Below are 142440 nucleotides of genomic sequence, written 5' to 3' on the forward strand. Positions count from 1 at the left end.
TCCGGGCTTTCCCACAGCCCCTTCCCCCGGGAACGGAAGAGCTACGGGGCCTCCCCTGCCCAGCCTGTGGACTTGGGAGGCAGGCAGCTGGGCTGCATTTCCGTGAAGTTGTGAGCAGATCGATAGTTAATTTGGAAGTTTTAAGATCTTACTGAGTAAACACTTTATTTTAAAAGACGGAGACTCAAGTAGTTCAAGCTGGCCTGGAACTCAGTGACCTTGAACTCCTGACCCTCCTGCCTCCTGAGATAAAAGATTGTGCCACCATACACTTGTATCAAAACCAAAAAAACGCTGGGTTTTGTGTTGTTGTTTTGTTGCATGTGTTTTGTTTTTTAAGCCCACACTAGCCTGGAACTGTGACCTCCAACTGACAGTGATTATTTTGCCTCAGTCTGTCAAGTACTGGGATTTTCTGATTGGTGATGATAATGCTTCTGAATTGAAATCTAAAATCAGGACAAACTAATACTTATTGTCGAATGTCTTGGGTTTTTGTTTGTTTGTTTGAGAAAGGACATGATTTTATTATTTTTTTTGGTTGTTGTTGTTGTTATTATTATTATTATTATTATTTATTTTTTATTTTTTTTTGGATTTGTTTTTTTCCGAGACAGGGTTTCTCTGTATAGCTCTGGCTGTCCTGGAACTCACTCTGTAGACCAGGCTGGCCTCAAACTCAGACAGAAATCCACCTGCCTCTGCCACCCAGAGTGCTGGGATTACAGGCATGCGCCACCACCGCCCGGCAGAACATGATTTTACTACAGTTTGTGGGAGTAACAGAATAAGAAAATAAGAAATCAGTGGACAAATGAAAACCGATCCTTACAACAAACTCTAGAAATAGATCTGTGTGATCCAGGTAGTTCATAAGGTGCGGTGATGGGGAGTAAATTTTCATTAGTGTTCTTCGGGAGTCATCCACTTTGCTTTTCTATCTGAAACTTGTCAGACCACAGAGATGACCAGTAAGCCCTGTGTAATTATCGTGCCTACATCTCTCCAGCAATGGGATTATAATTGCAGGCTGTCAGATGTGGCTGCTAAAGAAGGAACATAGGTCCTCAAAAGGCAAGCAATCATCAGACTATAACCTCTCTCCCGGCTCTGAATGCCTCTGGTTTTTGTTTGTTTCCTTTTTATTTTCTCTTATGTGTATGGGCATTTTGCCCGTATGTATAACTATGTACGCACTACTTGGGTACTTTGTGTCCTTGGAGGCCAGAAGAGGATGTCAGATCTTTGGAACTAGAGTTATAGAAGGTTGTAAGCAGACATATGGATGCTGCAAATCATACCTGGGTCCTTTAAAAGAACTACCAGTGCTCTGAACCACTAGGCAACTCTACAGCTTCCACCCTACCCCAAGTCCCCAGACTTTCTTTTTAAAAGCTAAGGTCTCACTATGTAGCCTTCGCTGTCCTAGAACAACTCCTGTAGACTAATATAGCTTTGAACTCAAGAGATCAGCCTGCCTCTACCTTCAGACTCCCAAGACTAATGGTATCCACCCCAACACTCAGCATGCATGATGAATATGAGGCTATCATACTTATCATGGCCTCAAAACAACAAACAAACAAACAACAAAAACCCAAAACCCAAAAATCAAAAATACTCCCAAATTCCCAAACCAACCAACCAAAAACCCCAAAACCAAACCAAAAATGAAAGAACACAAGGCTTGCTTTGTTTATTCCTGTAAACGTTGAAGAATTAAGAGAGACCTCTCCATCAGGACCTCAGTCTTATAAGAGAAAACCAAAATGTAGGGCAGGGGGCCTGGTGTCCTCACCACTACTTGTCACGGGCACTCAGAATCCAGTGTCGAATCTCAATCTGTGTCCACAAACATCATGGTGTGGAAAGCATGAAACCACTACTTTCTACCTGACTCAAAGGTGAAACTTTTATTTTTCTAGTCCCTGTGGAACTCTCAATATGCATAGACCCCTAGGAGGTCTATTTTTGCTTTCTGTATGGGTTTTGTTTCAGTTGTTGCTGATTGCTGCTGCTACTACTACTACTACTACTACTATTCCTCTTTTTTTTTTCTTCTTTTTTTTTGGTTTTTTGGATTTGTTTTTTTGAGATGGGGTTTCCCTCCTTGAACTCACTCTATAGGCCAGGCTGGCCTCGAACTCAGAAATCTGCCTGCCTCTACCTCCCAGAGTGCTGGGATTACAGGCATGGGCCACCACTGCCTGGCTTACTACTACTACTACTACTACTACTACTACTACTACTACTACGAGTACTATTACCAATAACATTACTTTGATTCATGGTCTTAACCATGTAGTCTGGTTGGCCTGGAACTCATTATGTAGGCCAAACTGGCCTCAAATTCACATAGCTCCACCTACCTTTTTGCTTCTAGAATGCTAGAATTACAGACATGATCCACCATGCCTAGTTGTTTTCCTTTTTCTTTTTCTTTTCTTTTCTTTCTTTCTTTCTTTCTTTCTTTCTTTCTTTCCTTCCTTCTTTCTGTGTGTGTGTGTGTGTGGTTTTGTTTGAAACTGGGTCTTGCTTACTAGCTCTGTCTAGCCTAGGATTCTCTTTGTAGACCAGGCTGGACTTGAACTATCAATTTTCCTATCTCAACCTCTGTAGAATAGGATTATCTAGTCCAGCAGTTTTCTTTCTTTCTTTTTTTTTTTCTTTCCAAGACAGGGTTTCTCTGTGTAGTCCTGGCTGTCCTGGAACTCACTCTATAAAACAGGCTGACCTCAGAAATCTGCCTGCCTCTGCCTCCCAAGTGCTGGGATTAAAGGCCTGCACCACCACTGCCCTGCCAGTTTTCTACTTTTGAAGCAAATATTTCAACCCCTATTTTGTTTCGTAGCTATTTAAAATCTAAGCAGAATGTCTCTAATGGCATATTCAGGAGGGCAGAAATGTCTGTTAGTCTTGAGCAGGAAAGGGACAGGGATTATGTCCCTGGTTCCCTGGTAAGGCCTCAGGAAATACACAAAGACTCTGTGATTGGTGGCATCCAGTGTCAAGTGAAAACATGCTGTCCCCTTTAAAAATTGTAATGGAGTCGGGCAGTGGTGGCACATGCCTTTAATCCCAGCACTTGGGAGGCAGAGGCAGGTGGATTTCTGAGTTTGAGGCCAGCATGGTCTACAGAGTGAGTTCCAGGACAGCCAGGACTACACAGAGAAACCCTGTCTCGAAAAACCAAAAAAAGAATATAAATAAAAATAAAAAATAAGGCTGGGCAGTGGTGGTGCACGCCTGTGCCTGTAATCTTATCACTCTGGGAGGCAGAGGCAGGCAGATTTCTGAGTTCGAGGCCAGCCTGGTCTACAGAGTGAGTTCCAAGACAGCCAGGGCTACACAGAGAAACCCTGTCTTGAAAAAACCAAATAAAAAAACAAAAAAACAAAAAAAAAACAAACAAAAACAAAAAAATAAATAAAAAATTGTAACGGATTTTAATACTGCAAATTCAGATTCCAGGCAAATGCACAAGTTGAGTCCTGGGTACAATCCTGCTCATTGTCTATAGCACTCAGAAAACCTCAGGCAGGTCCTAGGCTAGGGTAGGAAAAATAATTTAAAGAGAGGTGTGAAGAGATGGCTCAGCAGTTAAGATCTTCCAGAGAACTGTGGTTTAATTCCTAGGACCCACACGTAGGCTAGCAACCAGTTCCAGGAGAGCCAACAGCCTCTTCTCTTCGCCTACTCGTGGTGTTGACAAGCATGGATGCTTGCCCCCCCCCCCAACACTCAGAAAAAAAAAAAAAGAAACAAAGAAACTAAGAAAGAAACAAAGACAGAAACTAAGAAAGAAACAAAGAGCTGGGTGGTGGTGGCGCACTCTGGGAGGCAGAGGCTGGCAGATTTCTGAGTTCGAGGCCAGCCTGGTCTACAGAGTGAGTTACAGGACAGCCAGGGCTACACAGAGAAACCCTGTCTAGACAAATCCAAAAACAAAAACAAAAGCAAAAAACAAAACAAAGAGGAAAAGACAAGACTGGGCCCAGGTGGAGAGTTGACAAGTCCCTGGGTCTGTCTTTGGCCAGAGCCCATCAAAGGTAGTAATCTGTGGCCCAGTAAACTATGGACTTCTAAGAGCATGAGACAAGAAACATCATTCACCGACTGAATAATGTACTTTGGTGTTACCTTTAAACTTAACTTCTGCCCGCAATGCGAAAGTGTTGGGGCTGTTTGCCTTTTGTTTTCTGTGTACATATTATTTTTTTAAAAATGCGCGCTGTATGTGGGCATGGTGTTACAGGACAGTAATCCCATCTCTTGGCTGAGGCAAGAGGGCCAAGAGTTCAAGGGTAGCCTCATCTATACATCTATACAGCAAGTTTGAAGCCACCTGAGATACAGGCTAGAAAAACACTTGGCTCTCTGTGGACCAAAAAAAAAAAAAAAAAAAAAAAAAGGATGGCAAAGTTCTCATGAAACTGAACCTCCTCTGTTATACAGGACACTGGCAAGTCCAGACCCTCTCTTTGCATCAGCTGGGATGTGGAGGCCCGCGAAGGCCACCTGCACTGCCCGACCCCCACACCCCGCAGTGTTTCTCCAAACCCAAACTCTCTGGCTGCATCTAAACTCCTCCTCATCTCCGCCCTCCCCCACCTTCCCCCCCCCCCTTGATTTTTAATCCAAAGGTTTGGAAGGAGGGAGGGGACAAAACGGGAGCCAGATGTGCTCTTGTCTTCGGCTCCCGCCTCCTCCCTCTTGGGCTTCCTAAAACCCGGAGCCCCGGAGACGAGGATTCGGAGCCCGACAAACTGCAGTGCCATCCATACGGTTCCGAGACTCCTCCCGGACTGGAAGCTAGCGGGAGGGGGAGTAGAAGAGGGGCACGCTCAGTAGGCGGGACAAAGTGTTTTGTGAGTGTGTTTTTTTCCTCTCTCTCTCTTTTTTATTTTGGTCGCAAGTAGGAAGCTTTTTGCACTCCACCACCTCTGGCCGCTGGGAAGACGTCATCGCTTCCGCCCTACTTCCTCCTCCTGTTGGCGGCGCTGAGAATCCAATATGGAGTAAATCGGTGGAGTGGCGAGATGGGGCTCGGACGGGGCGCCCTGCACCGCCTCCCAGGCGCACCTCCCCCGGCCGCCGAGCGCTACCCGGAACCCTGATTGGCCCGGTCCCCGGGGGCGACCCCGGCCCGGCCCCAGCGCCGCCGGTCGCCCGCCCGCCGCCCCGAACGTGCTTGTTTTTCTGCTGCTCTCCCCCTTCGGCTCCCCTTCCCAAATCTCGCCCCTGCACCCGCTCGGACCCCTGGGGCCGCGCCCGGCCGGCCCACAGCATCCGCTGCCCGGTGCGCCCCTTCCCAGACCTCGCCCTGATCTCGGAGCTCTCCATTTCCCTGCCTGCCTCGGCGCCCCCTACATCTCTAGCTCCCCCCCTCCACCACCAAATCAGGAGATGTCGGAGATGTGAAGGGGGGCGAGTGCACAGGAAGATGAAGGGAGCCAGGCTGCACGCCGCGGGACAGGCGTCTAGGTGAACAAGAAAATGACCGAAGAAACACACCCGGACGAGTAAGTTCGCCGCGGGTGGGACGTGGGTGCCCGGCGGGGCGGCCTGGGGGCCGCCGCCAAGGACGCAGGAAGGGACTCATCGGGGGGACTTGGCCTGGGGTGCAGAGGCTGGCTGAGCTGTCGGGGCGATACGCGAGGCTCTTGGCTTCGCTAGGGGAGGCGGCAGAAACCGCCTGGGGTCTGCAAGTCCTGGTCGCTGCCCGGGCCAAGGGCGCGCAAATGACCTCGGGGCGGTCCTCGGGCTGCGGGAGCGGAAGCTCTGACGCCCTCCATGCGGGGCATCCCGGGGTCGATGGGTCTATGTGCATGGTGACTTTGTGACTCCTGGCACTGCTGCCCTCCCCACAGCCCTCTCTGGAGCCCTCTGGGGCCCGGGCTCCGCCATTTCGTTTTCTTGAATCGCTCTCATTTGCATACCACATTTTCATTCATAAAAACACGGTGGAGTTGGGGGAGGGCCAGTCGGGCTCGGCGGCACAGGGTCCGTGCGCCCGGGTCCGCGCAGCGGCCAGAGCGCGGGAGCAGCCTGCTGAGTCCCGGCGCGCGTGAGCGTGTGCACGCGCGTGTGGGCCGGCACACGCGCCCCGCGGTGTCGGGGCAGCTCCGGAGGCGGATCCGAAGCGTGTGCCGCGAGGGCGGGAGAGCGTGCGGGGAAGCGCGCGCCTGGCATGTATGTGAGAGAGCGCGTGCCCGTGCGTGTGCCCGGGCCCGCAGGCCCGAGGGGAACAAAGCTCATGGTGCTTAGTCAGAGGTGCTTAGGCTCGCCCCTCAGGGAGACCCGGGCTTGTCACCGTCTCTGGGCCAAGTGGCAGCTGCTTCCCGCCTTAGTCGCACATAGGTTTGGATCTCCGCTCTAGTGTTCCAGGCGGTTCCCTCTGGGGCGCTGGGGGCGGGGCTGCCGGTTTGCCCCGGTGGGTACTTAGCCTGGGGTCCTAGCCGTTCCCGGCTCTTAGACTGCTGTTCAGTGGCTGTATTCGCTCACCACATTTTTTTTTTTTTTTTTTTGTGAATAAGACGTTCTCCTTTATTGTCACATGATATCCCTCCTCCCCTGCACATTCATAAATCCTGAGCCTGCCTCGGCTCCTTTCATTCAGTGCTGCCATTAGCCAAGGTAGCAGCAGCGCCTGCTTGGACTCCAGAATGGGTCCGCAGTCTCGGGGACGCTGAGGGGAGGGGGACGTGGAGCGGGAATGGCTGGAGACCAGCTCTAAAACCCTGGGCCTTTTGCTTTTCTGTGTCCACCGCCCCCCTCCCCTGTGAGCATTGACACTCTAGAGTGCAGAGAGAGGAAATGACTCAGGACTGGGCCACCGGGCGGCTTAAAGAGCTCTTGTAGCAGGTGGCAAAATCCTGTGTACCACTGTAAGAAATCCCCCCCCCTTTTTTTTTTCCCCTTTGTTTTTCGGTGCTGGAGTTCGCACCCAGGACCAGACACATCCAGACAAGCAAGAGCTCCATTACTGAGCCACAGCCCGGCCCTCGCTTGTTTTTAAATGGCCTTTTATCCTGTGGCGTTCATTGTCAGACTGGGGTGGAAGGAAGCTGGTGTTCTGCAAAGGGAATTTCCTCCCGTGTGTCCCCAGGGAACCCTGACTGCAGTAACCCTAATCTGTCAAGACACCTGTCCCTGGAGAGGTTCCCACCTGGTGCCAGTCTCGGGCTGGTCTAGACGGTTTATTTTGCCTCACTATACCTGTCATTGAAATCATAAAGTGGGGGGAGAAAGTTGGGAGTTTTAATACTGAAATATGGAGGGTGAGGAGTATCTGCTAGGCCTTCCCCTTTTGGAACTTGGCCGATAACCAGTTCTTTCTCTTGGTCCTTGTCTGTGCCTGCATTTAGGAGCAGCCTTGGGGGCAGTGAACAGTAGCTGTGCTGGTGGGGGTCCTTGGAGAGCTTTGCCCAGTGTGTGTTAGGTGCCTGGCTCTTTCCCCTGGGGGTGCAGGCCAGGCCTGTGCTGGTCTCGCAGTGGAAGAAGCCTTGTGTCTTTCCCCATTTGCTAGCCTCGATGAGAGGATTCCAGGTGAGGACCCCAGCTGGAAGCCAACACTTCCTCATTCTAGTCTGCGGAGAGAGATCAGTTTGGCTGCGATCAGAAGGCTGAAGTTGGTGGCTCGCACCTGTTATCCCAGCATCTGGAGCCTGAGGCAGGAGGATTGCCCTGATATTGAGCCCAGGTTGGGCTAAGAGTAAGACCCTGACTCCAAAAGTAAGGAATTGTGTTGAGATAGTAGGTCTTGGAGATGGGTTCTAGTTTCAGAGGGTTAGAGAGCCCTGGTGTCTTCACCACTGTTGAATTGGCTTTCTGAGGGTTATATTTTTGTTCTTGTCTAGATAGGGCTTCACCTTGGCTAGCTTGGGGCTTTTTATGTAGACCAGGCTGGACTCTAACTTAGAGGGATCCTCCTGTCTCAGGTTCCTCGAATTACAAGTGTGCTTCCTCACACTGGCCTCTGGGGTGTCTTCACGTGATTCCTGAAGCAATGGAATATGGAGGACTCACCATGTTATCTCCATTTTGGAAAACCTGAGGAGAGTTTAAGTAGTTTGTCCAAGACCACCCATTTAGTCTCCGATGTGGAGAAGTCACTCAACAGCCAGCTTCAGGAAGGACCCTTTGCTCCTAGCTCGCATCACTTTTCCTTGTGACTGTAGCTCTGTGCCTCCTGGTCATTTATTTCTATGAGTCATTCCTTGGTCCCTGATTGTACTGGATTGGTGACAGCCTCTCAGTGCCATGGTTTTTCTTCATTTTCGTGAGATATGAGGAGCATATCAGAAAAAGAAAAAAAACTTGGGGGGTGAGAATTTTGTGTTTCCCCCCACGATGACGGAAGGAGGTTCAAAGGTCACATTATCAGAGTGTTAGACGGATTACGGTGAACAAGTACAGGCCACTAAAACCAGTACGGGCAATGCTGAGCCAAGTGACATTTTGTCTTTTTAAAGGTTTAATGTGTGTGTGTGCAGTGTGTATGGTGTGTGTGTGTGTACACACGTGTGCCATGTCACTCCTGTGGAGGTCAGAGGACAGCTTTGTGGAGTCGTAGTCTCTCTTCTCCTTTATGTGGATTCTGGGAACCAAACTCAGGTCATCAGGTTTGCCTGGCAAGTATTTTCCTGCTGAGTCATCCGCTGGCCCCAACAGGGCCCTGAGTTTTGTTTTCTTGAGACAGGATGCCATGAGCTCAGGCTAGCCCCAGACTCCATGTGCAGCCAAGGCTGGCTTCGAATGTCTCCCTGATCTGTCTCTAAGTGCAGGGGTTACATTTGTACAATACCACGCCTGACAAGAAAAATTATGTTTTTTTTCCTTTCTGTACCGTTAGTTTGGGTGTGCATTTGTGCACGTGAGTGTAGGGCTTGTGAAGTCTAAAAGAGAGAGAGCATCTGATCCTCTAGATTTGGAGTTATGGGCAGGTGTAAGGCCCTAACAGGAACACCGGACACCAGCCCCGGTCTGGGCTGAGCAGCAAATGCTCTTCATCATTGAGCCCTCCTTTTAGACGCAGCTTTTTATTATTGTTGTTGTTGTTGTTGTTGTTGTTGTTATCTTTCAAAAATTCTTAAATTTTGAAACAGAGTCCTACTGATTGTTCTGTTTAGCCTTGAACTCACTCTGTAGTCCAGGCAGGTTGATTTGAACTTTAAATCCTCCTGTCTCCGCCCCCTGAGTATTGGAGATCAGGCACAGGTATGCACAACCGAGCCCAGCTGACTGAATTAGCATGCATTTGTCTGATTGAATCTCACTGTGTACCCTGGCTCACCTGGCACTTCATGTCGATAGGGCCACCCTTGAACTTGCGGTGATCCTCCAGCCTCTGCCTCCCTGATGCTGGGAACGTAGGCAAGTAACCACCACAACCGGCCTTGCATTGGCCCTTCAAAATCAGTGTTTTCATTCTGTGTAAGAATTTTGGTTTTATTTTTTGAGACAGCTTTTGCTACGTAGCACTGGCTGAGTCTCTGTGCCAGGCAGTCTTTACAAGGAGAAAACCCTTGACGTTGAAAATATGAGTTGATCATGCAGAGTTGGAGTCTTGGTCCATTCAGTGGAAAGTGCTGTCTTCTTTGTGGCTACAGCAAGTCTCAGCCGCTCTCCTCGGCTTTAACCAGTAAAACCTGTCAGTAAAGCAGCAGGAAAAGCCTACCACTGTTTTGCCCCAACAACTTTCTTGAGCTTGCTGCTTCTGTGTGTTTGCTTTTGTGGCTAACCAGGAGGTTCCCGTGTCGGCCGAGAGTGGCCTTGAACTTGTGAGAGTTAGATTACTGCGACTGTTTCTCCTCCTCCTGGGATTCTGTGTCATCCATAGATGAATGCGACTCTCCTTCCAGGCTCTCTGAGACATCCTTTAGGAAGCCGTCCTCACCCCCTCCCCACCGCCAGTGGCTACTGTAGTCCTTGTGTCTCCTATTCTGCCAGGCAGTTCTGACCACGTAGCTGGGCTTCTCCCAGGCTAGATTCTATATCAATCAGACTATGGACTTTTTGGTTTCAGGGTTATTGCTTGGTAATTCCACTGCTTAGTTTTCTGCCGTTGGCCCAATACCATTGAGGACATTGTATTTGCCTGATAAATGTGTACTGAAGAAAGTAATAGATATTATTATTTCAAAATGCTGTTTAGGGGCTGGGGAGATGGGTCAGTAAGTAAAAGCACACACGGCCCTGAGCCAGAGTCTCCAGAGTCCGTACAAAGCCGGAACACAGTCGTATGCATTGGGAATCTGAGTGCTTCTGTTGACAGTTAGCAGGCCTACACAGAGGAAGCTCCGGAAGTTGTGGGTCAGGTAGCCTGGCATACATAGGAGCAAATGCAAAGACCCCAGGGACTGAAGAGGTGGCTCAAGTCAGTAAGAGCTCTTGCTGTTTTTATAGGAGACCCAGGCTCAGTTCTCACACAGCAGCTCACAACTAACTGTAACTGCTACCAGGGAATCTGGTATGCTTTTCTGGTTTCTGCAAGCACCAGGCACTCATGTGGTACACATCCATCCATCCATCCATCCATCCACGCAGGTGACGTAGATAAAATAAAAACTAAAGAGAGAGCAATACCCTGTTGGCAATGATCAATAGTTCAGGTTGTCTCTTGACCTGTACACAGGCACCATGGTGGTCCGTGTATGACCACATACATCATGGAGTGTACACACACACACACAGGCCAAAATGTTTTGTTCTCGGGAAGAATGTAATAATTACAGTTGTGGCACTTGTTTGACCTGGGCTGTCAATAGCCACCCTCTGAGCAACTCACCTGTTCTGAGCCTGCACACACAACTTGGTTTTGTGAAATTGAAGAAAGGACTGTCAGAGAGTGGTACTCTGTCACGGGTGACTCAGCACCATTCTGATTGTAGCTGTTGAGGTCAGAATTGGGAAGCAGAAGTTTACTGTTGTTTGATGGTTGGATTTTAGAGATGGGGGTTAGGGAGTCCTCACTGTGTTGCCACCGTGGCTGGCCTTGAGCTCTTGAGCTCCAGCATTCATCCGTCCTGCCTCTATAGCCCAGAGCTTGGACTGTGGCTTTGGGTCACTGGATCAGCACATTTTCCAGCTTATCTCTGGGGCTGGAGAGATGACTCAGCAATTAAGAGCAGTGACCGCTCTTCCAAGGTCCTGAGTTCAAATCCCAGCAACCACATGGTGGCTCACAACCATCTGACACCCTCTCCTGGAGTGTCTGAAGACATCAGTAAATAAATCTTTAAAAGAAAGAAAAAGAAAAAGAGTACATCTCTGGCATAGATGTGTTTCTATCCCTGCAAGGAGTCTGCAAGAATCACAATATTAATAATTTGCAGTAGCTGCAGGGTTTCCGGTGGAGTCTTCTCACTTGCTGCTGGAGACAGCTGTGCTGGTAGTCCCAGTACTGGCAGAGGTCCGACATTACTGGCTGTACACAAACGCACACAAACAGCAGATCCTCAGAGCTAATGGAGGCAGAGCAGGAAGTTTTGATATGTGTGGTTGTTTGTTTTGGCTCATTGTCTCTGAAGGAAATTGGACCTTAAAGGTAAGATCTGGGCCATGTGGGGCTCTTTCTAGGGCCTCCACATTTTCCATGGATGCATACGGTGCCCTCTGTGGCAGAGTCTATGTGATTTCGATTTATTCTTTCACAATCACATGCCCACACATGTAATGTGCTCTGTTCATTAGCCATCTCCCATCATCTTCTTGTTCCCACTGAAGCCACCCCTATCCCCGCCCCCACTTGCTGCTCTGTTCCTGTGGACTAACTCTGTAATATTAACTGTGGCACTTGGCTAGTTTAGGGTATTTCTAAACTGTCTCTGAGCAACCCATTGTGCTTTGGATTTGTGTCCCGCCTGCTGCGTTTCATTGTGGTTTGCATGCTTATGGGTGGGGACAAGGAGTATTTTTATTTTTATTTATTTATTTTTTTTTGCCTGTTTGCCCTGAGTAGGCGTGTACTTAAATGGCCTGACAGATATCCCAGGTCACGGAAAGAAAATAGGCTAGGCTTAATTCAGACATAAGCTGCCACCATCAAATAAAAGATCTGATACTGATGGACATGAGAGCCCACCCACCCGAAAGGCAGCTGTCTTCTTTTGCTTTGTTTTGTGTTTTGTTCATCTGTTTGTCTTTTGAGACAGGGCTTCTCTGTTTTAGCTCTGGCTGGCCTGGAACTCACTCTGTAGACCAGGCTGGCCCCAAACTCACAGAGTTCCGAAAGCTGGGATTAAAAGCTTGTACCTACACAACCACACTTCAGTTCCCTTTCTTAGAAGATCTTTATTAACAGCACATTCACGTAGAAGATATTTGTTAACAACACATTCACATAGCCTTTTGTACACATGACTATCAAAGCGTGCTTACCTACGCTGTCAAGGTAGTGACTGACTGAAAACACAGTTTTCTTTATTTGTGCTTAGTGGGTGGAGGTAAAGAAATCAGCTTGTCTTTATTTTAGCTTTTAGTACTTTTGTTTTTGCTTTATATTTTAGACAAAGCCTCACTAAGTAGCCCTGGCTAGCCTGGAACATTATGTAGACCAGGCTGGCCTTGAATTCACAGAGATCTAATTGCCTCTGACTCTCAAGTACTGGGGTTAAAGATGTGCGCCGGACACACTTGGCTTTATTAAGTACTTGTGATTGAAGCTATTACAACAGACACAGGCAGCTTCTGAGATGTATAGCAGTGGCTCGTTCCCTGTCTTTGCAGTAATCATTCTTTTTAGATCTAGTTATATTGTTCCTAGTTCTATTCCCAGCAGATCCATTCATAACTGCATAGGGATGTGCCAGGCTGAATGTCAGTTGTCTTTCTCCCTGATTGTGTGATAAGAAGATTCTTTCCTTTCTGTCTTCATGGTTTATTCTGTTAATTCTGTTATTTCGCTCTGCTGTTGCATAGTCCTGGATCTCTGCTCTAGTCCTGATGACTCACGTAGTCCTGGCTGGGCTTACATTTGTGTTCCATATGGACTGCAGGTGCACAGGGAAACTTTGCCCATGATGTCTGAAGGATTTATTGACTCTTACATCCGTGGCCTGACAGTGCATATCAGTAGGCTTTCTGTAAACATGCTGATGGAAGTTAATGTTCTCTTCATTAAAAAATCATTTCACCTACATAAACATTTAATGATAATTCACTTTGTTCTTGCATACAGAAAGAATTCCTTTTTTCTTCTTTTTGGCACAGTTTCTTACTTGGCTCAGTGTGGCCCAGAATTCACCATGTAGCCTAGGATGTCGTTGATGACACACCCAGTTCTGGCACTTAAACCCAGGGCCTTGTACATACTGGGCAGGCTGGATCCCAAGACCCATTTTGTTAGTTTGTTTTGTTTTGTTGAGACAAAGTGGTGGGAGGCAGAGGCAGGTGAATTTCTGAGTTCCAGGACAGGACTACACAGAGAAACCTGGGAAGAAAAACCAGAGAGAGAGAGAGAGAGAGAGAGAGAGAGAGAGAGAGAGAGAGAGAGAGAACTCACTATGTAGACTTAGGTGGCTGAGAATTTATTATGTTCCCCTTTTGATTTTTAAGCAGTTCTTATTCTATATAGCCCAAGCTGGCCTAGAACTTAACTGTAACCCAGACAGACCTCAAAGTCGTACCCTCTCGGCTCTGCTTTTCACGTGTTAGATTTCAGACATAAGCTGCCACCTCTAGCTTGGGACCGTCCAAACAGAAGGAGGCCACCAGGAAGGAAGTGGAATAAGTACGGCTTTCTTTAGACACATCCTACCTCTGTCCCCTTCCTGACTCAGGAGCTCTGAATCACAGACAGAAACTCGTTGTGTTGAACTGGTCTAGACCCCGCTCTTACTAAGTAGAAGCGTAGAAGCCCCGGGAAGCTTTCGGCAGACCAGACATCTCATGTTGGGAGTTTACTGGACCCCCTTCACATCTGCTCTGGCTCCTGTGTGCCAAGATGTCTTCAGAATTCCGTGTCAAGAATCCACAGCCTGTTCCCACTTGAGTAGAGTATCTTGCTCAGTGTTCCTTGGCGCTGTGGAAAGGAGAGCTAGATGGTAAACACCGTGTTCTACCATTTCCTTCGCTTCTCTGATGTCCTGGTAGAATCCTCTAGAATAAAGCATTCTTTTTCTTTATTTCTGTAGTGTCATTCTTTGTCTTGTTTTGAGATGGCATCTTTTATGTAACTGACTGGCCTGGTCTTGAGACCATTCAAGCTTGTGCTAAAATTCTCCTGCATCAGCCTTCTGGGTGCTGGGTTAGAGGGATGAGCCAGGTGGTTTTGGAGATTTCTGACTTCATAGGTTATTGTATTAGCCAGGGTTCTCTAGAGTCACAGAACGTATGGGTAGTCTATATAGTTAGGGAATTTGTTGATGACTTACAGTCTATAGTCCAACTCCCCAATGGTCAGCAGCAGCTGTGGATGGAAGTTCAAGGGTCTAGCAGTTGCTCAGTCCCACAAGGCAAGCAGGCAAGGAAGAGCAAGTCTTTCTCCAATGTCCTTATGTAGGTCTCCAGCAGAGGGTGTGGCCCAGATTGAAGGCCTGTGCCACCACACCTTTAATTCCAGATGACCTTGAACCCGGAGATCTTGTTTTCTGGAAATCGTAGCCACTATGCTTCAAGACCTCCATGCCAAGATCCAGGTCAGAAACTTGTATCTCTGAGCCTCCAGATTAGGATCACAGGTGAGCCTTCCAATTCTTGATTGTAGTTCATTCCAGGTGTGGTCAAGTTATTATCTACTGTCTTACAGTCAGATTTCTCCCTCCCAGCTGCTGTCCTTGGCAGTCTCTGGCCTTGTGTGGTTGAAACCTTACTACCTGACAGCTTCCAAATTGGTTTCGAAGTGATGGTCAGTAAGGTTGGAGGGGACGGGGTGAGCCTCAGCGCTCCCCTGATGACGTTGGCTTAGGATGTGTTATGTCTATTTGCACGCCATGTTGGTATTTCGCTTTATATTTCCTACCAAGGAAACCAGTGTGGTGCTGGGCCAGTTTAATTTAGTAGATATTTTAACAAACTGGTTCAAATTGCAGACCTTTTGAAGCTATACAGGTAAACAGTCTTAATATAGTTACTCATTGCTTAAACATCGAGTCAAGTCTGTTTTTCCCCAGGCCATGTGCACCAGGTTTCAAGATAAGGATCTTCGGTTATTTACCGGTTTTGTGGGCCTTGCTGTCCTTTTTTGTTGTTGTTGTCCCAGGGACGTCAGGAGCATAGAGAACAGGTGTTGATAATGTAGGTGGTACGTTTAGATTCTGATGCATGTGCTTAGGGCCCTAATTGCAAAACCACGTATGAATTATTGTATAGTTAGAAACGAGCACCTCAGGGTGCAGCCGGAGGAGAACGGAGTGACTGGCTTACAGCCTGTCACTGACTACAGAGCGCCTAACACCTACCTCTAATCCACCCACTCGTCAGAGCGTGACTCAGGCAGTCCCTGCCCTTGGGGAACTTACGGTCTAGGATGTTAGACACTTTCTCTCGGCCTTACGGGTATGAGGACAGCTTCATCTTCCCTCAGTGTGCTGACGATCCTGTAGCCGAGTGTTGTTAGGATCTACAGGATGTCTGTCAGGCGTCCCTGGCAAGCAAGGCCCTTGAGTGGTTTGTAAGACATGGCGAGGTTGTGTTGTACATAAGTGCGCTTGCACGGTTGCCTGTGGGTGGAGTATGGCTGACCCTCCAGCAGCCTGTGTAGGTGAGGAGAAGAGTTTGTAAAGTTAACATCTTGCCCAAGGACTGAGGATATAGGTCACTAGTGGAATATTTGCCTAGCATGCACAAAGGCACTCTGGTTTTCATCTCCAGCATCACACGCACAAAATAATAATGCTAATAATCAATGAGAAGTTTTTATCTTGTCTGATCACAGCAGGATTTATGCTTTTTTTGTTTTGTTTTAAATAAGGTCTCATTCTGTGGCCTAGGTCTCAATGGCATGGGGATCATTCAGTCTTGGTGCCCCCAGTTATTATTATTATTATTATCATTTTTAAAGTTATTGTTGTTTGAGATAGGGTTTCTCTGTGTAGCCCTGGCTTCGTAGACCAGTCTGAGTCTGGCCTTGAACCCAGATCCACCTGCCTCTGCTTCCTGAGTACTGAACTGAGTACTACCACCCAGCTTATTGTTTTAGTTATAAAAATGTTATGTGTTTAAGTGTTCTGCCTATGTGTATATGTGTGCAGCACATGAGTCCCTGGTGCTTGAGGAGGGCAGAGGAGAGCATCAGATCTGGAACTGGGTTAAAGATGGCTGCAAGCCACCGTGTGGGTGCTGGGAACAGAACTCAGGTCCTCTGCAAGAGCACCAAGTGCTCTTAACTGCTGAACCACTTCACCAGACCCAGGATTTGTTCCTTTTTTATTTTATTTTATTTTATTTTATTTTATTTTAATTAATTAATTAATTAATTAATTAATTTATTTATTTCAAGACAGGGTTTCTCTGTGTAGCCCTGGCTGTCCTGCAACTCACTCTGTAGACCAGGCTGGCCTCAAACTTAGAAATCCGTCTTCCTCTACCTCCCAAGTGCTGGGATTACAGGTGTGCACCACCACCGCCTGGCTTCGGATTTCTTTTCTTTTCTTTTCTTTTCTTTTCTTTTCTTTTCTTTTCTTTTCTTTTCTTTTCTTTTCTTTTCTTTTCTTTTCTTTCCTTTCCTTTCCTTTCCTTTCCTTTCCTTTCCTTTCCTTTCCTTTCCTTTCCTTTCCTTTCCTTTCCTTTTTTTTTCTTTTCTTTTAACAGATTTTATTTATTTGATTATTTTATATGATGAGTACACTGTAGCTGTCTTCAGACACACCAGAAGAGGGCAACAGATCCCATTACAGATGGTTGTGAGCTACCATGTGGTTGCTGTGAATTGAACTCAGGACCTCTGATGCACTGAATTCAGTGCTCTTAACCGCTGAGCCATCTCTTGAGCCCAGGATTTGTTTCTTTAACCAGGTTCTTGACTTTAGATTTTATCTCTATGTCTGTACATGTCTACCACTGTGTCTCTCAACTTCACAGAATCATAAGTTCTTGTATAAAGCATTGTAAATACATTGACTTGCTATTATTAAGAAAATAAATTTGAACTCAATCTTTTTTTTTTTTTTTTTTTTTTAATTGAGACAGGATTTCTCTGTGTAACTCTGGCTGTCCTAGAACTGAATCTGTAGATCAGGCTGGTCCTGGCCAATCGTCAGATCTTGTAGCTGTGTGTCTGTCTCCCTTCTGAGTGTTGGGATTAAAGGTGTGCACACGCTAGCTGCCCAACTGAACTCAGAATCTTGTAAGCATTTTAATGCTAGGTGACATCTCTTGCGCGTCCTTTGTTGTGGATTGAATCTAGGACCTCATGTAGGCTGGACATGCTCTGTGAGTGAACTATCCTCAGCCATTAAGGTGGCTTCCTCTGCCTGCCTATGAACAGTGTCAAGTTCTTACTCGGAGAGAGAACAAACTGCCTGCCTTATCCCAGGTGGAGAGTGTGTATGAAGAAAGTCGCCAAAGGGGCACACTTTACCTGGGCCAGCTGATGAGAAACAGCTTTCAAAAGGACTCCACTACTGGGTGGGTATAGGGATGGAATCCTGACTAGCTGGGGCCTGAGATGGCACGTGTTTTCAGAAGGAATTATGTTTGTTTGTTTGTTTTTTTAAATATGGGTCCAGACCTAAGATGATGCAACATAGCTGGTATTATTAGTAACTCATTTGTTGAGGCTCATTGGACAAGGTGGGAGATAGTAACGGGGAGATGGTACCAAAAACTACCTTTTCTTGTCCCTGGCGCAATTTCCTGTTTGACTTTACATGGGAATGAGTTGAGGAAATCTTTGTGTTTTCTTCTGGCAGTTGAAAATAAAAGTTGAAGCCAGGCATGGTGGTATAGTATATGCCCTTAATTCCAGCACTTGGGATACAGAGGCAGGAGGATCCCTCAGTTCAAGGCCAGTCTGTTCTACAAAGTGAAGTTCTAGAATAGCCAAGGCTACAAGAGACCCTGTGTCAGAAACAGCCAACACCGCCCCCCCCCCAAAAAAAACCAAACACCCAGAAAACCAAAAAAGTTGTCTGTGCATGCCAGGAGCCCCAAGAAATCTGTCACTTAAGTACATGAAGGCCCCCAACTGCGTAATATCTCCACAGGCTGCTGGCACTCCGCGTCGTCCAGCCGTGTACGGAAAGCCTGCTGGCCCTGGGCAGCATGCAGCTCAGCCCTAGAAGAAATCACAGGAAATAATTAAACAGAGAAGGTCAGAGAAAGAGGAAGTTCTTGTGTTGTTTCTGATGGGGATAGCATTGTTGTTAACCGGGATCAAGATGATGATGTTTAACTCTCCTGGCCTGTGACTGCTTAGGGCTTTGATTGTATTTAAATTGGGGCCCTTTTAGTTTATTCTTTTAGACAGCAATCATGTTAGGAAATGAATTGCTTTTAGGTCTTATCAGGAATCCCTGTGTGCCTAAGCAGAAATCTTAAGAGTTGCTTATAGCCAAGCATTTAAATGGGGTGACTGTCAAGACTATTAGAGGTTAATTTTGGGTGTCTGCCGTTCTCCCTAATTCTTCTGATTAAACACTTTAACATAATCGTTTCCTTAATCGGAATAATGATGGAATATTAGCATGCATATTGAGCCATTTACCTGAGTCTGAATAGGGTTAAAATGTAAATGATCTGTCACTTGTCAGTTCTTACTCTTTTTGAGATAATTCCTGGTGAGGAATGAGAAGAGACTGGAATATGAATTGCAAGAGGTTGGCTGTACTTGGGCCTGGCTGCCGGAGATCTAAGAATAGACCATAAGGCTAAAATAAGTGAGAGATTCTTTTATTCCCCCCCAAAAGAAGCACTAAAAATACGCAAGCCTGCCGTTCTCCTGGGGGAGGGGAGCCCTGTGCTTTATTCGTCTGTCACAGATTTCTGAGGATCTTGAGTAGGGTCCAAGGTCCATTCCCAGGAAATCTCTTTACAAGACTATTTTTAAAATATGTATTTTTTTAAACTGTATATATGTGCGTGGGTATGTGCCTGTGAGTGTGGGTTCATGAAGAGGCCAGGAGAGGAGGGTGTCCCCTTGAGCTGAAGATGTGAGCAACCTGACTTGGGTGCTGGCTGATGTAATGATCCTGGGTCCTCTGTTAGAGCGGCTCTTCCTATTAATGGCTCTCTCCAGCTCCTGCCGGTCTTGCTACTTGTTTTTGGTTGTCTGTGTGCCTGTGTGGGCATGTATGCCTACAGTGCGGGCGTACAGGTGAGAGAACAGATTTGGGGAGCTGATCTCTTGTTTGACCATGCAGGTCCCATCAATCAAACTCAGGCTGTGAGAATTTACCCAGGGGGCCGTCTGACCAGCCCTGATCTGCAAGTCTTTTTTTTTTTTATTTATTTATTTTTTGATTTGGTTTTTTTCCTTCGAGACAGGGTTTCTCTGTATAGCCCTGGCTCTCCTGGAACTCACTCTGAAGACCAGGATGGCCTCGAACTCAGAAATCCGCCTGTCTCTGCCTCCCAGAGTGCTGGGATTACAGGCATGCGCCAACACTGCCCGCTGATTTGTAAGTCTTAAACTGACTGTCTACCCACTGGCTCACAACTAGTTGGGATCCTTTGTGTAATCTGTTACTTGAGAACTGAGTTCTGCAGTATCACCCAAGTAGAGTGTGTATCTTTTTCAATGCACAGAGTAGTGCTCTTACCATAATAAAATAGAGCCTCAATATTGCTGAAATGATAGTGGATATTTGTTTTATATTTTTTTTTCTCAACTTAGGAGTCCTTAGGAGATACAAATGTAGTCTCTTGAGCACATATGGGGGAGGGGGAGTCCTTGAGTTCCTTCCTCACAGTTAGAAAGTTAGCAGCCAGGGGTCAGACTCTAAATGGGTGAGAACTCTTAAGGAGAGGAAAGGTCACCTTGTTGACTTGGTTTCAGCACTTGATTTTCTGATTAAAGCAGGAGGTGTTGGGGTGAATCTTTCCTCTTTCAGCTCTGTCCTTCTCTCCATCCTGAGGCGATTGAACCCTGAGGTAAAGGAGAGGCAGACCCTTTCTCTGCAGTGCTTTCCTCTTTATAATATAGAGGCTGCCCCAACTCTAAAAGCTTCAGTGGATTCCGAATAGCAAAAAGAGAAGTTGTGTGTGTGTGTGTGTGTGTGTGTGTGTGTGTGTGTGTGTGGTGAGCTTGGGATTCGGGAAACATTGATTCCCACTCCTTTGCCACTAACAACAACACTGTAAGGCGCTTCTAGAGGCAGATGTTAGAAAGAAACCTTATTGCTTAAAAAAAAAAGCTGGAGAGATTGGTCGGTGGTTAGTGCTCACTGTTTTTTGCAGAGAACCCAGGTTCAGTTCCCAGCACCCACATGATGGCTGATCTGCCTGTAACTCTAGTTTCTGGGGATCTTATCCCCTCTTCTGGCCTCCTTGGACTCACACAAGCATATAGCACACATAACAACTTGCAGGGACATATACACAAATAAATAAGTCTTTTAAAAGTACAACCATCATGGTTGGGACTATAGCTCTGTACTTACCGAGGGTACACAAAGCCTGGGGTTCGATCCCTTGTTCATAATCAATCAGCAAAACCGTGCAGAGCCACGCCTGTAAGTGCAGAAAGCTGAGGCAGGAGGATCATTGAGGCTAGCCCGACTACATAGCAAATTCCAGGGCACTCTGAACTACATAATAGATCCTGCCTCAAAAACAAAACAACAACAACAACAACAAAATCAAGCCAAAAGTAATAAACAAAAAATAAGCACCCATGCCCACACAGACACTTCTGATTCTAGTACTGGGGAGGCAGAGGCAGGGGGATGTCTGTGAGTCTGAGGTCATCCTGGTTTACATAATTCTAGAGCGGCCAAGGCTACATAATGATAACCTGTTTCAAAAGTCGAAAAATAAATTTAAAAACACAACTAACTTTGATTTTCTGTGGTTTTCTCTTAAATAGAAAAAGAGAGAAATTGATTCTTTTGGTGATTATACCAATCAAAGCAAAGTCTTGGGTTTCTGCAGACTGGCAGAAGGGTGCTAGTGCGTTTGCAGGGAGAGGCAGACCCGACAGACTGGGGAGGGCCAACTCTTGTCCAGAGGCCCCCTCTACAAGCAGGATACCCTGTCTGGAGGTCCATGCTCAGCGAGGCTGGAGAAAACCAGTCTGGCCCACTGATGCTAACTTTGAGACTGCTGAGTCCTAGGCCTAGAAAGTAGGTACTGGGACTTTTGTCTGAAGACTTCAGAGCAAGCAGATGACAGAGCGATTATAACAAGACTAGTTGGAGGGTGTGGCCTAGGTTGGTGACAGGGACACTTGTCACTGTGTTTGATTCATCGGACAGGACTTTTCAGTTTGGCTTTCACACTGACGGTGTTGCTGGAGGTGTTGCCCTTGTGAGAGGTCATGGGTCTGTGGGTGTGACCTTCAGAACAGTGAAGCACCTTGCTGGGACTCTGAAGGCCAGGCGTCCTCCTTAGAACCCCTGGGAGGGTTTCTAGTGTGTTAGCTTCCTGTCGCTACCTCTCCTCTCACCCTTTCTCAATCGGGTAAAGCAGTCACCACAGCATTGTAAGCTGGAGAAGATGTTGGGAAAAGACGGCCTTGGGTCCTGTCTTCAACACGCACACTGTAGTCTGGCAAGGCAATTTCAGGTCATACAGCCACGGTGCGTGTGCTTTGAGCTCTGTCAGAGAGGTAGCATCTGCTCTTGGTCCCATCCCGTTTGGGGTTTTATACTAAACATTTGTGACCTTCATTAGCTCTGAGGTGTCAGAGCCTCAGGAGACAGGAAGAAGATGGAGCCGACATCCGTTCAGATCCATGTGGCCCACATAGATATTGAAGCATCAACCCGAACAGATTGCTAGCCTTGGTCACATGCTGTGCAAGGGTGAGCTAGAGGAGCTTCCAAATGCTCTCCCTGTGTGTGTCGCCTGTGGCTTGGCAGGGGGTACAGGAAGTTTGGGACTGGAGGCAAGGGGCCTCCAGATGGCCATCCTGCAAGAGAGATGAGCCCCCAAACAGTTGACGTAAAGTTCCCAGGAATTTGCCTCTGGGCTACAGAAGGAGCATTTCTGTGACTACCTATGGTTTTCTCTTGCGGCCACGCCACACTGTCTATGCCAGTGTGTACTTTTGACGTTTCCTGCCAAGGCTGTGTAGTCACAGACAGCAGGAAGCAGGAAGGAGTATCCGATGTGCCAGTCTCCAGGGTGAAGGGCAGTGGATGCCAGGCTAGGATGGGTAGTAGATTCGGCACATTGCTGTGACAGTTCATGCTAATGTACGCTGTTAACAGCAAAGCGGAAGAAAGGCGTACTGCTCTGTTGGACGCTCGTGGGAGAGCATTCTCCCTTACTGTTTTCTAAGCAGGCTTTCCTTGTGTATCCCAGGCTGACCTAAAAGTTGGTGGCATTTCTGCCTCAGCTTCCTGTGGGTGCTAGGATCATGGACTGTGCCTTCTCACCCTGCCAGCCAGCCCGCCAGGATCCTACCCTTCCCCACCCCACCCCATTGTGGGGTTTCCACGTGATTCTCCTTTCTCCACTCCTGTAGGAGTGCGGGGTTTGCACACGTGGGCCGTTGCATCCAGCTCTGGGCCTTGCTTCCAGGGAGAGAACTCAGGCTGTCAGCTTGAGAGGCAAGTGCCTTGGAGGACAGCGTCGACCCACAGCTCGGAGCTCCAGGAACGCTTCTTTTCTAAGAAATGGAACAATCCTGGTTGGCTTACACCTCTAATCCCAGTGCTTGGAAAGAGGCCGCCTTTTCTGAAGGAGAATCAGGAGTTCAAGGCCAGGTTCAGCTACAGAACAGGCTTGAGGCCAGCTGGTCTGTATGAGAATGTGCTTGCAGAGAGAGCGTGGGGATGCCGCCCTGAGTTCACGTGCGCTCTCCTGAGGCTCAGCTCCCATTCTTATCCCCTGTTCACAGGCTTCTAGCTCTCGGTTCACCCTTGCCTTGTTACTGGGTTCTGGAAGTTTGCCACGCTGTACGTTTCTGTCCTACAGTGTCTTGACAAGGTCATCTTCATGGGGGTTTGGGCCTCTGAGGAAGAACTCCTGACAGCCTTACAGCAAAGGCCTTCTGCCTTTGTTTCTCTCTCTTCTCTTCCTCTCACCCCCTTTTCCCTCTTCCCTTCTCCCTCGTCTGTTAACAACCCCTCTCCCCTTTTCCAAACAGGGCTTCGCGGTGTAGCCCTGGCTGTTCTGGAACTCACTCTATAGACCAGGCTGCCTGTGAACTCAGAGATCCTCCTGCCTCTGCCTCTGAGTGCTGGGATTGAAGATGTGAGCCACCACCACCTGGTATCCTCTCCTGTTTTTAGAGACAAGTTTTTCTGCGTAGCCCAGGCTAGCCTCAGGCATAGCCTTGAACTCCTCCTGTTCTCTCAGGCTTCACCTTCTCAATATGCACGCCATGCCCAGTTTTATGTGGTGCTGGGTGGAGCCCCAGCCTTTGTTTGCTGAGTCCTCCACCCTGATCTGCATTTTGGTGTGATCCCCAGGCAGTTCCTCTGCATGTCTGCCAGTTTGAGATCTATCCCCCAAATGGAAACTATATCCGTGTGTTCGTTTTCTTAAATATCCAACCACTGAGCACTCAGCAACCTTAAAGGCGCCTTTGTGCCATAGTCCAGCCACCCAGTGCTCTTAACAGTTCTTGAGTGTGTGTTTACACAGACTGCATTTTATGAAGTCCATAAAGACATATTTACCCACCAAGTCACCAGCCGCTCCAAAGGTCAGCTTCCCCAGGTTCATATGAAAGGTACTTAACTCCAAGCCAATTAACACTAAGATGGATGCCAGTTCAGGCAAGGAAGTGAGCTGTCCAGCCAACATTCCAGCCCTCACTTTGCCCTCTGCTGCAGCTCGGCATCCCAAGCTCCTTTGCGGCAGTGCCTTCTCATAACCCGCGCTCGTGTGGCGCCTTAAAGCGCACGGACAGAAGTGTCAGTTGCCATGTCGTTGTCGTGTGCAAGCGCTGCTCAAGAGACTGTGATGGACGGAACCATGAGGGCGTGGTGGGCTCTTTCTTCCCGTAACCCCACCTCCACTGTGTGCCGCCTCCGGAGCACGGTTAGCAGCGGGAAAGAAGGGCAAGCCGGGCTGCCTTGCAGCTGCTTCCGAAGCTTCTCCTGAATCCTCAAAGGATTACTGTGGGATTCGATGAAAGAATGTGCTTGGTACATGGAAAATGAACAATTAAGGAGAAGAGGCAGCAGGTGATGGCACTGACAGGAAAGCCGAAAATGCAAGGACTAACCCGTGAGATTAGCGGGTGGGTTGTTTATTCCCACAGTGGAGTCACACGAGGCAAAACAACCTTGGGTCTGGCTAGGGACCCTCTGCCATCCAAGTGTGCATCTTACACTGAGAACCTTACCCAGAGAGCGTGGATTCCCATTTTGACAGACTTGTGCTCTGTCTAGATGGGACTTGAGATAGCCCAGGATGGCCTCTGTCTCTGAACTTAGCCCAGGATGGCCTCCAAGTGCTGGGATGATGACTATGCGCCCACACCTGGCTCCATATTAACTTCCTGTTGTCAGCCATACTCTGGCTTCAGCCTCCAGACTCCCGGCCTGTCCCCTAAGGATGTATACAGGGTGCCAAGGAAACTCCAGGAAAGCGCGGGGCAAGAGAACTTAAGAGAGTGTGGAGCGATGACACATCCAAGGATAACATTGGATGTCCTTCATCACTCTCTTCAATGACACGGCATCTCTCTGAACGTGGAGCGTGTGGCCAGCAAGCCCCAGCGACCCTCCTGTTCCCTCTGCAGCTGCTCCTCACAGGTGAACTCATCATGGCCCTGCCCGGTGTGGGTGCTGGGATTCGGGACTCTGGTTCTCAGTATAGCAAGTGCTCTCACCCTCACAGCCATCTCCCCAGACCCTTCTGGTCATTTTGATATTGGTTTTTCTGTCCCCCTCCCCCTCCCAGTCCTCTGTTCCTCATAGCTTTCCCTGCATTGCTGTTTGTCCTGGAAAGTGGAAGTACCCAGAATGCCCTTTTCTCTCATGGTGGGGACTCTCCAAGAGCCCAAGGGAGCGCTGTCCTCAACGCTGAGCTCTGGGGGAGGGTGTCTGTTTGCCTTCCTGTGTTCTTGTCACACGAGGTGACACAGGGACAGGTATGTATGGTCTCCATGTGTTACCTGTCCAGTTGATTTCTTTCTTTGAGACAAGTTCTCCTTATGTAGCCCTAGCTAGCCCGGAACTCACAGAGATCTGCTTCTGTTTCTTCAGTGCTGTATTAAAGGTGTGCACCACCACCCCTGGCCTAAGCTGGTACCTTTAATTTTGGGTTACTTACAGAGGCACAAGCAACTTCTCAGAGCTACCTCATTCAGGAAAATGTCTCCCTTCCCCCCAACTGCTGATTGGCTATAAATCCCCTTCCCTTTTCAGGACAGGACCTTATGTGCTGCTCAGGCTGGCCTTGAGGTGGAGGCTATCTGTCTTCCTGCCTCAGTTTGCCAAGTTCTACAAAGTACAGGTGTGAGCTCTACACTTGGTTCTGATTGGCCTTTTTTAAAAACCATTTATTTATTTGTTATTTATATGAGTACACCGCAGCTGTCTTCAGACACACACTAGAAGAGGGCACCAGACCCCATTACAGATGGCTGTGAGCTACCATGTGGTTGCTGGGATTTGAACTCAGGACTTCTGGCAGAGCAATCAATGCCCTTAACCTCCGAGCCATCTCTCCAGCCCCGGACTGGTCTTTTGACTGAAGCACCTAGAGAGCAAGCTTTAGGTTTGCAGAGCAAGTGGATGGCTGGATGTGTGATGCTTGCTGAGCGCTGACTCAGCCACGCCTGGGTTCAGCTCACACAGCCCGCACTGAGAGGGATAGCATGCTGTGTGGCGTCACGGTCCCCTGTCCCTCTCAAATCTGGCCTTGCAGCAGTGGGTTAGTTAGAGCCTTGTCCTACCACACACCTAGTAGATAAAGACAATTTCCGTGGCTTTGAAATTTGCCTCTTTCAGCTTTTGTTATTTATCTTATCGTTGAATACAGTCATCAATATTCCCGCCCACACCCCACCCCTCACACCCCACCCCGCATCAGAACACAACCACCTCTAGTTCCTCTAGCGAAGAAGTTGCTGTGAGCCAGGTGTGATGGCACAAACTACTACACTCAAGCCAGCAGGAGTTCAAGGCCAGGTCTCCTGTGTAACAAATTGGAGGCTAGCCTGAGCTACAAGAGACTCAGCTCCAAAACAACGACAGGGCAGGTTATTGAGCCAAGCCTAAAGCAGCTAAATGTCCCATTTGAGAAAGTGGTTGGATTTATCCATTGCTTCGTGTAGCACCGAGCTGTGGGACCAGAAGCTAGGATGGCCCTGACCAACTCCCAAGCTCTCAGAACTGGGGCATCCTGCCTCTAGAGGGGTCCCCTTCTCCCTGTCAAATCACCCAGGTGGAGCCGTTAGCCCAGCAATAGGAGAGGAAAAGCGTGGTGTTAGTCATGACCTGTCCCCAGGGGCTGCAAAGTGATCTGCCAACCAGAAGGAAAGTGACCTGTGTGGTGTTGTTTGTCCCCATCCCTCTTCCTCCCCAGATAGAAAATGTCAGGTGAACTCGGCGGTACAGTGAGATACTGCCCCTGCCCTTCTAGGGGATTTTTGCAGTCTTGGAGATAAAACTTTGATGCATCAGCATGGCACGGGGCCCGTGTATTTATATCTAGCAAAATCAGGCTGTTGGTTGCAGGGGCGGATGCTGCTTGTTCTGCTTGCCTGTATGTTTGTAGAGCCTGTGTATATGTGCGGCCTGGTGCCTCAGGAGCCACAAGAGGGCCCTGCATTCCTGAAACTGGAGTTAAAAATAGCTGCGAGCCAGCATATGGGTGCTGGGAACTGACCCTGGGATCCCTGAGAAAACAGCGTCGTTCTCTTAACCTCTGACCCATCTGTGGGGCCCGGATTCCTTTGCCTTTCTTCGTCTAACAGTTCACACCATTGTTCTGAGGTGGGCTTCAAGGGAGCCTCTGAGTTACCAAGGGCACCTCACGCACGCGTAGCCCAAGCCCCAGTTCTCTCAGGGTGGGAGGCGGAGGGTGGATCAGCCCAAGGACTGGTGGGGGAACTCAGATGTAGCTGCTTAAATTAGTTCAAAGTGAGAAATGTAATTACTATGCTTGCTTAAACCAAATGTCTGAACATTGTTATGCAATGAGGTGTAATCACAGGAAAGGAGGCTGCAGCACTCCCACAAAATAGCCTTTGTGTTCCCGTGGCGCTGATGACTCTTCTGGGGGTGTCGAATCCCATCATGTTCAGGTGTGTGTGTGTGTGTGTGCTGGACTCACTTGGGGGAGTTGGGACACTCATTCACAGCCACTTCGCATTTGTAGCAAGTGTCTGAAGAAGGAGAAGGAAGCATGTTCAGCATTTTAGCTAAGAGTACTGGGGTCAGAGTAAAAAGTCCCCGAAGAAGCGAGAGATGCCTCACCACTGACCCCGTTGTCTGCTTTGAAGGACGCTGTCCTGTGTGAAGGACCTTGCTGTCGCTACCAGGACATGATGAAGCTCCTTCCTCAGCGTGTACTGCGTGCATCCTGTTGATTATGTTTCTCCCCATCAAGCTGGAGAATAGCATGAGCGGGCAGTTTGAGTTCTGATTCCACCATTATTAGTCATGTGACCCAGGGCAGTTAGGCAGACTTTAGTTTTCTCTCCTGAAAAATGGGCTGATTACGTGGCTGTGCGGTTAATGCACCCTTGGCACACAAGGGTGTACTAGCAAGCTGTATTTTAGCATGACCACGGTCACAAAGACGTGTAACAGCAGACAGACCTCCCAGGTGTGGACACACGACGGGAACCAGGAGGAGAGTGTGGTGTGGTGGGAAGCGGGTGTCGTGTGTGCCTGGAGCCACTGTGGCCCACTGGAGAAAGAAAGGCAGATCTGTTCATACAGGTGCAAGCGGTGCCTGACCTGTCAGAGCTGCTCCACCCACCATTGGTGAGAACTGGGCGTGTGCTTGTTACTTTGAGATAAAGCCATCCTATACATCCTCCAAGTCCACAGGCCTCAAACCGGAGCTCCTCCTGCCCTCCTCAGTCTCAGGCCCCATACCTACTGTCTCAAATCAGGGTTGAGGACAGAGGTGAGAAGGGCGCCTCAGACTCGGAGGTCAGGTTATGTATAATAGCTTATTTATTCCTCACTGAACAAGTAAATAGAGAAATGGGATCGCATCCATTCACACACACACTTCACTAACTCCCGGTCTGGCCTGATGTTGCAGCCTGGCTCAGTGGTGGCACCTCAGGTAAGGTTCTCTGCTTTCGGGTCCCACTGGAGTTCCATCCATCCGTCCGTCCATCCATCCGTCCATGGTGCTGGCTGGGATCACCTCGTCCGACTTGATCTCTCTCTCAGCACTACAGCGACAATGGCATTCCATGGGGCCATTCTGTGGGACTCGGGGAGTGAGTGAGTGAGTTGTCGTGGCCAGACCAGGGTATTTAAGCTGCTCTTAGCCAATCACAATTAAGGCATTCACACAATACTTTACTTACTTTTATCTTACTTCACCTAATCATACTCATGCACACACTCTAGGCCTGGTTTCCATGGTTACATCCATCCATGGTATCGTTTCTTAACATCTTTTTTTTTTAATTTTTGTGTCATTTTTTAAAGATTTATTTATTATTTATTATATGTAAGTACACTGTAGCTGTCTTCAGACACTCCAGAAGAGAACATTAGATCTCATTACAGATGGTTGTGAGCCACCATGTGGATGCTGGGATTTGAACTCAGGACCTTCAGAAGAACAGTCAGTGCTCTTAGCCGCTGAGCCATCTCTCCAGCCTGTTTCTTAACATCTTATTCCTTACACCTACAATTTGTGTTTGTGTGTTCCATGGCTTCTTCCTGACCTTGTGTCCCTAACTTAAGGATTTGTGGACTCCAGCTACCAGACACCCCTGGGAGGGCCAAGCATCTGCCTGTTCACTGTGTCGGATGCTTGAGTCCCAAGAGCCTGCTGAATGGGTGGATGGGTGCCACTCCATGGGAACAACTGCTGATGTTAAATCATTCATGTTCCTTGAGAAAACTCAACTTATTACAAAGAGTTAGGAGATTTTAAAAACTCAGTTTGGTCATAGATAAACAGTATAAACTTGTGTATATCTGGTTACTGTGCATTTCATTATTTAATTTTAATTGTGTGTATGTTTGAGTGGGTATGTGCACATGAGTGCACTACCAGCAGAGTCCAGAAGAGGGCGTCAGATCTCCTGGAGCTCCAGTTAAGGGATAGTTGTGAGTGGCTGAGAACCAAGCTCAGGCCCTTTGCTAAAGCAGTTCTTGCTTTTAACTGCTGAGCCATGTCTCTAGCCCCAATAATACATTTAATATATTTAGCTCATGAGTGTATTTGAGTACAGATTTTAACACAACTCAACATGGCTGGCTTACCGTCATACTTCTTAAAACAGTTAAAAGTTGTACTTCATATGTGCTTGAACAAAAGTCCTAGTTGGATCCCCAGGTCAAAAATAAAACAAATCAGAGGGAACATTGTTAGTTTGAACATTCCACAGATACCGGCTTTCTCGCGGTGTGTGTGTGTGTGTGTGTGTGCGCGCGCGCGCGCGCGCGCGTGTGCGCGCACAGCCATCCAGGCAGGGTCCTGTGTTCTTCCACTAGCAGACCAACCAGAAGCAACAGCTTCAGCTTCAGGAGTACAGTGAAACATGGTGACCTGTCTACTAGATACAGTCGTACCCATGATTGAGTTCTAGGCCTTTCTCAGCTGTGCTTAGGGGGTCTTACTGTGTGACTGGTTCATCTTCAGCACAGCTGCATGGTAGGCCAAGAGTCTGGTCCAGTAGCTTCTTGGTCTCTGCTCTCACCAGAGAGAGACCTTGTTTCAGGTTTCTACCCTTGAGTTTGTCTTCAATGATTTGAGGTTTCTCTTTGTGCTCTGAAGAACTCTAGTATACTCAGTCAGTCCTTCTGAACGTATTCTTTTCTGAACCAGTTGTTTGCTTTGGAGGGTTCTTCTGTTTGCCTGTGGTCACTACAACACCACCATGTTTTTCTGCAGGGCCTCCTAGGTCTCTCTGTATCCGGGTCTGGGGGTGCGTGTAGGCTTTGGGATGTGAGTCAGATGTCACAGGGCTCAGTGTTGCACAGAGGGACTGTACTGAAGTCCTTAGGCAGATGGGGGATGCTCAGAAGTGGGAGCATTCATTTCTGTGTCTCAGTTTACTCAGAAGTGCTCCTTATTGTCTAACCCAGCTCCCCTTCTGTCTCCTGATGGTCCTCCCCCACCAGGCTGCATGCCTAGCTTTCCCTCCTGCCTACCTTTTGGATACTGGGTTGAGTTCCATAACCCAGGCTAGACTCGGACTTGGAGTCTGCTTCCTGCTGTCTCCACCTCTGGAGTCCCCATGTGTCAGGTTTTGGTTTGCAGATCTCACTAAATTGCCTTGAACTTGTGATTCTCCCGAATCGGCTTCAAGTGTGTGCCACCATGCCTGGCCAGCTCCTATGGTTACACGGCAAAGAGGGCCTGTGTGGTGTTGCAGAGCAGAAGCCCTCATGGGTTTTACTGGTTTCTGAATCGTCAGAGGATTTCTTTGGATACAGATGTTTTACAGGATTTTCGTTTGTCGGATTTAGGCGGCAATCTAGACCTGTAATGTCTAGACACTGAGATTTTTGTCATGAACTCTGATGGCTTTTATTGTCTTACTACAGCTTCAGCAGGACTTAGGTCTGTAAGGACTGGAACACTTACCCAGGGCTTTGCCTGCCCCTTTCTCCCTGCTTGTGAAGGCCAGCGTAGGCTGGCCTGGGCACCATATAGCCATCTTTCCTGACTGCATGTAACCTTCAGTCTGATTTCTCCAGCCTGGCCTTCCTTCTGCAGGACTCAAGGTTTCTATGGTGACTCCACATGGGTGTGTGACAAGCACCTGATGAGTTCCACCCAACTCCCAGCCTTGGCAGATGGCACTACCATTCTTCACTGTCATCCAGGTCCCAAATCTGCTATCTTTGACACCCCCACCCCCATTCCCTGTTGCCATGGACACACTGGGCCCTGTCTGCTGAGCCACACCCCCTCCCTTTGACCTTCCCATGCACAATCATCCAGCTAGATAGCTTGCTCCTCCACAGCACACCACAGATTTGCTTTCCCTGCCACCGCCTCCTAAAGTTTCTTGTGAGCTTTGGCGGGAACACTGGGACGCCATGTCACTCTTGTCCTCGCATACTTGTTCGCAGACCAGCCCTCAAGAATCCTTACGGAAATCACATTGCCCACCTCTCTTCTTGTTTAAAACTGGATAGGCATTTCCTGCGGACTCAGACGTGGCCAGGCTCATCCCTAACTTCCAATCGTCCTGGCTTGTGTCGCACAGGCTCTCCTGTCTTCTGTGTAAGTTAGGGCCTCTCTTACTCAGGATTTTCACCTGAAAATCATCGTTGCTTCTGAGAGGAATACTGTTTCTCTAGTTGCCCAGTCAACTCCTCTCAGGAACCTGTGTTGACCCTAGCCACCCTCTCTTAATGCCACCAGACTTTTAAATATGTCTGGTCCGTTGACTTCTGTGTTCATGATTGGTCTCTCTCTATATGAGCAGGAGTATCTTTTGTGTATTTGTGTTCAGGAAGTACCTGGATGTAGTTTGTAGGATGGGAAGCGTTGGGAGGTGAGCAACTATCTCATATGTAAGGAAGTTCAGAGCTGTCGTCCCTGTTCACTCTCCGTTCTGACTAAAGGTCAAACTGCCTTGCTTCCAGAGATTTTTGCATTGTAAAGAAGCTATTCCAGAGAATGTAGGAAATGAGACCCTGCCCGGAGAAGCTGAATTAAAATTCCCTGGTGCTTTCTTGAGATGTCAGGTTCTGTGAAAGCCTCTGCCCCCTTAGTCACCCAAGAACAAACACTGCTGATTGTCCGGCAGGTTGTCTTGGGCATGGTCTAACTATTCAGACAGTAACTCACCTCACTCCTCCTGAGTTCTCACTGTCGGTGTCTGCTGTACTGGGGGTGGGGGAGAGGGCAGGAGCTAGGGACACAGCACTGACACTGTGGTTCTTTGTAAACATTGACTCTGGCTTCCTAAATGTAGTAAACTGGGCCCAACTCTACTACGGCCCAACTCTAGCAAAATGACAGAAAGGAATAAACACTATAAACCCTCTCTCACCCCAGAAACAAGATAGCAAGCATATTCTTTAAGATGGGGTGTCCGTGCCTAAACGCGGCCTGCCTGCTTGCCTGTCTGCCAAGTAGGCAGTAACAAACTAGGGATGGTTTGATGGAATTGTTGCTATGGATTCCCAAAGGCTGCATTTAAGTATGTGCACATGACCAGAACCAACGGACCAAAGGAGAAAGAGAATTCCCCAGAATAGTATCCCATACAGGAGGGAAGAGAGAGGCCCCAACTCCACGGCTACACGTGGCCCTGAGACCAGCAGTCTAGACCCAGGATAGAGGACCAGTATTCCTAGAAATATTAGCATGAACAGCAAAGGATGCTCTTGACATAATCACAGAATGTTCCAGCCAGCTCTGGTTTCATTTGTGGTTTAAACAATAATTCATCATAGGAAGCAGCAAAAATAGTTGTTTTGTTGTTTTCCCCATACTGGGGATCTGACCCACCACTCTCATGGTGCAGCTTTGGTCCATCTGGGTGTTGTTGTGTTGTTTTGTTTTTGGAGGGTGGTGCTTGGGATGGTGGTATGAGGCTGTTCTTGAACTCTTGCTTGTCCTGTGTGTGCTCCGCGTCCTGGGATTACAAGGGTGTTGAGGTTTGGTCTTCTGCTGTATATTGTAATGCTAAGCGTGGCTCTCCAAACCTGGTTGCCCCAGAGACAAGAGAGTCTGCACTTAGATCCAAATGACTATGTGACCTTGCCCCCAAATTATTTCTGATTGGTAAAAAAAAAGATGCCAACAGCTAATAGCTGGGCAGAAGAGACTTAGGTGGGTTTTAGGATTCCTGGGCTTGGGGATCAGAGAACAACCAGGGAGAAAAGGTAAAAAGAAAAAATGTCACCATAGGTCAGTCAGGAGTTAAAAAACATGGCCCCGGGGCTGGAGAGATGGCTCAGTGGTTAAGAGCACTGACTGTTCTTCCAGAAGCCTTGAGTTCAATTCCGAGCAACCACCTGGTAGCCCACAACCATCTGTAATGAGATCTGACACCCTCTTCTGGTGTGTCTGAAGACAGCAACAGTGTACCTGCATAAAATAAATAAATAAAATCTTTTGTGGGGGGAGAGTTGGATTTGGTTTTTTTTTTTTTTCGAGACAGGGTTTCTCTGTGTAGCCCTGGCTGTTCTGGAACTCACTCTGTTGCCCAGGCTGGCCTCAAACTCAGAAATCCACCTGCCTCTGCCTCCCAGAGTGCTGGGATTACAGGTGTGCGCCACCACCGCCCTGCAATAAATTCTTAAAAAAACAAACAAAAAACCCATGGCCCCAAGGTCTGGCCAATTGGGATTTGAGAACAGGCCAGATAAACATAGTAAGTAATAACGTGTAGTTATCATTAAAAAAAAAAAGATTTTAATAACTAGAGGGTAGATATCTACCTAGCTCTAGTGCTGATTAAGGCTTATTGTAAATAATAAAAGTTGTGTCTTTTATCTGGGAACTAAACAATCTAGGTGGGGTAAAATCTCTGGATTGGGAGTAAAAATTTCTACAACACACGCGTGTCCTACCATGCCCAGCACATTTTTTTTCCCAGATAGTGTTTCTATGTGTACATCTGACTGTCCTGGAACTCACTCTGTAGAGTGGGCTGGCTTTGAACTCACAGAGATCCACGTATCTCTGCCTCCCAAGTGCTGGGCTAAAGGGGTAGGCCACCACCGCAGCTCTCAGCACAATCTTTAAATTAGAAAACAAAAACAAGAATGAGGACAAGACTCTCCCAAGATGAGCTCTATGTATTTGTATAGTAACAGTCTAATTCTATTTTCTGGTTATTCTGGGAATCAGGTTTAGGGTCTTGTGTGTACTGGGCAAGAGCTCTCCCATAAGCTAGAGTCTTCTTCCTTGAACTATTTTTTTTTTAAAGATATGCCCCCCCCCACCAGGGTTTCTCTGTATAGCCCTGGCTGTCCTCGAACTCAGAAATCCGCCTGCCTTTGCCTCCCAGAGTGCGCCACCACCGCCCAGCTGAACTATTTTTTTTAAAGATTTTATTTATTGTAATATCTAAGTACACAGTAGCTGTCCAGCTGGCGTCAGATCTCATTACAGATGGTTGTGAGCCACCATGTGGTTGCTGGGATTTGAACTTGGGACCCTCGGAAGAGCAGTCAGTGCTCTTAACCGTGGAGCCATCTCTCCAGCCCTCTTCCTTGAACTATTTAAGAAGGTACAAAGGATTGGGACAGGGATGGCCTATAGAGCTGAGCTGAAAGTCGGCAGGGGTTTAGGTAGGTCACAGCCATGTTTGGTGTCACTTCCCTGCAGTGGGAGAGCTCAGCCGGGCCACACTCTGGGAAGGTGATCCGTCTACAGGGGTCTAGTCAAGATGTTGCTTCTGTCTGTAGGAAGTTGGCAACATACTTAGAAAAGCAGCTCTGAGTTAAAGAATGGATTGCCTTGTTGTGAATGAAATGGCCTCTCCCCAATCGCTGGCCAAAACACGCCATAGGAGTTTGGTGCAGAGACAGGCTGGTTCCGCTTGGTTTAGGCAGCTGAAGAAAAGCTTCCATTAGAGCAGAGAACTGACTCTCACTGTAGGTAATTAGTATAGGGGTTCGTCAGAGGAGAGGTGTCCCATGTCACAACCTGCCCCAGGTTGCTAGCAAGAAAAAGTCCGCATTGCTTACATTCTGTGGGCCAGAGTCATTACATGTTGCTGCGTGGCCAGTTTCTGATAGGTTCCTGGGTGTTCCTGGGTAGATGCTTGGGGCTAGAGGCTGTGAGCCCTAGCACCATCTCAGCCTGGAGTCAGACCAAGGTGTTTCCCTTCAAAACAAGGAGAGATAAGTCCTGTCTCTGTTTCCTCTTTCAGTTTTCTGAGGGCTGTGGCTCAGGCCTGAAGTTCTTGCATTCTTATTTAAAAGAAGACTCCCGCACTAGGCAGCCCTCTTCCTGCTGTCTTTAGTGGGCTGTGGGGTGTAAGTGATTAGGAATTCAGCGGTGCTTGCCACCAGAGCTGCTTAGCAGACACGCTTGGATAGGACTTTTAGAGTAGCCTCCTAGGCTCAGCGATCTCATTTTTCAAGTACATGGTATGTAAGAGCCTCTCCTCAGGGCTCTTTGCACCAGAGGCCTGGGACTTCTTTGTTTAAAAGCCACTACCCTTGGCCTTGGAAAGACATCCGTTTCTCGCTTTGAGCAGACAGGAGAAGGCTGACTTCATTTCGCGTTGTGTAGTTTGGCCTCCATGTGCCTTTGGAATACAAAATTCTTTACTTCTCTAGCCCTGCACAGATCCATCTCTGTCTGGAGAGGCTCAGCTGCGTGGTAGAACTGGCTCTTGGGGGTTTAAAACTTGGAGCTGCCTCTCGCCTTTGCTCCAGAAAGTTGTGTTTTCCCTCAGCTAACTGGGGTTTTCTGCCATGTACGGGCCCACGCAAAGCTCAAAGATGCGTGCTCAATTCGGGAATGTCCATGGCTGGCGGCAGCCAGGTACACAGACTCAGGCACCAGAGCTGGCTTTCAGAGAAGAACGCAAGAACTCTTCAGGCAATACAGGTTTAGCCAAAGCCCTAGGGAAAGTGAAAGAGGAAAAAAAAAATGTTACTTTCCTCTCCCTGTTTTGAACAGAAACGCTAAGATGTGAGGAGAGCAAGCGGGTCAGGAAGCTACAGGGTCTCTAGGCAGTTCTTGGCAGGGGGAGATTAGTTAGGTGGGTGGAATTCTGGGAACTCATGGTGGAGAAAGAGGCGCCTCTCTCATCTTAAAGGATAACATGTTTAGGTGTGCAGAGAGGGCTGCTCCAGGTGTAACATACAGTGTTACACCTGTGTGTAGAAAGCACAGGGGGGGGGGGGGGACAGAGGCGTATCCGCACTGCATATTTCGTGTATGCCAGTCACTTGCCTGAGGACCTGCTCACATCATCCCATTAAATCCTCTTACTAACTTTTTTTCCTATTGGGAAGAAAAATAAGTTCTAGAACCTTTTGAACCCAGGGCAATCTGACTTCACGCCTCAGGGTTTTAGCCTCTAAGCCTGAGTGGCTCTCCCCACCCCCCAGAGCCCGAGTGGCTCTCCCCCACCCGCACCCCCAGAGCAACTGGATACTTGAAATGGAAAGGAATAATTTGAAGAGATAAAGTTTAGGGGGGAAAATATGGTTTGTGACAGATGGGGGAAAGGGCCTCTCTGAGTGCTGAGCTAACTCTGGAAGCTTCCGGAAGCCATTGGACATTTTTTAATGGGGTGTGACATGGCCACAGCAGGTCTTCCAGCTGTACCTGTAAAAACATCTGAGTTCATTACTATGTGCCAGACACTGTCCCTGAGCCTGGCACCCTCATTACAGCCTGTGAGGTAGGTGCTGTGGATACCTGCTGTACCTGTTAATGGAAGTCAGCATAAGTTTAGAGAGGCTAGAGGATTGGCCAGAAGTAAACTGAGTATTGCTGTACAAGGTGAATTTAAGGTCAAAGGCAAAAAGGTCACTGGAGCAGTAATGAAGGTGGGGGAGCAGGATAAGTGAGAGGCTGGGGTGCAGCTGAGGAGGCTGGGAGAGTCCGATGGCAGAGGCTTCCAATTTTCGCCCTGTAAGCTGCTAGTATTGACTTTAAAAAAAAAGGGACAAGTCCCCTCCTTGGTACTGTCTCTAAGCAAGCGAAGAATCAGGCTGGAATGTTTTGCTCTACGCAGGATTCAATTTTAGACAGAAAATATATGTGGTGTCTGGGGCAAAGCCAGGGGATCCCTGGGGATTTACAGAGCACTCTAACTCAAGGCTGGATAGAGTTCTAGATGTCTCTGTGGGTGATTGGGTCTGTTTTCTTCTAGCAGTGATCAAAGAATAAATGTTTGCTTTTTGAAAGTTCTAAAGGCCAAAATGTTCAAGACCCGGTGGCCAAGTCTGGGAGGGATCTTGCCACTGCAAGTCAGCGCAGGCTACCCCATATCAAGACAGATTGCTAGGTCAGGCCTGGCCTGCTTTTATAAATCTCTAATGCAGACAAAGCCACATCTACTCCCTACCTTCAGATAACTTGCTTGTGACTTTGGGAATGAAATGTCCAGTAGTTGACATTTGGAGAACACACTGGGATGATGGCAGAGGGACAGCTGGATAGGCGAAGCGTGGCTGAATCCTTGAAGGAGCTGAATGACGGAGAGACAATACTAGGTCCCTGGACAGCTCTGAACACTTAAGTTTGTCACTGGGGCCAACCAGCCTCAGCCCGAGAGTCTGCCATTTTCCTCATCCAGGAAACAATTCAAAGTCACTATGGCTTTGGCTCAGGATGTGGCTTAATTCTTGCCTAGCATCCATAAAACACCTAGTGTGGCTTCCAGCAGCGCATAAACCAGACACATAACTGGAATCGCAGACCTGGGGAAGTCCAAGGTAACCTCTGGCTCTGTGGTGAGTGAGTGTGGAGCCTGCGGGCTGCAAACTACCCTGTCTAAAAACCAGCACCCAAGGCCATCACTGTAGCTGCCACAGAGTCTCCTGAGAAAGTCACAAGTGGAGCAGTGTGAAAATACAGCACGTGTTTAAGTTTCTCCAGGTGTCTGAATCCATCCAGCTTACTGCATCATGGCGTCTTTGAGTCCCCGTGTCACCCCGTGACAGAGCTGTTGGGGCTCCCAGGGTGAAAGCCACACAGACCGGTGGGGAGGTGGGGAGGTGTTCACGGCACTCAGTAGGGCCTGGGCTGGCTGTTGGTGAAGGAGGTGTCCAACTTGCTCAGGGGTTAGGTGAAGGTTTATTGAGTGAGAAGTAGACACTGATAAGAAAGTGTGTGCTTCTCTTCTCGGCTTTAGCATTTAATTGAGGCCACTGTGAGAGGGAAGGCCCTGTAAGCCTTGATGCTGGCCCACAAGCCTCCCGCCTTCAGTCAGACAGTGGCCCCTGCAGGGTACCAGCAAGCCTCTAAAAGCTGTGGTTGGCCTGAGGGAAGAGGCAGACTGCAGTGCCTGCCTGAGGGAAGAGGCAGACTGCAGTGCCTGCCTGAGGGAAGAGGCAGGCGGCAGGGCCCACGCTCTCCTCTCAGGCAAGTTGCTCAGTTCCAGAGCCGTGTGGCTGGCTCTTGTTAGCCAGTTGGCTTCTGTTTGCTTGTTTGTTCTGTTTTTTTTTGTTCTTTTTTAACAGAGGCTACCTGAGAGGAAATGAGAATTTTTAATTTTTAATTTTTTCTGATGTATTTTTTTGGTATTTTGAGACCTGGCCTCACTGTGTAGTCCAGGCTATCCTCAAACCTGCTTCCACCTCCCAACTACTGGGATTAATTAACTCGCCATGGCCATCGTTTGGCGCACGTTATAAAACAAAATCAAAAAAATGTTTCCGTGAGGAAGACGTCTTATCTTTAAGTGCATAAGACACAGGAAAAGCCTTTTCCCAGATGTAGCCTTATTTACTGATTTTTTTTTTTAATTTAAGAAAGTGGGGGATATTTTTAAATTTGTGTCACATGGGTGTTTTCCTACATGCATGGAGTCCCACAGAGGCCCAAAGAGAGCATTGGATTGTCTGGAACTGGAGTTAGCGCTGTTGCCGTGTGGGGGCCGGGAATGGAGCAGCCAGTGCTCTTGACCACTGGGCCATCTCTCCAGCTCCTGAGTGATAGATACGTTTTTAAGATCAGTTTTCTCACTTAAAACTTTTACCTATTTTACTTATCCCAGACATTTCTCACGTTTTACACACACACACACACACACATACACACACAGGCTCAGAGAGTGACGCCATGCCTTCCTGCTTCTTGTCTGGAGTGGGCCAGGAGGGGACAATGGCTGAAGAAAGGCTTTAGGAAGAGCAGTTCTATACTGCATCCCGCGTTTCTATTGGCGTGCCCATATGTAGCACTGATCACTAAGATTATAATGTAATTGAAAAAATTTCCATTACCCAGAAATGCCACCCGTCAGATCATATTGATGGTCGGCGTAATGCTGTGTGACCAAACCAACGCTAGTGCCAGTCACAGAGAACTTTTGACACGGCATGCTGCAGACCAGGTGACCATGAAGACATGGTTTATGTCGTCGTGTGGAGAAGAAAGTCTTCTCTCAGGACGCTTTTAGGTCTCGTCCCCGTTGCTGACAAATGACTGTGCTTCGCGTCATCCCTGGTCTGAGTCATGGAAGGAGAGAAAGATGTCTGCAAGCGGTCCCCGGTGTCCACATACACAAAACAAAGAACCATAGGGTTTAAAATACTTGTAACTTAAAGGTGGTTAGTTCTCCGCAGGGCGGGGGTTGTATCGTGCTGCCTTGTTTCTGTTGTTTCTGTCTCTGTTGCAATGCCTTTCTACTAGACAAACTACTAGTTCTGTTACCTTTGCCTTCTGAAAAGGAGCTGGGGAAGGAGCCTGTTTGAACTTGTGGCATCTTGCCTGCTGCAGGTAGAGTTGGCCAGTAGAGTCACACATGGATCACAATCACAAGTGCCCCCTCCCTGCTCTGAGCCGACCTGGGCTCACGCTCCGCCCCTTTGACCCCAGGCCCTGCTGTCCACTAACCAACACTCAGGAGGAGGAGAACTCTTCCTGGCTGGCTATTGAGCAGAGTTTTGTAATGAGTGGCTCCGTTCCCAAGAGCGGATCTCACACAGACATCCAGTTCGTAGCCTGGGGATTTTGCCTACGACAGTTTCCTCATTTCAGCACACCACACTGGAGCCTGCACTCAGGATTTCCGTCTAATGACGAACCTCCCCTCACATCTTCGGAGTAAACTTACCAAACCCACGGGGGTGGGGTGGGTATTTTAACTCAGCTTGGAAGGAAGCAGAATTGTCCACACCTCAAAGTACCAGAAAAACAAAACCTCACAATTACTGAGTTTTCCCTAGCTTGGCTGTATACAGCACCACAAAGAAACGTAACAAACAAGCAAAGAAAAGGTGCATTTCAGGTACGATGCATGAAGAGTTATTATAAAATTATGAATTTGGGGACTTAACAAAGGAGACATGAGACAACTGAATAACAAAACAACCAGTTCCTTTTTTGTTTGTGTGCACGTGCGCACAGGCACGAGGAATCTACAGTGTGCATGCAGAAGTCAGGGCTAGCTCCAGGCAGCTAGCTCGTGCCTTCCACCTGGTCCAGGCTAGATCTCTCCCGTAGTTTCTGATGCTGCTCTGCTCTGTGCCGAGGCCCAGGCTAGCTCCAGCTCCGGCCAGTTCCGTCCGCCTCCCGTCTCACAGTGCACAGTGTTAGGATAGTTCACCACTGCACCAGGCTTTATAAAGTGAGTTCCAGAAAGTTGGGACGTCAGGCTTTTATGGCTGTCTGTCTTTACCTGCTGAGCCATCTTCTAGGCTGCCACTACCACCGCCGCCCCCCCAGCCGCTGCCTCCCCATGCCCCCCCCCCCCGCTTTTAAATAGCATGCTGACTGATTAAAAGAGAAAAACATATCTTGAACAAAAATAGCTAACCCACAGATTATAAAACTATTGTAATGAAATATTATAGGTTCCCCCCCCAACTTTCTGTCCAGTAGAGAAATATTGTAAGATTGTGACTTAGGTAAGAACTAATTTTCATGCACAGTTGTCGGGAGTATAATTTGAGCAGCCTGTTTCTGGGGAGCGGTTTTGTTGTTTGTGTTCCTTACCCCTTCCCCTACCATGAGGAATTCTTCTAGAAATGTAAAGATAAGATAGTTCAGTTATGTGGAATACCCACATACTGTGTAGCCATGGAAAAGGGGGAACTGGTGCTGTGAGCTGTGGTGTTGTGTTATGTTTTGCTCTGTTGTTTGGGACAAGGTCTCACTCTGTAGCCCAGGCTTGCCCTGAACTCACAGAGGTGCGCATGCTGCCTCCTGAGTGCTGGCCTTAAGGGTATGTGCCACCGTGCCCTGCTGGGTGTTTGTTTTGTTCTAAGGATTTGTTTTAATTATTTGTGTGTCTCTGGGTGAGTTGTGCAGCTGAGTATTCTGTAGAGGTCAGAAGAGGGCATCGGATCCCTAGAACCTGGCGTTCACAGCGGTTGTAAGCCACTGAAAGTAGGTGCTGGCAACCAAACTGGGTCCTTTCTAAGAACAGTGTGCGCCCTTAACAGCTGAGTCCTCTCTCCAGTTCTGCAGGAATTGTTGGTAATAGAGAAACACGATATTGGGGTAAAAGAAAAGAAGATATGAAACTCCACCTGTGTGACAGGATCCAATGTGTATCACAAAAGCATATCTGGAATATGGTGTTAGCACTGGCCATTGTCATCCGAGTGTTGTGTTGGAGTGTGTGTGTGTGTTTGTGCATACCTGTTCGAGTAAGCGTGTATGCTTGTGTGTAATTTAAAATGCTATTCTGGAAAATTCATATGGTATGTATGTATGTATGTATGTATGTATGTATGTATATTGAAATGAGGTTTTGGCACTTAGCAAGAAGGGCCAAGCTACCAGAAGTAACAGGGTCTAGTTGGGGTGGTATATTATAAAGTTGGGGTGGTATATTGTATTTACTTGTGATGATAAAATTAATGCTTAGAGGGGACCTATGTATAAATTTAAGTTGTGCCCATATAAGGCCCACACTGCCTTTGGTGTGGTCAGATCATGCCCCTGAAACTAGGCCGCTGATACACTTGCAGAGTCATAAAGAGGCTGGGCAGTTCATTCAGGATCACACAGCTCATAGTAGAGGGTGGATTCGAACTCAGGCAGTCTGGATCTCGTGTCCAGGCTGTTGAGCACCACTTAGGTCTTTGCAGAGCGCCAGCATTTAGCTTGTTCATTCTGTGAACAGCAGTACCATTTCTGACCTGACTCAGCTGTACCCGAGTTGCTCTGCTGTGTGTCTGGGAAGAGCTTTGACCCTGACAAGATGGAACTGGTCTCTGGGTCTGTGGAGCTGCTTTAGTTTTGCTTGCGGTGAGGTCCAGGTGAAACCTTGCTATTTCCGGAAGCCCTCTCCTTTTCCTTTATTTTGCCTTTAGACTGGCTCTTACTCGTTCCCCCTGAGGCTCTTGGCGCAGCCCAACAGGCTTGTCTGTAGTTTGTTATCTTGCCGAGGCTTCTAGACCCAAGGCCTCCTAGGGGAATCCAAGCTTGGGAAGGCGATGGCAGGAATCTAGGTCTCCACCCCAGCTTTGCCCACCTAAGATCACCTCCATAAATACATCACTACTCCAAGTGCTTGTGGCTAGAAATGCTTACTGTCTGGGGAAGATCTTATACATTATATAATGTGGTCATGGGGGTTGTGTCCAGCCTGGCATGGCCTTGGTGGGGACAGTGATGAGGTTTTGTCTCTGGGACAGGGCCCAGTGTGAGTTTGAGTGTTGCTGGATGTTGTGGGCATAGGCTTATTTGTGTAAAATAGTAATAATAATAATAACAACAACAATAACAATAATATTTTTTGAGGAATGTCTTTTGTTAACATTAATGACTTTATGATAATTAGAAACAGCAGGAGTCTAGGATTGAGGGTGTGGCTATGTCTTAGCAAAATGGTAAACAGTGGAACCCCGGGATAGCCCTTAAGGCTGTAGAAAAAAACCTCTTTTAACACATGAGCTTGAAAATATATAATCTTTTAGTTATATAAAAATAAAGATATAATATAAATTATGTGAGGGGCTTCATAAATCTAAAAGAACAAAAATAGTTATTCTGTGAGTCAACTTGTTAGAAAATTATTAAGGAAGGAGATAAAGAGATTTAGGGAGTGGAAATCATAGGTGATCTTATTTAATTAAGTTTTTTATTTATGTTTATAAAGAGATGAATTTTTAAGTTTAGGGTCAGTCTAAGACTAAAGTTAGACTTAGGCATGATGAAAATGATAATTTTAGGACAGGGCCTCACTTAACTAGTTTATTGTCTGTCTTAACAAAGGTAGACAGATGGACACTCAGAGATCTCTCAGAGTAACCAACAAAATATAGACAAAAAAAAATAAAAAACTCCAGGGAAAAACAAAACAACACAGAGAAGCAGACTGGAAAAGCTGTGTTCAGCAGAGCACAGGTCTTCAGCTTGGACCCACACTTTGACTTTGAATTGATCTGACTCTGAATCCAGTCTTCTCGCTGCTCTCAGACACCCCTTCCTCAGAAGCCCTCTCCACCCTAAGCCTTGGCAGAGATGGCTCTCAAATCTAAACTCAGCGCTAAGTTGTTTCACACATACCTTACACCCATAGCCTAAGGCTAGCTTGTGTAACATTTAAAATACTTTTCTACATTAAGCAGGGCACGATGGCTCACACCTGTGATCCTAACACTCTGCCATTTGGAAGCAGGGGGATTGGAAGACCAAGGTCACCCTTGGCTACATAGAAGTGTGAGGCCAGCCTGTACCTGTTCTCAAATGGCAACAATAATAATTTTGTGTTTTAGAACTTCCTGCTTGTGGTATGCCGTCAGGGCTCAGAAGGGCTCGGATTTTGGAGTATATTGGGTTTTGAGTTTTCTTTTTTGGGACAGTAAGTTTCAACCCAGGGTCTTGTGCATGCCAGGCAAGTTCTGTAGTGAGTGACATTTCCAGACCCTCGAGTCTTATTCTTAGCTCGCAGATGCTTACTGTTTTTGCTTGCCTATCTGATTTGCTGGTTGGTTGGGCTTTTGTTGTTGTGTGGGTTTAGTTTGTTTTTTTTCTTTTGATTTTAGTAGTCCTGGGTCTCTGCTAAGCAAACGCTGGGTCATTGAGCCACACACTTGCAGCCTCTAGCTTAACGCATGATTTCTTTAATAAACTTGCTTTGTTTAACAGGATTTAAAAATGTATTTAATAAAGTTTTACTCTCACTGTAGATTTGCATGGGTGGCAAAGACCTTCCTATGATTCAAGTTAGAGCAGTTCCATTTTTGTATCAAAAAGAAATGCCATCAGTGACTGTCTGGACATGTACCTTGCTGGGGACAGTGCCAGCGCCTGGATTTTGCTTTTTTTGTTTTGTTTTTCTTCTCTTTAATGAAGTGCCCAGGAGGGCACTGCATTCCTCAGTGGGGAGGTGGAGGCCTAGAATCAACTTTTTAACATTTATAAATGTATGGGGGTTGGGGCAAGACAGAGTACAGGTACATACATGCCACAGGGTGTATGTGGATGGCAGGGGACCGCTTGTGAGAATCTGGTGTCTCCTTTCACCATGTGGGCCCAGGAGATCAAACACAGGCTGACGGGCTCAGGGGCAGCACGGAGCCATCTCGCCAGCCCTCCCCACCCCCATTTTTCCTTAGAAATCCATATTTGACAAGATTGCTTTGTAGGCACTTTCTTTCGTCTGGATGCTGCTCCATTTAAAGCAAAGCTGAAGTTGGGACTGTCTGCTAAAGTCCACAAAAATCCAGGTTTTTCTCAAACAGACGCTGAACCCTTTCTCCAGCCATTATAGACAATTTGAAGGTGGCGGTAAGGAGGGGGGGAAAGCTGGTGAAAAAGTAAATTTCACAGATTAAAAAAAACCAAGCAAACCAAAAGCAAATGTTTGTGCAAATGCACAAGAGGAAGGGCAGATATAGGATGCTTTTAGACTTGGGCGCTTCAGAGGGCGGGGAGGAGAGGGAGAAGAGGAGGGACGGTGTGGTACATTTTTTTATCGCTGTGTCTGGGGAAAGAGGGTGAAGCAGCTCTTGGGTGGAGAACAGCAGGATTGTTCTCTGATCTAGCCAGGTAAATTCTCATAGAGCAGAGTTCAGGCCTTCATCCGCCTCCAGGACGTCAGAAGCCAGAGCCGTGTGGACAGGCTGGGCAAGCCAGGAGACCGAGAGCTACAGTGGCCACTGGGCCTTCCGCCAGGCAGCGAGGTGCAGGATGGCCCCCTCAGCCCCTCTGCTGAGCCTGCTGAACAGGCAGGCACTTGTGTTGCCCGGCTGGGATGGGGGGGGGCGATGTACCCCTAAGCCGAGGAGCACTGAGAAACAGGACTGTTTAGTAAGGGACTGTATACTCAGGATTGATTCCTCCTTTACATACCCAGGAGATGTTCATGAGTCCAGTGGGGACATGTTGGCATGCGTATGAGTGAGTGTGTGTGTGTGTGTGTGTGTGTGTGCAACATCGCTTTCATCTCTGTACTGGTGTAGTTGTTGGAGTTCAAGAGACATCCCACCGATGCCCCTGCTATAAACCCTCTGTTGGTAGACCTCCCTGCTGCCTTCACAAAAGCACACGGTAGAGGTGGTTCGGGGCTCCTTTCTGTATTCTTAGAGGCTCAAGAATTGACCAGACACGGGGCCATAAGCCTGTGGAGCTTGCCGTTTTACAGGGCACCAGGCTGGCTGAAGGAGCCAGGCCGCAGCGTGGCGGTGCCCCAACAGCCTTTGTTGGACACAGGTGTTATTGTCCCCACCCCTAATGGGAGACACTCAATCTCTGCCTCGAGGGCTCAGATTGAGTTTCGTAAGCTTTGCATTAGTAGGCGATTGGAACACTTGGGTGGATCTTAGCAGTGGTAATGTACTAACCTGTGAGGCACGAGCCTCCTGATGAATCATGGTTAATGGTGGTTAGAGACTTAGCTTTTCAGTATTGGCGAAGCATATGTCTCTATAATCATTTTTAGCTTGACAACCTAGATCTAGACAGGAGATCTATTTAGATAGTTCTTTAACCAAGGACTGTAGTGACTCCGTCCATTCAGTGTGCACACACATGTCTAAGTGCTCCGTGAGGTTCTATTAGGCTCAGAAATAACTTAAAAGCATGGATGGTGTGTTTTACGTTTTCCATGTTTTCATTTATAGGCCCCATATTTAGCGTGTTTACCTGTCGCTCTCTACTATATAATACATAAACCGGGAACTGGGTGGGGTTACCATTTCTTTGTGCAAAAGCCAGCAGCAGTCAGTCAGGCCCTCAGTCATTAGCCGGGGAACATGAGCTGCTTCTGGCGGGGTCCATGCAGAGCGATGCAATGGCCCTCTCCGGCGAGGGGAGCGGGGTCTGGGCTGAAGCCTTCCTCCTGCAGGCACACGCCAGGCAAGGCCCGTGCTCTCGTCTGTAAATTGGGAACCATCCTGTATGGCTAAGGCTGAGGGGAAGTTGGTAGGTGCCAGCCTCCTCACGCTGCAGTGTGGGTCTTGACCTCAGTCACAAGCGGCCTTGTTTTTTAAAGGGAGACTCTGGGTGGAAATGGATAAACACAGCGAGTATGGATTGCACAAGTGCCTTCAGAGAAGAAGCCACCGGCCCTGACCCACTGTCTGTCCAACGGCTCAGATGTCAGCTGCTGTTACTGTGATGGCTTGCCTGCTGCGGTCTGTCCTTCATTCAGTATGGTGAAGGCCTCTAGAGGCACACTGCTCTCAGATCTATAATACCACCCCATGCCATCTGATATGGGGACAGTCATTGAATTACTGGAAAAATCAACTTTGCCTACATAGTTAGGAAGCTATTTGGAAGCGCCAGTGTTTTTCTTTCTCTTAAACAAATAATGAAGCAGGCTTTGTATGGGGACCACACCTGCAATCCCAGCACTCCGGCAGAAAGACCACCGCAGGTCTGAGGCCGGCCAGTGCTTCGCCTTGGGTTCAAGCTACACCTGTAGACTAGTGCCGCCAGTGAGCAGACATCTGCACTTCAGCGAGGCGATGCTCCTCCGGCCACCAGGCCTCCTCCCTCACTGTCTCTGCTCAGAATAGGCCAGCTCAGCCATTGCCAAGAAGATGAGCGCTCACGGATGTTTCCAGGCACTGCTCCTGCTTTTAATGGCTGAGGCAAGGAAATCCATGCTCAACTCAAACTCTCCACCCACTGTGGCTGCTGTACTGTGCACCCAGGAAACCGCCACCAGAGTCAACGGCTAAGGCACAGTTAGCGTCTGGCAGCCGGCTTGTCGTAGAGGCTGATGGGAGGAGTTTCCTTCCATGACCTCCACTGCTCTAGAGGACAGGGCCTTTCTTCCTAAGTAAAAGGAAAAAGCCAGGTAGATTGTCCTTTTCCCTTTCATGGGTTTACCTGCCAAGGTCATAGGAGACTCTTCAGGTGGGAGAAGAGGAGAGCAAAGTTCCTCCTGACCGTTCAGTGCGAGGCACAACAAGACTACTGTGTGCCTGGTGGGTTTTCTGGCAGGTGGAGGAGAGAGGTCACAGTGATGGCCAAGTGTGGGAGCCCTGGGGCGCTCGGTCTAACGGGGTGAGAGGTGTGAGAGGGAAACAGTAAAGGAACTGGAAGCTAGGGCTCCTGACGATGCTCCCCGACCCCCTGATAGTGCTCCTTGACCCCCTGACAGTGCTCCCCGACCCCCTGACAGTGCTTTCCAACCCCCAGCTCCCCACCAAGAGGAAGCCACAGGTGAGGGCCCACGTGTGCTCTGTGCTGGCACATTTGGCGCTGCCCCTGGTTTAATGCTCTTTTGTAATCTTGAAATTCTTTATTTGTGTGTGTGTGTGTGTGTGTGTGTGTGTGTGTGTGTGTGCACGCGCGCGCGCGCGCGCTCAAACTCTTGAGTGTTGCGCAGGCTAGGTAAGCATTTCCCCTGTGAGCCAGGGACATCACAGCTGGTTCCATGAGTCACGATGCGGGGCGGGTAAGGTGGTCGGGTATGCTTGTGCAGAGACAGATCTGTCATGATTGAGACTGTTTGGTTTTATCCCATGGGTGGGCGGGGGCATGGAAGGTTCTATGGTGTGGTGGGTTCTATGGTGTGGTGGGAACAGGGAGACTGCCAGTCTGCTGAGGACGACCGGGAGGGTACCAACCTGTACAGTTCACTGACAGGCCTCATAGAAATAGTCTGTTTGGGGCATAGGGGTGGGAGGGAGGTGTGGCTTGCTGGGGCTGGGGTGGGTGATGTGCTGGCTGAGCTAGCGGTCCTGTAGGACTCCGGGGCTGCCTGAGAAAGGAGTCCTGAGCCAGCGTCAGATAGGCAGGAGCAGGGAGAGGGAGGGGCGGCTTCTGGAGGCACGCTCAGCTGCAGCGGATGACCTGCAGATCAAGGTTCTTGTCAGCATCAAGAGCGTCACTAGAACAAATATTCATCCAAAAATAAACTTCCTGCTCTTCCTGTTTTTATAACTTGCCTATTTCCTCTGAGTTTGAGGCTGGTCTCCTGTTCCGTGGGTATTAATCTTCAGAGGATCAAGACCTCTATAGAAGCATTTCCTGTACATGTTTATCCACCCAGCCCAAAATTATTTTCTCCACGTGATAAGAGAATTTTTTTTTTCTATCCTGGTATGTCAGCCTTTGAAAGGTTTTCAGTTGGGAATCCCAGGGACGAAGAAGGCTCAAGCCAAGTCAGAGGAGACCCGGGCAAGAGCGACTGTTAGTGCTTGGGGTTTGTCTGTCTATAGGTGTGTGTGTGTGTGTGTGTGTGTGCGCGCATATAGAGGTCAGGAAAAGTGAAGAGTTGGGTCTCTCCATCATATGGGTCCCGGGATCGAACTCAGGTCGTCAAGCTTGGTGGCAGGTTCCCTTGCCCAGTGAGCCCTCTTTCCAGCCCACTTAGTGTTTGGATGAACACATTCTGCCCATCTCCCAGGTTAAAGGTAGCTTCTTAGGAGGCAGAATTCTAGAGCCAGGAGAGCAGTACCTTCCAAGGCCCCCCCATGTGAGGAAGATCCGAGCGCCCCATGAATACCGACTGCAGAGGAATGCCAGCTGAAGCAAGTAGCTCTGCCTTTCTCAAGAGCACCGTGCTCCTCATTGGGCTGCTCCAATGTCTCTGAGCTGTAAGCAGGGCGTCTACCCCCACAGACGGAAGCTCGAAGGGCTGTACGCAGAAAGAAACCCACAGTTTGGCCAAGTTTAGAGGGGGGACAACTAGCCCAGTGGCTGTTACGTTTTAAGTCACTGGCCTTGGCCACCTACCCCTGAGAGTCTCCCTTGCTTTTTGTGCTTAGAAATCTCAAGCTGGCATTCCAGAGAGTCCTTTAAAATACAAGTTTCTTGACTGAGCCTGACAGACAGAGGCTGAGGTGACCTGGCTGGTGTCACAGTGGAACCTGGAAGGAGGCTGCCTTTCTTTGAGGCCTTCGTAGGTGGCCTGAGGCAGCCACATTTTCTAAATGTTACCACCACATGGCACCACCCCTCCTGCCGGAGATCCAGGTGGCACCATTGGGAATGACTTCCCCCAGACCACCGTGCAGTTTCTGCGGCCACTTGTCATTTGGTTTCTGAGCCCTAAAACAAGCCAGCGTGGGCTGAGAGGCGGTGTCAGAGCAGAAAGTATGTTGGATTTTAAAGCCTTATTACACTACTTATTACTAGGCATCCTACTAGTAATTATTTTATTTCGATTGCTTGTGGGAACAAAACTATCTTAGATATATTGAGTTACGGCAACTCTATGGAAAAATTTCAAATTGTGCATATGGCTTGTTCCGTGTCTGTGCGGTGTGGTGCATTCACAGGTACACAGTCTCTGGGCTGTCTCCCTGGTGGCCAAGCTGAGTGGTGACCTATCCCTAACCCTAGACTTTCCTAGGACAGTGGTTGGGACAGTGATTCCTGTAGGCGCGCGCGCGCACACACACACACACACACAGAGTTGTTTTGTTTTTTCCTTAGTCAGCCTTGCTGACCAGCCTCCTTCCTGGAAGCCTTTTTTTTCCAGATCCTACAGTCTTCCTGTGTTCCTGCCCCGGGGTCAGACTCTGTGGCTGGTTGCCTTTAATCCGTTCACTGCAGGCTGGTTGTCTAGAAACTCCGGCTCAGTTGAACCCTGAAACCACTGTTGCAAGCAGGTTGTGTGTAGTGGGTCCCCAGTCCTTTTGTGTCCCATGGTATGTTATCCCCTCTCTCCCGTACCCCCCATTACCAACCCACCCCACCCCCAACTGCGAGCATGCGAGTACGTGCGGGCGCGTGGTCTTTGGTTCCCGAGAATGAGCATGCGCTGGGGAAACACAACGTTGATGAGAGGCCTGGGAAACTCCTGCTTTGGGAAGTACAGACGTCCACTCGCTCCGCTCACCCTCCTCAGTCTGCGGCCATTTCAGGAACAAGGGGACATTCTGCTGCTGTGTAAAGCCCCAGATAATTCCCCGCTGCAAATGAAGAGTTCCATATTGGCCCGGACGGAATCCAGGAGAACCGGCTTCCCTGGACACTTGCCGTTTGCAGGGCTGGAGGGGACACCTGTTTTGCTGCCCGGTACAATAATCCTGTACCGACTACATTTTTGCCCACTCTGTGGTCTGTTTTATAGTCAACCTATTTGTTTATAGACGAAGCACTATAATGAGTTGCCCCGCATGAAGGCGGGGGCGGGGGGAGCACACAGTTTAGGGCTAGCTCAAGTCCTGTATCTGGCCGTTGAGTTGGCAGTGTGTGCCTCTCAGTCCAGCTCTGGTCAGCCACATGTCATTGGCACCTCTGGCTGTTTTGTGTGGGTATCTGCTGCGGGCTAGAATATGACACCACAGTAAGATTAGCTTCAGGGCTCTCTGGACCATTTGAGCTGAGGATGGGGGATATTTTCTGTTACTCCTTTTGAAAAATTTGCTATTTTATTTTGCTTATTTCTTAAAAGATGTATTTATTTTATGTATATGAGTGTTTTATCTGCATGTGCATGCATGCCAGAAGATGGAGTTAGACCTCATAGATGGTTGTGAGTCACCATGCGGTTGCTGGGAATTGAACTTAGGACCTGGAAGAGCAGTCAGTGCTCTTAACTGTACTGCAGTCTCTCCAGTGCTGTTTTTGTTGCTTTGCCTGGGGGGGGTTGTTTGTTGTTTGTTTGTTTTTGTTTTGTCTTTGTTTTTAAGACAACGTTTCAGTCTAGTTTAGGCCGGCCTTGAACTGACAGCAGTCTCTCTGCCTCTGCCTCTGCCAAGTCCTGGGATCACAAGTAATGAGCCACCATACCTGGCTTCTCTGACTCAGGGCTATGAGCTACAGGATTAACATATGATTTCTCTGTTCCCAAGGAGGGCTCAAGGCTGTCTGAAGAGGGGTGATGTGACTTATGGGGTGCCCCATAGCTACTGCAGAGGCTGGGCAAGCAGCTCACCCAGTGAGGTTTAGAGCACGAGCCTTGTGTTTGGGAGCCGGACTACTGTGGCTTGGCTCTTTGGCTTGGTATGTTGCCTTCATATTTCACTGCAGGCCAGTTTCTCCATCTCTCAAAACAGGGAGACTAAGAGACCTGTGGGAGTTTAAGGGGACACAGAGTATATTTGGCATATCAGGTAACTGTCAGCTGGCCTTCATAAATGATGCCCTTTGATGCCTTGTGATGGATTACAGTGATAAAATGTTGCATTATGGTTTCGATGTGTTTCTGTTTAAAGGAAACATGATCAGAGCCTGGGCTTGTGCACCTGGGCCTGGACCTGTGTTGATCTTTCAATGTTGGGGTCTAACCTGGGAAGGTCTCTTTGTCACTAGGATCTTAAAGCCATTTACTGGAACACTTCCAGAGACCTTTTAGAACTTCTTAGGGCTTTGCAGTAAGTAAGTAAGGCTTTGGAAGAGCTATCATTGTTTCTCAGGACCTAGATGCACAAGGCTCTGGGTTTGATTCCCTGCACCACAGAAATAAAGATTAGAGTTGGGTGTGGGACAGGCATTAGCCTCTGGCATAATGCTAGAACAAGACAGTCCCTAAGCAGCACCGCTAGGCCAGGACTAAAGGCTTGTCTCCATGGAGACTCCTGAGAGGAAATTCAAAGGCTTCTACCTTTACTCTGGAGGGTGGAGAGGCCAAACAGCCTTTGGGTTCTTTCCTGGGAGTAGAAAGAGGTGCCGTGTTCAGACCATTCTGAAGCTTGGGGCTAAGGACGGGGCTATAACAGCGCATGGTTGGATCTGGTTCTATCATCTCATCGAATTGACTCAGTCCTAGTAACTAACCGAGGTTGCCTGGGCCTCGCTTCTCCCTGTAAAAGGGGAACATTTGTCTACTTCTGTGCTGTTGTAAAGTTGTTGTCTGTGTTAACATAGAAAGTACCTCAACAGATAAAGACCTCACATCTCTCCAAAGCCCCGAGGACAACACTAGACGTAACCACAAGAAAGTGGGCAGAGGCTCACGGCTGTCCATCAAAATACAGTACCTGCAGGAACTCAGTCTCCTGTGATGTGAATGTTGCTGGCTCCTCTCTACCTGAATAAGGAAGGCCAAAGGCCAGGCTCCTAGGAGGCTACCATAGCAAAATTGGGTGTTTATAGCCCTTCAGCCAGTTAAAACAGGACCTTATCTGTCCCGGCTTGGGCTGATCCCCACCAGACACACTTTGACACAATGCTATGAAAGCAAGTGGCGTGGAGCCAGTGGACTGTGGACATAGAGTAGGCCTGACTTCTGGCTCTGATCAGTCTACCAACGCCTGCCCTAGTTGGTACTGAGCTCTAGTGTGCACCCCTCCTGGTCTCAGTAATTCAGAGGAGCTGGCCCTGATCTCAGCCCTGGGGCCCTGGCCTCAGGAAGCCAGTGTCCAACCACCAATGTCTTTTCAAGGAACCTCGCTTCTTACTCAGTCCCAACAGGTTCTCACAACACTGATTCCCAACGGTTGTAGTACATCGGCATTACCTAGAAGCTTCGAAAAGGCAGGGAGCCAGGCTGTACCCCAAATGCTATACCACCTAAAAGAACAGCAGAAATCTCACATGCCACCACTATGTGCAACTAGTAGTTTTGTTGGTGAGAGGAAAAAAAGTGCAGTCATTGAGGAAAGTGTGACTGACACCCCACCCCGCCCAATGGGCCTATGTAGTAAATATGTCGCCTTGGGAGTGAATAGGCATTTAAAGTGAAGTGCAGCTCTCATATGGAAACACTTCCGTGTGTATCATCCCTAAGACCTAAAGTGAGGACCTCTGTCTGTACCATCACTCCTAATAACAAATCCATTCCATTTCCTCCAGTTGGACTAAAGATACCTTCACAATATTTTTTTTAATATTTAGAGCCCAAAAAATATAACTGATTTCAATAATTTGACTTTGACCCTGGGGCCAGGACATTGTAATGACATACACGCAGGTAACAATGGGTGTGCGTTTTTTGGAAAGAGGTGTCATCTATGGCACCTGGCCCAGCTGATGTTTACAGAATGGTTCCCTGCCTTCCTGAGCCCTTCTAGAGGATCCTTGCCAGCTTCTAGCTCAGTGGTTCTCAGCCTTCTTAATGCTGTGGCCCTTTAATACAGTTCCTCATGTTGTGATGACCCCCCCCCAACCATAGAATTATTTTTGTTACTACTTCATAACTGTAATTTTGCTACTGTTAGGAATTGCAATGTAAATACCTGATATGCAGGATACCTGATATGTGGCCCCTGTAAAAGGGTCACAGATTGAGAACCAGAGTTCTAGAGGAAAGCTTCATCTAGGCCCCAGACGCAGCATCTCGGCAGTGCTTAGGCCTGAATGAAGGCAAGCTCCTTTTGTAAATTCCAGATGCTCTAAGGATGCTCTAAGGAGTTTTGAAAAGACTAGGTTTTGAATAGGGCTCAGGACGGGGTGTTTCCCTAACATGTAGGGATCCCTAGGTCTCTTTGATCCCCAGCACTCCACAAACCAGGCATAATGGTGTTCCCCTGTAGTCCCAGCATCTGGGAAGTCGATTCAGGAAAATCAGAAGAAGCTCGAGGCCGGCATGCACTGCACGAGAAAAGACACAGAAAGAATGACAGCGGGGACCATTCTGCAGACAGTTGCTCGTTCCTTTGCTGGGAGCTGTGGCTGAGGAGCTGTGGCTGGATGGTCTGGGCTCTGTTGAGGAGTCTTCCTTTGAAAGTTCCCCAGGCCCCAGCTGGCACTTGTGCTCTGTGGAGGGAAAGTCCAGCCTGGCTTCCCCTGGAGTGAATGGCTCTTGTGTGGAATTGACCTCCATCTATAGCTTCTGGTAGATGCTATGACAGATGATTGTTACAGTGTCTTTTCTTTGTAAAGTTGACTTGTTTTGTTGTTCACTGTTGTGAAATGGGGTCTTCCTGTGTAACCTAGACTCTGGAAGTTCCCTGCCAGGTGCTGAGATACCGCTCTAGTTCCTCACCAAATCTAGACAGAACTTTTTTAAGTTGACAGAAGTCAGGATGGCTCCAGATTGAATGGAGAGGTGGGGAGGGAGTCGGCAGGAAGAGGCCGCAGATGGCGAAGGAGAACAGGCACCCCGTGAGTGAACCCTCACTCCTTCCTCCAAAGTTCTGTTGAGAGTCTTTGGCACACTTTCTAGCCCAGCAAATCAGACTCTCCTGCAGGGCCTCTGTGTTGGTCGGAATGGGTTTGCCGTTGCAGGGTTTTTCTTCTTCTCTTTCTGTCTCACAGTCAGGTGGTTAACAGCAGTCAGCACACGTCTTGGTATTTAAAGACGTCTCTAATGTTATTCATCGCATGACTGATCTTGCAAAAGGCTAGGAAGACGCAGATACTCTCTGATAATGTGGGGATGGGGTTGGAGCTCACCGACAGCTCACTTGAACCTGCAGAGGCCCTGGTCTCATGTCTCCAGCTCCACAAGGACAGACAGTCGCTAAACAAAATCGCGTATCCTTATCGTAGTGTGCATACGTGAAAAAAAGTTGGGTGGTTTGTGTTCTAGTTTAGAAAGATCAAACGGATAAAAACCAAGGCTAGAGAGATGGCTCAGAGGTTAATAAGAACATTAACTTTTTCCAGAGGGCCCAGGTTCAATTCCTAGCACAACCATCTGTGATTCTAGTCCAACAACCTCTTCTGACCTCCTCACGTAGTGCACAGATATGCCAGTACACATAAAATAATCAACTTCTTTTTTGTTTGTTTGTTTGCTTGCTTGTTTTGAGACAGGGTTTCTCTGTGTAGCCCTGGCTGTCCTGGAACTCACTCTGTAAACCAGGCTGGCCTTGAACCCAGAAATCCGCCTGCCTCTGCTTCCCAAGTGCTGGGTGCATGCGCCATCACTGCCCGGCCCAATAATCAACTTCTTAAAGTCAAGGTCCGAAGACTATGGAAAGTATGCTTTATGATTGTGTGTGCGTAGGGGAGGAGTGTTTTCATAAGCCCTCCCCCTTCCACTGCAGTGCTGGGACCACAGGCATGTGCCTCTACGCCTGGGTTTATGCCATGCTGGGCAAGATTATTCCCATAGCTTCTTGCTTGCTGCCCAGATACTCTACCAACTAAGCTATATCTTGGCCTACCAAAAAACGTATGACTCCTGTAGTCTTGATGGTGAGAGCAGGGCTAAAGTTACAGACTGTGATAGAATGTACCTTCTTAAGCTTTGAGTTATGAATCGAAGAGCAATCGGCTAAAATGTCTGTCTGTGTTTACGTTGTCAGATAAATTGGTGGCTTTATTATGTCCCAGTTAATCTGTGTTGTAAGTTCTCACCATTGCTTACTAAAACACCTCAGAATCTGACCTGCTGTGACCCCAGCAAGGCTATGATCAGCCAATGGAATATGACTGCTGTTCTCCTCATAATGCCTGGCCTGGCCACACACGATAAATACTCAGTTCTGTTATGAAGCCCTCAGACTTTTCCCTTCCTCGCCCTGAAGCACAAGAGGAGCCAACAGCATCTGGAGGTTAACATCTGGAGGGGACAGGGAAGGCCCAGAGCCAAGCCAAGCCCTGCCCTGCCCTGCCGTGTGGTTAGCTGGGGTTTTCAGAAGGCTGTGGCCTCTGCCTGGGGACTGTCTGGCTGCTTATCTGTTGGCCTTCTGTCCACCAGATTGATAGTGTGTTTGTTTCCGGCTTCTGAGTGGCAGCAAAACGGGACCCAGCCTGGTAGTTTAGAATATTCAAGTGTTGACACTTGTCCTTCCCACTGGGTTCAGTCCTAATGGCAGGGCTCACGGAATGAAATCCGGGGACGCTTCCCTCCCTCCTGAGCTGAGGAAGAAGGGCAGAGGGGAATCTTGGGGCATCAGAAATAAGACCCTTGGTCAGCAGTTTCCTGGAAGACAAATTCAAGTATGCACAGCCCTAGCACAAGGGCACGTCTTGTAATGTCTCCCCCATTCATGCTCCAGCGTCCTAGTCTTAGCTGGAGTGGGTGGAGTCCACGTTGTCCTGCATCCTCCCTTCCCTCTTGCTTAGTACCGGATACTTATGTTAAGATTTCTTTGCAAATGGCACCATCAGCCCTTAAATAAGTGCCACGCCAGGAAGGTTCTGACTGTACACTGACCGGGGGAGGGACTTGTTCTCCCAGCAACACCGGCCTCTTTTGTACAGAGCTGGACTCCGGGTAGACCTCATCCTTGCTGGTGGCCCTTGAAGCCTGGTGGCAACGCTGGATGTAATCTGAATAAGCCACACTGATTCCCACGCGTGCAGTGCTGGGACACGCCAGTGATGGCGTGCATATGTGCAGCACGCAGACATTTAGGAGCTATGCTGGAAGATCGGCTTGCACTCTGAGTTTCCGCACAAAGTCAAGGTCACATTAGCAGGTGTGGAAGACAGCGGCATTTGAATGTCTTCAGTCTCCTGCTCTCTGCTGAGTGTTGAATCTGCCAGTTAATTGTGAGTTGAGTTGGGTGTGAGGACCGTCTTGACTGCCACACTGGGGCTCCATCTCTCCCCTTCCCCGTTGCTCATCATTTTTAGGCGGGAAGAACATAGAACCTCAGTCGTGATACCTCAGCTGCCCTCCAGTGAGCTTCATCTCCAGCCCCGACAAAGTTCTTTTTGTTTATTACTTGTTTGTAGGCAGGGAGCAAGGGTGGGCACGTGTGGAGGTCAGAAGATACTTTGCAAGGTGTTACTTTTCTTCTTCTATTATGTGGGTCATGTGGTCAGGCTTGACACCAAAGGCCTTTACCTGCTGAGCCACCTGGTCAGATACTATTTTGGTTCTTAAGGGGGTGGGTGGGGTTTGAACTCAGAGATCTCTGAACTTGCCTCTGCCTCCTGAGTACTGGCATTAAAGGTATGAACCACTACGTCACAACCAACCTATTTGTGTTTTTTAAAAACAGGATCTCTAGTCCAGGATGGCGGGAAACTCACTATTGTCCAGGCTGCCGTCAAATTGGGAGCATTCCTCCTAAGTGTGGGCCTTGCAGGTGTGCACCACCCAATTTAGGGTTGTTGTTGATTATTGATTTTTATAAAGTTGGAACACAACTCTCACATGTTTCGCAGCACCCCTCCAGTTCTCCAGCTCTCTCTCCCTCCCTTCCTGTCTGTCTGTCTGTCTGTCTGTCTGTCTTTCCTTATCTATACTCATACATAGCCAGTGACAGAGCCCAACCCAACTGCTACTCATAGGATTAACTTTCAGGCCTTTTAATCCGGTGAATTGTATGTTGTTTATACAGATAAATTATTAAGGCGCATTGCGGAGAATTCCCAGAAGAGACTGGCCAAATATCTGTCTAGCCATTTGACAAAGATGGCTTCCTTATAGAAGGTTCATTCCATTAGGAAGCCACCTGAGTATTGGATAATGTTTTATGATGACTGACCTTAAATAGGGCAGTAGATTTTTCTCCAGAAGAGGGGATTTTTAAAAACAATTCATTTGTTTTGAGACAGGAGGTCACCTTGTAGTCCTGGCTGTCCTGGAACTTGCTGTGTAGACCAGGCTGGCCTCCGATTCAGAGACCTGCTTGCCTCTGCATCCCTAGTGCTGGGATTAAGGTGCACACCACCATAACTGTTCTGTCCTTTTAAAGGAGGGAACATGTGTGAGAGTCAGAGGACAGCTTTGAGGAGTCATTTCTCTCCTTCCGCCCTGTGAACCCTGGGGATCAAACTCTAGTCATAAGAGCAAGCCCCTTTACTCAGAGAACCATCTCACCAGCCTTGTTCCTGGGCTGGGGCAGCTCATGGGCACCTTCAGGTGTCCTTAGGGCTTGGAGGTAGCGAAGACACAGAGTGGGCCAGTCTGGGCAGAATAGCATCTGGTACAACACCAGTTCGTGGCTTGAGATCTCTGTAAGGTACCAAATGCAGGGAGCAGTCGTCCTCCCTGTTGCCTCTGTTTGCCTTCCCAGGCTCTGAGCCTGCCCCAACCCTTTAACTTGATATTTCAGCCCTAGTGCAGGTTTGGTTTGTCTTGAGTCCAGGTCCTGGGAGGAGTCAGCCATGGCCCTGAATGGCCCTCTGCATACCTGCTCTAGGCTTGAAGGGGAAATTGGTTCTCTCAGACATCTGAGCCCAGCTGAGTGTAGAATCAGCACTTTGAATACAGGCTTTTTTCCCTTTTCCCTTGCTAATCAAGCCCTTGGCTCCTCCTGTGGTTTTCCAGTGTGACTTGTCAAAGCCCTTCAATATAATGCTCTGTGCCACAGACCCTGTAGAGGGCATCAGTGCACCAGTGCAGCCCATGTCTGCTCCATGCCAACCAGGAACCGAATTTAAAAGCAAAATGCTATGACCCACCCCATAGAGTGGACATGGGATAAATGTGGGTTCCCTTTGTCTTTTCCTAAGGACAGCTGGGCCGAGTCCACAGTCCTGTCTCGGGTCCTCACATCATAGGGTCTCATGAAAGGAAAATGGACGAAACTGTTCAGGGCATTGGCCCATATGCATCTGATCAACGCAGGCCTCTGAGCATGGCTGATCCAAACTCTTGTGGATGAACCACGGAGAGCCAGTTAGACAATAGGTCAGTACTGCAGAATACTGAGTTTGCCTGAAGTTGTTCATCACAGTGCCAACATATCTGACTCTTCTCTCAGGAGGTAAGAATATAAATCTGTACCTCTAGGTGCCATCCCTGCCCTGGGCTGTCCTGGGTATCTCTATAAGCAGCACATGTTGTTGGTTGCTTTGGGTTTTTTTGTTTGTTTGTTTGTTTGTTTGTTTGTTTTTTGAGACAGGGGTTCTCTGTGGGCTGTCCTGGAACTCACTCTGTAGACCAGGTTAACCTCGAACTCAGAATTCCACCTGCCTCTGTCTCTCAAGTGCTAGAATTAAAGGCGTGCGCCACCACTGCCTGGCTTGTAAGCAGCACATGACCAGCAGAAAGACAGCTCTCCTCATACCCCCAGATTTCATCTGTGTCCTAGCAGCTGGCCAAGACTTTGTTTGCAAGAGACCGTAAGTGAATGCCGGAGAATGGTTTCTTTTGTTCAGATTTCCCAGAGACTGGTCCCAGGGGTCCCTTCACCTGCATTATCCATTAATTCTGTGGATTCATTTTTCCCCAAATAAACAAGTTTTCCTGCCAAAGAAAATGTGCATCGTGAGTATGCAGGGCTTTCTCGGGGCCGTCTTTTGAGGCTTGCCCTTCCTCTCCCTGGTTGGTACTCATCTCCTTGTGGGGCCCTTTTACACCAGCAGAGCTGTGCAGCCCGCCTTTCCTAAGGCCCTTGGCAGCTTTCTCGATGCTTCCCGTGGCCGTCCAGCCTCCTAGAAAGTATCACCCACTCCTGTCTGCTCATTTCCTGAGGGTTTCTTTCCCGATCATCTTTCGCCTCTTGTTTCACACTCCTGGGACACATGTGGTTTCTGTAAACGGCACAGATGTGCTTGGGGGAGGGAGGCATGGCTGTGACCTTACACACAACATCTGGTGGACTAAACTCCGAAGTGGGGAGGGGACTCTCTGAGCAAGCCAGTCAGGGTACAAGAACCACTGGCTTTAGTTCCCCTGCAGGCGAAGGTGGTGTAGGCTTGCCCATTGAACTATAGCTCATGAGTTGTAGAGGACCACAGATAACATTTGAGTATCTAATTCCAGAGCAAAGTGACGGACCAATAAATGACAGACACTCTGGGCTGAGGAGTATGAGACAGGGTTTCTCTGTGTAGCCCTGGCTGTCCTGGAGCTTGCCCTGCAGACCAGACAAGCTGGAGACACTCAATCTCAGAGATCCTCCTGCCTCTGGCTAAAGGCTTAAAGGTGTGCAACACCACTGCCTGGTATTTTTTTTATTTGCATTTGTATGTTTTGCTGACAGACACAGGCACACACACACAAAGGAGTTATCAGACCAGATCTTAGTAAGAGGGTCACTTTCTCTGTCACAGCTGCTCAGCTCTAAGTTTGCAGCTCTGGAACGCAGTATATATGTTGTCAGAGGGGTGTGGTGGCTCAGCTGGCCACCCCAAGAGGAAGTCACACACACTGCGAGCATCCTCATCACTGTTACTTGTCATGTGTGCTGAAGAGCCAGACCCTGTGCTGAGCCTGTTTACCACAGCACACTTACCCACCCACAGCATCGCGCGAGGACGGCAGACTTCCAGCTGCTGCTGCGTATTTTGACAGGAGAAACCTGGTTTTGTTTTCTGATCCCTATTCTGAGTTTGTCCCCTAACACAGGTAAGTGCATCTGGCTTGCTTCTGCAACATTTTTTGCAGGTATTCTGTTAAACACTGTGGTTTTAATATGCAATTCCTATTAGAGTGGTCCATTGCCACTATGCCCGAGTCCTCCCCCTCCAATGTAATTTTTCCTATGTAGTTCTTTCCTTAATAAATACATATATACATTCCAGCAAAATTTTGTTTCATATATTTGTGAACTACAGAATAAAGTGAACATTTTGTGGAGTTTGCATTTTTCATACTCAAAATGAAAATAAGGTTTGGTTTTATTCAGTTTTTGGTTAGTTTATTCTCTCTCAAACCCCTACCCCCACCCCCCAGGCATTCCCGTTACCAGACTGGCCAAGGCTGACCTCAAACTCCTGATCCTCCTGTCCCGGTCTCCAGAGTGCCAGGAGTTACAAATTGTGGTACCGCACTCAGCTAGGAATTAAGTTTTAAATAAACATAGCATTTTACCTGAGAAAGGATGGCTTTATGAGGTTATCAATAATATAAACTCATTTTACAGTAAGGGAAAAGAAAGGTTCTGAGAAGACTAAATAAGCCTGGGTTTTTGAGCCAAGACACCTGAGTTCTGAGTGCATTTTGTTCTTACTACGAGTATTTATTACTTACAGTGCCTTGCGACCCATGATAACTTTCAGATCTTGACTTTGGCTTGTATTTGTTTTTAAAAAACAGAATACAATATAACAGCTTAGAAGAAGGGGGAAAAAAACTTGACAAATTCAAACATGGCAAGAGCCTGAAGACTGTGTGGGGCTGCAGAGTTGACAGCAGCTAAGAGCATCTTGCAAAGAACCCAGGTTAAGTCCCCAGCATAACACAGTGGCTCAGAGCCACCTGTAACTCCAGTTCCAAGGGATGTGATTCCCTCTTATGGCCTCCACTGCCACTGCACACACACACACAGGGCACAAACACTCAGCAGGCAGAGGCAGGAGGATCTCTGTATGTCAAGGTCAGCTTGGTCTACAGATTGAGATCTAGGATAGCCAAAGCTACACAGAAAAACCTGTCTCAAAACAACAACAAACAAACAAAAAGAAGTCTTTTAGAAAAATAAAAGAAGGGGGCTGGAGAGATAGCTCAGCAGTTAAGAGCACTGACTTTGCTCTTCCTTAGATCCCGAGTTCAAATCCGAGCAACCACATGGTGGCCCACGACCATCTGTAATGAAATCTGATGCCCTCAACTAGGGTGTCTGAAGACAGCTACAGTATACTCACATATAATAAAGACATCTTAAAGGAAGGAAGGAAGAAAAGAAAAGAAACCAAGGGTCAGGGGCTAGAGAGATGGCTCAGGAGTTAAAAGCACTGGCTGCTCTTCCAGAAGATCTGGGTTCAATTCCCAACATCTCCATGGTTGTGCACACCTGTCTATAACTCCTGTGGGAGAGATCTGACATTCTCACACAGACATACATACATGCAGTCAAAACACCAATGTACATTTAAAAAAAAAATTAAAAAGAAAGGAAAGAAACCAGAGGCCAGTTTGCTGTGTTTCTCCTGGCTGTTTTGGCTACCATGCTAGAAAATGACCATGTGAAAGTATGGGAGCCCAGAGGCCAAAAATACCCTACTGATCTCCATGGTCCAAGATCCAGTGTTGCTGCACCTTAAATGGCCACTACAGGGCCAGTTCACTCATGAGAATGTCAGCATTGACCTGGACTTCTGAATTATTCTGTATTGCTTACTTTTTGTTGCTGTGATAAGATTCCATAACCAAAAATAACTTACAGGAGAGTTGATTATGCTCTGGCTCCAGGGGTGAGCCAACGAGGTAGGCATGGCAACAGGCATCCATCCGGACGGCTGTCGGCTCTGCGTTTCTATCCGTGTGATCTCCCGAAACAGCACCATCAGCTAGGGACCAAATGCTCAAATAACTAAACCAGTGGAGAACATTCCTCGTACAAACCACTCCGGCTGCCAACCCCTCCTCCTCCCCCTCCCCCTCCTTCCTCTCCTCCTCCTTCCTCTCCTCCTCCTCCTCCTCCTCCTCCTCCTCACAGGTTTAGATGGTGGCACGGGCCACTCTAGATGGTCAGGTGAGGTGGGTAATTGCTAAGCAGAGGTGGGTGGTGAGGGTGTGGGATGGGCTTGCTGAAGATCTGGATATCCTCGTTCTGTAGCCGGATACACTTAGAGGATGTGTTTATTCTCTGGCCACGTAAACCCCAGGGATTCAAGGCTACATGAGCTTGAATAATATTCTCATCAACACAGGGATATAGGTCTGTTTTCTCAGTATGTTTGTGTGTGTGGGGGGGGGTGGATTATTACCCATGGATATCGGAAGAGGGCATAGTACCCTGTATAGGATGTTGGGTGCTACCTGAAGTGGGTGCTGGGAACCAAACTCAGGTCCCCTACGAGAGCAGCAAGTGTGCTCTTAACCACTGAGCCATCTCTCCAGCCCCTATCATGATATACATACATACATACATACATACATACATACATACAGTTTTTCTCGTAGGTTATATATTTTCTTTTGTATGTTTAATTTTATTTTAAAGTATTTCATACTTGTAGAAACGTGGCACAAGCCTGTAATCCCAGCACTCTGGGAGACAGAAGCAGGCAGTTTCTGAGGACAGCCTGGCCTACAGAGTGAGTTCCAGGACAGCCAGGGCTATACAGAGAAACCCTGTCTCGGGGGGGGGGGGGACGGACTGGGACCTCCCTCTTTCTCTGCCCAGTGACTACAGTTCCGATTTACCTTATATTCTTTCTCTCTGTGGACTCACACGTTTACTGCTGGGTTTGCTTATTTTTATTTTGGTTTTCCCGCGTGTGTGTGCCTGCCTGCTGGCATGTAGGTGCCAGTGTATATGTATGTTGGGGCTGGAGAACAGGCTCTGCGTGTTCCATGACCCTGTCCAGTTTATTTTTAATTATTCTGATGGGGCCTTTCACCCTGGGCTCACCTGGGGGCCAGGCCGCTGGCCAGGTGTCAGCCTCTGCAGTGTCACAGTTCCTGAGCTTGCTGCCCTGCCCTGGTGTTACCAGCACACACTGTAACACCTGCACGACTACCCCACCCCGCCCCCAGAATCAATGCTGGCTGTTCTGCAACTCCCCTTGTAGACCAGGCTGGCCCAAAACTCAGAGAGATCCTCCAGCACTCTACCTTCAGAGTGCTGGGATTAAAGTCACACGACGCCCTGGCTGGCTAGCACCTGGCTTTTAGACATGGGCTCAAGGTGTTGAGCTACAATTCTCAACTGCGCAGTAGCCCTTACCTCTATTTTTGTTTTGTTTTTGTTGTTGTTGTTGTTTTCAATACAGGGTTTCTCTGTGTAGCCCTGACTGTCCTGGAACTCACTCTATAGACCAGGCTGGCCTCAAACTCAGAAATCTGCCTGCCTCTGCCTTCCTAGTGCTGGGACTAAAGTCATGTGCCACCACCACGGGCGCGCAAGCTATTTCTGTATTTTTAATTACTGAATTCTGACTTAGAAAAGCCTCTCCCTCCCCTCAAGACTAGTGTCTCATATAGCCCAGGCTAGCCTCAGTATGTAACTGAGGATGATCTTGCACCTCCTTCACCAGTGCTATGATAAGTGTGTTACATTATATTATTATGACAGTGTTACATTACTGGGCAGCACTCTGCCAGCTATGCTCCATTACCAGCTCCTAATTTATAAAACTCCTTAAAGAGCTATAGGTTTATTTCTTTAAAATGCATAATCATAGACTCCTTATACTAGAGAGCTATCGACCTCCATGTGACTGACTGCCTGTTGCCTCAGGGCCGCTATATAAAGTCAGGAATTGTGAGAAAGTGTTTTGCTCAGCTTTCTGTCCTTAGGTCCCACACTCCATCTGACTCATTCATCCAAATCATTCCGGATTAGTGAGGTTTGGTGTGGCATGGGGCTGTCCTACCTCTTGTGGCCAGTTTGCAGTCTATTAGACCACATCCTTTGAAACCTGGAGTTGGTGATTGGCCGAGGTGGCTGTCAGTTTCAGAACTTGAGGGAGGGATCTGGGACTTAGTAGGGCATCATCTGTTCCCTAGAGTGACTTGTCCTGCATTCACAGTTCATCAACTAGGAGTGTTTGAAATGACAGTCGGTTTCTTCTAGTTTTGATTAGCATGCAAACAAAACCCCTAGATTCACTTTCTCAGCTATGAGATCAAAAGCCCTCTTCTCCAGATGATTGGAGCATGAAGTAAGTTTAGCCAGCACTGCCGCCTTCCATAGGGCTTTGTTGGTCTAAGGGACTAGGGATGTGACTTACACACGTTCTCAGGGAACATTGCCAAAGCCTTACAAGGAAGCCCGGAACGGACGCCTCTCCCTCAGTGTTACAGCTGAGCTCATGAGCATGGCTTCAGAGCGCAAGGAAGCTCTCATCCGCCAGAGAGGAACACCAGCCGTTCACTCCAGTGTTGGTGGAGCCTTCACAGCAGCCCGAGGGCCTGTAGTTCATCCCAGCTGGAAGACTTTCGAGCCTCAGCCTTGGCTCCCACACCCACAGGGTGTCAGGCTACAGGGATCCTCTCCCCGACTCACAAGCATGGACGCTTCATGCCCAAGTCAAATGGCCCTTGTTCTGGTTCACACTGCATCCTAGGGACCGAAGAGAACACGCGTGTAAATATCCCATGCAGAGTTGCCAAGATAACTCAAAAGAAAGAAAGAAGTCTCAGATGCACTAGTTTATCCAAGTTTTCCTGTTTGTTTGTTTTTTTTTTTAACCTCCTGCCTTTATACTACTTATTGTGTGTAGGGGGGTGTAAAATATTTATAACAGATCTCATATATCATTTCCTATTGGCACTGACATACTTCAGCAATTATAAGTTTTGAGGCCAGGCCTCATGAGTCTGAAGCTGAACCTCAAGCTCTTAGTGGCTGTGGTTGACCTTGAGCTCCTCTCGACCTTCCTAGTGCCTAGGAATGTGCCACCACACCCGGGTGTATACTGTGTAGAGAGGCGCCCAGGGCTTAGGCATGCTATGTCAGCGTTCTACCAACAGAGGCACGTTCCCAGCTCCCTGTATGGTCACTACTTCCTTATTTTGGAGAAATGGTCTCACTGTAACCCAAGCCCCGGGCTCTTGTCCTCCTGTGTCAGCTTCCTGCGGGCTGGAGGGCCACAGGAGTGTGTTACTATAAGTCCTGTTATTGGTAATCTTACAGCCCAAGAATCAAGGTGGACATTGTCACATGCACCTGTAATACCGGCATTAGGGAAGCTGAGGCAGGAGGATGGTGATTTTGAGGCCAGGGTGGATTGAATAGTGACAGTGGTCACAAAAGGAACACAGTAATCAACAAAGCCCCCAGCAGACCCATGTGAGAGACGGCTATGAACAACAACACCATGTGGTAGGGCAGCCATCAGCTCCGTTCTGCTCACACGTGTGGGTCTGCAGACTGGAATCTCAGGTAGCTGTGTACGAGATTGGCTTCCTGTGCATTTCGGACAGCTGTCCATGGCTGATCATTGTAACTTACAGGAATTTTTTAAACCATATTTTAATTGAAAAGCCAGAGCATCTGTCCGCTGTCAGCCTCCTGGTTTCTACTTTTGAGGAGCAGGATGTTGGTGAGTAATGACAAGGAGCCTGTGAAATGCGGACTCTAACCCGCCGATGACTCATCCAGTACAATGCAGTGTATTCGTCAAGGAGACTGAATCATATATGGGGGAAACTACTTCTCAGCAGCCTGCTGGTTCTCAGGTCAGCCAGAGAGGATCCATTTTTATCGGAAGCTTTATAGTAGCGATGATGCTAATGGACAGCCCTTGGACTCCGCGATGTAGAGGAAATGGCATCTCCGGGCAGGTATGTGCCTCTGTTTGCTTGGGTCGTAGTTTCTCCTTGACCTCCTCTCTGTTGAGCCTTTCCAGTGTTTGCTTGTAACATTCTTATGGGAGAAAAATTATCTCAGGAACCTGTGGTGTGTGTGTATGTCGTGTGTGTGATCACCCACATGATTGATCTTTTGTCGGAGAGTTTTTCTTCATTCATTTCCCTCTCTGAATCTCCTTAGAGGTTCACATCAAAATGGCTTTAACCCAGCATTTTACATGAATAAGTTTTAAAGATGCTGCTTAGAAACAGAAGGACACCAGACCTTCTAGGTGGGTAGCTTAGAATGTTGAAACAATGGATAAGCAGAGGGCGTAGCTGGGGGATATTATCTGGTGTTAACAGTCTAATTATGAATATCTTATGGCACCTTTTGCCCAGCCCCCAGTTCCCTTGCGTGGCTTAATGCAAGAAAGCTTTATTCCCCTCCTGAGTGGATATATTTATTTTTGCTGATCACAATTTGCTAGTACTGAATCAGGGCATTAACTTTTCCAAGGTAGAAGAAAAGGGAGTGAGGATTTGGTAGCAGCCTTTAATTAGAGCTTCCACATGACCTGGAGGATCTTTGCACATAATTGAGAGGCTGTGGCTGCCTGTCTGACCTTCTCTCTTTTCTTCACTCACTAAATTTATACAATGCCTGGCTAGTGGAGGCACATGCCTTGTTTATTTGAGTATATTAAACATTCCTATGTGTGTCGACAGACTGTTCAGTGTCTCCTCATATTTTAAGTCCTCCTTGTCCGGGACAGATGCTCTAGTTAGTTTATATCTGTGCTATGTCTGCCCTGCTGGACCGTCTCTCCGAATTGGGTCAGGACCTCTAATTCCGCTGCCCATACATTTGCCTTAGATGAAGCATTGACTACACAGTCCCCTCTCGTGTAAATCCTGCGTCACTTGGAGAAAGCATCAGACAGATCTGGAATTACCAATCTGGAGAGCAAGGCAGGCTTTGTCCCTGTTTCTGTTATCATAGAACCTATAGTAATGCCTTGTTTTTCTTTACATGTATGAATTTTAAACTGGTAAACAGATTTATTTCATTTATTGGTTTCAGCACATTCAGGGATTTTGGAAGGAGTTAGCCCAGTATGTTATGTGTGTAGATTTGTTTGTAGATTAAAGTGTGCTTTTTTTTTTCTTCTAAAGAATGGCCAGCTTGTTTTTCAAGACAAACCACCTTTAAATTTCATTAATTTTACATTCTATAAATGAAAGCCACCTGTTATGCCGTAACTTGCTAATTTTGGTCAAGAACGATAATGAGGAAGAATAGTGTTTGGAGTATGTGGGGGTCTGGCTAAGAATTCCCTGCCCACATCTGTAGTGTTTATTTTTGTGTTGCATATATGTATATATAGTACACGTTCAATAATAGCACTTGCTGATATTAAAAATATTTCAGATTCAAAATGAGAGCCTTTTTCCTTCTCATTAAGATTTTGTTTCAAGGTCAGGAAAGTTACTTTGAGCCTGTTAACTGGACTAGAATACATAGTTTTGGTAGCTTTTTTAAAAAATATAAAGGAAATGAGGTCCCCCCAGAGTTTTGGTAAAAGCCATAATCAGTTTGTGGTTCACATTATCAAAACTTCATCAAGCATAATGACTCTTGCCTATAATTTCAGGAAGCTGAAGTAGGAGGATTATTGTAAATTCCAGGCCACCCTGGACTACAGTATAAGATCTCATCTCCAAAACCATAAAAGAGGCAGGCAGACATCTGTGAGTTCATAGTCAGTTTGGTCTACATAGCAAGTTCCAGGCTACCTAGGGAGACTAAATCTCTTGGTTGGTTGGTATTTTCTATGAAAACATCCTGTTTTCCCATTCTTCGTCTTACTAGGACTAGCCCCGGTGAGGACCAGTTCTCCCAGATCTCTGAGCTTTGTACATGAGCTGTGACTACGGCTCCCAGAGGTACCGTTGATGTTGAGCACCGAGCCATCAGCCCAGGGCGACCATGGTCTTTAAGAGTTCTTTCTCTTCTGAGAGAAGAATACCAAGCTACCAGTGCTACCAAAGGTCTTGTTCTCCAGCTTAGAAGTAGTCAGTGGGTAATGATTGAACTTGCTGCCCTTGATGAGAGGCATGGGCTAGCACTTAAATTGTATGCACACTTAGACCCAGGCTCAACCTCTTTTAAGTTTGCTTGCTGAAAAAATGCTCTACCCCAAAATCCACCTGATGGTTTTGATAACCGTGTTTTCTGAACCAAGCCAAGTGGTGTAGACAAAAGATGTTCTCTCCCGCTCTGTTTTCTGGGAGGTGTCAGTCAAGGAGCACACTGTCCTAAGACAGCATAGTGTCCATGGTATCTTAGTGGAACAGACAGCTTCCCAGTTTTTGCTGGTTGGAAGACTCTCCTCCTCTTTTTAGGGTCTATTAAAGTTATATTCACACTTGCAGCTATATGCATTCAGTAACTATTTCATAAAAACAAGCTAATTTAAAATCACTATAGACCAGCTGCCAACATTTAAAAATACTCGCCATGCTTTTGAGAGTCCTGTCTCTGGGGTCTGCGGCCTGCCCCTGCCGTTCGCATGTATGAGTGTGTGCTGAGAACATGCCTGGCTTCCAGCAGAGACTTTACCTGTGCATCGCCCGTGTCGGGCTGTCACGCTTGTCTCACGTTTGGGGCACACACTTGGAGGCAATTTTTGTCATTATTCGGAAAGTGTAGGTTTCCTGTGCAGCTCAGAGAAGCCAAAGACAAGCATCCTGTGGGTTTCTCAGGGCACGAGCCTCTGGGGGTGTACATGGGTGTGGCCACCCCTCATCGAGCCACCTCGACCATTCCCTTTACCTGGCATGAGTTTGCTGGCAGGACGGTGCATTAACACCTAGATTGCCTTGTGGTTGAAGGTGGGGCAGTTACAGGAGCCATGAACGTGAGCTTCTCTGGGGTTCCTATGACTCCTTGTGGCTCATCGGAACCATAGAGAGAGCCAGTATACTTCAGAAGGAGGCTGGCACCTCAGCTCTCTCTGAAAGAGCTTTTGGCTTGGCCTGTAAGTGGAGCCTTCCTTGCTACACCTCCTGGGAGTGGTGCTGGGATTGCTGTTCTTGCTGTCTTACCGCTGTGGAAGAAATTTCAGTGAGATACTATCTTTAGATTCCAATCAAAAGGTAAATCATGCAATTGTAAAGAATGGAAACACTCTCTGTCTCTCTGCTCTTCTCCTCTCTCTCCCTCCTCCCTCCCTTCTTCCCTCCCTTCTTCCCACCCACTCCTTATTTATAAACACTGGCTTCCTCTGTTGCCTGCCTGCTGCTGCTCTGGCCCATTGGGCCCTGCTGCTGGCCTGGGGCTCGTGAATTCTGTCGGATGAGCACAGCAGCCTGTGTCACCCGGGCTGCTCAGGGAGGGTGAGGAGCAGAGTTAGTGTCTGTGGGTGGGCACGTGTTCTCATCACACAGCCAAAGAGCTGCAGTGTGCAAAATCTGGCAGGAACTTGTTCCAAAGGGGGAAAAAAAATCAAGCCAGCCCCCCTCCTTTCCCCCCCTGGCTTGAGTAATATTAAAAACACGGCTAACTCCCATGGAGGAGAAATGGAAGTGTTAGAAAACTTTTGTAATTGTTTTTAGTAATCTCCAAACCTAAGATCGGAAGAAATAAAAGGAAATAAAAAATCTTAAAAATATCTCGGGAGTCTGTGGATTGCGTTATATGTAGACTGTTAAGTGTTCATTAGGAACACTGTTGTCAAGGCTGGGAGAAGGCTCTGTGTTGAAGGCACTGCCTGCCTTTGCTGATGACCCCCGTTTGGTTTCCAGCACCCACATGGCGACATACAACCTGTAACAACAGTGGCAGGAGAAACTGTGGACACACAGTGATACGTGTGCATATATGCAGGTACTCAGACGTTCCCGTGAAAATAAACAAGCCATTTGTTTATTTGTTTATTTATTTAGAATGTTGCCTCCGAGTTTGGGGGCACACTGTTCTATTTAACTCGTCTGATTTTTTTTTTTAGATGATTTTATAAGAAAAGCCATTTTCTGTCAATAAAGCCAGTGCTTGAGAAGTTCCATTTGTGTGTGACCTGCCTTGTACGCAATAGAGCAGAGTGTAACGTCGTTGGCATTGGAAGTGGCCCCTGGAGAGGGTCCCCGTGCGCGTGCTGATGGTCACCTTTGTCAGTGGTGACGCTCCATAACGCTTTGGGAGTGTTCCTGCATGTAGCCCAGACCTTGTGAACCTAGTTCAAGTGGCTCCCTTACCTCTCAAGGCCCCCCTTCTCAGCGTGGCAGAAACCAGGGTACAGGGCCAGTGAGATGGCTCAGCAAACTTAAGGCACTAGTTGTCCCCGAGCCTGAGGACAAACTCTTCGGGTTGCCCTTTGACCTCCACATCTGCATTGTGACATGAACACACCTTCCCCATACACACAAATAAATGTTTTTTTGTTTTTGTTTTTGTTTTTGTTTTTTAACACCCTAGTACTCAGAATTTACCAGTTCAATGACTGTTTAGTGTACACCACAGTGACAGTGATTATATGTATTCTAGATCTCTAGAACACGTCACTTTGCAAAACTGAAACTCCACGCATGGTGGTTGATTGACTCTTCCTCAGCCCAGGATACCCACCATATTACTCTCTGTTCCCATGGCTTTTAGATAGCAATGTAAACAGAATGAATGGTACAATGGCTTTTTTTTTTTTTTTTAAAGGAAACAGGGTTTCTTTGTGTAGCCCTGGAACTCACTGTAGATCAGTCTGGCCTCAAACTCAAGAGTCCATCTGCCTCTGTCTCCTGAGTGCTGGGATTAAAGGCTTGCACAACCGCTTATACCCAGCTTGTTTTCCTTTTTTTTTTTTCTTATAGATTTATTTATTTATTATATGCAAATATACTGTAGCTATCTTCAGACACTCCAGAAGAGGGCGTCAGATCTCCTTACATGTGGTTGCTGGGAATTGAACTCAGGACCTCTAGAAGAGCAGTCAGGGCTCTTAACCACTGGGCCATCTCTCCAGCCTTTGTTTTCCCTTTTTTTAACTGGGTTCTTTTGCTTCGCTTTCTCAAAATTCATCCCATTGTCCACGCCATCATTTATTAAGGCTGAACAATGACCCATTGTGTGTGCTGCCACATTGTTTAACAGTCATCTCGGATGAACAAATTTAGATTACTGCCACCTGTTGGCTTACTGTGAATGCTGAAGTGAGAATGTGCTTGAAATAGTCTTTTGAGGCGGAATAGCCTTGTAATAAAGGTTGAGGTTGATTGTATTCAATCCTGTTACAGCTCATCTAAGACCTGCTCACTGGAGGAAATTGCCAGAGGCGAGGTGGTTTATTTGTGGTGCCATGGAAATTGTGACTGCCCCAGAGAATCAGGTGAAGGCCAGAAGAGATGGCTCTTGCTTTTGGCCTGAGTTTGAGGCCTGGAGCCCACATGGTAGAAAGGGAAGCGCTAACTACCGGCAGCTCTGACCTCTCTGTAAGTCCTCGCAGCCACACCCACAGGTAGATTTGAATAGCCAAATTTAATCTTTAGAAAGTGGAAGGGTAAGAAGGGGGCATTTGCGAGCTCCGCCTTGGATAGGGAGCTGGGTGTTGACCAGCCGCAGGTTAGAGACCTTTTATTCTTCTGAACTAAAGTGTTGGCCACTATGATGGCTTTATGAAGTTGACTTCTGGTCAATCTCTGTGAGTTCAAGGTTAGCCTGGTGTACATATGGGAGTCTCGGGCCAGCTCAGAATATACAGTGAGACTGCCTTTGTAAAAAAAAGATTGGAGGACTGGTGAGATAGCTCAGCGGTCATGAACACTGACTGCTCTCCCAAAGGTCCTGAGTTCAAATCCCAGCAACTACATGGTGGCTCACAACCATCCATAACGAGATCTGACGCCCTCTTCTGGTGTGTCTAAAGATAGCTACAGTGTATTTATATATAGTAATAAATCTTTTAAAAGAAATTAAACGTTGGGAATATAACTATAATGTGTTTATTTAAAAAAAAAAAAAAGAAAAAGAAAAAGACTGAAGAGATGGCTCAGTGGTTAAGAGCACTGATTTCTCTTCCGGAGGCCCTGAATTCAGTTCCCAGCAACTACATGGTGGCTCACAACCATCACTAATGGGATTTGATGCCCTCTTCTGGTATGTCTGAAGATAGTCACTACGTACTCATATACATAAATAAACCTAAAAAAGGCGGGGGTGGGGTGGGGTGCTGGATAGCTGGCTCAGTGCTTCCAGAGAACCTAGCTTTAATTCTCAGCACCCATACGGCAGCTCACAAGTGTATGTAACTCCGAGATCTGATACCGTCATACAAACTCATGCAGGCAAAACACCAGTGCAGGTTAACAAAAGAAAAAGCCCTCCCATGCTAGTTACAGCCTTTCATCAACACATGCAGCTTATTTAGTTTTTAAAAAGCGTTTTTCATGCTGTGTGTGTGTAAGAGTGTGTGTGTACGCACATGTGCGACGCAGGCACATTCTAGACAAACACCCTGCCGCTGAGCCCATCTTCAGTAGGCCTCCCTTGCCCTGGGAATTTTGTGGTTGCGCAGTAGCTCCAGGTTGAGTGTGGGAGCTGAGCCTGTGTTGCGCTCATAGTGGCTTCTGGTCTTTTTCTGTTAAATGTATTCTGTTGGAGTTTACTACTGCAAGTTTTCTGCTTCTGCAGGATGTTTCAGTAATGTGTTTGCTAAAGCCCTTGGCTACACTAAGGGGCTGTAAAACCAATTAAAAAAAAAAATCCAGAAGTTGTAAAGAGACCTCTGAAGCCCTTTGGCTCCTGCCCCCTGTCTTGCATATGAAGTGGCTGTGGCTTAGTAGAAGATTCGGAGTGTCACACCCAGTTGTGAGAAGGGGATGTGTTACCGGATAGGTCTAGCTATGCTAATAAATGCCAAAAGGAATGAGCTCTGTTCAGGAGGAACAGCCAAGAAGACCCACACCCTCCTCCAGCTGTCCTCTCTCCTTCACTTAAAATTCCTTCACAGTTGTTACCTAAGCCAGTAAATCTTAAAATCCCAACAGCACCAAGCCGGGGAGTTTTCCTGCAGTATAGAGCCCTTGTTTGTAAACAGCGTGGACAGCAGTGGTTCCCCACCCTTCCTCTGCGCGCCAGGGCGGGGGGGGGGGGGGGGGGGGGCGCGGGGCGCGTCAGTAACCTTGAACAGTCCCTCTTCTCCCTGAATGAGGAATCCTACTCAGTCTCTCCTGTTCTTTCTAGCTTAAGAGGAACTTGTAACTCTGTTGCTTAATGTCACTTCACCACATGATTGGATGACTACCTCCTAGCCAATTTCTGCTGGGGAGTAGAGATTCAGCCCCCCCCCCCCTCCATAGTAAAGGAGGTGACAGAACCCCGAACCAAGGTGAAAGAGGACAGAGTGAATCACTGGCCTTCGCCTCCGGAAAAGGACACTCTGGGTGGATCTGTCTAGAATATAAAGTGAGGCTCGTAAAAACCCTGCCTGTGGCTTGCGGGTCCTGGCTTTCCTTCCTTCCTGTGGGCTAAATTATCACCTTTTGTTTGGGAGAGATCTTAAGAAGAACTGGCCGGTAAAAGAGTTTGTAGGTTTTGAATTCGGTAAAGTAATTTCCTGACCTTTAGACCTAGGAAGAGGACAGGGTAGGGGTCAGGGAAGAAATACACCTGTGTACTGGGCGGAAGTAGTCAGGCTGTTCGGGGCGTTATTGATAAAGTACAAACCTAGATTTCACACTCCCTGGCCACCGTCTGCTGGTTTCTTGCTGACATTTCACTTCCTTTGCTTTCTCCAATAATGAGGGCAAAAGCAAAAAAAAAAAAATAGTCAAGAGAAGGAGGCAGAGAAGTCTGTGGCTGCGGGTCGGAACCCTGGGTCAGAGGTTATTAACTTTAAGTAACTTCCTTTGCTGTTTGCGTTTTAAAGAACTGGTTTTGTTTTATTTGCTGGTGTACCTAATGGGGGTGGGAACCATTCTCTGTGTCTCTGTTAACTGGCTTTGAGGTTTAAACAGGACCAGGAATATGGTTTGTGCAACAGTGAAGGGAAAACCCAAGAGCACAATTACTTTCAGGTAAAAACAGGAGAGAGTTTTCTCAGGGCGGGTCAGTTTGTCTTCAGATGGAAATCCCTTAGATCATGGTTAATTATGAACGCTGACCCTGGGCTCCCCAGAGCAGACAGACAGACAATAAAGGCAAAGTCCTGAATTTCAGTTCAGATTTGACCCTTTGACCTCCCAGGACTCTCTCCTCTCCAAGTTTTTCAAAGTAGTCACCCTGAAACTCACCCCTTTAGGGTGAGGGTTTACTTAGTTTGTAAGAATTAGATGCATTCTTTTTTTAAAACAACAACAACAACAACTTAAGCTTATTTCCAAAACTACTGATGTCAAAATTATTGTGTTTTAGTGGTTTTTTTGGACAAAAAGTCTGGGCTACCTCCAGTTGGTATTTTGAATGTTAACAAACTATTAGAATAAAATGTTTGTGTGGTTTCCCCAACATACCAGTGTTCACATTTTAAAAGGTTGTGAATAATGCTGTGGATTTAACAACGTGACGGACAGCAAAGGCATCAAGGTTTGCAGTCCTGGAGTAACTTGAAATCACAGGAGGGAGGGGTGGTGAGGAGGAAGGGGAGGATGGAGCACCGTGCTGGCTGGGAAAAAGCCTGACCTGACCTTGTCATGTACCCACCTAGAGTGGGGTGCAGAATTATTAGGTGCAAGATTCTAAAGAGAATTTCTTCTCTTTTCTTTTTCTTTTTATTTAACCTTTTATTTTTTAAAGAATTCTTGAATTCCGTTGAATTTTGATTTTTTTTTTAATGGTGATTTGCACGTGCTGTTGAATCTGATGGCTCTGCTCTTGTTGCCAGAGGGGGTCACAAGCTTAACTCCCTGGAGCCAGTGTCTCAGACTCAGCGGTGGTAATAACAGGGGTGCAGTCAGCAGCCTACAGCGGGGATGAATGTGAGGCTGTCACAGGAGGGGTGTAGGGGCCTGGGCTGTGCCCGTGGTCTCTTCTCCCTGGGGTCCCAGGGCAGACGGATGAGCTTTTCAGCTTTAAGGATGAAAGCAGAGTCTCTTCAGATTTTCCAGAAAAGAGCCTCCCTTCCCTGATGGCTGTGTGCGGCGTATTCACAAAAGCACTGGGCATTCTAAAAGAAAACAGTAGAAATCAAAAGACACCATGAAAAAAATCACCTGGGCAGGGCTGATACTCCCTGGTTAACTCACTCGGGAAAGCCACGCCGACACGGAGGGTGACCCAAGAGTATTTTATTTTAGGTCACCTGCCTTAGACAACACTTCTAACATTGCCTTTTCAGAAACACCAATGGAGGGAGGGGTACTTCCTCCAACCCTCAGAACAGGATTTCTCTGTGTAGCCCTGTCTGTCTTGGAACTCTCCGTAGACTAGGCTGACCACGGAGTATTTGCCTGCCTCTGCCTTAAGTGCTGGGATTAAAGGCATGCAGGCAGCCAGGCAGTGGTGGCGCAGGCCTGTAATCCCAGCACTCTGGGAAGCAGAGACAGGTGGATTTCTGAGTTCGAGGCCAGCCTGGTCTACAGAGTAAGTTCCAGGACTGCCAGAGCTACACAGAGAAACCCTGTCTCAGAAAAACCAAAACAAAACAAACAAACAAACAAAAAAGGCATGCAGGCCACCCCCGCCCAGTGAAGATGTAGTTTTGTACCTCAGTTTCATGTCAAATGCAATACGGAACGGTAAGAACACAACTCTGTAAGCTGCTGTGCGCTGTGAGGGAACGCAAGGCGCGAGTTCGCCCCCGGAACTGGCACTCTGACTGAGGGCTACTGGGAGCCATGAAATCAAACCGCCCATAGATCTTGTAGCTCACTAGGAGCCCGGGTTAGCGCCGACAGGGATCTGTGGTGGTCGTCTACTCCCTTCCAGGGCCTCTCTCTCTAAAGTTTCCTGGGTTCACTTCAGCTTCTGTTTCTTCCTCTGGCTTAGCTGCCTGGTTTTGGCAGCTAGGGCCCACAGCATATAGCAGCCAAGAAAAAGGAAAGACCAGACTGGCTGGTGGCACACTGCTGGTACCCCAACCTTGGGACAGCCCAGGAAGTCTCTAGGGCCAGGGCAGCAGGCCCCACACAAGAGAATGTGCTAGCATTAGCTTACACAGCATCCCTGGAGCTGTGGCTTCCCTGTGCCATGGGGGTGAAAGGTCAGATTAGAAATTTACAGCACATTGTGATAATAATGTAAAGGCTGACAGTGTGTGAGCATGCTCAGTAGACCCTGAGTGTTAAGGGGGTGGGGCTAACAGTGTGAGCATGCTCAGTAGGCCCTGCGTGTTAAGGGGTGGGTGAGTGTAAGTTTCTCATCAGAATTACCTGTCTGTAACAAAGGAGTTCGCAGCTATTTTTAGCAGTAGCTTTGTAGTAAAACTTCAATAGGAAAATAAAAGCCCCAACAGCCTAGTGATCTAACAAACTTCCACTTGCTAGCATTCATTCTGAAGAGTGATTCATAATTCAGTTTGATTACCAAATAATTCTGTTTGCTCAGATCTCAAGTGTGCCGTCTTTGATACCAGATGGGACAGAGCCCCATGAGTGTGCTAGAATATGCCGCAAGTATGGAGGCCGCTCACGCCGCGTGTGTCTGTGTCAAGGTGGACAGACTCTGACCTCACCTTCCAAGTGTAACTTGTGAACACTGTGTCTGGGTCATTGGTTCAAGGCCATAGTGGAATTTCATTAAATGTTTTCTGTGGTTTAGATTCATAGATTCTTGGCCAATTCAGAGCAAAAGGTGAAACTCTGCACCCCAGAGGGGCTAGGACTCCTACAGGGTAAACATGACCCCTTGGCCTACCTGCTGGGTGAAAGTTAAGAGTTCTTGGCATTTTAGATACCATTTTATATTTGGGGGCTCCATTTCTGAAAACCTACCCTGTACGATTAAATGAAAAAGATACTGAAGATAGAAGCTGTCCGCTCTGTGTGGCACAGTTTCCCGGAGTGGGCTGGAGACTTAGGGATGGACTCGCGAAGTGGGCCAGGGGCCTGCTTCTTCTCAGAATGGCTCTGTGCCTCGGCACTGAGTTCCAGCTGAAAGACTGGCCTGTTCTGTACACAGACCTTTCGCTCCCAGATACTGGGGAGGGGCAGTTTCATAGGTGGCTCTCGAGTTCCCTTCTGTGGTTGGCCTCACTGATCAGAAGTATCTCCAGGCAGGCCTTTTTCTGAAGTGATTTTCGCCCACTCTTCAGCTTCCCTTAGCAACATCAGGGACACAGTTTCTCCTACTAAGCAAAGGGTTAGTGTTGAGAAAGGAACCCAAATGCTTCACATCAGCCTCGGAGAGGAGAGTTGACTGACTGCCCTCCCAGACAGCCCTCTGCCAGAAATGGCGGCTTTGTAACTAAATCTTCTATCCAACAGGAGGTTTTTCTTAAAACTGTTTTTCCATAATGAGCTACTAACCAGACATGTAGTAACCACTTAAGTAATGAGTCTAGAGACCTTATTTCCTATGCATTTAAGCGTGCAGAGCAAATGTTCTCTCCCTTGGATGCTCATACGGAGCAGAAGACCCTATAACTACCACTCAGAAAACCACGTGGATAACTTGTCTAGCTTGTCAAGTTCAGAATATATGATTTATTTTAAATCAGGGCTTGTCATCGTTTATGGCATTTTAAGTAATTGACACTTCAGAGGAACATTCGAAAGAGCGTCAGGAGTGGACTGTGACTAGCAGCACCTTTGGCTTCTCGGCATATGTGACTTCACCACAGAATCTCGACTGATTTTACAGAGTTCACTAGGCATGGAACATAAGCACACACCTATATGGGCAGTTGGGTGAGATCCCTATGCCTTTATAAACCTGTAGGCCCCAGGAGGCCTAGGGTACGGGGCGGGGGGAGTGTGATTGAAATAAAGTAAGTGTGCCCAGCTCCAGGGGAAGCTAGGTTTTTGGCTCAGGAAGCATCTGGGAATTGGGCCAGAGGGGCTGGGACCTGAATAATCCTGAATAATTCCTCTCTGGGTCTGGTGGAATCGTGTAGGGCCTGAAGGAAGTGAACCCTGTATATAGCATAATAGAGAGATAAAGAAGCCACGTGATGTGATAAGGGCTGGCCTGCCCCGGGGTGTGCTGGGAAGGATTTATGGTGGTATGAAATTGGCTCAATCCCAGAAGGGAGGCGGGAGAGGCGGAGGGTCACAGATGGCAGACGGAACCCTTTCCTCTGCAGGTGTGCGGGCAGCGCCATCCATCCTGGGTTTTATGACCCTGTCTGCTGCTGAGGCTAGACTCAGATGCTATCCTCACAGGTGCCTGGCAGCCGGCAAAGCCTTCACTCTGCACACTTATTCTTCAGTGGGCAGGGGTGCTGTGGTTTAGAGACACACCTTTGTGATTAAAGTCAGCCTTCCAGTGAAAACAAGCCACCTTGGCTTTGACAAGTGGCTTCATTGCTGCCTTACTGCAGGGTGGACTCTGCCTTCCTTACGGAAAGAAAATGAAAATCACAAGGAAGTGTCCTCGGCAGCAAAGGAGCCCGGCCAGGAGCACAGGTCCTCCACGGGACCGAGAATGTGTAGTTCATCGTGGCTTCCTTTGTTTACTTCTGTAATGTGGCCAAGTAAAATGTCATAGCAGGCCGGACGGTGGTGGCGCACACCTGTAATCCCAGCACTCGGGAGTCGGAGGCAGCCAGCCGGATTTCTGAGTTTGAGACCATCCTGGTCTACAGAGTGAGTTCCAGGACAGCTAGGGCTACACAGAGAAACCCTGCCTCGAAAAAAAAAACCAAAAAAAAAAAAAAAAGTCACAGCAATTTTGAAATTGCTTTCTGTGCAATCACATCTTCATGTGTAACCTGTGACCCTTCTTTCAGGTTACCTATTAATGGAAAGGAAGTCCCAGCATTCTGACCCTGCCATAGTCACCTGCCGCCTTTTCATTTTGAGTTGTTGTGGGACAAATTAGTCAGCATGTTAGGACCAGAAAGGGCTTTTCCTTATAGAAAGCACATTTAAATGGAAAGGTCCCCAGTCCAGCCAGTTTGGCTTAAGTGGTCATCACCTAATGTCATAGGAAATGACATTGGCTGTTTGGGTCTAGCTCACGTTCAGTTGATTTGGGGGCCACATCCAAAGTTTGCCAGTTTGGGGAGCTTTTTTTTTCCGGGGAGGGGGACAGTAAGTAGTAGCGTGATTTGAAATGTTTTTGGTTTTGGTTTTGGTTGTTGTGTTGTTTTTGAATTTGTTCTTTTTTTTTGAGACACGATTTCTCTGTATAGTCCTGGCTGTCCTGGAACTTACTCTGTAGACCAGGTTGGCCTCGAACTCAGAAATCTGCCTGCCTCTGCCTCCAGAGTGCTGGGATTACAGGCATGCTGCACCACCACCTGGCTGATTTGAAATGTTTTAAGAGACACCTGTACCAGGGGGGGGGGGGTGGAAAGGAGGGAAGGAGGGAGGGAGGGAGAGAGAGAGAGAGAGAGAGAGAGAGAGAGAGAGATTGAGAGATTGAGAGATTGAGAGATTGAGAGATTGTAATTTGTAAGTGGACCTGGCCTGTCCTTTGCCTTCCTGCTATGCAGCCATGAATAAACCCCACACCACTGTTTTAATTAGTTTTACAAAGCAGGGAAGGAGAAAGGACAGGGAGTTTTCCCTCTGTACTGTTTGATTTCGAGCAGCTATTTGACTGCAGAGTCCTGCTTAGGCAGTGTGTGGAGTGGGCCACAGATAGGAAGTGCTTGTCTCCTGGCATTACAGCTGAGTACCCAGACATCATACATGCCCATGTCTGGTTTTAAGCAGTAACCCACCCCCACCCCCCACCACCCCTACCACCCCACCCCCGTGAAGGAAGGCACTTGTTAGGAGTAATCAAGTTGGGAGGCTAGAAGAAAGCACACAGTCAGCCCCTGGGAACAAGGGGCTGGGGCACTTTCTTTTTTTAATCTCTAATAAATTTATACTTATGTGGCACACTTGATGTAGCTCTCTACCCTTCTCATGTCTACTTTATCCCCTCAGATGAAGGAGGCACAGCTGAAACTTGAGAAAGTAAAATGTGAGCTTTAGCTGTGGTATGAAGAGCCTCAGTTCCTACCTCGGTCATTGCCTGTGGCGTTGAGCTCATAATGCCCTCGTGGAATGTTTGACAAAGTATAGTATATACCAGAAAATTCTAAATCCTGGGGATTCTTATTGTTTCTGGAACTGGTGTCATATGGAGAGAAAATGTGGGGTTCTCCAGAATGGCGCACATATATATATATATATACACACACACTAAACCCATGGCACCCAGTAGGTTTTATCAGTGTTGTTGTACATTGCGCCTAGTACGTTCACTGTTGCTATCACTACTACATTTATTTGGGGGCGTGTGTCATGGCACATGTGTGGAGGGCAGGACATCTTAAGGGAATCGGCTCTCTCCTTCATCACATGGGTCCTGGAGATGATTGGTTGTCCGGCTGGCTTGGTGACACGTGCCTCTCCCTGCTGAGCCATCTCTATACCCGGTGTTCTCAATCCTCTTTAGGTTGTCAAAGACCAGGCTCATTAAATCTCGAGGTGAGCATAGAATAGAGGTGCGGGTGTGATCTGTGCCGTCTACACGCACTGCTTCATGGATAGCTGTGACACTTCATTCCGGCCACCTATTCATGGGAAGGAAGGCCCAGCTTGTTAGAACTGAAAACTCATGCCTGTGACCCCAGCCATCTGTGAGGGTCCCAGCCACTGGTACTCTGTGCAGCTGGACTACTTGGGAAGGCTTGAGTTTCTGTGTGATGTGATGCCTCATTACCTTTAGGCTGGAGAATCACAAGTTGGAGACCAGCCTTGGCAACCTAGTAAGACCTTGTCTTAAAACAAAACAATACAAAGAACTGGCTGAGAGGTGGCTCAGAGGGTAAACTTGCCCCCAAGCCTGACCTGAGTTTTGATCCCTAGGACCCACGTGGTGGAAGGAGAGACCCAATTCCCACAAATTGTCCTCTGACCTTCACACATGCAGTGTGGCACCCACATAAATAAATGTAGTTAAACACGAAATTTACATATAATTATAAAAAGGGGGCGCTAGCTCAGTACCCGAGCCGTGGCCTGGAATGTACAAGTGCTTTACAGTCAGTTCCCACCCCTACAAAAACCTGTGTCTCAGTTAAGCTATTGCGGTTTGTAAGCAAGTGAGTATTGATACAGAGACTTTGTTAGCTTCAATTTCTAAAAGCCTATTCATATTACAGTTTCAGTCCATTGACCCTACAACCTATCAGTGGGCTAGATCCCATCGTAGGTCCTGTCATGATGAACCGAAGTGGCCGACTGAGGGGCCTACTGAGTCTTCTTATCCTGGGCAAGTAGGTTCCAAGGCCAGCAGCGTGAGGCTGGGGACAGGTGCCACTTAGAGAAGATGTCACGAAAGAGCTCTCTCCTGGAGTGGTGTGCAGGGGCCCGAGAGAAACAGAGTGCCTGATTGCTGGGTACTGAGAACAGTGAGAAATGAGAGAAGGAGAAATGGCAGCGGCAAGGCCCTGGAACTGGGCATGGAGGGCCACCCAGGAAGCCATCGGGATGGGAGTGGCATTCAGGAGGCAAGATTTGGGCTACTAGGATACAGGAAGCAATCTGACCAACCTCTTCGTTTTTGGGGAGATTGGACAGACACGAGCAGAAGATGCCATTTGTGGTACCAGTATAGTAGCCTCAAGACAAGGTAGGGTCAGCATAGAAACCATAGGGTAATAAAAGGGGTGCCACAGAAGAGAGAACCGCTGAAGTGTGGGAAGGCCCTGGAAGGGAGAGTTTCATCTGACATATGTTGCTGGAGATGGCAACAAAGACATGTCGCCATCCAGTGTGGTCATTGGCCTGGACCTCGGTAGGTAGCAGGCTAGCTGGAAAGGTGAAGGTTGGTGTTGTTGCCTGAGGTGGAGGGATGGGGCATGCCAGTGTGGGCCCAGCCAGTGTGACAGGAAGGTGTGATGGGGGGCTGGGAGGTGAGATGGGCAGGGGCGGGTCTCAACCAACCTTGGTCTTCTCAATGAAACCAAAGCACATGCATCACCTCGGAGGCTGGAGACAGGAGACTGGCTGAAGTCATCGGGGCTTAGAATAAGTCCTGTGGCCATGGTGCTGAAAGCGGCAGTGGCCTGTGGAGAGGGGGAAAGCAGGCGGGAAGAGCGTGAGCAGGAGACTCCTGGTCCTAGAAGAAGGAAGGAGCGAGAGTCTGATTAGAGTGGATGTTTACCGCTGTGTGTGAATGACACTGTGTGTGAATGACGGCACACACCAGAACTGAGGGGGCTATGGAGGCAAGAAACCGAACGAGCCTCGTCTATGAAGTAAGATCGAGACCAGCCTAAGTATCATGAGACTCTCTAAAAGAAGGGGAGGAAATGAGGCTTGGAGGTAGTGCCTATACTGGTGATAAGCTCTGGGGTTGACCTGGTGCCCTGGGCACGGAAAGCTGTGGTGAGTGCAAGGACATCAGATGAGTCCCAGAACCCAAAGACACCACATGCTGAGGTGTCAGTAAACTCTGCAGGGGCATTGGTAATGTAAATAGGATACCCGCACAGTTTCACCTGACTGGTAAAGCTTAGTAACACACACCTGTAATATCACCACTCAGAGACTGAAGCAGAAGAGTTTGAAGCCAGGCTAGGCTACGGGGCAAGACCTTGACTCCACAATAAAAGAAGGAACTAAGAAAGCAGGTATCCTGCTCCAGGGGTCCATCGCAGATCAGGGCGAGACGGTTTGCCTGAGAGGGTGGCCACAGGGCGCCTTCCACTGAGTTGAGGTGAAGAAAGCACACAGGGCTTTTGTGGAGGACAAGATATTGCCTGAGTGTGGGAAAGCAGTGACGTCACAGTAGCGGATCACAGAAAGTCTGGGTGATGATGGGGACAGAACATCGTCTCTCAAACTGTGGCGTCTGTCCCTGAGAGCTGAGGTTGGGAAACACTAAAGGTTGTTCCCCATTCTTGCTTTTTTCAACTCTTGCATATAGTGCCTGACATACAGAAGATGGGGGGGAAATAATTACATGCAAAGAAGGAGAACATTGGGCTGGAGAGATGGCTCAGCGGTTAAGAGCACCGACTGCTATTCCAAAGGTCCTGAGATCAATTTCCAGCAACCACAGGGTGGCTTGCAACCATCTGTCATGGGATCAGATGCCCTCTTCTGGTGTGTCTGAAAACAGCTACAGTGTACTCGTATACATAAAATAAATAAATATTTTTAAAAAGCGAGAATGTAACTAATTTTATCTTAAACCAACAAAGAATGAAAGGACACTAATGTTGGTCTTTGGGGAGGGGAAAGGGGTTTTTGGCAATGGCACAGTAGAGCTTAGGACAGAAATCATACATTTAGCCTGGGATGGGGAGACATAAGCGAAGGCCGCAGGTGCATAGGTTGAACTGAAGCCTTTTCCCACCCGTGTAAGTGGTGTGTGGGGACTCGTGATTTAGAAGTGGATTTTGTTTGCTATATAGGATTCTTAGCTTCATAAAATGTTAACACTTGGTTACTTATTGTAAACCAGGTTTAAAAGATTTAAGTTGTAACATCCTTTTAAGTAATGGGCTTGACTTTCCAACTCTGATGTCAAGTTCTAGAGATTAACTTATTTGTTCAGTTAATACTTAACACCTAGAAGCTGGAGAGTATTATGCCTGTGTGTATCTTCAAAGACTTTCAAGTAGGGCTGGAGAGATGGCTCAGTGGGTAAGAGCACTGACTGCTCTTCCTAAGGTCCTAAGTTCAAATCCTGGCAACCACATGGTGGCTCACAACTATCAGTAATGAGATCTGACGCCCTCTTCTGGAGTGTCTGAAGACAGTTACAGATATACATATAATATTTACATATAATAAGTACTTACAAGATTTACATATAATAAATAAATAAATCTTAAAAAAAAGAAACAAGACTCACAAGCGAAACATGTATATTTTTAAAGATGGACTTGTATATTGTATTACATGTTTTTCCTAAATGTCAAGGCAGGCTCCCATTCCAGGCTGTTGTCAGGCCTATTTCTGCAGACAAGCCAAGAGACGTGTTAGCTGGTGCCTGTCTTGCCCTGGGAACCACGTTCTGCAGCTACTAGACCGTTGTCATGCCCTTTCTTGTTGTCGTTCTAGTGACAGCTATATCGTGCGTGTCAAGGCTGTGGTTATGACCAGAGATGACTCCAGCGGAGGATGGCTCCCACAGGAAGGAGGCGGGATCAGTCGTGTCGGGGTCTGTAAGGTCATGCACCCTGAAGGCAACGGACGAAGCGGCTTTCTCATCCATGGCGAACGGCAGAAAGACAAACTGGTAATGACGAGCACACATCGCGGGGGTTAAAATAGCAACAGCTAGTTCTATACACGAACTCCAGCCCACTTCCCTTTCCAGTGCAGTCGCTTGACCGCGCACCATACAGAGTGCGTGTGGATGAGGGCATTTGACCATCTTGCTTGCAATCTGTGATTAATCAGGGCTATAACAGGTATTTAAAGCAAAAGTATGTTCTTTATTTTTACAAGTCATATAATGACAAGCTGTAGAGTCAGGGTTTTCCTTGTGAGATTTAGGTGATAGAAGAAAACCTGTGAGAGAGTATTACCTAACCCTGATTCCTTCTAAATAAAAAGATACCAGAGCTGGGGCTGGGGAGATGGCTCAGAGAATCAGAGGGTTCCGTGTGCAAACATGAAGAACTGAGTTGGATCCCGGTACCCACATAAAAACATGGTGGTTGTGGCATTTTAACCCCAGGCACTGTGGTAGACAGGAGCATCGCCGGGAGTTAGCGACCCAGCCTTAGCTCCAGGTTCAACAAGACACTCCGAGGAATGAGATGAAGGGTGATAGAGCAGGGTACCTGGTGTTCCCCTGTGGTCTCCACTCACAAAAGCACACATACGTGACACAAACACATACTACTTTCTTGTCATAAGCAACTAGTGAAATGTCTCTGGTAAGGAAATAGAAAAATAGCAGCAGGATGCTTCCATAAGTAATTGTTCGTGCTTATAGACAAATGCATGCGGAAGTGATTCCTACACCAAGGGTGGCTTCCTTAGTCTTTAAAGGAACTTGGATGGCCAGTTACATAGGTTTCTGATGGAGAGGAAGGCAGACCATCCAAGTCCAGTTTATTATTCTTGGGGGGAGGGGCGGTGCCAGAGCTCAAACCTAAGATTTCATGCATGCTAAGCATGCACTTGAACCCTGAACTGCACCCCCAGTCCAAGTTAGCCTAGCTCCCCTTCTTGCTTACTCTCTAGCTTGGGATTGAACCCAGGGCCTTCCCGTGCTAGGCAAGCACTTTTTCTGTAGAGTGCTGTGTGTTCGAAGTCCTAAGCCTCCTTGAGATTGATTACTCCAAACACAGTTACTTTCCCCTGTCTTTGGAAGTATATAACAGAAATCTGCAGTGACTGACAATGTGATTGATGATGTCGGATCTCCCAGAGGAAATGCAGATGGCTCCACACCGCGTTGCTGTTACATTTGAGAAACTGGAATGTGTAGATACATCTTTATTTACTAGCCACTTCTTAGGATTGAAGATTACCAAACAGATAAGGGGGAACAGTTTATAAATATCGAGAATCGAGTAACTGAAATTGCTTCATGCTTGGTTTGTTTCTCAGTACAGGCAGTGTGACCATACTATAAAGAAAATGACGTGGCCAGTAATTGTGGTGCACACCTTTAAATCCAGCTCATGGGGAGCTGGGGCAGGTAGATCTCTTAAGTTCAAGGCCAGCCCAGCCTGATTGGCACATACATATTACTCACACATGAACACACACACACACACAAGTGTTTGTTCTTTTCATTATGAATGAATTATCTGTCAGTGTCCCTTGAATATTTTTCTGCTGTTACTTTACTCTTGGTTTGTGTGGTGGGTTTTTTTTATTTGTTTGGATGGTTGTTTGGTTTTTTTGGGTTTAGTTTTTTCGAGACAGGGTTTCTCTGTTTAGCCCTAGCTGTCCTGGAACTCACTCTGTAAACCAGGCTGGCCTCGAACTCAGAAGTCCGCCTGGCACTGCCTCCCGGAGTGCTGGGATTACAGGCGTGCACCACCACCGCCCGGCTGTGTGTAGTGTTATAAGGGTATTCATCTTTACAGCATTTACAGCTAATATGTTTTAATAATTTGTCTCTTGACTTTAGTGCTTTCACTGGTATTCTGCAGAATTCTGTAGAAATTGCTTCTCTTGCATCCTCCGTTGTAGTCTGAGTTATCAGGTTATCTTTACATGAAGAGTTCTGTATCCTTATAGTCATTTTCCTGTTATTCCTCTAGCTTGTTGTAGAAAATGTCATCTTAGAATAGTCCCAGCCGGGCGGTGGTGGCGCACGCCTGTAATCCCAGCACTCTGGGAGGCAGAGGCAGGCAGATTTCTGAGTTCGGGGCCAGCCTACAGAGTGAGTTCCAGGACAGCCAGGGCTAAACAGAGAAACCCTGTCTCAAAAAAACCAAAAATCCCAGAAAAAAAAATCCAAGGAAATAAAAAAGATTAGTCCCCATTTCTGGCTTTTTTGTTTTGTTTTGTTTTTTCAAGACAGGGTTTCTCTGTGTAGCCCTGGCTGCCTTGGAACTCACTTTGTAGACCAGGCTGGCCTCGAACTCAGAAATTCGCCTTCCTCTGCCTCCCAAGTGCTGGGATCAAAAGCGTGTACCACCACAGCCTGGCCATTTCTGGCTTTTTGAGATAGTCTCTCCTGTATCTCAAACTAGCTTTATAGCCAAGGATGACCTTGAACTCCTAACTCCTCCTGACTGCTCCTCCAAAATTCTGGGATTACAGACATGTACCACAACGCCCAGTGTTCTAAAACAGCCTTTGAGACTGTCTAACCCAGCCTCTTCCTTTTAAAACTGCATTTATGAACTTGTGACTTCCCGTTGAGTAAATGCAAATCTCCTGTTTTATCCAAAGAGCTGACATGAAAAATGTCGGTTATATTCATGGAGAGAGAGAGAGAGAGAGAGAGAGAGAGAGAGAGAGAGAGAGAGAGAGAGAGAGAGAGAGAGAGAGAGAGAGAGAGATTCGTACATGGCAGCCAGCCTGGGCCACTTTCTCTATGTCCACCTCCTGTGGAATTGTGTGTGGAGCAGCCTCTGGTTCTGAGGGATGACTGCTACCCACCTTTCGGCCCATCTTTAGATTTCTGTCTCTCCGTCCCTCCCCCTGTGGCCTTTGTAAGCGTGTGACTGCTTCTGTGCCCAACGCTGAGTCACACACCTGCCCCCCCCCCCCACCCCCCGGCTGTGCTTCATCTCTCTCACCCCCAGTTTTTGTGTTTCCGCTCCAGGAAGTTCTGATCTCTGTCCCTGCTCCCACACCATCTACAGATCCAGCAGCCCAGCTTCCGCAAGGCAGTGAGCCGCTGTAGAAGCTCTGAGGGGGCGGATGTTGAAGGAAGCCCCTTTAGGAGGTGGGGAGAGTATGAAGGGACTATGGTGGTTTCCGGCTAAGCTTTGGATGGAGACTTAGTCCCCCTTAGTCCACAGCCAGAGCATGGGTCTGTCATAGGCACGTATGAGGAGGTTCTCCAAGGTGCTGTGTGCGTCTGTTTTAGTTAGGGATGAGCCTGTGAGCTCCTACTGACGTGGCTTCTACAGATATTGGTTCACAAGTAATTAGTCATAGAATTTATGGTACTAGAGAAAATCAGGTTATCCAGAGAAATATGTAAACTAAAATTTCGTAGCCCTGCCTGGCCTGGACTAGCCAGGCTGACCTCAAACTCATGGTGGCTTGGCCTTCTTCTGCCTTCCAAACACTGGGATTAAGAAGAAACTGCGTTGGGATTACAAGTCTGTGCCACCAGGCCTGGCCCTCTTTTCTTGTAATTATAGATGTTCTTCCCGGATTGTAGGAATCAACTCAACTAGTAACACTTTCCCTTTTTGTAATGGGCTTTTTTCTTTTTTAAAGACAGGGACTCTGGTAGTCCAGGTCCACACTGGCCTGAGCTCTTAGGTGAGGGTGACCTTGAATTTGTGGTTCTTCCACTTCCACCCCAGGATGACAAGCCTGCACTTCCCGCTTCAGTGGGTGCTGGGGACCCAGGCCTTGCTGGTGAGGCATCCTTCAGCTCCATCCGCAGCCCACGCGTCCTTTACTGCTCCTTGCCTGCCGTGAAAGCCCGCTACTTAGTCCTTCACCTTGAGGGGGCGTCTTACTCATACCTGACTGTAGCAAATGAGTTGGTTGCCTGGAGAAGAGAACAGGGGGTTTTCTGGGGTTAGGCCGGTCTTCCGGATGGTGACACATTTTATCCGGTGATATAAAAGAAAGACATTTCTTTTCATTTTGTTTTCTTTGTGGTGGGTAGAAAGGAACAAGGAATTGAGTTACATCCCTTGGCCTTGAACTTATAGTCTTCAGACACTAACCTCCCCAGTGCTAGATTACAGTTATGTGCTACCGTTGCTGGTCCACACTCATGCCCATTCTCTCTCTCTCTCTCTCTCTCTCTCTCTCTCTCTCTCTCTCTCTCTCTCTCTCTCTCACACACACACACACACACACACACACACAAATATATTATTTAATGGCATTGTATATTAATGGCATTGTGTGTGTGTGTGCTCTCTCACACGAATGCGCATGATACATGCACACATGACACGGTGCATATTTGAAAATCAGAGGACACGTGGCTCAGCGGAGAAAACCTGGGTTCAGTTCCCAACACTCACATGGCAGTTTGTCACCTCGTAACTCCCGTCCCCGAGGATCTGACATGTGGTACACAAACATACACGCGGACAGAACACCCAGACATATAAAGTGGAAACAATAGTAAAAACAGATTCAGAAAAGCGTTTAACTCTTGGAAAACTGTCCAAGATTCTGATTTTTGTTTTAACTTGGGAAGCTCAGATCTTCTTATTAAAGATATGAGACTGCAGTTATTTTCTTGGAGGTGGCCAAGTTATTTTCTTTGCTCATTTTCAAGAAAATCTCTGCCAAATATTCAATTAATCATCCTTAGTCCTTTGGTTGATCTTCTAATAAAAGTGGTGGTTAGCTGGGCACGCCTTTAATCCCAGCCCTCTGGGAGGCAGAGGCAGGTGGATTTCTGAGTTCGAGACCAGCCTGGTCTACAGAGTGAGTTCCAGGACAGCGAGGGCTACAGAGAAATCCTGTCTCAAAAACAAAAAACAAAACAAAACAAAAAGTGGTGCTTCACAGAGGGAACAGATACAGCCTGCCTGTAATCACTTGAGATGTGGAGGCAGGGAGATCACACATTTGAGGTCAGCCTTAGCTATTGTGGAATCAAGGCTATCCTGGGCTACATGAGAGACCCTGTCCCAAAAGGGGCTAGGGGATGGAAGAGAACGTAAAGGGATTGTGTGTGCCTAGGAAGGAATTCAGATCACGGCTAGACGTCACACTAGCCAGTATGTTCACAGTTACCCTGTTTCCTTCCCTGGTCGGAAGAGGGGAGACTTAGAGTCCCCAGCCTGTGCTGGCTGCTCATCTGGGCAAGCCAGGCTTTCTACATTGCTGCTGCCAAAGCACTGTGTTACCAAGGCTGGATATACAGAAGCCGATGTCGTGTGTATTTCCCATCATGCCCTGAAGCAGAGGATAAAGGGCATTCCGGAGAAACTAGAACTAGTGTGGTGCTTGGTGGTGGCCCCAAGCAGCCCCAAGCCACCAGGCTGCCATATTCACACTGCTGTGTGAGTTACACCCCCATCCCTCACCTGCAGAAATCTCCACACAGAGAGAAGATTGCAGAAGTGTTTGTATAATTCTCTCTGGTTTCAGACTCCCAGAAAGGGGCTGGGGACTGGGGAGGATCCCAGGGCACCACAGGCCAAGTCTGGGAGCTGTTTATGTGTAATGGTGTAGATGGTAGTGGTGTTTGTAAAAGGGGCTGTTTGTGTGAACCATGGTTGGAAAAATTCACATCTGAGGGGAGGAACATCACACAGCCATTGAGCCTCCTAAAATGTCTGGGTTCTTTGGTTTTTTCCTCTCTCTCTTTTTGGGGGGGGGGGGTGGGTAATGCTAAAAGTCAAATATAGGGCCTTTGGCATATTAAATGTATGCTTTTCCACAGAGCTGTATAGATGCATGCATACACACACACACACACACACACACACACACACACACACACACGCACTCACGCACAAAATCCCTGAGACATGATTTTTAAAAAATAAAAACTATTTCCTATTTATGAGTGTTCTGCCATCTGTATGTATGCCGTGTGCCTGGTGCCCACGGTGGTAGAATAGGGTATCAGATCCCCTAGAATTGGCGTTGTGAGCCACCACGAAGATGGTAGGAACCACCCCTAGCGCCCCCTCCCCCCACATGCTTTTAAGAAAAACAGAGGACAAGTTGCAGAAGCACTTTATAAGGATGGCTAAACTGAAATACAAACTTCTGTGTATACGTAAAGCAGACACCAGAGGCTGTGGCTCCGCCCACTGAAGGAGTGGGAGGAGCAGAAGGCTGGGATCTCTAGCCTCCATGCTGATTAGCCAGGCTGGACCGGGGAGGGTGTTCCCATGCACCTGCAAAGCCGTGGGGTCCATCCGTCCCTAGCCCGGCATGGACCAGGCACACGCTGTAATCCCAGCATGCAGGAGGAGTTGGGAAGTCATGTTTGACTACGTGGAGAGTTCAAAGCTGGTCTGAACAACCGGGGAATGGGCGCAGGGAGGAGAAAAACGTAAAAAGGTTAGACAATGATAACAAAGATTTTTTTTTTCTTCATTCGAAAAATATGGGAAAACTTGAGTCTCCTTGTTGGCAAAAAAATAAGGTAAAATAGTAATGATAATAAGTTGAGACTTTGAATTGAACCATTTATTTGTTTCTAAAATGGATGGCATTTGTTAATTAAAGCCTCAGTTATTTGGACTTGCTCAGTTTGGAATGAGGCTGGGCTGGCATTTAGTACTTGTGCTATTCTTAGGGAAAAGGACCACAGTAAGAAACTTAATCATAAATAGAACTGTGAGGGGCTGTCCCCTTTCAGTACTGTGTTATAAAATTAAACTCAGTACTGCTGTTGATAAGCCCATTGAATATTGTTTAGTAGGCAGTATCATTTCTTTTTGCTTTGATACGTTCTTGAAATTTGCACTCTTCTTTAGTCTAGATTTATCCAGATTTCCATAAGCCTTTCCCCTTGCCCTTCACCTGGCAGAGACTAACAAGTTCACACGTGGTGATGACAGAGCTTTGCAAAACAAGATCCAGGCTTAAAACCCAGCAAAATCGCTTTGGTGTTTGTAATAGAGCTATGGGAATGAACACGGTTTGAGATTGTTACTAATGAAAATGTGAAGCTGATATTTGCCTGATTGCAAAGCTTCTCTTCTATGACATGATATAAACACTGGTGTCTGTCAACAAGAGTTCTGAGTTACATGGACAGTTCTGTTACAATATATCCTGCCATCTAATTATGGGATCGATACTAATACACAAGAAACTGTTAGAGAATATTACACCGAGAACTGAGTTATTGTGAGTATGGGGGAGCTGTGGATATGTCCTTAAGATGTTCTGGGGTGTGAGTGTGAGCTGTTATATTCTTCCTTGGTGTTTTCAGACCCCTGCTGTTGTTCCCAGCCTAGGTAAACAGCACTAGATTTAATATAAAGATAGAAAGCCATTCCTTAGTCTCCGTTAGAAACATTTTGCCCATAATCCTAATGTACAGTTAGTAAGATCACTAGAGGAGACCTGCAGGGACCGAACACTTTGGAAGACACAGGAAATGGGCTTGGTGACTAACGGGACAGGGGGCAGGGAATCAGGAGACGAAGATAACCACAGGAGTTTTGAGCCAGGGCGAATGAGCAGACAAGGGTTGGGGTTGCCAGATAGGAGGGAGTTGGGAGAGATGAATTCATTCCCAGCTTGTTGTATTGACTGACACAGGGAGACAGACACCCACAGACCAGGAAGGGGAAGAGGCATCAGCACAGACCTCCCAGCACTGTGGGGGCAGCAGGAGGAGGAGTTGTATGGGAAGAAGGCCAGGCAGTGAGCATCACAGAGTGGTGTCGTGGGTCAGCTGCACCCCAGGTGCAGAGGTGCACACACGGTGGCCAGGCTCTGTCACAGCAGTCACCATTACGGCTGTCACACAAGTAACCAGCCTGTGTTTCAATCCTTTAGGTGGTATTGGAATGCTATATCAGAAAGGACTTGGTCTACACCAAAGCCAATCCGACGTTTCATCATTGGAAGGTTGATAACAGGAGGTTTGGACTTACTTTCCAAAGTCCTGCGGATGCACGAGCCTTTGACAGGGGCGTGAGAAAAGCCATTGAGGACCTTATAGAAGGTACTGGATTTGCCGTCACTTAGTGGGACTGTGGAATGTTCCAGATTACTTTTCATTCAACAGTCAGCTGTCTTGTATCTGTGGCTTGTTCGTAAGAGGGTTTGGGGCCATTCGAAGGTCATTAGATGACAAGGCTTTCCAAGCACCCCATGTGAGCAGTTGGGGGATAGGGGGTTCAGTTTGAGTGGCTTAGCTGGCTGAGAGTGTCCCAAGCAACTCTGGGTCTCCGCGTGGGTGGGCATCACCCATGTCGCCTGTGGAACGGAACACAGGGCTATGGCTGCCTTTGAGATATTTACTGTTTTGTGTAAGTACCTAATCTGTAACGTGAAAGGCTCCATTAGAAGAGCAGAAGCCGGAGCTGGAGAGATGGCTCAGGGGCTGAGGGCAGCAGCTACGCTCGCAGAGGACCGGGTTAGGTTTCTAACACTGCTTGCACCCAGAAGTTGGCTGATGATCACCAATAACCCGAGTTCCGAGGGATTCAACACCTTTTTCTGGCCTCCACAGGTGATGCACACGTATGGCACACAGACTTTCATGCTAATCAAACACCCATAAACATACATATTTTTTTAAAGATTTATTTATTGTATGTAAGTACACTGTAGCTGTCTTCAGATGCACCAGAAGAGGACATCAGATCTCTTTGTAGATGGTTGTGAGCCACCATGCGGGTGCTAGGATTTGAACTCATGACCTTCGGAAGAGCAGTCGTTGGGTGCTCTTACCCACTGAGCCATCTCTCCAGCCCCATACATATTTTTTTAATTTTAAAAGAAATTTAAGTCATACCTGTGATTTGAATACATAGATTAACAATCTGGAACTATACACAGCAAGAATAAATTACTTATATGCAAATGTTCACAAACAATAAACAATAGGATTCTTGTTTCTTTATTTTTAGAAACAATAGGATTCTTGTACTATTTCAAATTAAAATATGAATTTTTAAAATGGATAAAGTACTGGGTGCTAAGGCACACATCTTTAGTTCCTGCTCTCAGTGGGCAGAGACAGGAAGATCTCTTGAGTTTGAGGCCAGTCTAGTTTCCATGACTAACTGCCAGGACTATGTAGAGAGACCCTGTCTCAAAACCCAAAGAGGAGATTGCAAAGTGAAACCCGGACACTACTCACCTGGTCAAAGCACGATGTGCGAGTCTGACACCTGAACTCCGTCACTGGAGTCTGCAGCGGAGGGAGAGCAGGGACTCCTGGAAATTCACACGCACACGCAGGCGTGTGAAGGTCATGCCTGCACTCACAAACGTGCTAATAGTAAATAAGACGGAAGATAAGAAAAGTTAAACAGAAAGTGCTTTTAAAATAGACTTACAGTTCAGCAGCAGCCTCGGGTCAGTACTAACTACAATGCATTCTTTCCCACAGGAGAAATACTTTAAGAGGGAAAGAATCTTATTACTGCCTTTCTGATGGTGGTCAGATGATAATGAAACAGGGCTGGAGAGACCGCTCAGTGGTTAGAAGCACTTGCTGTCCTTCCAGAGGACCGGGGTTCGATTCCCCGACACCGATGGCTCATGGCCAGTTGTTACTCCAGTTCCTGGGGACCATCTTCTGGCCTCCAGGGACACCAAACACACAGTGCACAAATATCGATGCACACAAAACCCTCCACACACACACACACACACACACACACACACACACACACACACGCTTTCAGGAAAAGAAGTGGTGAAACACTTGATATCATCAAATTTGTCTGCACAATTCATTACAAATCAGGATTCAAGGTGCAGGGACCCTGAGGCATGGGCACACTAGAGTGAGAATTGGAAGAAATGGTCTCCAAAGCTGTTTCCTTCGCTTAGGAAATGAGCTGTGAGCTAGGGAGGTTTAGTGGGTAGAAGTGCTTGCTGTCGAGGCTGACAACCTGAGTCTGACTCCTGGGATCCGTGTAGGAGAAAGAAAGGACTGACTCCACAAACGTCCTCTATCTAACCTCAGGGATGCCAGGGCCTTTTTGTTCTCATGTGCTTGTGTGCACACGGACACACACGCACACAATTTTACACGTTTTTATGAAGACTAAGTTTCTCTTTAGATGTAGCTATTGCATTCACACACACACACACATTCTGGCTCCTGTCAGTGGGAGAAGGGGGGGAGGTTCCTGTACTGATTTGCACTCTGGATAAAGAGTTGAGCGAGAAAGTTGAATTTGAATCACCAGATCATTTCATGGTGTGATCAGCACAGCACAGCTCCCACAGTGTAGCCAGAGGCAGTGTGGTGTCTGAATTCAGACCCTGGGTGAGCTAGAGGGTCGGAGGTCCTTATCACTAGGTCCTTATCAGGTAAACAAAGCCCAGCTTCTCCTAGGCTCACAGGTCTGAGTGAGAGGCCTTTAGCTTTTTTCCTACTCTGCTGGGACCTTGAGGTCCCTGAGGCTGATGTGAGCCCTTCCGGTGCAGTGGGCTGCAGCCTCTCCTCACCTCCTCCCTTCCTCGTGTTTCTTCCCCAGCCTCTGTGCTGGGAACCACCGCAGGCCAAGTTAGTTTAGGGAGCATTGTAGCTGGAGCCAAGAGGAATGAGTTACATCATTGAGTCCCCATGATGTGGTCGGTGGACTGAAAAGTAAATATGGGGACAGTTCATTGGTAGGGAGCCTCTGGGGTCCATCGCTGGCACAGGCATATTTTAAAGGCTGGGGATGTGACTCAGTGGTAGACGGACACCCTGCCTAGCATGCATGGGCTCTGGATTCAGTCCTCAGTACTGAAGGGCAGGAAAACGTGCCGCCACACTTAGCGCCTTTTAAACGATGGAGGTGGAGTATCCACAGCTTGATTGATTTCGTTACGTTCTCGTCTTTTCAGGTTCAACAACCTCCTCTTCCACGATCCATAATGAAGCTGAGCTTGGAGACGATGACGTTTTCACAGTGAGTTTCCTTTGCCCTTCGGTTCTCATTGGGTGACGACTGGCAGAGAAGCCACCCGTGGCGGACACTTTGAGTTGTGGCATGTGCAGTTGCCGTGTAGCTGCTGTTATAGAAAACTCTCTCATCCCAGCTTTTCATGTTCTGGTCTTGACCCCCTCGCACATATGTCCAGTGATGCGGCTCACCGTGAAGCCCAGCAGTGTGCACACTCCCAGACCATCAAAGTTCAGGTCCTAAGGCCCTGGCACTCTCTGGTGTGCCCAGGACTGTCCCAGACAGACCAGGATAGTTGGCCTCTCTGCAGTATTTTGTGAACATACTTGGAAAGGAAAGCCGGGGGGGGGGGGGGGGGAGAGGTGAGGGGTGGGCACACACGCCCCTGCAAGTGAGTCCACATGCTGACGCGGATGGCCGATGTCAGGTTAGCGTGTAGCTAATGCGTCAGTTAATGAGATGTAACTGGGACAAAGCGATGACTCCACTTCCTTCTCCGTGGAGATCCTGCGCTTCTGAAGATGGTTGTTTGCTCATCGCCTGTGCTGGGAGCAGTGAGGAGACGGGGCAGCATCCGTGACCCGCACGCAGTTAGACAGGCGTTGGTGTGGCCCAGCAGAGGGCTCGTCTTCATTCAGGCTATACTTCCTGGTCTTGTCCTATTTCATTTCCTGTTTGGATTGTTTGTTTTGGGTGGGGTTTTTTGGGGGTTTTTTGGTCTGGTTTTTGGGGGGTGTTTGTTTGTTGATGAAAAATCTAAAGAATGGCATAGTGCCCCCTCGTACACAGCACCTAGATTCAGCAGGTCTGTCACCCCAGCACTCTAGCGCAATCTGTGTACCTGTTAGCTCCATTCCTGTGACTCTGCCTAAGTATCGTAAAAAAGGCGGCTTACGGAAGAGAGGGTCACTCTGGCTCACGGGTTATGGTTGGTACAGGCCATTGTGGCAGGAAGGAAAGTCATTGTGACGGCCTTGAGCGGGGTCACATTGCATCTGCCATTGAGAAACAGAGGCAGAAGGGTGCCGCCCGCCCGCCGCTGGGCTGACTTCATCCAGTCCAGGACCCAGCCTGGGAATGATGCTTCCTGCGTGGAGGGAGGATCGTCCCATGTCGTTGACATGATGAAGTCGGCGCTTCACCGGAACAGCCCAAGGCTAATCTAGAGGCTCCTGGGCACAGTCAGTCTCTTATTACAGCCTGTCTCTTATGAGTGACATTCAGTATATCACTTTTACATTTTATTTGTTATTGTGTTGCTATCTGTGTGTGCTGTGAGGATGGGAATCTGTTTTTTCCCACTACCTTTAGGAGGGGTCTGAGGGGTGGAACCTGGGTTGCATGACAAGCCCTTCTCTGGTAGACTGTCATCTCACAGGCCAACAATGAGTATTAATCATGAGAGAGCCAAACACACGCACACTCAAGGGCCCATGCACACACAGATTTCTACTGATCCAGCTCAATGTAAATTCTCCTGTACTCTTACTTCGTAGTTGAAATTTTTTTAAATTTTTAAAGAGGTTTATTTATTTATTTATTATATATAAGTACACAGTCTTCAGACACACCAGAAGAAGGTGTCAGATCTTGTTATAGATGGTTGTGAGCCACCATATGGTTGCTGGGATTTGAACTCAGGACCTTCAGAAGAGCAGTCTGTACTCTTAACTGCTGAGCCATCTCTCTAGCCCTGTTTAGTTGATTTTTACGTATATGTTTGTCTGTGCATATGTGTGCGCATGCACACGGACACTACACGCATTTGGGTGCTCTTGGATGCCAGAAGAGTGGATCCTGTCTCCCGGAGCTGTAGTCATAATGGTTGGTAGCCACCCTGTGTGAATGCTGGGAACCAAACTCCCGCCCTCTGGAAGAGCACACTTGCCCACCGAACCATCCATCCCTCTAACCCATCTTTATCTCACATCCCTTTTAAAAATAATCAAGAGCACCCACAGAGGTGAACGTTAGGGTGACCAGTCTGTTCTGATGGTAGTCATCAGACATCTGTCCAAACCCACAGACTATGTAACAGCCACACTGGGCCATAGGAGACTGAGACCCGGGAGATAACATGCTGGGGAGGTTCGCTGACTTTGTAGTTGGGATTTTGTTTTTGCATTTTCAGTTGGTTGGTGGTTTGTTCATTTCTTTGTTTGTTTCTTTTGAGAAAGGGTTTGACTGTGTAGCCCTGGCTGACCTGGAACTTGCTTTGTAGTCTAGGCTGGCCTTGAACTCACAGAGATCCACCTGTCTCTCCTCTGCTTCCTAGTGCTGGGATTAATTGAGGGCACCAGCAGACATGAACAGTTTATTGATTTTTAACAACACAGTCTGGTGGGCTGCACAGTGTGAGGCAGAGACTGCAGGGAATCTCAGCACCTGTAAAGTCAGCTTTGTTCGTAAGTGTAAAATGAAACAGGAGATAAAGTTGGATGGCGGTATTTAAATGTAACAGGCCTCATCTATACTACACAAGGACAGCCAAGATTTCATAATGGCATCTAACGTTTCCTTTATAATTACCCGGTTATTCCGAGACTCCCTTTTGTAAGCTGTTTTTTCTGTTTGTTTTAACTTCACATTTTAAAATACTGGGAGTAGTTGATGAAATTTGTTTCTCTGCATTTATGCCTTGTGGCCATCGGTGGGAAAAACACTGCCCTGGGACTATATAGATGTGTAAGGGAAGGCACCAGTGGTCACAGCCAATAGCAGGGCGTACAGAATTGAGTTTATCCCACACGAAGCCTAAGATGGGCAGAGGGCAGACTGCGGAAGGTAATCCAGTCTACACAGACGGCAAGGGCTCAGAACACTCCTCACCATGACCAGTGGATCAACAGGATGTCACTGACCTTTACACAGGATTCTGGAAAGGGACCCGGTCTAGGGAGCTCTGGGCCCAAAGGCTAAGGCAGGCGTGTGAGCTGTGGAGCATTGTATGTGGGGCTGTCAGGAAGTGAGCTTGGTGGTTCTTCCTCAGCACTGCTGGTGGCTGTGTGGCTACACAGCTTTCTCTGGTGCTCGGAGCAGATCCTCTCAGCAGTTGGCAGACTGCTTACATCTGTTCTTCTGTCACGTTTGGGGAGCCAGACAACAGCAGGCAGGTTAAAGGTGGTTTCCTGTGCTCTAGAGCAAAATCGTAATTCGCAGCTGCTTCCCAGCTACCTGCCAGAAGTGATTTATGGGCAAAGGCGAGGGCGGGGCGGGAAGGGTGACAGATGCCAGAATCGGCCTCGTTTGTCCTTTAAGCTGCAGGGATTCTCACACTGCTCCGGGGAGACTGACTCCAGAGAAGGGCACCACAACAGATTGCATTCCACGTAGACCTGGTTTATGGGGTCACTTGCCTATTTGCAAACATGGGCCTATTTATAACAGGCCCATCTTTATTCCGAGGCTGTTTGACTGTAGAAAGACGGGACAGTGGCAGGGGCTCATAAGCCAGATTCCTAGTCACTGCCGAGCTCACGTAACTGCACATTCTGACCCAAGACAGTAATGGCGTCTGAAGTATGAACCAAGGAATGGAGCGGCGCTTGTAGCCCCCGTGGTCAGCTGCTTCCCGGGTAGGTGCAGCGTTGCAGCGTCCTGAACCGCTTTTTGGAAGACAAATGGGATTCTTATCAGAAGGGGTATAACTACTGCTAAGCATCCCACGTTTCTGATTCTTAAGAATTAGGATTTTGTTTCCAGAGGCAACCATCTGCATTAGGGAGTCCCTCGTAGGTCTAACCGGAGAGTTCACGCGTGTGTGGTTTCTGTCTCTGCCACTGGGGCCAGAGGTTTCCTTGGTTCTCAGCATTCCTTGGAACTTGGGGGCCACGGGACGCTATGGACATGGTTGGTAGTTAAGAGCACAAGTTGATTAACTTACACACTGGGACCACCAGTTTGAGTGTGTCCCCCACCCCACCAAGGGTTCCCATGTTACTGCTTCGGCATTAACGAATTCGCTCTAACCCTGCTGTCTCTGCCGGCTGAGAAACCTGTTACTAAAGCCGCCTCTCTCAAAAGCCTTGGGTCCCAGAGTTGTTAGAACTTCGCTTTTTGGTCTTCTTGGGCACAGAGCATCCATGTTAGTTCACTGAAACCTACCCAGGAGCAAGGCAGATCAGAGGCAGCCTTGATTGATGGTCAGATCTTGAAGTTGACCGTAACACGAATACTTAAGGGTCTTGCACACTTACGTGTGTGCATGCGTGCTTTGTACGGTACTTTGTCTTCACTCTGGCAACCATGGGGTAATAGGTGACCCTGTTCCAAGGTACGTGCCCCTGTCACATCGACACTTCGCAAGATCCACAGTCCGGTCTGATCTGGGCAGTCTCCTTAGATGAGACTTCTTTTTTTAGGTGAGTGGCCTATAAAGGTGACAGTTAAAGCTAACTGGGACACTTCCACTCTTATCAACCCGACACACAAACCTGTTGCTCTAAACTGTAACCTTGTCTCAAGATCTTCTTGTGTTAGTATCACAATACAACTTCTCTTAACTTATTCCAGAAGGGAAGAACCAGGGCATAAAAATAATTAGATTTTAAAAATGAATAAAAACAACCAGCCGTGTAAGTCAAAGATCCTGTAGCTTGCCTCCAGCATCAGAACTCGGTCGTGGTATGTGTGTCTTCTGGCTCCAGCAGGCCTGGGGAGCCCCACTTCGCCAGCTCTGCCGTCTGCAGCAAGCACAGCTTGTCCCATAGTCTTCTGCTGGGTCCGCTAACACCTGCTGCTCTCCTGGCATCTCTGGTATGCTGGGGTCTCCAAAGCAACTGAGGCTGCACTTCACCAATGGCCTCTCTGACACCTGTCCATTGTGCCAAGCCTCAGTTACTCTGACAGCCTCACGCCTTCGACCCAGTGCTGCCTAGACAATGCTCACATACTGTTGCCAAGTTCTCCACCTACACAATGCAGCCTGCCTCCCATGCACCAGTTCGGGAGCACCTACTCTGAAGAATTGGGGGGGGGGGAGAATTGTTGTTTTAAGGTAGGGTTTTTCTGTGTGGCCCTGGCTGTCCTGGAACTTGCTCTGAAGACCCAGGCTAGCCTTGAACTCACAGACATCTGCTATCTACCTCTGCCTCCTGATTGCTGGGACTAAGCGCACGCACCACCAGCACCCAGCTAGGGAACTTTCTCAGTGATCACAGCTGACCTCTCAGCCCCAGTTTGGCCGGCGTCCTGTTGTTCCGGGAGCACAGGCTCACCTCAGTGGTGTTGCTCTCTTGTTGATCACTGTTGATTCTTGAGCCCTGATGAATAGTGTGCACACATTTTTAGCCAAATTACTACACTAACACTCCTTATCCCAAGTCCAGATAGTGGACCTCTGAAACCCTCAAGACCAAGCCTCCACTGTCCATGTTTCTGTCAGAATTCTTAGTTTCCAAGATCCCACTAAGTTTCTAGTCCTCACCAGGGAAAGGCCAATCCCTGAGAGTCTGTAGAGTCTGTATAGCTGTATAGACACACCCTGCTGTCTCAAAAGGAGTGGGGGTGGGGCAGGCTTTTATTTCGGCTTAACACACATCTCTTTGTCATGGTGTCTGTAAGCCAAGGTTACAAATGGATCAGCGTGTTCAGTCACAGCAGAGTGGCTGGTAGGACCCAAGCATCTAGCCTTTCTCCCATGCCCAGTACTGTGTTTTTACATCTTAGATAAACAGCTTGTCTTTCCAAGGCCTTGCTGCTGGGCCTCTCCGGCTGTGGAGCTAACTTCTTCACGTTGAGACAGTCTGGTCGTTCTCCTGTATAAGATGAACTCAAGACTGGAAAACCAGGAGTGTTGGTTCATATTCTGTAATCCCAGCCCTTGAGATGTAAAGTCAGAAAACTAAGCCATCATGGAAGGGGAGGGAACAGAGACAGAGAGATGGCTCAAAGATTAAAAGCACCTCCTACTACTAGCACCCAGCTCAAGGTAGCTGCCTGCCTATAAGCTCCAAGGGACCCAGCGCCCTCTGCTGACCTCCATGAGCACCTACACTCACATGCACATTATTAAAAAACCAAGTAACCAAGTAAGCTTGGCCCTTGGAGGCCGGAAGAGAGCACCAGATCCCCCAGAATGTGAGTGATAGGCAGTACAAGCTGTCGGATGTAGGTGATAAGAACCTGGGTCTCCTGCAAAAACAGCAAGTGCACTCAACCCCGGGCCCTTTCTCCAGTCCCCAGCACACAGTTTTAATCCAGCTCTGGGGAGGAAGGGGCAGGTCTGGGCTACCTAATGAGTTTCAGGCCGGCCAGGTCTATGCAACCAGACTCTGTTTCTTTCTTTCTTTCTTTCTTTCTTTTTATTTATTTATTTATTTATTTATTTATTTATTTATTTAGGATTTTGGGTTTTTTCAAGACAGTTTTTTCTCTGTATAGTCCTGGCTGTCCTGGAACTCACTCTGTAGACCAGGCTGGCCTCCAACTCAGAAATCTGCCTGCCTCTGCCTCCCAGAGTACTGGGATTACAGGTGTGCGCCACCACGGCCCAGCTCAGACTCTGTTTCAAAAAATAAATAAATTATGGAGACTGGAAGGTCCAAAGAGATTCACAGCCAGGAAACAGTGTTTGGATTGGTGCATGTCAGAGCTTGTGTGTTTTGTAATTGTTTATTTATGTGTGCGTGCGTGCGTGTGTGTGTGTGTGTGTGTGTGTGTGTGTGTGTGTGTACTGGCAAACAATATCAGAGGACAACTTTTGGGAATTATTGCTCATGTTATAGGTTCTAGGGAGTGGCATCTCGTGGTCCATGTACTTTTACGTACTGAGCGGGGCTCGTTTTTTGTTTTTTAATGAACTGTTTATTGCTTCTCTCCAAACAGACAGCTACAGACAGTTCTTCTAATTCCTCACAGAAGAGGGAACCGACCACAAGGACAATCTCCTCCCCCACATCTTGTGAGCACCGGAGGATTTATACCCTTGAGCCATACCCCATGGACCATTACCACCCCGACCAGGTGAGCCGGACACTTCATGCCTCTACCCTGTAAGGATAGCCCTGGCTCCGGCTTTCTCCCACCTGCTTTCCTCTTGCCTGTGGCGGAAGTACTACCTGGTGGTAGCAGCAGTTTATCGATGAGAACATGATGACCTGTGGAGTGTCTGGGGGGTGGGGGATCCTAGGCAAAAATTGTGCCAGACTTCCTCTGTGTCCCTGCCTCCTGGCTGTGAAAGCACTGGCCGAGTCAAAGGGAAAGAATGTTGCCCTCTTGCCTGTGACCCTGGCTGGCGTGCCGCTCCAGGCCCAGTCTTGCTCAGGGGCATATAGCTGTAGTGCCTTAGTCTGAATTCAGTAATTCAACAAATAGCTACTGAGTGGCTATTTTGTAGAAAAAGTTCCCAAATAAATGATGGGGCATGGATGACTGCCTGTGTCGGTTACATGACCTCTAGGCTAATTTGAAATGAAAAGAAGCAAGCTCTGGGCAGGGAGATGCTGTTTTGTTTTGCCTTTTCTGTTGCTGTTTTAAGATGGTTTTGCTGTGTGCTTTTAGCATTTTGACATTAAAATGTTCTGTTATTAGCTGGGCATGGTGGCATATGCCTGTGAACCTGATTTGGGGAGACTGAGGTAGGCCAGCCTGGGCTACATGAGCTCCAAGCCAGATTAAACTAAAAGTAGGAGGCCCTGTCTTAACAAACAAAAATCCAACAACAACATATTTGCTTTTAAACTAGGTGTGGTAGCATAGGCCTGCAATCCCAGCACTTGGAAGATGTTGTTGTATGATACAAATACTTTTTTTTTTTTTAAAGAAAAAAACAAATAAGCAAGAGAGGAAGGGAGATGATTGTTGTGGTGGGAAAAGCAGCAGGTATAAGGCGCCTGGTCGCAGTGTATCTATAGCCTAAAGAATAATTGTACTCCGGTCACCTTTGCCCTTTTATACAGGCCTGACTTCCTGCCTAGGGAATGGCGCTGCCCACCGAGGGTGCGGTGTATCTTCCCACCTAAAAGAGATGACCCCTGCAAGGCTATCTCTCTGGTGGTTCTCATCAAATTGATATTTGAGATTAACCATCAAGGATGCCTGTAGGAGTCAAATGTGATCCGTATCTGGAACCTGCTTATCTTTCTCACATTTGTGTGTCAGTCTTTTCAGTCAGATTACAATGTCAGTGCAAGCTAGTGAACCTTGTGAGATGTCTTCTTTAAAAAATATTTTTCTTTTGTAAAGGGCCACTGAGGCGTCCCTTACGGCAAAAGTGCTTGCCGAGTAATAAGCCTAGAGACCTGAGTTGATCCCCAGAACCCATGTAAAGGTAGAACAGGAGAACAAAGTCCACGGCATGGCTGTGATCTCTATATGTGTGCTGTGGAATACTAAATAAATTAACAGAGATGAGGTATCACCATGTAGCCCTGGCTGTCCTAGAACTCACAGAGATCTGCCTGCCTCCACTTCCCAAGTGCTAGCATCAAAGCCCTACCACCACTCCTGGCTATAATTTTGCTTTTAAGCATCAGCGAGGACTAGGCAGTTACAAGTCTCAGTGGTTAAGAACCTGATGCCCTTGCAAAAGATCCAAATTCACATCCTAGCACCCACAGCTAGACTCACAACTACCTAGAAGTCCAGTTTTAAGATATTCAGCTCCTTCTTCTGTTGTCCTTGGACATCTCCATACACACACACAGGAAGAGACACACACAGACACACACAAACGCATAAAACAAAATTTTCAAAAAAAAAAAGACGAAGAAGAAAGTCTTCAGGCATTCCATCCATGCCTTTAATCCCAGCACTAAAGAAGAGACAGATCTCTGTGAGTTCCAATATAGCCGGGCCAATATAGTGAGACCCTGACTCAAAATAACCAACTGGCATTTGTACGGATGAGTACATACACTATAAAAGTGGGTACGGAACTTCTTGTCCCCTTTTAAAGATTGGCTCTGCACAGGATCTGGGGGCAGCTGACCTGAGAGACACCGGAGGTGGGGATTAAAAGTAAGGCAGGACTATTTTTCCTCTTAGGATGGTTATGTTGGACTTAGCAAACTGTACTCCTTTTGGCGGGGGGGGGGGGGGGGGCGTCCTGTAGCCCAGGCTGACCCAGAAGAGAACTCACTGTGTAGCAACGCAATGATTTCCCTCCACCTCCCGCACCCTGGGATTGCAGGCGTTCTCTCACGCCGGGGTATTTAGGATCCTGAGGACTGATTGACTTCAGGGCTCTGTCTTGCTAGATAAGAATTACCAGCTGGACTCAAAACTGCACCCAAGGTGAGCCGGCTATCCTAAGAACCTGGTCACTCCAACAGGAAGGGCAGATCTGCCGGGTTCTGCTCACAACTGAGGCAAGCTTGTATCGGATACGGCAAGCTTGTTTCGGTTTCCATTCTTTTCCGAAAATGCCCTGAAGAAGGGAACTTTCTTCACCGCTGTCTTTGGTGGCCGGCCAGCTGTCAGTGGCGCCCCAGGCTGTAACACTGTCTGGTTTTTCTCTGAACAGCGGTTGCCGAGGTCCTTCCCCCGGGTCACCTTCCCAGAAGATGATGAAGAAATTGTACGCATCAACCCCCGAGAGAAGATCTGGATGACCGGCTATGAAGATTACCGGCACGCTCCGGTTCGCGGCAAATACTTGGACACCACAGAAGACGCGGACTCATACGTGCGCTTCGCCAAGGGCGAAGTCCCCAAACACGAATATACCTATCCCTATGTTGATTCTTCGGACTTTGGCTTCGGCGAGGACCCCAAAGGCGGTGTGATCAAGACACAGCCGCCGCGCACCAAGTCCCGTCGGCGGAAGGAGAACGGCGAGCGATCGCGCTGTGTGTACTGCAGGGATATGTTTAACCACGAAGAGAACCGACGGGGCCACTGCCAAGATGCGCCCGACGCCGTGAGAACTTGTATCCGCCGGGTAAGCTGTATGTGGTGCGCGGACAGCATGCTGTACCACTGTATGTCCGACCCCGAGGGAGACTACACCGACCCTTGCTCGTGTGACACTAGCGACGAGAAGTTTTGCCTCCGGTGGATGGCTCTAATTGCATTGTCCTTCCTGGCTCCGTGTATGTGCTGTTACCTGCCCCTCCGGGCCTGCCACCATTGTGGAGTGATGTGCAGGTGCTGTGGCGGGAAGCACAAAGCCGCAGCGTGACTCGGGTTCCCCACCTGCTGCTTCTCCAGCCACAGCCACGGGCAACTTGTCTATCTTGCGTGTTCCCCCATCTTCTCCCCGGTTCCCTTCCAAAAGGCGAGTCCAAGAAGAGGAGGCCAGGCTCCTTGGTCCCTTGGTGACATCATTCCAAACCTGGGGTAGCCGCCGCCCCCTGTGTCAGCCACATTCCCACCCCCACCCCACCCCGACCCCCGACCCCCGCAGTGTTCTGAGGAAAGGAACCTTCCGCATAGGCTCGTGTATTTAATCATGCTGTCTTTATCTGAGTGTTGGTTTCCTGACCCCTCTCCTTCCCACTTGGAGGGGTTTACTGTTTTCTCCCTGCCCCCCATTGGGCTTGCCTGTCGCTAATTAGAATAGGTCCCTCAGAGATGTGCCCTAATGATGAAGCCATCACCACAACAGCATGTTGTTATGCGAGGAGGTGAGCCCGGTAACGAGCATGTACCACGAAACGATAGTACTTTCACTCCTTAGCCAAATCTCCCACATCAGCGATCGTTTTTTGTTTTGTTTTTTTGTTTTGTTTTGTTTGTTTTTTGTCTTTAACCTGCGGTCATCTCTTCCCCCGCCCCACCCCCACCTTGAATTCATTCACTGATGCAAAACAGTCACCTTTTAAATGACTTTTTGAGCCTTAAATCCATATTAACGTGTGAGAATCAAGAGAAAATTCCTCAAATCACTTTGCATCCTCTTGGACCGGGGCTTGCAAGGGGATTTGGGTTTCCGTGAGCCTGCCCAGTTTGCCCGTAAAATAGGACTTTTTAGAATTGTGTTGCCACTTCTAAAATCCTAGCAATACTTGGAATAACACGTCAGTGAGATAAACTTTACTCACCATTTTACAAACCAAATCAAGTTATTCAAACACCAGTGTTCTGTGAACAAGTTCCAGTTGAAAAACACTAAAGTTGGGATTAAAACAGTAGTTGTTCTCTGCCCCTACACTGTTTTATATTACTCAGGGGGCATTTTAAATACCATCGATTCAGAGTTGTGGCTTGCATTTTTTTAAGTGTATATTTTGGGGTTTTTTTTGGGGGGGGGCGTTGTTTTGTTTTTTAATTTGAAGCTCAATTCTTCATTTATACTTGAAAAAAAACAAGGCCATATGTAAAGGAAAAAAGAAAAACCTTTCAATGCCTAAGTGTCTTTTCTTCTACCACTCCACACCCACAGTTGCCACTTGGGGTGCACAGATAAAGGGTAGGTCACCAGCTGATAATGCCTGTTGCTGGACCATGCAAAAGGCTTCTAATTCACTGGAGGCGGGGAAAGAGCATGTGTGTGTGTGTATGTGTGTATCTATATATACACAGATATACACACACACACATACATACATTATATATATATATATATACATTATAAGGAATAGCCAAATCTTACTGAAAAAAGAAAAGCGAAAGTGGTTACCAATACCTAGCATAGTACAATCAGAACTCCTTAACACAGGAGGGACAGGTTTGTTGCCACTGGCTGTTCTTCCCATAGTGATTAACAGTGGAGGGCAGGCTCAGTCCCCTTTAGTCCCCTCCCCCCTTATTGCACACAGTCTTTAAAGGAAAAGGCCTTTTTTCCAGTCTGTCAATCATACTGGGAAAGTGCTAGCCTTGTATACCTTCCTGGCGGTGTTTTCTGCTCGCCTGACCGCCTGTCGTCTTTCTTTAGACAGACCATCCATCGGTGTAGATAATCAGCATGCTTATGCGTTAATTGGGAGGTGTTTTTCTTTGTTGGGATGGCTGGTTGGGGCTATCTATTGTAGATGGAGGGGGTCTCTGTGCTAGGAGACTCTAGACGCCTCCAGCCAGCTACCAGTGCTTTGGAGAGACTGTCCCCAGCCTGAGGGACACTCCTTGGGCCTTTCGCCTCTCTACCAAGCACAACACTAATCTGTTCCCTCAGCCCTCCGTCTGTCCGTCCGTCAGTCCGTTCAAGTGCCCCTATTTATTTCAGTGAGAATGCGCGTCCTGACCGCCTCTCTCGCGGCGGTGCCTCTGTTTGTGCTTCCGTCCTCCCTGGCTGGTTCCCACCCTCTTAGGAGTTATGCTGGTGCATCTTAATCCTCTGTGCATCATTGTCTTTTGGTTTGTGAAGGCAGCGGTTAAGGGCACAAAGACAGCTATGGGGACATTTATGTAAATATGTTTAATTGCCACACTGCAGCTGAACGGTGTGTAGTATTTTCCCAGTCAGCTTTGCCATACTGACGTCAATCATTTGAGAGAAATTATTCAGATTTTATTTTTATATCCATGGTAACAAAACCTAACCAAAAGGTTTCCTGCTCAGAAGTTTCCCTGATTCTCATCCCAAGCTATTCGCTCACATTAACAAATCAAAGTGCCTGAAGCCTCACTCATTACCTGTATACTAAAGCCCCTGTTGTATTGATTTTTTTTTTATAATAAGCCTTTTTACCTCTGTAAAAATATATATATACAAGTGTATGATGTACATTTTAGTTCTTAACTTTTTTTATGGTTTCTAATATGTATGACCAACGTAGCCATTGCTTTGAAATGTGCCATGTAAATATAAACACATCCTATCAGACTTTCGGCTTTGGAGTGTTTGTTTAGTTTGGAGTCCTCACACACAGGATGGGGTGGGGTTGCCTTCAAAGAAGAACATGAGATGTGGGTCTTTTGTGAGGCACTTCCCACCTGTGGTTCTATTTCCGGAGGGGGTGGGGGGTGGAGTAGGGGTGACATGTCCCCTCCTCCACTCTTCCCTCCTAGCCAGTCTTCCTTCAAGCCCTCCTCAGAGGGGAGGGGGGCTATACTTCCTTTGAGCTGTTTTCCCCTCATCCCTGCTGAAATCCAGAGTGGGGTGGGGATGAGAGGCCGGTTTCGGAAGCCAGCACCAGCGCCAGCCCATGGCCCCCTTTCTGCCTCTTCTGCATACCAGAAGGCTATGACAGCATCCCCAGGAGAAAATAAAATAGGATGTTGAGGGTTACAGAAGAGAAGTGGTTTCTCCAGAGAACTTACCGGTGTTCTTTTCTAAAATGAGGTTTACGGAGGAGCCCTCACCCCAACACCACCCCAATCCTCTTCCATGTTAGTTTTAACTTTCCCCAGAAAGAAGGGTGTTTCTAAGCCTCTGACAGATGTCAAATGCAAGATGGCTGCTTAAAGTTAGGTAGCGAGGTTTCAGGCTCTCCCGAGAGCTGGCGTGGGGGGGCGGGGGGCGGGGCTGGAGAGGCCATCCAGAACCATCACTTGACCTGAGCCTCTCCCAATGTTCTATGAGTCTAAAGCTAAGAATGGGAGTCAGGGTGACCCTGAAGTCAGCGAGGCCGAGGGCCTATGCAGGCTGGCTAGTGACAACCCCACGTCTGTAGAGGGCCTTTCCCCAAGCTTCCGGGTCCCTCCCCACATGGAAAGTGGCCACTTGTTCTGACTGCCTCAGGAATTGGCAGGGGCTTCAATACCAGGAGCTGGCGGGCTAGCTCTGGCTGTGACTCTCATTTTTATCCCTCCAAGAAGGGAAGTGTTCATGTTCATTTCACACAGAAGGAGGCCCGGAAAGAGCTGATGTGGCCGGATCGCCCCCAGGAGGTCTGCTGTCTGATCAGCACCTTTCTTGCTTTCCTCTGGTATACATGTTACAGGACCCAAATCCAACTGCTTGCCCCTCCTTTCCCCCTTGCTAAGGGAGATGAAATCCTGCCAGAACCAAGCCTTGAGACAATGTGCTGCGGCAACGATGATCCAGCAGGTAAGAGCACTCTACTCACCATCAGAGGACTCCTGCAGTTCTCAACACCCACATGACAACACAGTCTGCAGCTCCAGGCCATCTGTGGGCACCAGGTCATATCAAGTACACATACATACACACACACATACATACATACATACATACATACATACATACATACATACATACATACAGGCAAAACACTCCTATACACAAAAGTACAGACAATAGTGGCTCACACCTTTAATCCCAAGATCTCTTACGTTTGAAACCTCCTCTACGGAGAAACCCTGTCTCAGAAAAACAGAAAACCAAACCCACCAACCAGATAACAACAAAACCCACCCACCCCAAGCAAGATTGGTGACATATATATAATCTTAGCATTTAAGAGTCTGAGACAGGGGGATTGCTTTGACTTCAGGGTCAGCTTGTGCTCTGCAGTGAATTCCAGGAGCCTGAGCTAGTGTGCCCAAAGGCCATCTTCCCTTGAAGCCAACAGAGATTTACATAGCCGGATAAGCACAGGATGTCAGATGCCTTCCCACTGGTGGGGGCCTGCACAAAAAGACAGGGGATCCTCATCAACAGTCACAAGATGCTCTTCCATCTCAGAGCAGATCACGGCTCCCTAGGGCCACTCTTCACACTGATTAGTTTCCTCTGTTCTGCTGGAGGAGTGACTGCCCAAAGAAATCAAATCTCCTCTCAGTGTGGAAAATGGGTCAGGTGAGGTGCAATGAGATAGGATGACGGGCTAGCCTCGACACCCTGCTCTCACAGGTTCGGTACTGTGACCCGCAGGACCAATTCACTTCCATTCCTTGTTTGTTCTGACCCTGAGGAAAGACGGGTTGCTGAAGAAGACAGCCTGCTCAAGGCACTGTAGAGAAGTACATGGCAGATGCTTTGTTAATCTATCCACAAGTCACTCCATCCTTATTATTTATTTATTTATTTATTTATTTATTTTTGGTTTTTCGAGGCAGGGTTTCTCTGTGTAGCGTAGCCCTGGCTGTCCCAGAACTCACTCAGTAGACCAGGCTGGCCTCGAACTCAGAAATCCGCCTGCCTCTGCCTCCCAAGTGCTGGGATTACAGGCGTGCGCCACCACCGCCTGGCTCATCCTTAGTTTTCTTTGTTTGAGCTTTCTTCCTGACACTTAAAAATATCAGAAGTCAATGATGCCTGCAGAGGCGCACAGCTTGCTGGATTCTGGGCAGCCAGAATGTACAACATGAAAAAAAGCCAGTGACCTCTGTCAAAGCAGTTCTGTGGAGAGAGCTGGTAGGTAACAGCTCAGAGGAACTTGCCCGAGATAGGGACACAGTATATTCAGGGGGCTGTCTGTCTGAACTCAAGACACTTCCATGGACTCTGGGGTCCTCTCCTGTAAGTCAGACCTCCAGTGAAGTGGCCGCTGTTCCCCTGAATGCTGGATGTCTATCCCCAAAACTAGGCCTCCACTCACTTCCGAGGGAAAAGCATGGCCCCTGAAGCCTGGTTTAAGGGACCTGCAGCGTCGTTTGTCACGGAATGCGGGCAGGCTTGGAATGCCGGCAGGCTTGTAAATGGACACCCGAGCTTGTGCAAGCAGCCTGAGCTCCAGGCACTTTTACTGCAGGCCTTTGGGCTTTGTAGTTGTGAAATAAGATAGTTCTCTACCCCACACCTGCTGGATTTGTTTCCCTCTTAGCAGTGCTGGGGATCAAACCCAGGGCCTTCTACAGGCTGAGCCCCCATGGCTCCCACCCTAGCCGCACTGGTTAGGCCCAAGCCAGACCCTTGGAGGCGGGCAGCCCAAGCTGCCAGTGTCCGTCCGCCTCAGCCGCTCTCCCTGACCTCTCAGTCTTGATCTTTTATATCTTGCAAGCCAACACCAAGGATACTGCCAAGCTCTGCATGCAACTTGGGATGGAGTACCCTCACCCTACAACACACACACACACACACAACCACAGCCTCGGTGCCTTTCTAGACATCTGCTTTTGAGGACCAAAGAACCTCTTCAGCCTATTCTTTCTTCATAAGAACTTATATATTCAGTGGGTGTGGTTTTGCCTGCAGGTCAAGGGCGTGGTCCCAGGAGAGGCCAGGTCTCCCTGCAGTGGGCTCTGACCTCTTCACCAGGTAAAACCTAGTTGCTTGTGACCCAACTCACACCCTTCCTCCGGGAACAATACACGTGCTTTGTCCCACACTATGGATGTGGTAGACTAGGAGCTTTCTTCCCTTCAGCTCTGATTCAAAGTTACAGGAACCACTGAAAGGGAAGGCTAGGCTAAGCGGACTCCAGTGCTTTGGGGCTTAGCTCAGAGAACTCTGATCGTATGCGTGCAGAAATGGTTTCTTTTCCCAGCACAGAACAGACCCCTGGGTGATTTATTTTCTTTTCATTCTTTTATTATTATTATTGGTTTTTTTTTTTTCCAAGACAGGGTTTCTCTGTGTAGCCCTGGCTGTCTTGGCGCTCACTCTGTAGACCAGGCTGGCCTCAAACTCAGAAATCTGCCTGCCTCTGCCTCCCAAGTGCTGGGATTAAAGGCATACGCCACCACCGCCCGGCTCCCTGGGTGATTTATAATATTTATATGTGCAGTCACCTTTAATCCCAACACTTGGGAGTCAGAGGCAGGCGAGTTTCTGTGGCCATCCAGTTTGAGGTCTCACTACATAAGAGTGAGTCTTGTCTCTAAAAGGAAAAAAGAAGTTTAATTTAAAAAAAAATGAGAAACATGAGTCTAAAAATTCTAGGAAGACAGCTGCCACTGTATGCTGCTGTGGTAAAACTCAAGCCCTTAAACGCATCTGAGTTTTGAAGAACGTGTTTGACCAGTTGCCCCATAGGTTTTCCTCCTGGTGAATAAAAAATACGGTTAACCTTCAGGCCTGTGACCTCATCTTTGGTGCGAGACACTTTGCATATTAGTGTAAGGCTTCTGGGGAATCTGACGGGCAGTGCAAGGGGAGTGCAAACTGAGTGACAGGAAGGAATGAGAATCTGTTGAGCAGGATGACATCTCTGCCCATGCAGTGAAAGATTTACTGTAATCTCTGCATTCCGGAGGCAGACGCTCAGGGTCGTATGAGGCCAGCCTGGGCTATATGAGATCCTATCTTAAAAAAAAAAAATGGGGGTGGGGGCAAGGTGTATGTGCCTCTGTGTGTAATATTTAAAATAATGGGAATGAAGTGGGCCAACTCTCAGAATAACTCTATTATTCACTGTACTTTTGCTTCCAAATTGTCAAGTATGCAGCTATAAAGTTATACCTGGGCAGAAGATCCGTTCAGAACAGAGATCGGTCGGGTGTGGCAACATAGTAGCATAGTGCATTCTCAGCTTCTACAGAGCAGCTAACCTTTAAGAAATTGTCACTTGCCAGAGTTACCCCCAAAGGCCAAGTGGGTGTCCGAGGTCTGAGCTACTGCCTGAAGCGACGCTGGTGTCAGTGAGCTGTGCTGCCTCTGGGATGGGGTGGGGCTGCGGGCATTTTGAAGTCCACAGTCCCAGTTACCACTGAAGGCCATGGGAATGCCCACAGTCTGTGCTGCCTCCTGGAGCCACGCTGATGTCTGTGGCCCGTGTCTGTGGCCAGTGCCATGGCCAGAAACCGTGTGGACGTCCATGATCCTTGCTGCTGCTGACCGCAAAGGGCAAGGGAGCTTCTTTTGCAATGGTATTGATGACTACAGACTCAGAGTTGACAATGAGAGACATAGAAGGCCTTTGTGACAGCTTCTCTGCCCCACCCCCACTCCCCACGCCCCAAAAAGAAAGTCTGGACAGGAAGCCATTGAAAAAAACTCTTAAAGGGAGCCAGGAGGTGGCGGCACACGCTTTCAATCCCAGCACTCTGGAGGCAGAGGCAGACAAATCTCTGAGTTCACGAACAGCCTGATCTACAGATGGAGTTTCAGGACAGCCAGAGCTATAGTGAGACCCTGTCTCAGGGGGGGAAAAAAAGTTGCCGGGCAGTGGTGGCACACTCCTGTAATCCCAGCACTCTGGGAGGCAGAGGCAGGTGGATTTCCGAGTTCCAGGACAGCCAGGGCTACAGGGCTACACCCTGCCTCGAAAAACCAAAAAAGAAGTCTTTTCGTTTAGACCTCTTTATATGGAACGGAGAGATGGCTCAGAAGTTGAGAGCACTGGCTGCTCTTCCAGAAGTCCTGGGTTCAATTCCCAGTGACCACATTGCAGCTCAGTCGTCTGTAATTCCAGGGGACCTAATACCTTCACATAGACACAAGCAAAACATCATCAGTGTACGTAAAATAAAAATAAAATCATTTTAAATATTTATTTTAATTTTTATTTTTGTTCCTGATGGTTTGATTTGGGGAGTTAGGGGTGGTTCTCTTGCTTTGGAGGATCTTAAGGGTTTTATTTTTGTGTGTATTTGTTTAGTTTGGGTTTTGTTTCTGTTGTTTAGTTTGGGTTTTTTTGTTTGTTTTGGTTTGGTTTTGGTTTGGTTTTGGTTTTTGAGACAGGATATCACTATGGAGCCTTGATTGGCCCAGCACTTACATGTACACCATGCCCAGCCAGTTTTAATTCCTGTTGTATTTATTTATTTATGTATGTTTATTTCATGTGCATTGGCATTTAGCCTGCCTGTACATCTATGTGTACATCTATGTGAGCGTGTCAGATCTTGGACTTACTGACGGTTGTGAGCTGCCATGTGCTAGAATTTGAACCTGGGTCCTCTAGAAGAGCACCCAGTGTTTTCAACCTCTGAGCCATCTCTCCAACCCTCAGTTTTAATTTCTTTTTTGTTTGTTTGTTTGTTTGTTTGTTTGAGGTTTTATGTTGTTGTTGTTTGGGGGGAGCTTTTTGGGTTTTGTTTTGGTTTTGTTTTTTGGGGGGGTTTTTTGGTTTTTTTTTTTTTTTTTTTTTTTGGTTTTTGGTTTTTGGTTTTTGGGGTTTGGTTTTTTCAAGATAGGGTTTCTCTGTGTAGCCCTGGCTGTCCTGGAACTCACTCTGTAGACCAGGATGGCCTCCAACTCAGAAATCCATCTGCCTCTGCCTCCCAGAGTGCTGGGATTAAAGGCGTGCACCACCACCGCCCAGCTCAGTTTTAATTTCTTTTTTTTTTTTTTTCCAATTTTTTGAATTTGATTTTTTTGAGACAGGGTTTCTCTGTGTAGCCCTGGCTGTCCTGGAACTCACTCTGTAGACCAGGCTGGCCTCGAACTCAGAAATCCGCCTGCCTCTGCCTCCCAGAGTGCTGGGATTACAGGAGTGTGCTACCACCGCCCGGCCAGTTTTAATTTCTAATGCAGTCATATTAATAGATCTAACCAGGGAAAGCTGGCTGTGGTGGTGCATGTCTTTAATTCTAGCCCTCCCAAGGCAGAGGCAGATGGCTTATGTTGAATCTCTCCTGGTCCGCTACACACAGAGTTCCAGGCCACCAGAGCCCATACTGAGACCTTTCCTCAAAAGCAAAACAAGAACAGATTTGGAAGGATCTTTGGGGCTGGAGAGTTGGCTCACCAGTGAAGAGTACGGGCTGCTTTTCCATAGGATCTAGGTTTAAATCCCAGCACTCAAGTGACTTTCAATTGGCTGTAACTCCAATTCCAGGGCATCTAAGGGCCACTTCTGGACTCTTTGAGCACTGCATACATATGGTATCCATTCACACATGTAAGCAAACCACCCACACACATAAAACAATAAAATTTAAATTATGAAATATCTATGTAAAAAAATTTTTAAAAACAAAAACTTAATTAAATAAATAAATAAAATATCTATGTGTACCTACACAAGCGCTTTTGGGGCTTTCAGTAACTTTTAGGTATATAAAAAATATATTGAAAACAAAACATGTTCTCTTCCCATTTCTGGTCAACAGATTATTTTGTGATCATTTCCAGCCCTTTTCTCTTTTTTTCTTAGTGTGTGTATGGTGTGTGTGTGTGTGCCCAGAATTTGACATTAGGTATCAATTTCCCTCCCCTCCTCTCCCCTTTTGAGAAGTCATTTTGCTGTACCTGGAACTCATCACCTAGCCAATGAGCTTCAGCAATCCACCTATCTCCCAGCCCCCTGACCTCCTGCTCCCAAGGCTTTTTATGTGGGTTCTGGGGATCTGACCTCAGGACATCCTGTTTGCATGGTAAGCCCTTTACTTCCACAGAGCAATCCCCTCCACCTTCATTTTATTTATTTTTTCCTTGTAGGAGACAGGGTTACATGTAGCCCAGATTAGCCTTGAATTCATTATGTAGCCAAGAATAGGTTTGAGCCCCTAATCCTCCTGCCTCAGTCTCCCAAGTGCTGGGATTACAGACAGGTGCTTCTGCACCCAGTTTGTCAATTCTGCTCTTCGCAGTCTTGGTATAGAGAGTGGCTCTGTCTCCTCTGGTTCTGGTTACTTTGTATCCCCTTCTGCTCTTTGTATCTTATCTCAGACCGTTAGTTCTTTGTTCTAAGTCCACTGAGTTCCGGTCCAGCATCATGCAGCTGTCACGACCAGGTTATCTGAAGCCAGCATCTAGTTCACTCGGGACAGTAACATTCAGGGAGATGTGTGACTTCCGGGGCTTGAGGACAGCTCTGCTATCTTTTGTTGGCCCTTTGTTGGTGTTTTTCCATTGCATGGGGAGCCATGTGGCTCAGCCTTGATCATCAGACAAGGCAAATGTGAATGTCTGCCTGAAGCTCCTCCTTTGTGTAGGTCTATGCCTGCTTAGTTTTGATGTTCATGCCTGGCGACTGTTACCAGGATATTTCTGAGCCAGCCAACAGTTGGATCAGGCTGCCCACCTCTTGGGATCCTTAAGGGAGAGAATTCAGTAGAGCTCCAGTCCTGTCTGAGCAGCCGCATCCTGCACCCTAACCTCTCTTCCATGCCTTCCACTTCTTTTAGCAACGAAACATCTTGAGGAGTTGACACATGCTCAAAGCTTGCTCTCTGAGGGAGGGCCAGGGGAATTGGTATAGGACTCAGTTGGTAGTTGGGAAAGTGTTTACTTAACACTGGGTTTGCTCCTCAGCACCACAACCAAGAAGAGAAAACACCAGGAGGAGATCATTTCCACCCTGGTGGAAGACGGCCATCAACCAAGGGATTGGGTGAAATGAAACTGGGCCTTTCACCCCGGGGCCCGTCTGGCTCAGAGGGGCTAACAGGAATGGCAGGAAATCTGAGAACGGTCTCCTGTACGACTCCCCAGGACAATCCGGTACAGGAAAGTCCTGCCAGGACACTGGCTCCTGACCTGTCTTTGCTTGAGGGCTCTTGCCAGGTTTCCGGTTCCTGTGAGCCGTCTGGCAGTCTGACAGGAACACCTTAAGCCGTATCAGGTGCATCTTGTCCTGCACCCACACTCATCTGGGCGTCCTTGGGATCAGTACTTGTGGCTTGATGCAAAAGTCAACCCACGTAGTTTCCCTCTTTGTCAGGCTTGGATAATAACTACCTCCGACTCCTGCTCACCGTGCCCCCTCAGTAACCACGGTTGCCTCTGGGTAGCTTCCAAAAAATCCCTTCTCCCTGCCAAAAGAAAGAAAATCGATCCTGTCTGCCCAGCCTTAAAAGCTGACAATTACAGCATCACAAAATCACCCTGTTCAGTGCAGTGACAGAAAAAGGACAGACAGGATCCCGGGGTCACTGGTCCTTCTGAGTCTTCCCATCTGGGCCCAGGAAATGTGGTGTCTCCCGCATGATGCTTTTTAGTGACTGTCTTTGCTTCCTGACCAGCCTAGTGCCCCTCTGAAAGGGCACCACTGCAGCCAAAGCCCAAAGACTTCCATGGAGGGGTCTTATTCTGCAAACCTGATGTGCACCTGTGCAAGTATGTCATGCCTCCTTGGATGCATCATGCCGGGAAGACCCATTCATCAGTTTCTAAGTTTCTTTTGCAGGAAGCAAGCAACCTTGAAGGAGGCCTGAGTCAGAGCACGGGGGTGGGGGGAGGAGAAGCAGGGGAGAAGGTGGGGAGGGCTGGCTATCCACGGCCACTTCCTCCTGCCACAGCAGGCTTCACAGGGAGGGAAATGGTGGGCTTTCTGCTGGTGTTTTTTGATTCGAAGGGAGGGAGAAGGTGGAGGTGGGGGAGAGCTAAGGTGCACATGTAAACTGACACTCAATATGAATACATGTGCTGTATTCGGGGGACTGGGAGATTCACGTGTTCTGCGTGACTCATCCCTTTCTAGAAGACAGAAGGCTTTGCACCCAGCCCTCATCCTCTGGTATTTTGGAAGTCCTCTCCCTCCCCCAAATGCTGGGAAGAGACAAGGACGGTGTTTCTCACCCCCTCCTCAGGAGAGCTATGTCTGAACTTTCAAGTATCTCTGCATTTGCTTCATCTCCTCTCATCTGACTAGGGTTGGTTTCCATTTCTCCACAAAGATCTGGGTCAGCTGCATTATGGGTACAAAGGTCACAGTGTGGAAAGGAAAGAAACCCATGCTCTCTGGAGTCTGACCTGAGCCTAGAAATCTGGATTGGCAGAGCTCACTAAAGGTGTCTGAGGCAGCCATCCCCCACTCCCCACCCCTTTAAACCCCCACCCACCTACCCCCATCCCCCCACTCCCACCCCCACCCTCCACCCCCGGCAGAGTTTGCATCAGCAAGGATGGTGGCCAGACCAGGAAGAGGAGCCTTTTTAGGATGCATCCTCTCCACACATCCTGTGCTGCTCTGAGGCAGATCATAGTTGGGCAGGGGCCACAGGTCATTTCCCAGAGCTGGGAGCCTCCAGGAGCTGACTGACCTTTAGGCTGTAGCGTGGCCCACAGTTAGAGGACATAGAGCAAGTTGCACAGTCTCTCGGGTGGTCTCATACCCTGGCTGTCAGAGCCATGAGGAGGCGGTCTGTTGCCTAGGGAATCACTCACATTTCTTCATTTGTCTTAGGAGATGGAGGACAGCCTCACGTTCACAGGCACACTGCATGCTCACTGGCTCCTATTTAAAAACATAGAGCTCTGAGGCTTTGAAGATAACTCTGTGGGTAAGAACAGTTGGGAGGCAAGCCTGAGGACTTGGGTTCAAATCCCAAGAACCCATATAAAAAAAGGCAGGCATGGCTGCATATACCCAGTATAGCTACAGGTTCGGTGGGAAGTTTGGTCTCAAAAGAATATGCCAGAGAGTGGTACAGCTAGTGGTACACCTAGTGCCCTCCTGTGCATATGTGTATATGTGTGTGTGTGTACTCTGCAAACCATGTGGTAGAGGCTCAGGAGGCTGAAAAATGAGGACCCCCTTAAGGCCTACACAGTCCGGACTACACAGTAAGACCTTGGCTCTCTCTATATATAAACAAGATGAAAAAGGCATAAATCAGCTGGGCGGTGGTGGCGCACGCCTTTAATCCCAGCACTCTGGGAGGCAGAGGCAGGCGGATTTCTGAGTTCGAGGCCAGCCTGGTCTACAGAGTGAGTTCCAGGACAACCAGAGCTATACAGAGAAACCCTGTCTCGAAAAAAACCAAAAAAAAAATTAAAAAATATAAAAAATTAAAAAAAAAGAAAAAGGCATAAATCTACCTCTGCAATTCAGAATTTTCCTTTTCAGAAGCTGGGTTTAGCGTTGGAGGACCATTGCACCTCACAACTGAAATTCCCAGGCCTGGTGGGCTGGGCTTCCTACTTTGGGGGGCAGTTGTTGTAATGTCTTGGAGGTTTTTGTGATTTATTTTATAAGATAGCTAAAAAGAAAAGAAAAGAAAAGAAAAGAAACAGACTTTACAGATAAATCTGCCCAGAGGCCCCTAAATGTTATTTTGGTCCCCAAAGCTATTGAGAGTTTCCAACAGCCCTGCATTCACTCTCTGCTCGATGCATCCGGCCCCCCTGGTCCCACCAACTTCAGCACATAACAAACAGACTTGATGCTTAGGTCCCAAACCACAGGCCCATCCCCCAGTCTCTTACAGTTGGTATAGTCATTTGACCAGCTGTGGCCAGTGGGAAGACATTGTGGTATCAGCATATGATTCACCCTTCCAAGTCACTCAAGATGAAACAGACTGGCTCAGTCAGTATTGCAGGGTAACAGACAGCTGCTGATATGCAGGGACTATGACTCCCTAGCGGAGTGTCCTTACTACTGCCACAAGCCAGGCTTGGTGGCAAACACCTTTAATCCCAGCACATGGGGGGCAAAGACAGGCAGACGTCTGAGTTTGAGGCTAGCCTGGGTTACAGAGTGAGTTCCAGGACAGCCAGGGCTACACAGAGAAACCTTGTTGGGGTGCAGAATGGGGTAGGGAGGCACTTGTCCACCGGTCGGCCTTTACCCGCTCTCTGAGCCTGGAAGCAGCTCAGGACCTCCTGAGGCCTTGGGAGCCGCTAGGGAAGGTGTAAGCAGGTGTGTGCTCTCAGGAGGAGCAGAGCACGGGGTGGGGTGAGGGTGGGGGGGCAGAGGGGGAGCCAGCTACCCCGGTCCAGCCCCTGCTTAGCTGTTAGTTGCTGCTTGGTTTCATCGGTGCCTCCTTTAGTGACTGTGCTGAGTCAGCAGGCATGACTGTGTCCTTTCTAGTTCCTGACTGATACCATGATGTGATGGTGCAGCTGGGTGAGGAGCCCTGCTATCTGTGTCCTTGCTTCTACTCAGACCTGTCCCTAGGGTGCTGGGTAGTGCTAACTCCTTTACTGCCAAGTCTGGGGGTGTATTATAGTATGTTGCTCAACTAATTAATTAATCATGTGCATTAGTGCTCTACCTCCCATGCCTGTGCAAGGTTGTCGGATCCCTTGGAAATGGAGTCGCAGACAGTTGTGTGTTGCTGGGTATTGAACCCAGGTCCTCTGGAAGAGCAGCCAGAGCGCTCTTCACCGCTGAGCCATCTCTCCAGCCCTCCTCACCTACTTTGTAATTCCATCTTTGTTTTTGTTATGAAAAGGCAGCCTTCAGCCTGCTGTGCCCTGCATGCTGTAGTCCCTAGAGGCAGGGGACTCAGGAGTCCCAGGTTATTCTCAACTTTAGAGTGACTTTGAGACCAGCCTGGACTAAATAAGAAACTGTCTCAAAACAAAAAGACAATGTGGCTCCCAAATCTGTGTAGGGACATTTCCCTGAAGGAAGATGCTCCCCGCGACACTGTTACTAATAGCAACAGAAAGTCCTAAAGGTACCCAGATGTGATGGGCTAAGACAGCTTCTAATCCCAGCCCTCCGGAGACAGAGGAGGAGGTGTGCTGACCACTGAGCACTCCTGCAATCCATCCGCAGCACCCACTAAGCTCATTTTGATTGAGCCCAAAACTCGCTGCATACTTGACCCCCTGCCCAGAATGTCTGATGAGATTGTGAGACAGGAGCAGCTTTAATAGCTCATCGCCTGGCTACATCTCAGGGAAGGCAGGCGCTCCCTGACAGCCTCTTCCTGTGCCCTGCTCAGCCTGCTTTTAACAGTCCCCAAAGCCTCCTTAAAGCGTGTGCTGCTCCACGTGATTTCCCAAAACTGCTCGGTGTGGGGGTGGCGGTGGGGGTGGACAGGGTGAGCATCATTATCTCCCGGAGCCTCCATGGAGGATGCTAAGGAAGAGGCTCCTCCCACCAGCGGGAAGAACAGACTCGGAAAGCCATTAGGAGTCTGGCAGGGATTCAGTGACTCCAGCTCTTCCCCACTGCCTTCCACACAGCAAAGCTGCCAGCCAACCGACCCTGCACCCTCTGCGACAGTGCTACACCCAGAGACAAAGCTTTAGGGCAGCGGTCGCTGTGGCATCCTGGGGGTGGCCTAGTTCTCCTGCAGGGCTGAGTGGAAGAGGATCTAGCCTGGTTCAAAATTATATATAGTGTATTTTCATATTAGTATACAGAGAGTATTACATGTGAGCCTGATGCTCTTGGGCAGAAGGAGAGGGCAGCAGAGCCCATGGAACTGGTGTTGCAGATAGTTGAGCTATCATGTGGGTGCTGAGAATTGAACCTGGGTCACAGGTAAGAGCAACAAGTGCTCTAACCACTGAGTCATCTCTCCACCCCTTTCTTTTATTCCCACAAGCCACACTGGCCTCCTTGTTCTTCAGACATATTCTGCCTCAGGACCTTTGCACTTACCAGTCCCTCCATCTGAAATATATACTGCCCCTCAATGTCTGTATAGCTTCCTCCCTCATTTTCTCCAGGTCTCTTTTGATCAGTTTTTGTGGTGTGTGTTGTGTGTGTGTGTGTGTGTTTGATAACAGGTCTCACTACATAGCCCTGGCTGGCCTGGAACTCATGGAAATCCGCCTGCGTTATTTTACTCTCTGTCTCTCTCTGTCTCTCTCTGTCTCTGTCTCTGTCTCTCTCTGTATGTGTGTGTGTGTGTGTGTGTGTGTGTGTGTGTGTGTGCCCACATGTAAGTACAGGTACCTTCAGAGGAGGCCAAAGGCACTGGAACTCCCTGGAGCTGGAGATCACAAGTTGATACAAACTGCCTGATATTGGTGTTTGGAATCTGGTCTTCTGATAGAACACAACATTCTCTTAACTACTGAATCGTCTCTCCAGTCCTTATGTTTTTTAGTTACATGTGTATGTGTGTGTTTGGACACACGAGTACAGGTGCCTGCCGAGGCCAGAAGAGGGCACTGGATCCCGCAGGGATGGAGTCAGGGGTGCTTGTGAGCCACCTGATGTTGGTTCTGGGAACTGAACGGGGCCAGGTCCTCAGCAGGAGCAGGACGTGCTCTCAACTGCCCAGGCGTCTCTCCAGCTCTGGTCCTCTCTGCGGGGCTTGGGTTTCCAGGGCTTTGCGGATGGAGGTATTTTGTGCTTTCTTACTGGCAGGGACACTTTCTGAGCAGGCCTGAGGAAGCCTCAGGAGAGCCTGCCGCTGTGGTGACCTGAGGACCGAGGAAGGACGTTCCATCTCCGAGGGAGGGCCACACTGGCTCATGCGTCTGTCCCCTGCAGCCCGTCGGCTACAGCTAGTTCCTGAAGAAAAGCTGTGGATGGCTCCACCACAGAGTTATGCTCTGCAGACTCAAGCAGACTCCCCATGACAGAGATGAGGAGGTGTGAGTGTGACGGTAGCCGTGTCCAGGTGGGACAGCTGCACCCCGACTCGGTTATAAAGTGTTGATTTTTAAAATGGGGGGGGGGAGTTCTGTGTTGCATTTATAGACGGCAAGGGGCAATTTAAGGTTGGGTCCCTTCTTTTACTACGTGGGTCCCAGGGCCTGAGTTTACCTGCTCAGCCATCTCACCAGCTCCCTCAGGGTGGGTGTGTGCCCGCCCTCCCCTTCCTCCTCCCTTCTTACTGCTTCTCTCTCTCTGTCTCTCTGTCTCTCTGTCTGTCTCTCTGTCTCTCTAAGCAGCCCAATTAACTTGAAATGCAGTCCTCTGGAAGCACAGCCATTGGTCCTCCTCACTGCTGCACCATCTCCCCAGCCCTCAGCCGTTCTATTGGCCTCTGAAGAACGGAGCTTACAAAATTGCTTTTGTACTTGTGACTCAGAAGGAAGGAAGGAGGGAGGGAGGGAGGGAGGGAGGTGGCCAGCGCGTCAGCCCAGAAGCAGCGGTTCCAGCTCACTTCCTCGCTAGCTGTGCCACTTTCCAGAAAAATCTTAAGCTCTTGGTAGGACGGAAAGGCTCGTGCCTGTAGGCCAGCGCTTGGGTGGCTGTGGTAGGAGAATCAGTCGTCACCATTAGGACCCCAGCACCATGGTGAGGTCTGGTCAGAAAGGAGAAAGGGGGAACACAATTGGACAAGAAAGACTGGGGAGCAATTCAAAGCCCCGTTTTCTGTTTTCTCCCTTCTGAGGTTTTTGCAAGGCCTCTGCCCCACAGGAGGCCGGACTCCAAGCATGGGGAATGGGACCGAACAAGGGCCTTGCCTGTGTCCTGGGACTGTTTTTAGTGCTGCAGGGACTATCTGAACCCTGGGTGGCTGGCCCTGGAGACCTATCTATGTGTCCCTGGCGAAAGTCTACTTCTACAAGGCTGAGCAGGAGCCTCAGGCTCTGGAGGTGCCAGAAGCTATTTGGGGCCCACCCATTTCTCCGCCAAGCAGATGTGGTTGTCGAAAGCCAAGGCTTGGGGGCCCACAGCAGGAAAGAGACTGAGCTGGGGAGATGGGGTCCTGAAGAGGGGCGAGGCTGGCTGACTGCACAGAGCCTGCCCGCCCTGCCCCGCAGGTGGGGAGTAAGTCAGCTCTGAGGATGGTCGCGCTACAGAGCCCCGACCAGGCGCCAAGTGGGCAGAGGCTGCGCCTGCGCAATATTGCGTGGGGCGCCTGGGTGGGCGGCTGCCCTGCCCTGCCGTTGACTTAGCTGCGACAGTAGTGCCTCTACTCTGCCTAATGGGGGAAATGAGAATTTAATCTGCACATAGGTGCTCTTAAAAATGCAGCGAGGATCCCAGACCTATGGCAGTCAACCCCAGGCAGTCCCCAGAGGACCCCTCCCCAGTCAGGTTCCCATTCTGACATAATGGAGGCCATCTGTGGATTTATTTGCTGGGGAAAAAAAGTGAGAGCATAGCTCGTGTGGGGACACCTGCAGAGCACTTCATATACCTCATCCTTTTTTTTTTTTTTTTTTTTTTTTTTTTTTACCAGAAGGGGACAGTCAGTCAGCAGCTCACAGAGCCGATATGTTTGTGCCCAAACCACACAACAGGATCAGTGATGGACCCCCCATGATGAAACTCGCCTCCACCTGTCTGCTCCTTCCGTTTTCGTTTTGCACTCTGGAATTTTCCATTCCATTTGTCGAATGCCACTTGTAAGGAGGCTGCCTGATGCATCTTGAGCAGGAATGTGCTAAATGGCACTATATGCAAGCTGGCTTCTCCCACATTTTGGTCACATCAAATGCCCTGCCTTCCTGTAATTATGAGACATTCTTCTCTGGATATTTGTGGCTGTGAAGGAAGCCTTTAGTGCAGCTGCGCTCTGTAGGTTAGGAACTCTGGCGTGGTGAGACCCAGGGCTGGTGCTGTGTAAGGGTGTCACAGACCCTGTGGAAACCTTAGATCCTCTGACGTGCCTGAAAAACTTACCATGAACATGGAAGGGAGAAGAACATGAAACAACCAGGCACTGTGCAAAGATCACCAAATGCCGCTAGAATGAGCACAGCAATTCAGAAACTCTGGATGGGGCTTCTCCAGGGCATCGAGGGTAGAACATGTTTCCAAGGACAGTTTCTATTTACATACATGTTCTGTGGCTATGGCAGGAGTGGGAAATCCAAAATATACCAGAACCATGTCCTTTTATTTTGATGCCCACCCCCCACGTTAGGGATGGAAACCCCGTCTCAGGGCAAGCATCACTGAGCTATGTTCTGTCATTCCAGTGGCGTATAGCCTTGTATAATAAATACTCTGTAAACTCCCTTTAACATCACACAGGAAACGCATAGATTATATGACCTATATATATATAGACATCTAAACATTCTTGTGTGTGTTGGGGGGATAGGTGGGCGTGGTGGTACATGCAGGTAGACCTCTGAGTTTGAGGCCAGCCTGCTCTACATACAGAGTAAGTTCCAGGGCGGCCAGGGCTACACAGAGAAACCCTGTGTCGAAAAACAAAACAAAAATGTCATGATTCTTAAGTCAGAGCTTCTCAAGCCTGGTATGAGTGTTTGGGGACTGTGCTGTGAATCACTGTGTTCATTAGCATCCCAGGCTCTCGAGATGCCAGCAACATCTGCCTCTAGGCGTGGCAACAAAGAATGTCTCCAGAGACTGCCAAATGTCCAAGGGGGAGGAGAGGCACGACACCCCTGCTTGGGAACCAGTCTTCCGACACAAAGGCTGAGAGAAGGTGACGGATGATCAAGCAGCATGAGTTTATAAAATAAAAGCCCCCACGCACAGCTGCACAGGCAGTGACAATGCTGCCACCTGCCCTGTGATGATGACTGATTCACATAGAAGAGATGAAGATCAGGAGCTGTTTGTACAAGAACAGAAACGTGGCAGAGCCACAGATATGAATGAGCATTAGAATAAAGCAAGTGGTATGCTAAGTAGCAACAGGCAGCATTTGGACAGAATCTCCCCTCACTGTGACAGATACACTCCAAGGCCCTGGCAAACGCCTGTAAGTGCAGGAAGTACCTAACACTTACACAGTGTCTTCCTATACACACATAGCCATGGTGCAGAAGGATTTAGGTCTTGGAGAGATGACTCGGGTCAAGAGCACTTGCTCTTGCAGAGGCCTTGGGTTCAATTCCCAGCATTGACACAGTGGCTTGTAACCATCCGTAATTCCAGTCCCAGGTATCCAACACCCTCTTCTGACCTCAGCACTTACATGCATGCAGGTAAAACATTCATTCGCATAAAATAGTAAAATATAAAAAAAATGTATAAGGTAGGCACAGTAAGAGATCAATTAACTAATAATAAAATCAAATACTATACTAAAAAGTTATTTTAAACCTGTGTAATATTTTACACTTATTATTATAATTATGCGAATAAATGCCCTACTGTATTGTGTATTGTAATCCTTTTTAGGAAAGCTTTCAATTAGAAATGTTGAAGACATAGTGTAAGCAACTAGCTGCACAGCAGAAGTAAGTTACTTCATTATTTTAAGGCTAGTTATTCTTTATTTCTTTCATCAAGGACTCTATAAGAGACATTCTTCTAAGCCGGGCAGTGGTGGCGCACACCTTTAATCCCAGCACTTGGGAGGCAGTGGCAGGCAGATTTCTGAGTTCGAGGCCAGTCTTGTCTACAGAGTGAGTTCCAGACAGAGAAACCCTGTCTCAAAAAACCAAACCAAAAAAAAAAAAAAAAAAAAAAGAGAGAGAGAGAGAGAGAGAGAGACTTCTTCTAAATTACAGGCATTCCTTTAAGTACCTTCTTGCGACCTTCAGAATTGTGTTTTCAGTACTGCTGACTTACAGATCTAGTGAGTTTAGTCTAGGGGACAGTCGAAAGGGATGTGTGGTGTGCCTACAGCAGAGTCCAGGGGAAGCTGCTAGGACTGCTCTGAGTTCCAGGCCAGCCTGATCTCCCTAGCAATACTCTGATGAGGCTAACTCACACACTATAAAACATCTAGCATCTTCCCTGTTCTTTTATTTTATATATATATATATACATATATATATATATATAAATTAAATATATATAAATATAAATTTATATATTTACATATATAATTATTTGTTTATTTTAGGTATATGAGTACATTCAGACACATCAGAAGAGGGCATCAGATACCTTTACAGATGGTTGTGAGCCACCATGTGGTTGCTGGGAATTGAACTCAGAACCTCTGGAAGAGCAGTCAGTGCTCTTAACTTCTGAGCCATCTCTCCAGCCCCCTATTATATATTTTTTAATTGTTTATTTTGTGGTCTCACTAGGTAGTCCCGACTATCCTAAAACTCACTAGGTAGACCAGGCTGGCTTTAAACTCAGAGACCTGCCTGCCCGTCCCTTCCCAGTGATGGGAGTAAAGGCATCCACCACCACACCTTGTGTCTTCCCTATCCTTGATGCCAGTGGTAAATGGTGTCACCAACCAAACTCATACCTGCCGACTTCCAAACTGTGGCCTCTGGGTCACCATAGCTCTTATATGACCACATCATACCCATGACCAACCACACTGTCAGTCTTTGGGGACACAGACTGAGGTCCTGATGCAGGCTGGGGTTTGGAGCATAGCAGAGAGAGTCCAGTACCTCAACTACTACTGTCTATGTCTGACCCTTCGGTGCAGTTCTGAGTTAGCAGATTTTAGTAACCTCCTAGAGTATAGCACTGACAGCAATTCCCTGACAGTTCCTAGTATGTCAGCCCCTGGGGGATAGGACTTTGTTTCCCTCAGACTTCATAGTCACCCAGTGAGGCAGAAACCGGTATTAGACACCCCCCCATATATATATATATATATGAGAAAACTGGCCTGCATCTGGGGATATTACCTAGAGCAGTTGCCTAGCATGGGGATGGCCCAGGGTCCCGCCCCCAGCACTTGCCTAACAAGTGGTTCTACACTAAGATACTCAGTCCCTAACATATTAAAATCTCTTTCTCTCTCCCTCCTCACCCCTGCTCCCTCCCTCTGTCTTTCCCTCCGTGTGTGTATGTGTATGTTTGCACCCTTTCTAGAAAGAGAATATGAGCTGGTCCCATATTATGAATTTATTGTCCCTAGGCTAGAAGTTCAAGTTGTATACTTAAAAGGAGATTTACAAAATGGAAATAAAAGCAGAAAGAAATTCTCAGTGGTGCTAATACATAGCTAATACATGCCCACGATCCTAGCACTAGGGAGACTGAGATAGAAGACTCCGGAGTTCAAGGTCATCCTCAGCTACACAGAGAGTAGAGGGCAGCCTGGGCTAGACAGGACGTACCTAGTCTAAACCAAAAACAAACAGCAGGGCTGGCTCAGCTGTTAAGAACACTGACTGCTCTTCCAGAGGTCCTGAGTTCAAATCCCAGCCACCACATGGTGGCTCACAACCATCTGTAGTGGGATCCTGTGCCCTCTTCTGTGTCTGAAGACAGCGATGGTGTACCCACATACATAAATAGATTGTAAAACCTACAAAAACAAAAAACAAACAAAAAACCAGCAATACAACCAGTCTGTGAGTCCTAAATTTACAGAAAACTCACCTCCTCAGAACACCCTTCTCATGTGACCGTAGAAAGTCTGAGGTGGGAAGGGCACTGGAAATGATTTGCATGGGTTCACTTTAGAAAAAAAACAGGAACAGAAACAAAAAGGAATTTCTGGCGGTGAATTCTAAGTTCACCAGAAAATCCAGTTCTTCAGAATATTCCCTCCTCAGACTCAGAGGAACCCAGGCGGACATTTAAATTACTCAGGCTGGTCCTTTCACATTTGGCTCGCAGAAGAATCATCTGGGGAACTTTAGAAAATTCCGAACATCACTGTCTGCATTCTGATTCAAGTGATCTGGGGGAAGCCAGAAATCTTGGTGTTGTAGCCCTGCCCAATTCTCCGATGGACTCTGAGACATAGATTAAAACGACAGCTACAGATTTGGTCAAAGCATGTCATTTAACAGATTTTAAAAATGAAGGCTTGGAGCGGATGGATGTTTTCCCAGAGACAGAGTTACTTGGCACATTCTGCCTCAGGCGGGGCGATGCCAAACCTCTATATCCATGCAAGCGACGGCGCTGGAGTCCTGGCCCCACTTAGGCAGCTCAGTTTCTGTCCCGGTGGCCTTATCTTGATGCGGCCATTTTGCTGCTTCTCCATTTTCAGAGGGCCCTGACTGACATCTTTCGGGCCATTAGTACATGTTTTTTGTAGCCCATGTCATGAGACACATCCTATGATCTGCTTGTCCTTGCGGGCCCTCCACGGCATTGCCATCGACAGTGAGAGATTAACAACTGTGTCTTCAATGTCAGCTATAAAGTGTACAGAGCCATACTGGGGTGTCATGCCACTTGGTAGGAACTCCACACTGATCAAGGTGAACTTCCTCTCCCAGACTTCGCTGAGCAGGGATTCCTGTGCTAGTCAGGATCCTGCTCCACTAGGGTGGAGCTCTCAGAGTGAAGGTGAAGTTCATTGTTCTTCCAGGTCTACGAATTCCTGAATTAAGCAGGTGACCCGCCCAGCTGCCGGCGCAGTAGCACCAATGAACTGCCAGACCACTTCCTGGAGCTCACCCCCGAGTCTGGGGGGAGGGGCTCGCCCAAACTCTTAAATTGTCAGACCTCCATTAAACTTGGACCTCGATCAGCAACTGGGTTGTCCTGGCCTCTGTTCTTTTCGCCACCCCCCTTCTATCCCAGTGTCTCTTCCAGGGACCCAGTTCACAGTAGCTGCTGGCAGCTACAATAAAGCAACCAGACAAAGGAGGAGAATGCGAAGCTCTCACTGGGGGAATGCCATGCACTGTCCTCTCAGCAAGCAGAAGTCCAACTTAGCTCGCTCACAGATGAGGACAAGTGCCCGGAGAAGTTGGTAGCTTGCCTTAGGCCCTGCACCTAGGTAACGGTCATTTGAGCTATGTGCAAGTCAGTCCTTTTGTTTTTGTTTTTGATTTGGTTTTTTCGAGACAGGGTTTCTCTGTGTAGCCCTGGGTGTCCTGGAACTCACTCTGTAGACCAGGCTGGCCTTGAACTCAGAAATCCGCCTGCCTCTGCCTCCCAAGTGCTGGGATTAAAGGCGTGCGTCACCACGCCCGGCTCAGGCTCCTTTTTTTAAAACATTTTTTACACTTTTTTTAAACATGTATTTCATGCATGTGAGTACACTGTTGCTGTCTTCAGACACACCAGAAGAGGGCATAGGATTCCCACTACAGGTGGTTGTAAGCCACCGTGTGGTTGCGGGGAATTGAACTCAGGACCTCCTCCAAGAGAGCAGTCAGTGCTCTTTTTGTTTGTTTGTTTGTTTTTTGGATTTTGTTGTTGTTGTTTTTTTCTGAGACAAGGTTTCTCTGTATAGCCTTGGCTGTCCTGAAACTCTGTAGACCAGGCTGGCCTCGAACTCAGAAATCTGCCTGCTTCTGCCTCCCAGAGTGCTGGGAGGCAGTGCACCTCCACCGCCTGGCCAATCAGTGCTCTTAACCACTGAGCCATCTCTCCAGTCCTCCAGCCAGTTCTTGTCCCCGTCCTCAGCAGCAATCCCACTAAGGTGTCATGCTCAGTTTCTTAAAGAACAAGCCAGCCGGGCGGTGGTGGCGCATGCCTGTAATCCCAGCACTCTGGGAGGCAGAGGCAGGCAGATTTCTGAGTTCGAGGCCAGCCTGGTCTACAGAGTGAGTTCCAGGACAGCCAGGGCTACACAGAGAAACCCTGTCTCAAAAAACCAAATAAAAAAAAAAAAAAAAAAAAAAAAAAAAAAAGAACAAGCCAGTCCCACAGATGGCTGGCTAGTAGCCAGGAAAAAGCAGCAGAGATGCCTAAACGTTCCCAGATGCCTGTCTGGATCTCTGGTGTGGTCCTCTGGTCAGGGGCGCTAACCCAAGTCTACTCTCCAGGACACCTGAGGCATCCAAACAACAGGACAGTGCCTTGTTCTCCAACATCCCAGTGTGACAGAAGACAAAGAAAGAAGGGATGACGTCACTCTGTGGGAGTGCACGTGTCGCTGTCACCATGCCTGAGGCATGTGCTCCGGGCCCAGTGCAAAAAAGCTGTGGCACTCATGTGCACAGGTCCATGCGCACACGTGCAATAATGATTTTGTTGCTGTTTGGGTTTTGAGTCAGGGTTTCTCTGTGTAATAGCCCTGGCCTCACACCACCTGCCCTTGCCTCCTGAGTGCTGGGATTAAAGGCTTGCGCTGCCATGCCCAGCTGCTTTTGGTTTCATGGACTGGGTCGCACTGTGTAGAGTTGCTTGATACTCACTATGCTGAAGGAGATCCACCTGCCTCTGTCTCCCAAGTGCTGGGATTAAAGGTGTGTGACCCTGTGACCTGCTGCTCCTAGTTCTAGAATTAACCTTCAAAAAGTGGGTACTTTCCAAAGCCACCCTTGTCTTCAAAGCGAGTTCTAGGTTGGTCAGGACCATGCGGTGCGATCCTGAATGGCAGGTGGCGGGGGAGGGGGAATGGTGCAAGAGGCAACTGTTCCAAGCCACTGGAAACCTGTTGATCCCAGTCGTTCCCAGACGCGAGCTCAGGAGTGTGGGTCAGTGCCGCGCCCTGGCTGTGGGTGCCATTTCCCAGAAGGTGCCCTGCACAGCAGTGGTGGCCAAAGGCAGAGGCGCAGCGGAAGGTGCCTGTTCTAGATGGAATATACAAGACCTCCTTCCTCCCTTCTTGTTTCTAGGAGGTGAAGGCTGTAGTTCCCGAATGTGAGCCGCAGCACACTAGGACCCGGCATCTTGCTGGGACCCACGGGAAACCCTGTGCAGTCAAAGCTGCCTAACCCCTCAGAGTCCGGCAGGGCAGGGCGCTTCTCCACACCTAGTAACTTCTTCTAAAAGCAGATTTCAAGTGTCGAGGGAAGAAGCCAGCGCTCCAGCCCTCACCACATCTGCCTTAGGAAGTGCAGCCGGAGAGCTTTGCACACCTGGGCTCTAAACTGTCAGGCAAGCTATATCTGGTGAAACTACGACAGTGCAAGATAAAGTATCTAGTAGGAAAACAAAAACAAATAAAAACAAACAACAAAAAAACCAATGTCTTTTCTTCCTAAGTCTACTTAGATAACATACATGAAATTTCAAATGTGTTTACTTTGTAGGAAATGAAACTAACATTGTCAGAAACTGATTCTTTCTTTTTGCTACTATCACACTCAGTTTGATATATCAATTTTAAAATGTACAAATGTAACAACCTGAGCCCCTCACTGGGCAGCAGTACAAAGCAAACACTTCCAACAACAGTGTGTGAGCCTTCACAGTTCCTGATCCTTTGTCTGTCTTGACATTGAGGTTAGCAGCCTATTAAAATGTCTCCATCATCCTTCTTTTGTTTTGTCTTGTCTTTTTGAAACAGTGTTTCTCTCTGTGTAGCTTTGTCTATCCTGGAACTCACTCTGTAGACCAGGCTGGCCCAAACTCACTAAGCTCGCGAGTTTCTGCCTCCAGTGGAGAACTAAAGGCATGCGCTAACACCACCCACCTTGCCCCCTCACTCATGCTCTTAAAGGTGTGTGTTTGATTCAGTCACCCAAATGATGTCACCTAAGGTAAAAAACATCTTAGGGCATGGTAGCACATGCCTGCAATCCCAGCATTTGGGAGCCAGGAAGATCAGGAGTTCAAAATCTGCCTGAGCTAATAAGCCGTGACACAAATACAGGGGTAGTGATACGGCTCAGCAAGGTAAAGCATCTGTCTGTCACACAAGTCTGAGGACCCGAGTTCAATTCCCAGACTCACACAAAGGAGAAAAGAGAAAACCAACTTCACAAGCTGTTCTCTAACTTCCATATGCCCAGTGACACAGTGCCAACCCTACATCATAGATGCACAAAATAATGCATTTAGATGTTGGAAAGGTTCATCTTCTTAAAATTGTTTTTTTTTAAAGATTTATTTATTATATGCTGTCTTCAGACACTCCAGAAGAGGGCATCAGATCTCTTTACGGATGGTTGTGAGCCACCATGTGGTTGCTGGGATCTGAACTCAGGACCTTCGGAAGAGCAGTCAGTGCTCTTACCCGCCGAGCCATCTCTCCAGCCCCAAAATTGTTTTTATTTATTTAAACAAGGTCTCTATGTAGCCCCAGCTGGACTCAATGTTACAGGGATCTACCTGCCTCTGCCTGAGTTTGGCAATCTAAGCCCTAGAGAATGTCATATTACAAAATGGTTTCACAAACTTGTGATACCAATATCCAGGGAATACCAATATCCAGGGACCAAGGCAGAGAGACAAGGGCTATAGCTCAAATAGTACACGACCAGAGAAAGCCCTGGGTTCAATTGCCAGAACCACAAAAGTAAATACTAGGGCCAAGGAGCTGGCTCTGTAGGAGAAGGCACCTGTTACCCAGCTTGAGACCAGAGTGTGATCCCAGGGTCTACATGGTGAGGGAAGAGAAGCAACTTCTGCCAGTTACCCTCTGCCAGGTGCACCATGGAGTCTATACATATTCAAAATGAATAAAAAAGCATAGCAAAAAAATTTTTTAAATGAGTTGAAATGAGAGCGTCCCCATGTGGTAACTAGTCCAGTTACTCTAAACTAGCGCCTTGCTCAAGAGATCGCTCCTTTGCACTTTTCAAAAATCAATAGGTTCAACAGTTTGGACATAACAGTCCATATTGTTAGCACATACGTTAGAGCTGGCTTTTCAGATGGGAAACGACGGAAAGGCTCAGAGCCAGGACTCTTCCCCAGAGAAGAGTCTCTGGGGCTCTTCTCTTTCCAAGTCTGCATAAGTCCTGGAGCCTGTCTTGAGCCTGCCTTCCATCAGGAGCCCAGGAACAGCGTTTTCCTTTTTGTGTACCTTAATTTGACTCTGTTTCCTCAACTCTGGCCTGAAGTGGGCAGTGCCCCTAGAGCAGCTGAAGGGTACTTTGGTGTGAAGCACCTCACAAGAGCATGCTCTTCTGATTTCAGTAAGTCCAGCCCAGGGAGAACGTGAAGTGGATTCTCTGAGATCAAGCAGGTTACCTCCCGACCATAAGCATTGAGAGTCCTTAGAATCTGTGGCCTTGTCTTAGAAGTTGTACATCCTTGTCTGAGGTCCTGGATTTACGTCAGAATATGACAGATAAGTTCCAGGTTTCTGTAAACTCTGTACTCACAACAGGAAGGTAAGTTATAAAAAACATGGTGGCTAGGTTAGCAGTGGCCACTGGAGTCCTGACGGCCCCTGAGAAGAACACTTGAGGAGAAACATTTGAACTGCCTGAACCAAGAACTTGCCTGTGTCTGTGGCACTCACTGAGGTTGGTGTCTTGGTTAAGGTTACTGTTGCTGTGATGAAAGATCATGTCCAAAAGCAACTTGGGGAGGAAAGGGTTATTTTACTCACACTTCCACTTTAAAAGCAGAGAGGGTAGAAACTTACACAGGGCAGGAACCTAGAGGCAGGAGCTGATGCAGAGGCTGTGTAGGGGGCAGGAGCTGATGCAGAGGCTGTGTAGGGGGCAGGGGCTGATGCAGAGGCTGTGGAGGGGCAGGGGCTGATGCAGAGGTTGTGTAGGGGGCAGGGGCTGATGCAGAGGCTGTGTAGGGGGCAGGGGCTGATGCAGAGGCTGTGTAGGGGGCAGGGGCTGATGCAGAGGCTGTGTAGGGGGCAGGGGCTGATGCAGAGGCTGTGTAGGGGGGAGGGGGCTGATGCAGAGGCTGTGTAGGGGGCAGGAGCTGATGCAGAGGCTGTGTAGGGGGCAGGGGTGATGCAGAGGCTGTGTAGGGGCAGGGGCTGATGCAGAGGTTGTGTAGGGGCAGGGGTGATGCAGAGGCTGTGGAGGGGGCAGGGGTGATGCAGAGGCTGTGGAGGGGCAGGGGTGATGCAGAGGCTGTGGAGGGGGCAGGGGCTGATGCAGAGGCTGTGTAGGGGCAGGGGCTGCTCACTGGCTCGCTCAGCTTGCTTGCTTTCTCTCTTTTCCTTGTTTTTTTATTTTGTTTTGTTTGAGACAGGGTTTCTTTATGTCACAGGCTGTCCTAGACTCACTTTATAGACCAAGCTGGCCTTGAACTTACAGACCTCTGCCTCCTTAGTGCTGGGATTAAAGATATGTACCACCACATCTGGCTCCAGTTTGCTTTCTATAGAACTCAGAACTCCAAACCCAGGGATGGCTCTACTCAGAATGGGCTGGGCCCTCCTCCATTGATCAGTAATTAAACAAAGGCCTTAAGCTGGATCTAATGGAGGCATTTCCTCAACTGAGGCTCCCTCTTCTCTGGAGACCAGTTTGTGTCAAGTTGACATAAAAATAATCAGTACAGTTGGCCTAGCAGTAAGCAAGCTCTCCATGTTGCCTTTGGTGGGAACGTACCATCAGAAGGCATCTACAGGCTAACTGTGCAGGAGAACGCTGCCCTGTGGGAATGCAGAGTGGCTGTGTTACTTTCTGCACAGCTGATTTCAAGCTCCAGGACAGTTTCCCTCATCTCCATGCTGTGAAGAGCTGTTTTAAATAGCTGTGTTACTTACAGGAGCCCAGATCTGGGTCCGCTGTCCCTGCAGCAGAAGGACATGATTAGTGGTTGGCCTATCTCTAAAAGCCCCGAGGAGCAGAGGGCAGGAAGGAAGGAAGGAAAGGATGTGTAGGATAAACAGAATAAAGCAAAACCAAAAAGAAGCAGCAAGAGAGTGCTTCAGATGTACAAGCGTCTGTAAGGCCACAGCTCCTGGGAGAGCTGGGGGTTAGGGTTACTACCTGGATTAAACGTTTTCCCACGCAATGGGAATACCAAACAAAAACCAGCTGGGGATGTGGAAGGGCTGGGTTGAAGTCCCAGAAACAGATTTCTCTTAGGTTTTTCAATATTTAGAGACTGTTTAAAAATGTATATACAAAGAAAGAGCTGGGCATGGTGGCACACACCTTCAGTCCCAGGCAGAAGAATCACTGTGAATTCAAAGCCAGCCTGGTCTACATAGAGAGTTCCAGACCAGCCAAGGCTACATACTGAGGCACTCTCTGAAACAAATAAAAACAACAACAAATAAAACCAATTAAATACTTAGTGCTCAATAAATGTGGCCATCACAACTGTCTATCACATCCCCATCGTTCCTAGCTCCCTACAGTGGCCCCCAGTGCTCTCCTAAAAATTCCAGATGCATTCTGGCCTCCAAAAGGCAGCAAATCAAGACAGGAGAATCCTCCTTCCAAAGGAATTTGAAACAAAAGCGCTTTAAACAGATGAGACTAGTAGTGCAGAACTATATAATTATATGATTCTGACAAAAGCTGTGTTCCCAAGTGCACAGTAGTCTCTCTGGGGGAGCAACTGGGGGAAGTCCTCTGAGTCTCTGCTGGTTAGCAGGAGGAAAGCCTTGGTCTTCATTCTTTTATAAAACTCCCAACTAAGCAAAACCACCGGTTGGCTATAATAAACCAAAATGTTATCATGGAGTCAGCAGCTAAATTCTTACAAAATCACCCCCATGGTCTTCTAACTACAACCCCCCCTTCTGAGGCTGCTGTCTGTTTCTGAAAGTGGAGACAGTTCCTTGTGTTGTAATGAACACCCCAAGAGATTCTCAGGTACCTCTGACTGAGGGGCGTGCTGGCCTGAATCCCACTGGAAGTGTGAGGGAGAATGGCATCTGGGAGAGACCTTGGTCTACCTGGAAATCCTTTATGGTGACACTTCGCTTCCATAAACCAGTGGATATTCTTGGCAGGCTCAGTTCCTCTGCAGGGGCAGGGGTGCAGCGTCTCCCCCTCCTCCCGCCCTGCTGGTGCAGATGGAAGTTTATCCCGGTCTGCCTCATAGCTAATTCTTTTAGCAGACTTTTAGCTCCTGGTCTGAAGGAACCGTGAATCCTGGAGAGCAGTAACAGTGGAAGGTGGTAGGGAAAACCCCTCCTCCGATGTAAAGTCGTGCTGTGCGGCAGGGTGAACTGTTTCTTCGAGGTTTGAGACACTGCTGCTCAGCGGCGCTGCACTTTACCCCAGCGGTCCAGGAACTAGAGAGAGGCTGAGGCCTTGCCATCGAAGCCACATTTAAGTCTTTTAGTCCCTGACTCAGTGATGAAGTGGCCAGGATAGCACGTGAATTCAAACCTCTCTGGACTCTTCAAATGTGGGGATTTCAGTTCTTCCAAAGCCACGACACAAGCAGGCAAAGGAAACTTCCATTCCCAAGGCTTTTCACTGGCTCCCACCACAAACCTGACCTTTGTTTGAATGGTTATGAACAAATAAAAATATTACAGGTTTACGGAAGTGCTACATAGATTAAACAGAAGAGGGATATTTTAAAAAAAATCAATTCCTCTGAGATGGTATGTTAATCAAAACTAAAGAAACATGGTACTGTCACACCCTTTGATGAATAGAAACAGCCAGACATGTGACCATCTGTTACCCAGGATTCAGGAGCTGAGACAGGAGAATCACCATGAGTGAGAGGCCAACCTAGGCTAAATAGAGACATGCTGTCTCAAAAGAAAAAGAGAAAGAAGAGAGGGTTGTAGAGACAGCTTGGTGGTTAAGGCTGTTCTTCTAGAGGACCCAAGTTCAGTTCCCAGAACTTACAATGGGCAGTTTACAACTGTCTGTAACTGTAACTCCAGCTCCAGCTCCAGGAAATACAATGCCCTCTTCTGGCTTCTGAGGTCACCTACACACGTGGCACACACACACACACACACACACACACACACACACACACACACACACACACACAGGTGGCGAGAACCATACATACTACCACATGTAAAAATAAACAAAACATAAATAAAAAACAAAATAAAGGGGCTGGAGAGATGGCTCAGTGGTTAAGAGCACTGACTGTTCTTCTAGAGGTCCTGAGTTCAATTCCCAGTAACCACATGGTGGCTCACAACCATCTGTAATGGGGTCTGGTGCCCTCTTCTGGTGTGTCTGAAGGCAGTGATGGTGGTGTACTCATATGCATAAAATAAAAAATAAATCTTAAAAATAAAACAAACAAACCAAAATACCAAAATAATAAAAAAAGAGTAGCTTAAACCAGCCAAGTTTCCCTTTACACCTGCACTTTAAGTATTTCAGTTATGAATGAACATTGTCACCCAAATGTGCATTATGATCTGTGTTGGTTACTTGACTTTATAGCTGTCACTAAATGCATAAGACCTTAGGTTTGATCTCTAGTATTGCATAACTAAGCAAAATTAACAGTTGGACTACCAACAGGAACAAATAAACACTCACTTTGGACAGATTTCAGGACATAATGAACTTTTTTTTCATTTTACTTATGTATACAGAGCTTTGCCTGCATGCACACACGCATGCCAGAGGGCACAGATCCCAGTAGAGATGGTTGTAAGCCACCATATGGCTGGTGGGAATTGAACTCAGGACCTCTGAGCCATCTCTGGAGCCCCACATATGAACTTTTGAAGAGCAGATAAGCATGTCAGACAAACTGGTGTCTACGGAGCTTGATGGTGTTTGGTGCTCTAGAATAAAATGTATTTACAGGAAGCTCTGATGAGGTCAGCAGCAGATCATGACTAAGTAAGAGGTAGCAGTATGTCTGCAATCCCAGCACCTGGGAAGGCAAGGCAGAAGACGGTACGCTGGAGGGCAGCCTGGGCGAATAATGAGACCCAATACCACTGACAAACAACCCCCCTAAAATACACCCAACATGAAATACACACTACCTTTACAGACTCAGGTCATCTGTGTGGGCCGCATGAATAGGCTCAGAAGAGGAAAATTACTTCTTACCTAGAGACGCCATTAAACTGCTCTTCAGGAGTCCCACTTGCAAACAGCCACCTTGTCCATGTGTGTAGCTGCAGCTGGTTATTCTCCATGCACATTAGTGACTAATATAGACAAAATAAATACATGTTTTTCACTGTGGTGGTTTGTAAACGCTTGGCCCAGGGCGTGGCACCTATATTAGGAGGTGTGGCCTTGTTGGAGGACTGTCATGGTGGGAGTGGGCTTTGAGACTCTCCTCCTCGGTTCCTGAAGTCAGTCTCCTGTTTGCCTTCAGAACAAGATGTAGAACTCTCAGCTCCTCCACACCATGCATGTGTGCACGCTGCCATGCTTCCCGCCTTCAAACCTCTGAACTGTAAGCCAGACCCAATTAAATGTTGTCCTTTATAATGTTGCCTTGGTCATGGTGTCTGTTCACAGCAATGAAAACCCTAAGACAGAATCCTAGCAGTTATTTATACTACTATAGGTCTAGCTCTCTATATCTGAGGAGTCAATTAACCGGACCCCCCCCCCCCAAAATGTGTACTGACATAGAGGTTTTTCTTTATGTGTGAGAGTGTTCTATCTGCATATTCAACTGCATGCCAGAAGAGGACATCAGAACTCATTATAGGTTTTAAGTCACTATGTGGTTGCTGGGAAATAAACTCAGGACCTCTGGAAGAGCAGCTGGCACTCTTAAATCACTGAGTCATCATCCCAGCCCCATAAAGTGTTTGTTCTTGTTATTCCCTTAACAACACACTATTTGCAAAAGATTTTCAGCACATTGGCAATTTGTGCAGTTATGTGTATGCAGATACTGCAATATTTATGTAACAGATTGAGCATCTGCAGGTATGGAGCTAACCACTGACATAACATATGGGCAACCCACCAGTGATTAGGGTGAACACCCCTGAAGAAAACTGACCCTCCCTCTTCCAGCCATCAGCCAGGGGTGGGGCCTCGTGAGCCCCTCCCTCGCCCATGCTGAAGCGCTGGTCACCTATCTTGTGCAGGTAAGCACGCACACACTGCCAGGGCCTAGCAGTCATGAATGTGCTCCACCACTGCACTGCTGCACCTCCACCCACTTTTTAGAGTACTAAGCTGTGTGGGAAGGATGCTAATTGGTTTTTTATTTTTTACATTTTTTTGAGATAGAGTCTAACATTGTAGACCCAGCTAGCCTTGCCCTCATATCAATCCTCCTGCCTCAGCCTTCTCAGTGTTAGGATTTCAGGTGGGAGTCACCACAGCTGGCCAACATGGAATGGAACTTTTACAGGGATGGGGACCGAACCTAGGGCTTTGTGCTTCCTAAGCAAGGCTCTGTCAGTGGGCTACACATCAGTCCAAGCATGGAAATTTAATTCAAGAAGCATCTGCCTCAATTCCAGCTCAACTGCCAAAATAATATCACAAGTGAAGCATGAAAGCACAGGAAATAATTTAGCAACTGGGGCTCCACTTGGCTTGGGCTATGCACATACTTTCTTCCAGCAATGCACGTGGCAGAGCGAGACCTTGATCTGCACGGAGATGTGCACTCATCCCGTTCCAATGCATCGACAGACTTCCATACACCTACTCAAGCTCTCCAGGGCCTCACTCTGAGCAACAAATTTCTCCTGTTAAAAACCATTAGCTTAGATACATTCTCTCTAAACAAAAGACCCAATACATCTGGGTATGATGGCCAAGCTGGCTGAGCTGGTTTGGGGCTTAAGCGCAGTCAGACAACCTGTGTGCTCTAAGTGAATGCTTAGGAGAATCTCACTTACCATTACACATCTTTGTGTGATTGGGCACTCATGGTTTGTGAAATAGAGAGTCATAACTTAATCTGTAACGGGAAAAAGCCATCCAAACTATGTCATGTCACAACTGAACTTTTCTTGAGCCCATAAAAGGAAGCCTCAAATACTGGGGGAGCAAAGTACTTTGTCATGCATACACACACACACACACACACACACACACACACACACACACACACTCTGCTTTGAATAAAGCAGGTGGGACTTAAAGAGCATCCTAGTAGGACCTAGGAAGTCAGTACAGCCAAGGGAAGCATAAACTATGCAGGTCCAGCTCAAGAGGTTTCAGAGGAAAATAATTTTATATGTATATATATATATTAGGTTTTCCGAGACAGGGTCTTTCTGTGTAGCCCAGGCTGTCCTTGAACTCAGAGATCTGCCTGCCTCTGCCTCCCAAGTGCTAGGATGAAAGTCATGAGCTACAATCACCCATGGGAAGCAATATTATTATTAGCAGCTGGGCTACAAACCATCCTCATGATGTTTGATAAAGAATCATCTGTCTGAGGCCCAACTAGTAACTAACACTCCCTGTGTCCCATGGCTCCTAGTGATCACTCCTCTGCAGGTCCACCTGTAGTCCAAAGGGAGAAATGTGGGAGCCAAGTCCTGTGCTCAATTAGACAGATGGAACCCTGACTGGGAGTGGCGACCTCAGCGAGACCCCATCCAGCTGGGCTTCCATGCTGCGGGAAGTAAAGCTTATGCAGCCAAGGAAAGGCGCAGCAAGTCAGAGCCTACGCGAACCCTAGCCTGGGAGGGGCCGTGCTCCATGCATACAGCAAAACCTGGCAGCTTTGGCCATGCTGTCTCAGACTTTAAGGGTACAGGAAGAAAGCTGTGGAATCTTACTTTGTGGCTGAAAGGCACCGAAGCCAGGTGTGTGGCAGGGGAGTCCCTGTGTGGAGGGGCTTCACGGCCTGACGCTGTGAAGGTGAAGCCTGGATTGAGTTGGAGACCCAGGATGGTGGAGATGCCTGCAAAGGAAAGCTGCAGACAGGATGTGGAACCAAGCCAAGCCACGTGTGTTCGTCAGGAGAGCTGGAGGGGAAGAGTCATCAGACACGGGGTTAATGAATTTGGCGTTTGCTTGACTGGGTTTTTTTCATGCTTTGGCTCAGTTATTTCCTCACTATGATCCCTTTCCTCCGTCTTGGAATGATAATGTATATTCTGTGTGTATGCTGGAAGTATGTGATCTGCTTTTTGATTCTCATTTTATAGGGGGTTATAATTAGAAGGAAGATTGCTTTCAGTCTCAGAAGAGACTTTGGGTTTTTAAACAGTGTTGAGGCTGTGATAGACTATGGGGACTTGAAGTTGGACTGAATGCGTTCTGCACTATGACACAGCCACATACGAGCCTGCGGAGGCCAGGGCGTGGGATGTGGTGATCCGAATGAGAATGGCCCCAGAGACTCATATATTTGAAGTTTGGGAGGGATTAGGAAGTGTGGCCTTAGTGGAGATGGTGTGTCACCTGGGGTGAGCTTTGAGGTATCAAACACCCAGAGCAGGCCATTTTTCTTCACTTGCCTGGATCAGGATCTAAGCTCTCAGCCCCATGCCTGCCTGCTGCTATGTTTCCTGCCATCATGTTTATGGATTAACTAGGCAAACTCCCAATGTAATGCTTTCTTTTGTAAGAGTTGCTTTGGTTATACTGTCTCTTTACAGCAACAGAACGGAAAGACCTTGTCTTAAAAATAAATTAATTAAAATTTGCAAGATTTAATGAACTCAACTGTATAGCAAAGTTTATGGGTGGAGAGAAAAAAATAAGAGTACAGCAACACTATAAAATAGCAAGACTGCTCTGACACCCAGGGACAATAGCAAGACTGTGCTCCGACACCCAGGGAAAATAGCAAGACTGTGCTCTGACACCCAGGGACAATAGCAAGACTGTGCTCCAACACCCAGGACAATAGCAAGACTGTGCTCTAACACCCAGGGACAATAGCAAGACTGTGCTCCAACACACACCCAGGGACAATAGCAAGACTGTGCTCCAACACCCAGGGAAAATAGCAAGACTGTGCTCCAACACCCAGGGACAATAGCAAGACTGTGCTCCGACACTCACCCAGGGACAATAGCAAGACTGTGCTCCAACACCCAGGGACAATACATGCCACACAGTATTCTAGCGACCCGGGAGGCCCTGAGGGACTCTGGCCATTGGAAGGAGAATGAAGCTTGAGTAAACAATTTATAAAAAAAGACAACCCACTCTCTACCTCTCATTGGTAAGGCCAGTGGAAAGACAAGAAAAGGCCACTTAACTGACTTTCCCTCTTGCTTTGATTACTTTGTCAAAAAGACAAAAACAAAACCAAAAAACCAACAGCACGAACCATGTACCTACACAAAAGACAATTCAGTAGCTAAGAGCACTGACTCTCTTTCAGAGGCCCGTGATCAATTCCCAGCACCCATGTGGCGTCTTACAGCCGCGTGTAACTCCAGTCTCAAGGAGATCTGTTACTCTCTTCTGGTCTCCAAGTGCAGTGCACACACATACAGAGTGCACAGACATACATGAAGCTATATATAGTGAAAATAAAGAAAACGAAAAGCAAAACAATATGCCTAAAATCTTTGCGCAGTTCAGCCACATTGTCCATAAAGAGACAT

At 47.9% G+C, this 142440-nt stretch overlaps 1 protein-coding gene across 1 annotated transcript; it reads left to right on the top strand.

Annotated features, from left to right (window-relative positions):
- The first annotated feature begins 4986 nt into the window (after window positions 1–4986).
- Spred2 (sprouty related EVH1 domain containing 2) lies at window positions 4987–108097 on the top strand. The gene is made up of 6 exons (XM_052199228.1): window positions 4987–5522; window positions 84290–84467; window positions 92318–92486; window positions 95336–95400; window positions 102220–102357; window positions 104858–108097. The coding sequence occupies exons 1-6, from the start codon at window positions 5497–5499 to the stop codon at window positions 105512–105514; spliced, it is 1233 nt and encodes a 410-aa protein (XP_052055188.1). The 5' UTR covers window positions 4987–5496; the 3' UTR covers window positions 105515–108097.
- The last annotated feature ends 34343 nt before the right edge of the window (window positions 108098–142440 follow it).

Source organism: Apodemus sylvaticus, chromosome 11 (assembly GCF_947179515.1).
Source record: "Apodemus sylvaticus chromosome 11, mApoSyl1.1, whole genome shotgun sequence".
NCBI classification, from domain to species: Eukaryota; Metazoa; Chordata; class Mammalia; order Rodentia; family Muridae; genus Apodemus; species Apodemus sylvaticus.

Coding starts and splice junctions, on each gene's coding strand:
- Spred2 (XM_052199228.1), top strand. CDS start 5,497: ATGACCGAAGAAACACACCCGGACGA. Junction 5,523..84,289: donor GAAGAAACACACCCGGACGA/GTAAGTTCGCCG, acceptor TTGTCGTTCTAG/TGACAGCTATATCGTGCGTG. Junction 95,401..102,219: donor GAGACGATGACGTTTTCACA/GTGAGTTTCCTT, acceptor CTCTCCAAACAG/ACAGCTACAGACAGTTCTTC.